Here is a 144,179-nt window from a genome sequence, read left to right as displayed (position 1 = left end):
ACCTCTGTAATCAAGATTGTAACCTTGGCTACTTGAAAATAAGTCATATCTGCCAATTTCCACCATGTGACATACCTGAATTCATGGGAACAAGTACAAATAGAATATATAAAAGCTGGCCATAGAAATTAGATGTCACTGTGGACAATGGATTCTGTACATTCGGTGGGTTTCTACATCAGTGCATGAGAATAAGATTGCAGGACATTGAGTCCTTTAGCAGCCAGTGCTGGGCTGTGTTATCACAGCCCATGAGTTGACATATGTTTGTGCTATAACCTCTACTAATAACGTGTACTGACGTTTTACACTAACATTGCATAAACAGGTGCGTTGTCCGACGAGGATTTGGGTCTGCCGCAATTCACTAAGGTCTTGTGTGTCGCTTCCACGCAGGGGTCCCCCGGAGTTCACCATCTTCTTCCCGGTGCATAAAAGTGCTTGTCTTGCGACACAATTCTAAATGTTAAATGCTGTGTGTTGTCCGAATTCGTTGGGTTGTCCGACGGCCATGCCCCCCGATTTCTGTCGCAAGCAAGCCGTCACGATGCACCAAAATCGATCGCGTCCGCCAAAATCCCAGGGCAATTCGGCACAAAACGGAAAACGTCGGAAAACCAGATTAAAATGCAGGGCCTGGCGTAGAAAAAAGCACAGCCGGCGACTTTTCACGTATGAAAAGTTGCTGGCAAGCCCTCCTCTCGGCCGGCCGCGCCTCCCCTTCACACCCCACTGCCGTGAAGGTGGTGGATCGGGGCAAATAATCGCAAAAGCTAGCAATAAGCTTGCATTTGTGATTATTTCAGGGCCTCTGCGCCACTGGCGGTGCGCAGAGGTCCTGATAAATATCCCCCAAGGTTCTTAAATGTACTCAGGAAAACAAAATAACACATTATCTAATTCACTGTTATTAGCAAAAATACAGCATTTCACAAATATAATTCCAACCTGTCTCTATCAGTCCTGGAACAAAATTTCAGTTGCCCCTGGTTTCAGTCCCTGTATCTTCTGACTCAGGGTGTAGTCACACATCATATCTAACACATGCGTTTCAAAATGCATTCCACCAGCTGGAGAGAGATTTGCTGTTTATCTGCATTTCTAGAAGTGTAGGCAGCTGTGAAACTGATTGAAACCAGACAAACGCATGGTGAACATACAAAACACATGCATTTTCAGTCAGCACCCCCTAAGGGTGATGCCACACGTGGCGTTTTGAAAAAGCATGCGTTTTTTGACAGAGTGCTTAAAAACAGGCCAAAAACATGTTTAAAACGCCACGTGTGGCATGACCTTTAGGATCAGGGAAGCCATCCTGCTTTTCTGTCTGACGGTGGATGAACTTAGCTCCTCTCTTCCTCTAGCACCCTTCCAGAGCTCACAGACACTCACTCACTTGCTGATAGTAAACAGCACATCGTGAGGAGAAAGAAGCTGCAAGCTACAGGCAGATAAGTTCTTTATCCGGGGAGGTAGACACATCTCATAGTGTGAGAACAGATATGTAGCAGAGCTGACAGTGTGTAATATGCATCTCATCATCTTAGATCTGTCTCATCTCTCTCTTTCTATGTGTCAGGTACTAGTACAATGTTCAGAAGCCAGATAAAAGTGTATATAAACCTGTACCCTGGTAATCTAACCACATTGTCAGCTCACAAAACTAGATGGATCATAATGTGTCTGCTTAGAGAGGCCCCGCCCACACTCTGGAATATTATACTGACCATTACTGAGTAATATGAGCTAAAACAGCAAAAAAAACTGAGTAAAATTGGTTAAAGGGGTTAAAATTATCTTTATTGTGTAAACATCACTAGGAGATTGAGATTTGAAAATTTTCTTTCATGAGAAACCCCTTTAAGTTAATTGTAACTGTTCACAGCTAAATCAGTATATACACGTAACTACACTATGTAAGCCACTGGTCATTGCTTCATATTTAAAGCATTTCTGCTAATACAAAGTGTGAAGTTATATGAGTAAAGTCCTAATATTAAATAGAAAGTTTATTTGAGAATATTTTAGTACATTTAGAGTGTAATTAACAAATAGACCCTACATGTTTTTCTACTCATGAGTTATGCAGAGCAAATGTGTAATTGCTATGTTACAGCATACACCCAGTGCATGCCCCAGCTGAGATTTGCAATCCATAGAAGAAAGCATATGATTTACCAGCTGTTAGAAATTCCATTCTGGACTGCTGTAAACTATACAGTTCAGTAACTCTGAAATTATTGTATGGCTGCTGCTCACAGATATTTACAGACAGATAAACTTTCAGTGCTTGGCAGTACCATCTGTGCCAAATGTTGTTAGGCTTTTTAGTGATATCTATTTCTATCAGTTTATTGACCAGCTGAGACACATTAAATGTCAATATGAAAAGTGTACATTCACACCAAATAAATGGAATTCAAATGTTTTTAATGCTTGTGTTCTTTAGGTTTACTGGAACTTTAATGGGAATGAAATAGCCATTTAGGATTCCCTCATATCTTGGACTGTACATTACTTGGAAACATGCTTTTGGGGAATAATATTAAAAATAATAATTTGATACGAAAGAGGAGATTCTTTTTTGATTTTGATACCAAAAAACATTGTTGCAGCTACGAGATGCCCAAAATATGGACATCTGTTGTCACATCATCCCTCAACAGTTTATTTTCATATGACTAATGAATTGTAGAAATTATTTATATACCCTACCTAATGCTGGTAGTTTACTGTGGTAAAAGCTAGTGATGTGACAAAGTCTCTGAATATGAACTTCAGTTACTATACAGATGATATTTATCCATTAAACAATGTTCATATATTCTATAAGCCAATAAAATAATCGACATATATTTCATGTTTTGAAGAGAATCTGCCAGTTAAACTAACTCAACATATCTTTGACAATTATTCCTATATTGTTCCTTTCCATGCTTGTAAAGTTTCACAGTCTGTCTGTAAAGTTGACACACCAGCTGAGCCTCCAGCGTCCTAAATGAAAAGGGGCATGCTTTCTCTGCAGCCGAGTGTGTCTCAGCTCAGCTACATCATTAACCCCTCTCTCAAGAATGAGAGAGCTGTTGTCTGTGTGTGATTTGCTAAAGAAAAAAAAGATCCTTTATTCACACCTTTATCTTCAGCGAGCACTAAACCCTCTCATTCAACCCTCCCTCAGGAGTCCTCTTCTGCAAGTCATACACAACCGTCATCTCTCTCATGGCTGGGTGGAATGAGCTAAAAGTACTGCTGAGCAGGACATGATTATGCCAGACTCAGTTCAGAGGAAAGACAATGATCATACTCACATGGGGTAATTTGCCTAGATGGTGAGGCAACTCTACAAACTGATGTTCTATTAACACAACTGTATTGGGGGACATCATCTGGACGCAAAACTAAGGCTAGACCGGGGCCTCTGTAGAGGTCTATTACACCTAGTCATGTTGCGGTGAGCATACTGTGTCTCACCACACTGAGAACAAGCTGAGCGACCATGCTGCAAAATATACAGCTACTTCTCTCTTTTGTCTTGATTTGGGGCCGGTCATCTTCCTATGGACCCTCTCCCCCCAGCACTGTGCATAACCCGGGTTCTGAGGCTTTACTGTGGAACTGCATAGGCATATGGGTGTGGGTTAGTTTAAGTGACAGGTTCCCCAGACAGGGTAGAATATTATTACTGTTGTTCCATTACTCCCATATCCCCCTTAGAGTTTACAGGGGTTTTCCAGAACATAGAAATTGATGACCTATTATATACTTGGGATTGGTTAATGATTTCAGGATCCTGGAAACCAGTTGATGTAAGCAAATCTCATATTGTTATATTTTTTCTGTCCTAAACCCAGAGAGCCACAAAGGGGCCATCTCATTGAAGAGAAACAGGATAAAACACTAGGAAATTACTCCACAACAACGTCTCCTGTTGGCTCTATGGGATGTTATTAAAGAATTTTTCTATTGTCAATGTGCCGGTTCAATAGATAGAACAGTGCATGCAGCTTAACACAGCACAAGTCTCTTATCTTGATTTTGCAACCTGAATGATAACAATAATATGCCTATGATCAGTTTATCCCCGTCAAGACAAATTATCCACTCTATCCACATTTTCCATTGAACGTATACCTATATAGCTCTTAGTGATACCTCTAGTGCAAATGCCTGTTAACAGATTTCCATTTTAAACATGAATGACTTATATAACAGTTGACTTATATAAGAGTGGTAGGACAATGACAACCTTGCCAACAGAAGTTAATTCTGCAAAAGAAGATAAGATATGTTCTTGATGTTTTATTTACATTGCTAGGTGTATGAAACCTGCTCTGTATAATAATGAGTGGCTGAGAGTAGACAATACATAGAAATGTTAAATAGAAAGTAGAAGCATAAGAACAGAGTGCAGGGGCCACAAAAGTCTCTGTTCTCTTAACCCCTTAACGCCGCGGCCCTTTTCGTTTTTGCGTTTTCATTTTTCACTCCCCACCTTCAAAAGTCTATAACTTTTTAATTTTCCATGTACAGAGCTGTGTGATGGCTTATTTTCTGCGTAACAAATTACACTTCAAACTGGTGGTATTTAATATTCCATGCCGTGTACTGGGAAGCGGGAAAAAAATTAAAAATTCAGTGAAACTGGTAAAAAAACGCATTTGTGCCGTATTCTTGTGGGCTTGGATTTTACGGATTTCACTGTGCACCCCAAATGACATGTCTACTTTATTCTTTGGGTCAGTACGATTACAGGGATACTAAATTTGTATAGGTTTTATAATGTTTTCATACATTTAAAAAAATTTAAACCTCCTGTACAATTTTTTTTTTTTCTAGATTTGGCCATCTTCTGGCGCTAATAACTTTTTTATACTTTGGTGTACGGAGCTGTGGGTGATGTCGTTTCTTGGGGTTTTTCATGACGTTTACAATATTATCATTTTTAGGACTGGACGACCTTTTGATCACTTTTTTTAGAATTTTTTTTTTTAAATGGCAAAAAAGTGCCGTTTTTTAATTTGGGCACGATTTTCCGTTACGGGGGTTAAACGCAGTGAAAAAACATTATCATATTTTGATTGGGCATTTTTGGACGCGGCGATACCTAATGTGTTTATGATTTTCACTGTTTATTTATATTTATATCAGTTATAGGGAAAGGGGGGTGATTTGAGTTTTTAGGTTTTTAAATTATATATATATATATTTTTTAAACTTTTTTTTATTTTTACTATTTTTCAGACTCCCTAGGGCAGATCCTACCATATACTGCCATACTATAGTATGGCAGTGTATGGGGATTTTACTCCTCATACATTACAATGTGCTGATAGCACGTTGTAATGCATGGGTTAAGCCTTAGTAGCCTCGGGTCTTCGGAAGAACCGAGGCTACCATGACGACGGATCGCCGCTCCCCAATGACGTCACGGGGAGCGACGATCCTCATGTGCCAACATCTTTTTGAAGCCGCGGGCAGCTTTGCCGTCAGCAATCAGCGAGAAAACAATATGCAGCAAAGACTTACCGGCTATAGAGAGGGCTCAGGCCGTGAGTCCTCTCCATGCACCCACACCCGGCATGTGATGTATTACTACATCACATGTCGATAAGGGGTTAATGACCGCTGTTTTGGGTTTTTATGGGGCCATTAAGGGTACTTTTTCTGACGCATGTCAGAAGAAGATTGTGTCACAGCGGTTCCTGCTGGTGTTGGGGCTAGGCTGTGTCATCAAGAGACACATTTTTTTTTTATCCCGCGGTTTTTCCAAATCTGTGGGGTTTTCCAACGGCCACGCCCCCCCATTTCCGTCCTGTGCATGCCGACGCCGAGGTGCCACAATCTGATCGCGTGTGCCAAAAACCCGTGGCAATTCTGCGCAAATCGTAATTTCGGGAAACCCGACAAAAAAAAGCGTTTTGGGCCCTTAGTAAATGACCCCCAATGTTTCTATTACCACCCTTTAAATTCAAAGTCTTCAAACCCACTGGCTCATTTCTTTGCTAGAGGTAAAAAAATTTGATTTTTTTCATCACAGTGAATAATGGTGTATGCAATAGAAACAAAAAAATATGAGTTGCATGTACAGCTCACCACACAGCGCGGGAGAGGAAGCCGGGTCGGTACCGGTGTAATGAATCCAGGGGAAATAAAGGTTTCTCCAGCACTTGAAGGAGAACAATCTAAATGTTTTTAACGTTCCATTGTACAACAAACATGGGATGCATGTAAAAGTACCAACGTGTTTGGAATTACACAAATTTTGAGTTCCTAATCATGGTCCTTTTGCACGCATCCCATGTTTGTTTTTATTGGAGCATTAAAGTTTGCTGGATTTTACTCTTTTGAGTGCTGGAGAAACCTCTTTTTTTCCTTGAATAATGGTGTATCACTAGGATAAACCATCATCTACTGAACTTTGGGAGGGGCTACTAGAACAAAATCCCAGAGACCCTTGCAACAGCCTGTGCCGTTAGTGGCTTACTGATAGCCACCACCATACGGGAAACGCATGTACGGCCACAAGTTTGCGACCGTACAAACGTCCCACTTTGATGGCAATGGCTGCATGTAGCAATATGGTGCCGCACACATGCAGCATTTTACCGCTCCGTACACGGGGAAAGGCTAGTTTATGAGAATCTACAAAACACAGATGTCACAGGGATGTAACCGATGAAAATGATTAGTTTTTCGTGTGACCAATTAGCTTTAGGGTGCAGTCACATGAGGTGCTTGCATTGAGATTATAAACGCAATGCAAGCACACGAGGCAGGCCTTGGGCTGATCGCATGTGCGTTTCCATTTCAAACTGTAGAAGGTGCTGGTTACCGATCACATTGCATTTGCATTTCACATGTAATGCACCTTAGATAACTATACATTTCATTACTCTTACTCTCGAACTACCTAATACTTATTGTGTCTTACACCCCATTCTTTTGGGAATATTGTTTCATTGTAGTTACTTTGTCTGTAGATCGAACTAGTACCAGGTCATTCTACTTGATTACTATTATACACCTATTGTTGCATCTATTTAAGGGATGGCTGCTGGATGTATGCCCATGTAGTGCTTTTTAATTGTTTTTATGTATGTTTTTGCCTAATAAAGTATTTACATACATCCCTGTCTTTCCATGTAGTTTATAGTTATTCTTCTGGGATATAACCTTTATATTTATTCTTTGGATTATTTTTGGACCCTTTCTGTTGCCTAAACATATCCATAAAGTGCTAGCGGTACTTGATGAGATCAAGATTCGATCACACTCTCATGCCCAGCCAGTCCTTATCTCCATAGATTCAGAAAAATAATGTTACATGGCACTGCTTACATGGTACTTGAGTGCATGGGGATAACAGGAGACCTAAGACATTTCATCAATGCTCTTTATAGTAATCCATTGGCCAATATTAGCACCCCTGGGATTGTATCCCCCAAAATAAGGTTTTCTAAAGGGACCAGACAAGGGTGCCCGCTCTCTCTCTTCTTGTTCGACAATGCTCTTGAACCCCCTAGCGCGATTCCTGGAGTCATCAGATCTTTACAATGGGATCAAAGTTGGAGGCAAATCAATGAAGCATTATTTGCAGATGATTTGATCTTTTATTTTTGGAAAACCCATCCAGGGACCTAAAGGGGGTCATAAGGGCGATACAAGATTTTGGTTTGATTTTCAGGGTTCTAAATAAATATTGACAAAAGTTGTTTCCACCGAAAAAACCTCTGTCAGAAGTAGAATGTACAATTGACCAGATGTTTATTAAGCAAAAATAATCCCATATTGAGTAGCTGGTAATTAACGTGCGAAAACCCCCAAGATCAATCTATTACTTGAACTATCCTCCACTTCTTTTTAACATGCAAGCGGAGCCTAAGAGGTGTGTGGATGTTCCTTTATCTTTCATGGGTGGGTGCTGCTTAGTTAAAATGTTAAGTTTTCCTAAACTGCTAATCTCTCTTCAAACCGTACCATTACTGCTGTGACATTCGGATATCACCTGTCTGAACTCTTCTTAATCGTCTTCGCATCGCCCTCAAAAAGCAGTCACTTAGTAAGGAAATGGTATGATGGTATGTTTTGAGACATTTGGCTGATTGGGTGATGCAAGCCAACACCCATTCTTGCCTGCAACTAGACATAGCCTTGGCACGCCCCTGGGACCTCGTAGCACTGCTTCATACTCCTTATTCCAAGTAGAACAGTCAAGCAATCGTTGGTGTTGCATGACACTGTAGTGGCATGGAAGGAGGCAAGGAAAATTTTTATACCAGGTCTCTAAGCATCTGCATCAAACCCTGGATTGCCACAGGGGCCGCAATAAGTTGGCCATAAGTAGAGAGTGGGCTGAGAGTGCAGAGGATGTGCGCAGTGAAGGAAACACACTACCATTTCATACACAGGGTTATTATGTATTTAATATTAACACCATCCCCTGCCCAGAGGCTCCTAGTTGGATCCTAGCTTGCCCAAAATGTGCGCAGGCAGGGGCAGACACACTTCACAGTATGTGGCATCGTTCAAGGTCACAAGATTTTTGGAGGCAGGTCCTTAAAGTAATAAGAGATTTCTAGAAGACCATTAGCAACTGTTTCTTATTTCCCCTGAAGATGGGCCAGGTACCTTTGGTGGCAGTGGTGTAAGTAGGGGAGTGAGTAGGGGAGGTAAGTAGGTGAGACACTACTTCCTTAAAAAAATTATACATATTTATACACCCATATACTTACATACATATAGCATATGCACACTATATGCACAGATACAGCATAAACATAACTATAGTATATACACAGCGCATATATAAAAAAATATATATATATATACATACAGCATATATACAATACATACAATACCTTATACACCCATGCAGCATATACACACATACAGTATAAACAACACACAAACACAGATATAGCATATGAGCTTATACAGACATACAGCATATACACACACATACAGCATATACACACCCTGTACCCCAGATGCCATGGCCCCCTGACACTGCAGCTATGTCTGCTACCACTGTATTTACACCCCTGAATGTTATTGATAGCAAAGAAGTGCCTGTTACAAAGTTGGTTGGTTCCCTCTCCTTCGAGGAGGGCAGATCTCACAGCCGAACTTTGGACTCAGCAAATCTTGGAAAGTTATGACATCTTGTCACAGAGAGATCAGAAAGCTAAAGCCTTCTTTGCTAAATGGGGAAGATTCATAGGAAAGGAGTATCAGAGGGAGGAAATCATACAGATCTTGACTCCTTTTTGACTGTCCACATGGTATTTAGAAATGGATGTTGGCTGCAGACTAGGTCCACTTGTCATGCTTCAAGGTTGTGGATCCTCTGGACCACTGCGGACGATGACACAAGCCACAACCTGGGACCGGAGTCTAAGTGGTTGGTCTTGCTGCGGCGTGGTACCACCAGGTCGTTCCACAGGCGTGACTTGTCCGCAATGGCAGCCAAGGTCGAGGTACAGAAACGGCAGGCAATCTCGTAGTCAGGGACAGGCAGGAGGTCAGGACGGGCAGTGCAGGATCGGAGTCAGAGACGTAGCAATAGGTCAAGGCAGGCGGCAAAGGAGCAAAGTCAAAAGCAGAACCAGGGTCACAACGGGAATTCACATAAACAGCACACGGCATAAACAAAGCTTTCTCCAAGGCACAGGGCACAAAGATCCGGCAGGGATCACAGGAAGAGGCAGGAATAAATAGATTACCTGAAATGGCCAGCGCCAATTAGTGACGCGCTGGCCCTTTAAATCTGCAGAAGTTGGTGCGCGCGCATGGCCGAGGACGAAGGAGCAGTGGCAGTCGGAACTGAAGAGGCCAGGGAATGAGCCGGGACCGTAAGTTGCACTTGCGGCGCGCAGGCGAGAGGCACGGGTGACCCTGTGATCCACGATATGGATCGCGGGACCCCCCGTGACACCACTGCAAATTTAAGGTGATAAAAGATACCTTGTCTCTCTTCTGATGCTTAGTTGTAGTTGAGATACAACCTAGATGTCTCGCATGACAGTTGGTGACCTCCTTCCTACCTTTTCTTCCTTGCCTTCCCTTCTGTGTGTACCTTAAAGTACATTTACCACCAAGATAAGGGTGTGTAAACCAAGTACATTGACATGGATCTGCTCTTCTTTAAGCTTCGATTGCTGTTGGTTTAAAACAAAAAAAAACTTTTAAAGTTATGCAAATGAGCCTGAGGGGCTCCAGGCTCACATCCTGACAGAGGGACACACACCAGTATGTCAGTGTGCTTGGTTTACAATCCTTCATCCTGGTGGTAGATTCCCTTTAAATGTAGTGTTGTCTTATGTGGTCTCACTTATCGGTAGCTGGGCCAGAACCCAGCAAGTGTGAAGATATTACCTCACAAATCTTTGATGTGGGGAATCTTTAGATACGTTGAGGTTTAGCCTAAGCTATATGTTGACACCTTTTTAAGATTTTACTACATGCAACATATGCACTATACTTTATGCATCATAGCATTATGTGTTTGATGTTTTCTAATATGTCTTCCCTTAAACAATTGGGAAATGAATAAAAAAATTAAAAAAAACAAAAAAAACAAAAAGTCAAATTCGGTAATAAAATATTGCTTAATCAGCTTATTGAAATGGTTTTAACTGTACCACCTGAAACACCCTTGATGAAACATGATTTTCACCTTCTTCAGGAGATTTCAAGTCAGACCCTTTTCATTCATACATTTAGGTGAGAAACTTAGGTGAACTTTCCACCACCCTTCGAGTCACAGTTTTACAATAATGCTTCATGACAAGGGTTTACAATCAATATATCTACAGGGCAGAGTCCAAACCACTCGAAATCCTGGAAAAATAGTCTTCTGAGCTGTAAATGATTAACTTCTTTTGAAGTTCAAGTTATCTGGAGAAGTAGTACTCCTGAAAATGTAAGTAGGTAGAAGGTTCACAATGATGGGACAATCACATTACTAAAACATGTCATCTGAAACACATGCAACTTAACAAGCATTGGGTGTGACGGTACATTCACATGCTGCTTCCTGGCACATGCGTTCTGATGTATGCGTTTGAAGCGCATGCGTTTTTCGCTTACTATGTGTTTTCCAGCTTTGAAAGCGTTTTTCTTCATTGTTGAAGTGTAAGCAGCTGTGTCCCAATGTTAACACAGCTGATTACACCGCAATGAAGAAAAAAGCTTTCAAAGCTGGAAAATAGTAACATTAAAACGTTTGCATTTTAGACTTATGCGTCACAACGCCACGCGTGTTTGTACCCTCTGAAAACATACAATATAAATGGGTAATCCAAATTTTTTTTTAAGACTGCTTTTCCATCCATGTAAATTACTTTAAACCCTCGTGAAGATGACCATTTTTTCTGTGGCTCCATGTATTTCTATTGGATTATTATATTTTTGTTTATAGAGCACCGTTAATTCCATGGTGCTGTACAATCAGTAAGGAGGCCACATACTTTACATTAAGACAAAAACTGCAGTGATCAGTAGACAAGTTGGAGGCTTATATACATACCCCAGCACTGTGTCTAAGCCTATACTATAAAAAACTGATGTTAACATGAAGTTTACAGCCAACTTGCATCCCTTTGGCATCATTTTTGACAGAACTCTAGTTTATAACTGATTGGTTAAAAACAGTTCAGTTCGGGACATGCTCTCATTTTTAATGGATTGCTTGCAAGGTGGGTTAAAATGCTGATAGTGTGCATTGATCCTTCTGTATTTAATTGCATTTAATGCAGTGTGCAGATACCTTCTGCAGTTCTGTATAAGTGGATGAAGCGCCAGATGAGAATACACACCTTTACTTTATTCAAATCAGCCACTGGGGCCCTGTTTTCCTAGTCCTGTAAAAAGAACTTTGAGGGCAATTTGAGACAGTAAACCAACTAAAGGTCCTTGTGGACCTCATATAAAAAAAAACCTTTATACTTACCTAGAGATGAGTCGGATAAGGCACATTGGACCTGTCTCTGGTGTAGCGAAGCCCAGTAGTACTACAGCGGCTTCATGTAATCCCTAGGCTGACACTAAGGGTGAAGACACACATGGCGTTTTTGGGCCGTTTTTACTAAGTGCGTTTTCAGATCGTTAAAAACTCATGCGTTAAAAAACGCATCAGTTTTTTAAAAACACATGCGTTTTTGTCCGTTTTCATTGCGCAATTTCGGACAAAATGCGTTTTTAACAATCTGAAAACGCACTTAGTAAAAACGGCCCAAAAACGCCATGTGTGTCTTCGCCCTAAGAGCTATAGTAGTGTGTCTACTAAGACACTATTCTCATTGATGACCCGTAATCAGAGGGGATCCCAGCAGTGGTAACCTTAGCAATAAGTTACTGATCCCCTATCCATACTAGGGGATAACTCAGATCCTTGGGACAAACCCTTTAAGACCTGATCTCAATGTTAGGACTCTGCAGGGGCTTCTGGCAAGAGACCGACTGTGCTCCCATCCATTCACCAGACCAAAAACTGCAGGTATTTTTCCTCCCACATTTTTAAACAGGATCCGCAGTGAACATAACATTGTGCAGTATTTGAGGAGTTTTCCATTAAACATTCTACTCTGGGGATGGTAAATGTCACATAGAGCTCTGAATAGGACTTAAATAAATCAAACAAAAAATACATTACAAGCCACAAAACCGCTTGTAGAGAATGTGATTGCTACATGAAGAAATCTTTTAGGAGGAAGGCGCAGTGTGGGGCCGGTGCAGCCCTCGCCATGCGGGTACCAGTGCAGCCCTGGGATAGGACCTAGCAGGCAGCGGCCCCCACAGCACACGGCCGGTCACGTGACGCAGGGTCCCGGGAGAGGACCACTGTCAGGTGACGGCTGCTGAGGAGAAGGCGCGGGCACGCCGAGGAGTGCGCGCGCTGGCGGGAGGTGACAGGCGGGGAGCGCGCGGTGTCGGTTGGCCGGAGATCGCTGCCAAGAGGAGAGAGAGGGAGAGAAAGGAGGAAAGTGGGCAGGCACCGACAGGAAGAGCTCAACAAGCCGGGCCTGAGACCGGGGGTCCCGGCAAACAAGGCGCAGCTCCACGCAAAGCCGGACCGTGCGAGCGGCGTTACACGGAGGTGAGTGTATGTGATGGAGGGGATGTCCCCGAGGCCCGGCCATATGCTGGGCCGCCCCAGTCAGCGCTCGGTGCCCCCCTCGCTGCCTTTGTTATGCGTCCTCCTCCCCCCTCGCTGCCTCCTTGTGCTGCGCTCACATCCCCCATCTCTCCTTCCTGGGGTCTCTCTTCCTGTCAGGATCTCGGGGGGACCTCGTGTGACAGCACTCATGTGTCTCCTCGGGCCATATGCTGGGGACAAACTTTCCGGCTGCTGGAAGTTTTCTATGGCGGCCAGGTGAGCTGTGCCTGGCATGTATTGGCCTGTAATACAAGATCCTGTAGTGGGCACCACATGGGCACTTGTATCCCTAGACAGAGGGACCTTTTGGCTGCCACCTTCATCCCCCCATACAATGCGTGATCTCAGCAGTGCAGACCCCATGGAAATGGATGCCCCGGTGCCAGGCCTGGCTCCTGGCGCTGTAGGTAACTGTGCCACCAGCCATTGGTTTTTGCATTGATATCCAAGGAAGTTAGTATTGTCGGGAAACACAGTGATCTTTATATAGAGCCCTCCAGATGTCTACATCTGGGAGCATCTTGTACAAAATGTGGGTTTCTGCTGTGAGGTGGAGATTTATCAGCTGGGTGTGTGAATGGGCAGTGGTCCTGGCTCATTCTATATAGCCCACCATATTTACACTGGGTCCTTCACTCATCTATTATTCATGGGAGATGTCGGAACTTTCTCCATGTTTGACCATTTAATCCTGTAGCATTAAACATGGAAGCTCCACTGCCATGAGTGTACATGTTTACATAGGAATATGCTTTGATGGAAATGTAATGATCCTATTCTAGAAGAATACTTGGCTTCAAGGAGAGTGGTTATAGTCTGGCTACAGCTACTGCCATCATCTGTGCAGGTGTACAGGAAGAGAACGTTCATCCACATCAAACATTTGTCATGTGAATACTAAAGATGGGTATCCAGTAGCGTGACAGACATTATAATGGAAATGTGTTATACGCAGGCATATGATGTAATCCCTGCCCCTCTGGCACTGCCAAATACATCAAGCGGTGGGGCAGCCGTGCAGGGTATATTTCTATGCCAGGTCCTACCAGGCTTAGGAATATGCACAGCATGTATTACTTGTGAACGTTCTATGGCTGCCTGGTGGTCCACAATGCAATGAAATTATGTCAGGGCTTTTAAATCAGTTTTCTTGCCATAGATGCCCTGATAAATCTCTATGACATGTCCCACCTTTCCCCGTATTATGGCGCCATGTACCTCCTCTCCTGTGCTCCGGGAACACATCCGTGTGAATATAGCCATAATGGAAGTTTTCATCCCACTTCGTAATAGAACTGAATGGCAAATCAACTAGATTGTGCTGCTGTATTGGAGGAATAGATATTGCAGGTATTCCCCAGGTTATGTACAGGATGAGTTCTGTAGGTTTGTTTTGTAAGTGTAACTCCAGACAAAGTGTTTTTTTTTTTTTTTTTTTTTTTTGTTCCTGTGACAGTAGGATTTTCATAATTTTGACTTGTTATGGGAACAAGGATTAACAATAAAGATTGAAAGGATACCTCTTTTATAACTCTTGTTGACCATTGCAGCCTAGGGCTAAAGTTCAATTACCAACATCAATAACATCCAGAGCATCATATCTTACATGCGACCCATGGACCTCAAAAGGTATTTGCAACAATAGAAACGGACAGCACACGTTCCATATACGATCTGTTTTTTTTGTTTGTTTGTTTTTTTTGGAAAAGTTGCTAAACAACCAACTGGGCACAATATACATTAGAAAACCATCAATTAAAAGAAAAACGCATGCAAATACAATACGTACTGCACCCGGATATCACACATCTGTATTTTTTGTGAATATACCTGTCTGAATGAGCCCGAACTCTGAACATCCTGGTTATCCCTAGCTTCCTAGCTTTGGTTGATGTAACTCACAAGAATTTACAGTGTACATCTCTTGATGGGGTTCCATATGTTGAGTAGCAGATAAGCTTTCATTTTTGGTAGTTGACGTGTTGGATGCAGGAAATAGGAAGACTGGTGTAAGGTTTCCAAAGTGCAACATTGTGATGTCTGACCTCATTGGAGCATCTCCAAAACAGCAGGTCTTGTGGGATGTTTCCAGTAATGGTCCAAAGAAGGACATCTGGCTAGACATCTGAAAGTGTCATGGATGCTCTAGGCTCCTCAGCACATATGGTAAGTTAAGCTTAGTCTATTTCTTCTATTGTCACATAGATGATACAGTATCACATATTGCTGAACATGGTAAGGGTTCATTCAGACAGCCGTCTCGTTGCCCGGACCAGATCCATAGGCAGAAGAGCAACCGCTGATGAAACCTCCTCTTAAGTTCTCAAATGTGTATAAATTGAGAGCCTCTCTCCTTGGGTATGTAGTAGGTTTCTCTATGCGCAGCTCCATTCACTCGTATCCTTTTTGTGTATCATCTTTCTATATTATTGCATTAGGCTTCTCCCCAGTTAGGTGCAGTGTGTGCATGATCTCCTTAGGTGTCTGTTAGGTGTCAGGTTGCTGTTTGGCTGTCATATAGTGGTATATTGTTTAAAGATGCATGGACTCTTAACTGTATGTTGTGATGTGCCCGTGGCCTTTCATACGCCTGTAGAGAATATTTGGAGTGTACTGTTGTAGTTACTGAAGGCTGTGGAGCCACAGTGACTTAATCTGCTGTGTGCCTCGCTGTGGTAAAGGGGCCACTGTGGAGCCACACAGAGGACACAATTTACATGTGTTTGTGGAACCCCATTGTCTTGCATTGTAGTGTTCTGGCGCAAAGTTTGGGAACTCTGTACTGTGCTTTCTGGAAATCCACCCCTAATGGAACAACCATTCTTTCTTACTAGAAAATCTTCAGTCTGGGAAAAGTTATTTGTGCCGGTGAGGCTATCTGTGTCCCGTCTGGAATTGATGCAGGATCTCGCCTCTAAGAAGTTGTGTGCTGTTTGCAGGTTTAACTATAACAAATAAAAACATTGACAGCATGAATGGCTGTGGGAACCATGTAAGAAACCTAGAATGACTGTCCGAATCGTGTACCTTGTTACCCATGGAAAGCAGAAGAAGAGTGAAGTAATCCGGTATCCGTCCTTATAATACCATTTGCTGTATTTTCCCCACTGTCTCCTGTGGGGAACTTAAAGTTCTTGTGACCTTTAAAAATCTTTTATAAGATCAATGCTTAAAGGCAATGACTCCTGTATTCAAAGATCCCCAACCACATGTAGTACAGGCATTTACCCCCTGTTGGGCCACATTGATTATTTAAAGGGAAAACTTATACAAGTTATGTCCTTACCCTTATGATTGCTGCCAGTCATATTTATACAACATTTTACAGTTCATTGTACAGCATAAGTGCTCAGCCACGAGATGCTGGGGTCACTAGCACCCATTGCATCTAAGTGGTTTCAGAGTAGGAAGGCATAATAAAAGTAAACCAATTACATGCAGTACCCAAAGCACAGTTGTGAAGCATTCGCTTTTTTCCCCCAATATCTTTTCTACTGGAATTAGTAAAAATCACACGGCATGAGTTTAATAGGTTTGCCACTGGGATAATATCTGGTGGAAAGTGATATGATACACTGGAGGTCATATTAAACCCAAACCAATATCCAGTTGTTGGTAGATTCATTCCTTTCATCAGAGCAAAGCAGGAGACTCCTTCAAATCCTTATACTTGTTATGTACAGTTACAGTGATTAAATGGCCTATGTAGGACATATTCCTCTTCATCTAATTTATGGTCATACAGTATAAGGGGTTGTTGCATACATTAAATATTTTATAAAACAGGTATTAAATATTTTATAAAACAAGTATTGGCTTTTTGGATGGCAGTTTTGTGAATAATGTTGACCAGTACTGTACTGATGCCTATTTTTGGGTATGGCTGTGCAGAATATGATATACTTATAGCATTGTTGCATTTAGGTCAACTTGTACATGCTCTTGCCGATGTGCTTCTCCCTAGGCATCTAACATACAATGCAAACACATTGTGGAAATGCATTCTCAGACCGCGTTCACACTTGGTGTATGAATTGTGTTTTGAAACCCAATTCAAACTTGACAGGGAGGGGCTTGGCCCAATCACATATATGTTTCGATGTGTTTTGTAAGCATATTCTTCATAGGTTGAGGGGAATTATTGGGAGAATTAGGAATGCTCATTCCTGTTAATTGTCCACGGATGTTATTACACTGGGGTAAGCAGCCAGTGATTTCCTGTTAACGTGTAGGTGGGGCAGGCAATTCACAGTAACTCATGAGCATTAGCGGTAAACCCTATCTCCTGTGCCATACCCCCACAAATGTGCTGCCGATTAACCGGCCCAAAAGCAAGTGCCTTTTGCTAAAAGAAAGACCAGATTATCTACCCAAGGCAGAAAATGTGTAAAAAGAAAACCTAAGAATATAGTAAAATAAAGTGTGCATCATGTTGTACATTTACCAGACACAGCTCAACCTCTATTAATCTTAATATACTGCTGTTTCCTTCAGTAAATGGGCTTTGTACTCTGATAGAAAAGCCATTGAATCCTGCTGATGTCGTCACAAAGGTCAGTGGTAGCCTCCATAAACAGTGTGTTCATTCAGCGCCTGCCTCCAGAGACAATGCTGAACAGACTGCTTTCTATAGAAGCTGACAGAGATCACACTGGTATCATCTGTCTCCAGCCCAGGACTTTACAAGGAAACAGCTTCTGCTCGGTCACACATAAAACCTACGTTATTCAATGGAAAGAAAATCTAAACAGGACCTCTGTTATCGCCACACATACTATATTTATTCCAGCTCTTGTACAGCCTAAAAATCTTTCATCTAGATAAGACTGCTTCATGTGTATGGTAGCTGTTCCATATGGTGGGAAGAAACCTTGGTTGTGATTGTACTGATGGATGTTGTAAGGTCCTGAGTGTAGCACATTTCCAAAAGTCACGTAACATCATTAATAATTGTAGTCCTATCTGTAAGTAAGGATGTCCTGGGCTATAATTGTTGGGTAACCAGTTTATTTTTCTACCTTATCTGAGATTCTTCACTTTATAGCCGATACTGTTTGTCATCTCAGGTTATTTAATAATGGTTCCATTGCTATGGATGGTTGTAAAACAGCACAAGAAGCCATATATATCTCCCCCTGTGAATACTGCACAATGAACAGGAATTTTGCTACCACAGCCAATCCTTGGTCTCAGCAGTCATCTGATGTATACAGGCTCATCACTGCAGGATACAGCAGGACTGGTTCCTAGTTAAAGGGAAGTTGTCAGCAGAAATTGACCTACTAAATTACTACCAGTTTGTTGTACAACGGCTTCACACCTTCCAGATCATGTTTCTTTCATGGCCCAGCATGGTGGCATCACCTAAAAAAGTGAGGTGTAAAAACAGGAGACAGAGACGTAGTGGGGATGATATTCTCTAATGATGTTCCCGTGTCTAGGGGCATCAGCTTCCGGTTTTCCAGAAGTCTGGTGTATAATGTCGGTCACAGTTGAGAGGACATTCTGAGGTGAGGAGAGCTGGACTTCAGACCGGAGTTCATTGCCTCATTGACTTTATACAACCAATTTACATCTCACTTCAAAGTGTTGTGCTGCACCTAACCATGTTTCTGCCTTTCACACCAGGAGCATTTAGTATAAATCCTATTTGAGACTACTTATACCTTAATTGCCTTAAATAGAGGTGACTGTCTGCCAACACAGATAAGGGGGGGCGCAAGCTACTGTCACGTATGGAACCAAGAAACTCTTTTGATATAATTAGTTATAGTATTTATCAGAGTTGACACCTTTTAATTATTTTTATGGGAAAAAGCAATCTTGTGCAAATATATATACAGACAGTCCCCGGGTTACGTACAAGATAGGGTCCGGAGGTTTGTTCTTAAGTTGAATTCGTATGTAAGTCGAAACTGTATATTTTATAATTTTAGATCCAGACATCCAGTTTAAACATTTTTTGCTGTAATGGGACCAAGGATTATCAATAAAGCTTCATTACAGACACTTTACTGCTAATCATTGCAATCTGGGACTATAGTAACATCCAGAGAGCTTCACCAGAGATCAGAGGGGTCTGTCTGTAACTATGGGTTGTCTGTAAGTCAGGTGTCCTTAAGTAGGGGACCACCTGTATTTTTTTTTTACTGGCCAACTCTTTTAATCCTCCTTGGTCTTTAGGAGAAGAATAAAAATAGACCTGATGATGTCGCCAATTAGTAAGCCGTGGCCTTCGTACGCTACAAGAAACTCAATATGAGATTAAATAAAATTTTCCTGATAACTGGAAAAGCTTCAGAAGCAAACATCATGAGACGTGATTTTTCGATTTGCATTTCTGCTTCTTTAATGAACTGGATCTATAAATACTGTGTGTGAATGAGGCAGTGAATCAGGTGGAGCTGAAAATAGCATTGCCTGTATTACATTTTAATCCATTTACCATACTCCCCTTACTATAAGTCTCTAAAGGAAATCTGCCACATGATTTAACCTCTACAAAGCACCAGCTGTACTTTGCAGAGGTTAACATTGGCATACTTTTATAAAAGATTATCACCAGCTTATTGCTTGTTTAAAAAAAATAGACTTCAATCTTTATATAAATTAGCCTGAAGGGCTCCTGGCTACACCGAACACCACGCCCCCTCTCCCCTTCCCAAAGTGCGTTTGACTGACCGCTGCCTCCCCGTGTCCCGTCCATTTTAGGCAACTTGTAAGGCAGGGCATGAGGAGGAAGCTGGCAGTCAGAAATGCCGAAGGGCTATTGGGGCGTGTAGCCCTGATTAAAGTCTTTTTTTATCAGCATCATCTGGTGATTATCTTTAATGCCAGCAATTGGATTTTTAACCTGTACGTTACTAGTGCTGCTTCGTAGAGGTTAAATGATGTGGTGAATTTCCATTATTCAGAGATTTTTTTTCTTTTCTTTGAAGATGTATTTAAAGGTACACTCCAGAAACATTGTATTTTGGACATGTTTATTGCAGAATGATTCCTTCTGTTGTAGTCTGCCTTTAGACCATGTGATGTGCACGGAAGATATTCAAATGCAACAGTGCTTCAGAAGATGTACTAGGGTTTACTTAGTCTTGTTTTGCAACACTTGGTAATTGCATTCTCTGTCTACACTCAGGAATACCTGGGAAAAAACATAAAATCTTTTCCTAATGTGCCCCTTTAATTACAGGTTTGAACTTTACACCCAATTCTTATACCTTACAACTGGTTATCAGAAAAAGACTAATGCAGATCTTGTCATGGACTCTTCATATGATAAAGCCATTGCTCAAACTGCTGTGTAATGATTTTGCTGGGTTGCCACACCTTGGCTTATCTTAAAGCCCAGTTCACACCAACATACACTATTATCCACGGAAGTCTAAAAGATCCGTTAAAAACCTGATGAGTTCAGTGGACTTTTAATGGCTTTTGTCACTGTCCGCTTGGGCCACTTCCTGTAGTGGTTCCATTAGTGAAGAAAATTGTACATAAGCTGCAGCGCTAATTTTTCCATCTTAAATAACAGAACACTAACACAAAGTTTAAATCAATGGAAGTCTTAATGGGTTTGTTAGACTTCTATTTGAACCTCCACATGTGTACTGGGCCTAACTTAGATAGAAGCAGTTGTGGAAGAATCAGGAAGAACAGGTACTACATGTGGATGGAGTTTTCTGTTTAAGACCATATTTACCTGATGCAGTAGAATTGGGTTATGAAACGCATTTCATGTGGATTGGAAGAGTCTCCTCCCCAAACGAATATGGTTAGAACTAAATGTTTGCGCTTGGTGTCTACACACGGTTAACAGGACAAACTCCTGCTCCAGATCTCCAGAGAATGGGGATGCTGTTCTAAATGATGGTGGGCAGGACAAAGAATGTACCCAGTCACTATTCAGTTGTATGAGAATGACGTTACTAGTTACATCGTTATCAGAGATGGGTTATCTCTGATTACTCCCGTAGATGGTAAATAGAGCGGCAGGGCGCATGCTTGTCCTGCTGCACCCGTGAATGAGAACGTGATCGCTGTTTCTGGAGAGCCAGCAGTAGGACCCTCACTGATAAGCTAGTTATCGATAGAGTAGTGGTAACTTGAAAACTTGGGACAACCCCTTTAAACATCTGTCCTATGTAATCCTACCTTTTGCAATGCCTGTATAACGGTGGAAGCAATATTACTCTGGGGTCAGGCTGCAATAGGGATGAACTAGGGTCTTTTTCACTTTGTGACCGGAACTTGGACTCCACAGTCTGGAAACTATGTGGGTTTCATATATCCTGGTCTCTCCGTTATCACTTACAGCAATTGTAAGAATGTTCCATACTGTATATGGCCATTGCCACAATTTCACCAAACAGGACCACATCCACCAAATCTTCCTGCAGTCCCATGCATCTTAAGGGATGCTGCTCTCAATGCTATTTTAAAGCGACCCTTTACTGGCTGTTTTAAACTGCAGGAGAAGTAAGAAGGTGTTGACTGAACTGCATTGTCTTTGGAGGTCATCCTGCTGGACCCACCATTCTTCCTGGAGAGAAGCTACAATGATGGTCTGAATTTGCCCACCTACTTTCAACTGTATTGGTGGACTTAGGAGAGCCAATACAATTGAATGATGTTGAAGAACGGGTAGCAATAAGTTACTACTTGAAATGCCATATTGGCACTTCATGGTAAATATATGGATTTTGGTTGTAGTTTGGGCACTTGGTCTCTAAAAGGTTCACCATCACTGCTGTATAGTAACATTGGCTCCTTTTTTCTTGTGGTATTGACTATGTTTTGGGAGTAGTTCCGTATTTCGAAGGTGGAGGGCTTGATGCCCACTCCTATTATGTAGCAAGATGAAGATGTGGTTTTTGTATAGTAACATTGGTTGATTGTGATCCTCTGATAATCTTCCTGTCAGCAACAGGACAATGCGAACAGGTAACGTGTATGTATGAAAGTGTGTCCCATCTGTGCTGATGACTAAGAAAGTATTCATTTAGGCTCAATGTTTTGAAATAAAAGTTTTAATTGAGAGAACTCACCAATGCTTTGACTATGGAAGTGGTTTTCCAGATATTGGACCAACGTGTGGAGGTATTTTTGCTCTGTTCTCACCAGCACAATTATTCCGCGATGGGTAAGAACATCCAAGGTAAAATAAATACTGACCTGACTTCATATTTTGTATTCTTTAGTATATCCATGCGGTGAATGTTCTACATTTCCATAATGTCCTCCCTTGACGGCCCACTTGGAGGATGCCCCTTGACCTCTGTAGGGACAGGAAGAAGAGAGGTTAAAGGCCTCCCTCCAGTGTTCTTCCTGTCCCTACAGGGGTCAGGTCAAGAGAGGGTCTCTCTCCTCCAAGCGGGGGGAGGGAGGTCGCAAGTTCCTCACCTGGGGTCATGCCGGCCTATCGCAGGTCGTAATCCCCCTCCTGATCGGATCTGACACGCGACTACGCCAGGCTCCATTCCCAGGCGTCCTTTACGGTCCGTGGCGACTTCCGGCCGCGGAAGTCCTGCTGATTGTTACGGCGGCCACCTGCATGGGGGATGGGCTCCCCGATAAGGTACTTAAACCTCTTATAGCGGTTAGTCGCGTTGATCTGAGGTCTATAGGTGTGTATGCTGTATACTTTTTTGCCGTCCCAGACATCATTATGGCTGATGAGACAGCCTTGGGCCTACTTCACCCGCCTGGTCAAGTGGTGCTGTATGGCATGTTCTAATATTTTTTTAGTATCTTCCTTACCTCCACCACTTAGGAAAAAGATCAAGCGTCTAAGGCAGTGGTTCTCAACCATTCTAATGCTGTGACCCCGCAATACAGTTCCTCATGTTGCGGTGACCCCAAACCATGTACAAGAATATAACGACTATAATACTGCCCCCTATGTACAAGAATATAGCGACTATAATACTGCCCCTCTATGTATAGGAATATAACTACTATAGTACTGCCCCCTATGTATAGGAATATAACTACTATAGTACTGCTCCAATGTACAAGAATATAACTACTATAATACTGACCCTTATGTACAGGAATATAACTACTATAATATTGCCCTCTATGTACAAGAATATAACTACTATAATACTGCGCCCTTTGTACAAGAATATAACTACTATAATACTGCCCCCCAGTTCTAGTTCAGCGCTAGTACCACCCGGTTCTAGTGCCCCTCCCTTCCTGCCCAAGTTTTTTGTCCCTCTACCCCTGTTGCCCCCAGTTCTAACCCCCCCCTGCTGCCCCCAGTTTTGGTTCCTCCGTATGCTGCCCCAGTTCTAGTGCTTTCCATCGTGGTGCCCCCCTTCCTGCCCCGAGTTTTGATGTGTCCCCCCTGCTGCTTCACCCAGTTTCTACTCACTGTGAGCAGAGCAGAGCCTGTTCCGCGGGAGTCTGTACAGAGGAGGAGCCAGATGGTCATGTGATGATGACATTACCACAGGTCCTCAAGCAGTTTGTGCTTGAGACACACATGTTTTACTCCATTTTTGCCTCGATTCGTGGCAAAAACGTAACAGTCGTGACCCCTGTGCTTTGGTCATTCGACCCCCGCTGGGGTCGCGACCCACAGGTTGAGAACCCCTGATCTACGGATAAAGGTAAAGAGGACAGATCGGAAAGATTCAAGAAATCTAGCAAGTCTGAGAAGAGTAGGACCACTGCTAAGAAATGTAATATGTCTTCATTCCATGCCCGACTCGTACAAGAATTCCATGTGCAGGTCCTGTATTGAGAGTTTTATGCGGGAGGAAAATACGTCTTTTATGGATGAATTAAAGACCTTCATTAAAGAGAAGGTGGTTGCATCCGTTGCTTTGGCTACACAAAAAGATCCCCCTCCCAAAAAACCCAGACTGGTGGTTGTTTTTTCCTCTGATGAAGATGACTACGATTCTGAGGTCCTGTCCTGCTCTCTCGCCGACACAGAGGAACAGGATTCCCAGGATTTTAGTCAGAAGCTTGATTCCTGCCACCTCTTTCATGTGGACACGCTCGATAATCTCCTAAAAGCTATACATGAGACCTTTAAAATAGAAGACGAGGTTCCCTCTTTGTCTCGGGAGGACAAACTTTCGGTGGCCTAAGGGCCAAAAAACAGCGGGGCTTACCGGTTAACGATACTTTAATGGGGCTGATCACAGAACAGTGGAAAGATCCTAAGAAGAAGATTATAATTTCCAAAAACTTTAGTAGACGTCTCGTTTTCGACCAGGAAGTCTTAAAGGTTTGAGACTCTTTTTCTAAAGTGGATGTCCAAGTGACTAAAGTAGTCAAGAAGACGGACTGTCCCTTTTGAGGATTCGGCGCAGCTCAAGGATCCCATGGACAGAAAGTCTGATGCTGTTCTTAAAAATGCCTGGGAGACTTCCATGATCAGCCTGAAGTCTAACTTATCTGCCACTTCTGTAGCAAGGACCCTTTTCTTTTGGATAAATGAGCTTGAGTCACACATCAGAGAAGGTACTCCCAGATCGGCTCTCCTTGAAAGTATTCCCCTATTGAGATCCGTCACTGCTTTCCTGGCAGACTCCTCCGCCGAGGGTATTCGATTTGCAGCTAAAGAAGGCGCTTTAACCAACGCGACAAGAAGGGCCCTGTGGCTGAAACAGTGGGGTGGGGATATATACGCTCCAAATCCAAACTCTGAAGCGTTCCCGTCACAGGCGGTTTTGTCTTCGGCCCGAAGCTGGATGCTGGAGAAGGCCTCCGATAAAAAGAAAGGATTTCCAGAGAACAGGGCAGTTTCCAAGAAGGCTTCCTTTCGTCCCTTCAAGAACCCCAAGGTTTCCTTTAGCTGGAAAGGTAAACAGGGACGCTGGAGCTACCCCGATAGAGGAAGGGGCTTTCTTTTCTCCAACTCCTCTGATGATACCAGGGGGAAAAAGCAGTGACGCCAGTGGGTCCTGAACATTGTCGAATCTGGATACAGAATAGAAATCGGTGCTCCCCAACCCCTCAAGATTCATTCCTCTCTTATCCTCTGCCTCCCCTTCTACTCTTTCTCTCATCTGGCAGGAAGTCTCATCCCTCATACATTCGGGAGTGGTGATTCCGATTCCTCAGGATCAAGAAAGGTCGGTTTCAACTCATTCACACCAATTTCTGTATGTGCACCATAGAATTTTGGGATGCCTACTATCATGTCCCAATTCACTCATCTCAAAGATTCCTCAGATTCTCAGTTCTTTCTCCAGAGAGTTCTATCCTCTATTTTCAGTTTCGGGCTCTCCCCTTTGGTATTTGGTGGTATGGTGGAGGTTTGGTATATAATGGAGGTTGTGGCCTTCCTGAGGCTGCAGTATGTCTAAATATGGAATAATGGAGACAATCTTCTTATCGTGGGGAAAGACAGATCAGATCTAATTGCTGCACGAGAGATTACCATAAAGAAACTCTCAGATCTGGGGTGGCTAATCAACACTCAGAAGTCAGATTTATCACCTTCCACCCACAAGAAATTTCTAGGAGTATTGTTGAATTCTTATCATCAGATGTCTTTTCTCCCTTGGAGGGGTAAAAGCATAAAATCTAAGGGGCCTACAGTGGTGGCTAAAGACGGAAAACCTGGGGAAATGGGTTGCTTGGCACTGCCTCCCATGTGTCACCATCACGACCGATGCAAGCAGTGTGGGTTGGGGAGCAGTCTTCCCTTCTCACTTCACCCAAGGATCCTGGACCCCTTACCAGTCAAGGAAGCAGTTAAATTATCGTGAACTAAGGGCAGTCTGGGAAGCCCTAAGGACAAATACCCTTCTCCTAAAAAACGTCATGTCCTCATATTATCGGACAACCTCACGGCAGTTTCTTACCTGAGAAGGCAAGTCCTTTCCTCCCTTACTAGCACCATTTTTTCCTGGGCAGAAGAGAATATACTTTCCCTATCAGCGACTCTCCTGAAAGGAGTCCTAAACCGTGAAGCAGTCTACCTCAGCAGGAGGAAGGTGTCTCCCAACGAGTGGTGCATCAACCAGGAAGTCTTCCTTCAGTTGACCAGTCACTGCGACAATCCTCAGATAACTCACTGTGCCGTCTATATTTTTCGCTGGAAGCCAAGGAGTCGAGATAACATCTAGATGCCTTCAGTCATCCGTGAACAAACCTCTCTCCTACGCCTTTCCCCCTATTCCCTTGGTCGCAAGGGTACTCAAGAAGATCCTCATGGATCAGGCAAGGGTGATCTTTATCTGCCCGAACTGGACAAAGAAAAGCTGGTATCTACAGCCGGTGATATTACCTCTGTGGAAGGATCTTCTGCACCAAGGACCTATTCTCCATCCAGACCCGAGGAAGCTTCGGCTGTCGGCCTGGGTTTGAATTCTTGAGATTCAAGGATCTCTCCTGGGCCGTAGTATTAACTCTCAAGGCAAGTAGGTAAAAGGTTACTTTTGCCATTTACCACAAAAATTTGGAAGAGGTTTGAGATGGCTGAAATTGGCTATCACCACCTGCTATACGAAACACTTGGGCCATGTTGGCTTCCTGGGCCGAGAGAAGAGGCGCATCCCTAGAGCAGATATGCAAGGGGGCCACTTGGGCCTCACCATCTACTTTTGTCAAGCATTATCTCAAGACCTCTCCTTCGGGAGGTAGGCTGTGATCTGTAGATCTCCAAGTGGGGCATCATGGGAGGAAGTTATGGAAATGGTGAATTAGTACTCGCCGGTAATTCGGTTTCCATATAGTCCTCCATGACGTCCTATATGTTCCCTTCCTAGTTTTCTTTTGTTGTATAATGTAAACATACAAAATAAATGTGTGTTGTATCCTCCACTGGTGTAGTTATTTGGTAGACCATTGGCGGGAGGTTGTGGGTGGTAGGCCTTTAACCTCTCTTCTTCCTGTCCCTACAGAGGTCAAGGGGCATCCTCCAAGTGGGCCGTCATGGAGGACTAGATTTTTTTTTTTTTTTTTAAACCTGGCCGACATGAATCATGTAAGTCAACATATGAAGTAGGTGTGGGGTGTTTTTTTTTTTTTTTTATTATTATTATTCTTTTGGTGAAATTGTATAATTTATTTACATGAAAACCTAGAAATTGTATATAAAAAAATAAATGAAGGAAATGAAAGTGCTGAAGGCAAGTTGCTTTTTCTTTATACAGAATTCTGATGTCCCATTCATCTTTTCACATGTTTCCCCTAGTGTCATGACATAATCAGGGGAAAATGTACCTACCCTGTCCTGATGCTAACATTCATCTGTTGTCTTATGATACAACCTGCTAGGGTCATTCACTGACTTGTGTAGAGGTCACTGCTGAGGCCAATGACTGGTTGCAGTGGTGACCTTTCCTAAACAGCATGTGATATGATCGCTACTATATGGGCACTTCTGGAGCTGGCATCAGGTGGGGAGTGCTAGATATGAGAGAGCAGGTATGTTGGTATTAAGTATTTTTATACATTTGTGTTTTCAAAATTACAGTTTAAAAAAAAATTACTGTATATGGTTGTGTATAAGCCAAGTTTTTCAGCACAAAAAAGGGGTTAAAAAACATCCCCTTGTCTTATACATGAATCAATCAAAAAGAATGTAAAAAAAACCATACATACTCACCCTCTGGCACCCCGATGCTCGGCGCCGCTCCTCTTCTATGTTCTTTATGCTGTATTATCCGGCAGAGTCGGCTTGCTGGATACTACATGGGGGACTGGCTATATACTACAGGGGGCTGGTTGGATACTACATGGGGGCAGTGACCAATGCATTTCCCATCCTCGCTTATACTCGAGTCAATATTTTTTCCCAGTTTTGGTGGTAAAATAAGGGGTCTCGGCTTATACTCGGGTCGGCTTATAATCAAGTATATACGGTACAATGGTACTAAATGATAACAAAATACTAATACATGAAATTAGTTACTCTTTTTATTGAGGTTCATATGGCTTAGTGAGGAAATTAAAAAAAAAACAAAAAACGCAGCGCACAGTACAGGCAGTCCCCGGGTTACATACAAGATGGGGTCTGTAGGTTTGTTCTTAACTTGAATTTGTATGTAAGTCGGAACTATATATTTTATCATTGTAATCCCAGCCAGAACTTTTTTGGTCTCTGCAACAATTGGATTTTAAAAATGTTGGATTGTCATAAGAATCAGGATTAACAGTAAACCTTCATTGTAGACGCCTGTGATAACGGTTATAGCTGTTTATTGTACCTTGGACTAAAGTACAATAAATTACCAAAATCCAGTGGTCCGTTTGTAACTAGGGATCGTATGCAAGTCGAGTGTTCTTAAGTAGGGGACCGCTTGTACTTGTACTCGGCACCCAGTTGTCAACCAGCAGGCAGCATGTCATACATGACTAGAAAGTACTTATCATATAGTTGCTAATCCCTGATTCCAGACAGACCATTAATAAATGATTACATACTCAGACCTGAGTCATCTTATCGTTGGTTGACTCTTGTGTGGTGTACATATCTTATTGGAATTTCTTTCTTATAAAATTTAGTTTGAATGTATGAACAACTTTGTCAATTTGGTTAGTGCTTTAGAATTATTTAGAGGTCTCCCTCTGAGGAAATCTACCATTTCAAAATGGTCATTCTGACCCAAACATAGGGGTAGATTAGCTGATGCTGGAGGTGGTCTTGATATAGTACAGCAATCCTTAGTTTTGTCCAAAAATCAAATTTTACTAGTTTTAGAGAGTTTCATATATTTTTTACAGACCACCACTATCTGTTTCTTTGCAATAATAGCGGAAGGAACAAGTTCACAAACACCTAATCGATTGTATCTTCCAGCGACTTGCCAGAAGTTGTTTTAAGGAGATTTCCCCATTAATGATTCATTGCTGTTCCAGCTCCTTAAATATTTAACCAAGAGTGAGTGCACAGATTAGCAGCCGTTCATCCATAGACCTAGAGAGGCTATAGCATTCCCACTTGTAGTAAAAAGCTGTCCTAGGTTGTTCTGCTGCGGTAGACCACAAGCTTGTTATGTTGTAGAATGGAAAATTGTAAGCTGACAATTTCTTTTACAGTTTGCAGCATCTACAGGAAATAAACAGACTCAATTCTCAACTATAAGATATGAAAAGACACTTGATTCTTAGAGACTAATGCTAACCTGTGACATCCACACACCCTGTTGCTGAATCCATTCATAAACACATGTTTTATGTTCTAATGAACAAAAGTACATTCTATTGGTTTCATTACAGTAAATAAAACATGTATGTTACAAGTCTTCCCAGGTAAGTGTCTGCATTGCATCCCTCTGCACAGAGATGGCGATAATGTCTTTGCAAGCATCTATGACACTTTAGGTAGTTTTGCCCACTCAGAAAAGCCCCATGCATATAAATCCATACAGTACTTGTCTCCCCATCCTCTAACAGTTGCTGTTGTAAGAAGGGAACACACTGCTCTCCATGGCGTACAGGAGGGTGTAAAGAAGGTCTGCTACTATTATGATGGTAAGAGAGGAGCACGGTGCCTGTCACTGGCAGTGCACAACAGGCAGGGCCGGTTTTAGACAAAGTGGGGCCCTCGGCAAAACTAAAAGTGGCGGCCCAAACTAAAACTATTTTATGAATAGTTACATTCAGTAAGAGGCTCCCTTTAGCCCTGCACAATAATAACACTTTGTAGTTTACAAACAGTAGTATGGTAAATATCTGTAATATGGGACTGAAGGAGAATTTTATAGATGGTAGATTGATGATGGAAGATAAATATGAAAGATGATATAGATTTATAGATGTATAAATATAATATAGATAGAAAATCAATTGGAGCCGTTGCATCTTGGTCTGTCTAGAAGCAGGACTCCCGCCTAAAACTATGGTACCCAGCACTGTGTGTACCCTGTACATTATTAATCCCCCACACTGATAACTGACCATTCATGGCAAATCTGGAGGCTTGCTGTGAGGCATTAACAGAAACCTGTTGCATATAAAGGTACAGAAATATATACACTGAAGTATAAGTATCGGCCATTGTCCTGTTAGGTAGTAGTTTCTGATGAGGTGTAAAAAGGTTGTGCACCCCTTTTTAATGCAGGAATCAAGTTTACTACAGTTGACTATATAAGCACATAACACAAAGGCAGTAATACTTTTCTTGTATAAATGGATGTCCATTAACTCTCCTCATTGGCTAAAAGTGTTAGTGCGGCCTCTGCATATACCCCTTCAGTTTCTCCCTTCTGACTTCCAGAGGAACTGGAGCCTTGCCAGAATAAGCTTGTAGCATACATCTTCTATTTACTGTACTGTAGGATGTCCTTTTTTTATGGCATACCTTAGGCTGGGTTCACATCTTGATTTCTGCATACACTCAGTGTACATGTCGGAAAAGCTTCCGACCCCATACGTTGAGCACCTACATTGACATATACTGTATTGGTTGCATCTGCTGAAAAGGGCAGGATGGAAAGATGTAGGAAGCTATGTCCTCCCATCCTGCTCCCTTCTGCTGAGCGACATTATATACTCAGCGGAGGTAATAGTAGCCTATGGGGAGCGGATGCAGCGTGTTGCATTCCGGAGCAGCAGCTGCCAAGTGGATATGACGATCAATAGGTTGGGCGTTTTCATATATTTGAAAAGGAGACATGAAGGAGCGGTTTCCCAAGGGTGCCACTCCCGCGGGACAAGTGCTTAGTCACTGAGCACATGGCAATGAAAGGTACAATATAACATATCTTTTTTTACTGTAAAACCTTTTTTTTTTTTTTTTTTTTTTTCTTTTTTATACAAAAACTTTTTGGCAGTGTATGTACTATGCTCTGTGGTGACTGAGATAGTACTAGAAATGGGTCTCCTGGTGACAGGTTCCCTTTAACCTATAGATGGCATGAAAACATGAATTTGTTCCCATTCAGTATGGTAGATTCTGATCTTTCTCTGGATAAGTTGTATCCATATTCTGTCCTTTGGATTCCTTTTCAGATCCTCCAATAATTGCCCCCCTCTCTGGGTCTCTCTACCCCTCAGTGGTCACATCAGGCTGTGACTTCTCTCATATCATTCATAGTATCCAGCAATGTTTTCTACATCATTTCATGCACTCGCAGCTCTTCATTATGTCTGTGCACGGCTTGGCTGTGTAATAACATATGCCAAGTGAAAGGCACTCAGTCAGCATTCAGCAATAGGACAACATGACAGGATGAGATATTTGCACCTCCCATGTGTTTCTCCAGCGGCTGGTATATTGTGCATCTAACTAAGTGGAGAGAGATGGAGGGGGACTTTTCTGTAGTAAAGAATAAGAGACATGCTGCAGTACCCTGCTGGAATGTCCTTAGTCGGGTAACATTGCTGTTCTTCCATCCTGAGATTTTTAATCTCCTGTTACTGATGCAGTTATTGCCTTCCTTTAAAGGGGTTATCCGGGTTTAAAAAATGTCTTCTGGCCGGGCTGGGGAGGGCTATTTAAACACAATAAACATGTACTTACCTCCTCCGGTGCTGCCGATGTCCCGCTCCGCGGCCAGTCTAATGACACCGGCGCACAGGGAGCTTCTGGCCGGCCGGATGCTCCCATGCGCACCATCTCCCAGCGCTTACAACGCTGAGAGATAGGGACGGATGGGAGGAGCCGTCCACATCGCGGACCGGAAGCTCCCTGTGCGCGGCTTCCGTGCCTCTGTAAACAAACAGGGGCACTGATCGAAGGGACCGCGGCGCGGGACATCAGTGGCGCCGGAGGAGGTAAGTCCATGTTTATTATGTTTAACTAGCCCTCCCCAGCCCGGCCATAAAAAAATTTTTAAACCCGGATAACCCCTTTAAGGGATTGGTCTGGTTTTAGGCACTCTGAAGAGGCCCTGCCACAGAAATGATCAACTTTTCCACTCCCTTGCAAACGCAAAACCCTAAAGCTTTGAGTAGCTGGACTTACAGCTGTGGCTATACTTAGCTTTCAGCCAGAGCCACAGCTACTTTTCCTGCTTCTGCCTGCAGCAAGGGCAAATGTATTCCTGCTTACATCTCTTTATCCCTGTGTTTACGATCAATTACTGATGTCCTATTCTAACACTGTTTACCGTGATATTGCCAAAAAGTCTTTGAAGTTTGAAAAAAAGTTCTTTTAATATGACCATAGTTGTTCAGTATACCTGCCTAGTTATCTGTCAGTTTAACATAAACCGAGAAGATTCAGGCTTTCGTACCCAGTCTATGAACCATGGGCCTGCAAGGACGTGACTCTGAGCATCATAGTCATATATGATACAAGGTGTCCCTTCTTCTCCGCTAAACAGGAGCTACATTTTAATGTGGTGACTCTTCGGGTGTGGTCACATGTGGCATGCGTTGTAAAATGCGTGTGTTTCTGCAATGCTGTAAGTGTTAGCAGCTGTGAAAACACTAAGGGGCTCTGGAAACGCCCCCAGAGCCTCTGTCTCATTAGCATAATTTAAAAGTTGCCCATTGATAACAAATATAAAAAGATTACCACAGTCAAGGGGCCTAGATCTAGAAGTGTGCGTGGTTTATCTTGACGGATAGAGAGGTCATGAAAGGATGTTAATTTATTCTGCTGTTTCTCTTGACTTCATAAAAGGTGTGTGATAATGTTTGTACTGTTATATCTCTTTAAGCCAGAGTCACTGTACAGTAATCATTTGAATCTGAATTCTTTTAACTTTTCCTTAGAAACAAGGTTCTATATGCAGCTTGTCAGCTGTGTCTTTGCACTTTTTCCATCCTCGGGGCATTTTTTTTTTTTTTTCCCTCTTTGAACCGTTGCCCTGAACTGAACTGCATAATCCAGATGAAGCTGCACTAATGCCTTGTAAAGATGGAAGATTGTCTTTTTAGTTCATGCTTCTTTTAACCCATTCTGTCTCACGTTATTTTGCAAGTTGGTTTAATTGCTAACAAACATGCAATTATCGAGCATTATGTCACCAGGTTGTTAAACTTTAGTGCACACATAAATTGTGGGGGATTTTGTGTGACTTATTGGGGGGGATTTTTAATTTGTTGCAACCTCGCAGTCTGCATCTGAAATCAGATTATGGATGGCATAGCTCGATGTATTAATGTAGAGCACGGCTGTAAGTAATTATTGCACAGACAGAACTAATCAGTCGGGCGCTATAAAAATGGTGACACAATGAATTGACGCGCCAAAATCTTACATTGACTGGTCTGTTTTACGCCAAAATTTGAATGTAAAAATGCAGACAAACTCCATATAAATGTGGCGGATGAAGTGGAAAATATAGGCCACGTCTGCTTGCACCAAAAAAAAAAACATAAAACCGACGAGTCGGGATAGTTGGAAACAACTATTCTTTCAATTATGTGCCAAAAAAAACGTGAGTTCTCGACACTTTTATGGTGCAGATACGATAATACATCTCGCCTGTTGGCTGGTATCTGGGCTATAGTCGACTTGTGAATTTTAATTTTCTGTGGGGAACCATAAAACACATGCCACCACTACTACCATATTTTTAAAAACCCTGCTTCAATGTCAAAATGTCATCTCACCCCTTTAAGCTGGCACATTGCCCATAATACTACGTCACATGTCAGTAAGGGTTTAAAGAACAACTGTAAAGGCTTGTTGAGAGGGTCTGCAGAGCCTGTAGTGATGTCATGCTTCAGATTGGCCAATTACAAACATGTTTTCCTGTTCTGGCTTCATTGCCCTGATCTCATGTCACCACATGGAAATGCCCACCCACATCAGGAATAGCTAAATCTGAATCTAATGTTAAATTTACCAGATATATCTCAGTCTAGGAAGAAGCCAGCAGCATGATACAGGTACTGTTGGAATTGTTAAAGGCTCAAAGGCTCTCTCCAGCTGTTCTAACACTATTTTTTGTCCGTAACTTTACTGTTGCCTTTTAATAAGTCTGATATATATTATTTTTTAAAACTTAGGCCATAGCTATAGTGTAGTCCTGTGAACTAGATGAAGGCAATGTAAGCAGAAGGATAAAACATTTTTATAATGCTCATGGTCAACTTTAAGTTTAATACTTTTCCACATATCACACTTCTAGTTCTTGACAGCTTCTTAAAAAGGCTGCACTTGTTTCTGAGAAATGTGCAGTTCACTTGTGTGTGAATTAGATTACTGATGCATCTTCATGCCAATTCTAATTTTAATAAATGTGTTTTTCCTTTTGTTTGTAAGGATTGCTGGTTATTGATTTGGTCATTAATAAACATTTCCATCTTGTATTTACAGTGACTCCATGAAAAAATGACAGAGGAAGTCATTGTTATTGCCAAATGGGATTATACGGCACAGCAGGACCAAGAACTTGATATTAAGAAAAATGAGCGCTTGTGGTTGCTGGATGACTCCAAAACCTGGTGGCGAGTTAGAAATGCAGCCCATAGGACAGGATATGTACCCTCAAACTATGTGGAGAGGAAAAACAGCTTAAAGAAGGGATCACTGGTTAAGAATTTGAAGGACACCTTAGGTACGTGTATACAGCCACTAGACCTTTTATAGAAATATAATGGCAAAACTGAGGCATCTGACTACTGGAACACCTTCCAATATCTTGTAACCCATCTCTTTCCAAGTGATTTGTTATCTTGTTATCCATCTCTTTCTATGTGATTTGGTAACTCCACACAAATAACACAAAACACCCAGGGTTTATGTAACTATATAAAGATAAGAAATCTAGTCCATGTCCGTAACATTGGATAAATGCACAAGATGATGTGGTGTATAGTTCATTTCATTGATATTTGTTTTTGCCAAATCTTTTTAATCTCTTTAACCCCTTAGTGATGCGGCCTGAAAAGGCTCTAGTGACCAGGCATTTTTAGTGAATTTTCGTAAGCATTGGTTTAAGGGCCATAATTTTTATTTTTTTTTTTTGCGTTCAACCTTAAAAATTTTGCAGTGTGGTTTTTTTTTTGGGGGACACATAGAGCTAGTTTAAACGTAATATAAGTACAGGCGGTCCCCTACTTAAGAACACTCGACTTGTATACGATCCCTAGTTACAAACGGACCTCTGGATATTGGTAATTTATTGTACTTTATCCTTAGGCTACAATAAACAGCTGTTACAGTTATGAAATGTGTCTGTAATGAAGCTTTAGTGTTAATCCTGGTTCTTATGACAACCCAACATTTTTAAAATCCAATTGTCACAGAGACCAAAAAAGTTCTGGCTGGGATTACAATGATAAAATATACAGTTCCGACTTGCATACAAACTCAACTTAAGAACAAACCTACACACCCTATCTTGTATGTAACCTGGGGACTGCCTGTATACATTTTTTTTTAATTTGGGGGCAAAAGTGGCATAAAGGCTTTTTTTTGTAATTTATAGCACATATTTTTTTAATTAACTAAAAATGAACATTATTAATGAATTCCCTATTTTGTTTTGGTCGTTTTGATAAATATGCCAGGCAGGGAGATCTCTTCTTGTCAGGGCTGTTTAACCCCTTAACTGCTGTGATCAAGCACAATCATGGAAGCTAAAGAAAGAGACAGAGGGCACAGGTGGCCATGGCAGCTGGAGGTCTGTCATGTCATGTACGTTGGCCCCCAACAAAATTGATATTGTTGCGTCCGTAGTACCCTTGGCCTAGCAGATATCCCAATGACCATGCCAAATCTTAGAAACACTCAAATGAGACTGAAGTGCTTTGGGTGGTATTAGCTGAGCACCACAGTGCTCCGGCTCCACAGCAGTATAAACTCCCCTGCTACACTTCCAGCACCTTTTTTCTATCCTTCCGTCGGCTATGGCACAGTTCAAGTAGGTAAATTGTGGTGATAGATTGTACTTATCAGTGTCCAATGTTAGTCTGGTCCTTAAAGGGGTATTCTCGTCTGGGCATTAACATTCAGTTTGATTAATCTGCCATTAATAAACATTTCTTCAATTAGATGTTATTAAAAAAAATGTTCCTGTGTGAAGATAATTTTCCATAAATGTAGTCATGTGGTCCCTTAGAAACGAGATAGCTTCCTCGGATACGGCCACGTCTGATGGATTGAGTGCACAAATAAACAAAAAGGTTATTGTATACAAAATGTCCTGGAGTTACTACATGTCGCACAGCCGTCCTGTGGTAATGATTGCTGAATCCTGGTGGTCCGGCAGGACCCTATAGCGCAAGTCTGGCCACCGCTGCCAGAGTGTGACGTGGTCGTATCCGAGGAAGCTATCTCGTTTCTAAGGGACAACATCACTACATTTATGAGAAATTATCTTCACACAGGAACATTTTTTTAATAACATCCAATTGAAGAAATGTTTATATATGGCAGATTAATGAAACTGAATGTGAATGCCGAGACGAGAATACCCCTTTAACTATTTGTCATCTTCTTATCTGTTTCCTTTCTTTATTTGTTTGGCTCTCAAGCACATATGTAGATGGTTCCTTTTTAGATGATCTGTGAGATAAATTAGCTACAATTTATAGCATAGTCACACACGATCTATATTTATTCTCTGTTGCTTTGTGTTGTGGATGTTGACTACATGCCTTTAATTTATCTGTGTCCAGGGCTTGGGAAGACCAAGAGAAAGACAAGCAATCGAGATGCCTCCCCCACTCCAAGCACCGATGCTGAATACTCATCAAATGGTACTAATGCAGATCGGATCTATGACTTAAACATTCCAGCTTATGTAAAATTTGCATATGCCGCAGAGAGAGACGATGAACTCTCTCTTGTGAAGGGTTCACGGGTGATTGTTATGGAAAAGTGCAGTGACGGCTGGTGGCGGGGAACTCACAATGGACAGGTTGGGTGGTTTCCATCAAACTACGTCGTGGAGGAAGTTGATGAGGCAACAGCCGATTCCCCTAGTTTTCTCAGTTTGAGAAAAGGCGCATCTCTAAGCAATGGTCAGAACACTAAAATTCTCCATGTCGTTCAGACACTCTACCCTTTCAGTTCAGTAACAGAAGAAGAGCTGAATTTTGAGAAAGGTGAAATCATGGAAGTCATTGAAAAGCCGGAGAACGACCCCGAGTGGTGGAAATGTAAAAATTCCAGTGGACAGATTGGCCTTGTTCCCAAAAACTATGTGGTCATTTTAAACGATGGTCCTTCCATAAATAGTTCTCATGTTCACCAAATAAGCTACACTGGTCCTGCGTGCACAGGGCGATTTGCAGGGAAAGCCTGGTACTACGGAGGCGTCACACGACATCAAGCTGAATGTGCCCTGAATGAAAGAGGAATGGAGGGAGACTTCCTGATCCGAGACAGCGAGTCTTCAGTGAGTAGTTTTTTTCCTGGCCTTTATACTGCCTCCTTTTTTTCTGTGAAACATGTGACTTCCCACTACGTATGACCAATTACAAATAATGTACGATTCTTATTGTAAGCAAGATTGAGACTCGTGACCCTGGTAATATGTCTCAAGATAGCATCAAGTTTCACGTGAGTTGTTTCCCTTTAGTGGAAAAACTGTCAAATGTTCCATAAATGAAAAGAAAAGTACCAAGCGCAATTTATAGATAGCAGTGTTTTGCGCCTATGACGGGTGGATATTGTGGTGTTTGTGAAATGTTTGTCCTTTTCAAGTAACTAGGAGGGGTAAGTGCATGAAAGCTTTTCTCCAGTTATTAGAGTTTGTCCACAGAAAATCTGACAGATTAGAGGGAAATGTTCTTTGTTAGTTAATCTGTAATTTAACTACTATAGAACCCAATGCCAGATTACATACTGATGCTGTAGATTCCACGCCAGCTCTGGCATATTATCATATTGCCAACATTTTGCCCTCCTTTGTTCTTACATTTGGGACTTTTTTTTTCTTTTGGAAGATCAGTGGAAGATAAGAAGTACAGGCAGTACAGTACAGGATAGGTTCTGTAGGTTTGTTCTTAAATTGAATTTTAATGTAAGTCAGAACTGTATACTTCATAATTATAATCCCAGTCAAAAATTTATTTTGGTCTCTATTTTCAATTTTAAAAATGTTGGGTTGTCATAAGAAACAGGATTTACAATAAAGCTTTATTGTAGACACCTGCGATAACTGGTATAGCTGTGTATAGTAGCCTAAGGATAAAGTACAGTAATTTACCAACATCCAGAGGTCCATATGTAAGTCATATGACTTACTGTCTGTCTCTCAATGTTCAATATAGCAAAATATCATAGTACTTAGACCTGCCTATAAGGACAGTGCAAGTAAATTTTAATATGCTGGACTCACTTAGTGCAATGGACTCACAACAGGTGAGTTGCATATAAATTTACAAACTGATTTTTTTGTAACATTGCAGCCATGGGAGAAAACTATTAAGGGATAAGGGAAATGCTTTTTAATCCTAGTTGTTTAAGTAGATAGAATCTTGCACCCTACCCCTACTAGAACTAGAATCCTCCACGTAGAGTGGAGCAAATTCCTTAAAGGATGGATTTTTGGTTGCACAAACAGAAAATATGGTTTCTGTTTGTACAACCAGAATACCATCCTATAATGAATTTGTTCCACTCTATGTGGAGGATATCTCCATTTCATCTCCACCCTTTATTGGAAAAATCATATGCCGTATTTTTCGGCCTGTAAGGCGCACCAAAAATCCTTTAATTGTCTCAGAAATCAAAGGTGCGCCTTATAGGCCGTTGCGCCTTATATATGAACTTATACAGAAATGTACTACAGACAAGATGTACTGTACATTTACCAGTGTTTAACCCCATAGCGCAATAAGACGTACCCTTACTCACGGGCTGAGCCCTCTTCATACTCACCGGGCATTTGCTTCATAATGAAGCAAATGCCCGTCGCTAACACCCGCGATCGGTGCTTGCACCGATCGCGGGTGTTAACCCTTTGATCGCCGCTGGCAAAGCTGCCGGCGGTATTAAAGAGCCGGCGGCGCGTGGGCGCCGCCATCTTGGCTCCGATCGTCACTCCCCGTGACGTCACCGGGGAGTGGCGATCCGTTGCCATGACAGCCTGGGATCACAGAAAGATCCGAGGCTGCCATGATCGAGGCTATCTATTACAATGTGCGATCTGCACATTGTAATAGATGGTATGCAAAATCCCCATATACTGCCATACTGTAGTTTGGCAGTGTATGGTAGGATCAATCAGACAACCTAGGGTTAAAGTACCCTAGGGAGTCTGAAAAATAGTAAAAAAAAATAATAAAAAAAAGTAAAAAAAAAAAATTATATTAAAAAAACATAAAAATTCAAATCACCCCCCTTTCCCTAGAACTGATATAAATATAAATAAACCGTAAAAATCATAAACACATTAGGTATCGCCGCGTCCGAAAATGCCCGATCAAAATATAATAACCGTTTTTCACTGCGTTAAACCCCGTAGCGGAAAATAGCGCCCAAAGTCGCAAATGGCATTTTTTTGCCATTTTGAAAAATAGAAAAAATTCTATAAAAAGTGATCAAAAGGTCGCACAGTCCTAAAAATAGAAGCATTGAAAACGTCATCAGAAGTCGCAAAAAATGACACCACTCACAGCTCCATACACCAAAGTATGAAAAAGTTATTAGCGCAAGAACACGGCAAAATGAAGAATTTTTTTTCTGTACAGGAGGTTTTAATTTTTGTAAATGTATGAAAACATTATAAAACCTATCCAAATTTGGTATCCTCGTGATCGTATTGACCCAATGAATGAAATAGACCTGTCATTTGTGGCACACAGTGAAAGCTGTAAAAACCAAGCCCACAAGAAATGGCGCAAATGTGTTTTTTCATCATTTTCACTGCATTTAGAATTTTTTTCCCGCTTCCCAGTACACGGCATGGAATATTTAATACCATCACTACGAAGTGCAATTTGTTACGCAGAAAATAAGCCATCACATAGCTCTGTACACGGAAAAATAAAAAAGTTGTAGATTTTTGAAGGTGGGGAGTGAAAAATAAAAACGCAAAAACGAAAAAGGGCCTGGTCCTTAAGGGGTTAATAGCTCCATCCCCAGAAATGTCCTGCACCTTCCCACACAGTATACAGGGTCCCTAGCTCCTGAAGTGCCCTGGCACCACAACTAACATTGTGCCCATCCTGCCCTCCCCTAGCACGGAGAGACCTGAGCTGCCATAGTGCCGACCACAAGGCAATCATCATCATCAGTAAACAATCCCCCATACCTGACAGCCCTGTAACAGGGGAATGAGAAGGAGCCACAGGGAACCCCACAGGAATAACAACCTGCCTGAGGAGGGAAGGAGAAGGGGCAGAGGGAGACCGCTTAACCCCTGCTGCATCACTCTGAATTAACCCCCAGCAGCCCATACCTCTGAGATCGGAGCTCTCTGACACGCTGAAGACAAGTTTCCCGGGAAGTGTAGCTGGCTTGAATTGTGCACAGGTCTGCCACCTGCTGGTCATTTTTAGGTACTGCATTTGATCCTGCGCCTTATACTCCAGTGCGCGTTATATATGAACCTAGATGTCTTAGCAGGCATTTATTAGAGGTGCGCCTTATAGTCCGGTGCGCCTTATAGGCCGAAAAATACGGCATACCATTTGCAGAGCCAGAATACATCAGTTGGTCAAGTGTTCTCCATAGTCTGCAATATATCATTTATAGGGGTTTATTTTATTTTTTTAAATGCCACTAAATTTGGTTATTTTATTCCTGTCTTGAGTAGTCATTAGTTGGTTTTGCTGATAGTGTCCCTAGAATATTCCCCCCCCCCCCCCCCCCCCCCCGAGATTCATTCCAACACCTGTAAAGTGCACCTGTATAGGGAGGCAGATTTTATAATAGAGACTACATTCTCTAGAGGAAGTCCTGCTGTCAGTGACAGCTCCTGCAACCAAATGTTTAACCCCTTAATGATAGGTGACATATTATGGGACAGTGAAGCCAGTGCTCACACCCGGAATAAATTTATTGCAGACTTGACTGTGCCCAAACCTTTACTGCTCAGCCGTTCTAATGCATCAATGTTAAATATATCATCTTTTGTTAATGGAGCTACAAAAATCACTAATTATGGATTTTTTATGTAATTATTCTCATTTTATTTTTTCTATCGTTATTTTATCGTTTTATTTTTTTATACAAATGTTGTCACCAAGCTCAGAAGGTTGGCCGTCACTGCTATAGAGGGCAGTAGGAAATCCCTTACCATCTATAAAGGCAGCTGAGCTCTGCTTTAGACCAGGCCCTTTGCCATAGTTTTAGGAAGTATGTAATTATGTTTTCCAAGGTGTTAAATGGAAAAAATGCCTCCTTTTTCTTCCTTAAAAGTCATCAAGTATGACCTACAAGAAGTCTAATAACATGATGTGGGATTAAGCCAAGACTCCAAACTGTAGACAGCGCTGTTTGGACCTCGTCGGGTCTCCTTAGTACAGTGGTACAGTACTGGTTTAGCTGTGTGAGAGGCTATTGACTAGTTTTAGACAATCTTAGGAGCTCTGCACCTGTCAGATGTGTAATAGTATATAATTAGTGGTTACTGCTTGATACATTTGGTATGTAAAGGATTAATATCTGCAGTGGATTTGCGACTGAAAAGTCTCACAGAAGTTGCAGGCAGCTTGTTTATTATTATCTCCTACGCCTCAAGGGGACTGGAGTGATTTTGCACACTAATTTTGCAACTTTTTAAAAGTCATGAATCTGATTTGCTCAGCTGGATTTATGACTTTTAAAAAGTTGCAAAATTTGGTAATATTTGGTGTTCAGAGGAAGAACTGAAAAGCTGAGTGGATTCGTAAAAGTCGCAGGAAAGGTGCAAATATTGCACAAAACGACCAATGAAACAATTCTGCACCTTATACGCGGCAGGTCACGCTTCTATCCTGGAACTCCCGTTTCCAAAGCTCCCAGAGTATTGAATGAAGTGACAGGACACATGCTCAACCTGGCACTTCATTTCGTTACTGAGAATGGCGGCCCCCATACCTGTCATTAGCAGTCAGAACACCAAAAACAGAATATATCATATGCTAACTAATCCTAAAGGTAACCAGAACAGATCTTCGCCCGACATTCTTCAGTAGTAGTACCTGAACCCAACGGTTGAGGGAAGGTTTCTTATTGTGATTGTTGGATTGCATTTGGCCATTAGGTGGGCCACTGCAAGAATTCTATGTTTTGGGGTTTTTTGTCTTTAACCCCATAGCGCAATAAGACGTACCCTTACGTCTTACTGCGCATGGGGGAGTATGAAGAGGGCTCACGGGCTGAGCCCTCTTCATACTCACCGGGCATTTGCTTCATAATGAAGCAAACGCCCGTCGCTAACACCCGCAAGCACCGATCGCGGGTGTTAACCATTTGATCGCCGCCGGCAAAGCTGCCGGCAGCATTAAAGAGCCGGAGGCGCGTGGGCGCCGCCATCTTGGCTCCGATCGTCACTCCCCGTGACGTCACCGGGGAGCGGCGATCCGTTGCCATGACAGCCTGGGATCACACAAAGATCCGAGGCTGTCATGATCGAGGCTATCTATTACAATGTGCGATCTGCACATTGTAATAGATGGTATGCAAAATCCCCGTATACTGCCATACTGTAGTTTGGCAGTGTATGGTAGGATCAATCAGACAACCTAGGGTTAAAGTACACTAGGGAGTCTGAAAAATAGTAAAAAAAATAAATAAAAAAAAGTAAAAAAAAAAAAATTATATTAAAAAAACATAAAAATTCAAATCACCCCCCTTTCCCTAGAACTGATATAAATATAAATAAACCGTAAAAATCATAAACACATTGGGTATCGCCACGTCCGAAAATGCCCGATCTATCAAAATATAATAACCGTTTTTCACTGCGTTTAAACCCGTAGCGGAAAATAGCGCCCGAAGTCGCAAATGGCATTTTTTTGCCATTTTGAAAAATAGAAAAAATTCTATAAAAAGTGATCAAAAGGTCGCACAGTCCTAAAAATAGAAGCATTGAAAACGTCATCAGAAGTCGCAAAAAATGACACCACTCACAGCTCCATACACCAAAGTATGAAAAAGTTATTAGCGCAAGAACACGGCAAAATGAAGAATTTTTTTTCTGTACAGGAGGTTTTAATTTTTGTAAATGTATGAAAACATTATAAAACCTATCCAAATTTGGTATCCTCGTGATCGTATTGACCCAATGAATGAAATAGACCTGTCATTTGTGGCACACAGTGAAAGCTGTAAAAACCAAGCCCACAAGAAATGGCGCAAATGTGTTTTTTCATCATTTTCACTGCATTTAGAATTTTTTTCCCGCTTCCCAGTACACGGCATGGAATATTTAATACCATCACTACGAAGTGCAATTTGTTACGCAGAAAATAAGCCATCACATAGCTCTGTACACGGAAAAATAAAAAAGTTGTAGATTTTTGAAGGTGGGGAGTGAAAAATAAAAACGCAAAAACGAAAAAGGGCCTGGTCCTTAAGGGGTTAAGATGTGGCTCACATATGGATGTGTTAGGCTTTATCGCTGGATTATAAGAAATTGGAAATCCTCAACCAAATTCCCACCAACCAAACCTTGCAAAATGCAGCATAGCTGCTGAGTGACCACTAATAGATTATATTACATATCAGGGGAAGTTGTGTGTTTTACAACACATCAGGGCATGTCCAGCCAAGAGGAAAGGACACATCTGCATTGTGCATATATGTTGGAGGTGTAGATCAGGATATACTTTCTGAAACCATGATAATGTATGTATATATGGATAGGAAATATCAAATTTCTCTCTTCTTTGTGTTCCAGCCCAGCGATTTTTCCATATCACTAAAGGCGTCAGGAAAAAACAAACACTTCAAAGTGCAGCTGGTGGACAGTGTCTATTGTATTGGACAGAGGAGGTTTAAGAACATGGACGAACTGGTGGAACATTACAAAAAAGCCCCCATCTTCACTAGTGAACTTGGAGAGAAGTTGTATCTGGTGAAAGCACTACAGTGACATCCGCCTGGTCCACGGCCGCACTCCCTCTGGCCTCTCCGTCTTCAAGCCTTAGTTCCGAATAATGACTTCCATGGAACAGAGCCATCATTACACAGGACAGTCTTACCAATACGGGCTCCTCTGACACCACAAACACTCTGACATAGTACTTTTATCTTTTTTTATTTTGTGTGTCTGTTCTGTCTTTTCTGTTTGTAAGTCATCTTGCCCTCAGGTTAAAGGCCTCACTTAAGTGACCATTGTAAGCACTCACTGTCATGCCTTGGTTGAAAGTCTCCTATTCTACACATGTTTACAGTTCATAGCTAGGTATGGCTAGCAAGAGGAATAGGGGGCAACTTGAAGCAGTGTTAAGATACTCTAATTTCTTTTTTTTATCATATAAAAACATAAATCTTTATTGATAGAAGTAAGGCACAACGACATGCACTGAAGCTGCAACAAATAGTAATAATAATAATGTAGACATGCTGTATTGGTTGTGGCTGTGAAACTCGTAGCCTTGTCGCTTCCAGGTAGTTTATTCAAGCAGCGTCTAGGCTGTAGAAACACAATGTACACTGTACAGCGCTCTGCCACAACAAGCCAATACCTTCTCACCAAGTATTGTGGCAGTATAGCTCCGAGTACCCTGGGAACATGATTGTAGTGATAGTCTATTTGGTATGTCATTTCTGCAGAATGATAGAAAGTTCACAAGCAAGTTATTTAAGTCAAAGTTCTACATGAAAAGTAACCAAATGTGCCATCCATTTTTTTTCTATGCCCCATCCCCTGCCTGTTATAAATATACAATAAGTATTTAATTCTGAAAGTTAAATGTATGTGTAGCTGTCTATGCTAATACAGACAAATAAAATTTTGTTTTTTGAAATACTGGCTGTTGTGGCAATATTCTATAGGGGGGTTCCATTGTATTGTATTTTTACACTTTGTTGTTGTTTATGAAAGGTAAGTTTCCCAACGTATTTATAAACACTTGGGGCTGTAACTAGGAAAGGGTGAACCCCATAACGAAATTATGAATGCACCCCTTCCCTTTAGACATGAAAAAATACAATCCTACACATTTAAATATTTAAATACCTTACTATATGCATTTATTCTCTCACATGCACACATATTTACACTAATATATGTATATGCACATCCATACATTTATACACACATACAGTATATACATATCATATACAAATCAAAACATTTACATATAGTATATCAACATATTATCTACTTGTTGTCTGGATGTCTTCTCATGCTGCTGCCATTTTATTTCAGATGGTTATGCCAGAGCTGCTCTCCACTTGTGGGAAGTTAGATTGCTGGACCTGCCCTTCCCTCCCCCGATTTCTTCTCTGAGCAGAGTTTACGGTGGAGCATGTACTGCATAATATGTGATGCTGCACATCCTCCATTCTTTAGCATGTGTGGCCGGGCCTTCTGACACTACAGTCCCATTAGTTGGTTCTATGGCTGTTTCGGTGGTTGTTACAAACCTTTTGAACACTTTTGTATAGTCTTCTATGGACCTGGAATTTGGCAAAAGCGCCTGTTTGGAACATATCTGGGTTGTGACGGGGTATTCTCACAAAGATAAGATTCTTAAGTATATTCATGATATCAAAATAACACATCTAATTTACTGTTATTAAGAAAAATACAGCATTTCACAGATATAATTCCAACCTGACTTGATTAGTCATGGTGCTTACAATTTTGTTTGCCTCTGGATCTGACCGTAAATCTTCTGGATATGGTTGGATTCTTCTCATGTATAGCTTCTCTTGTCTGCAAACTGCAGTGCTCTCTGCCTCCTGCCCCTCCCCCTGTATTACAAGACCCGCTCAGACACAGGCACTTCCTGCCAGCAAGCAGCAGTGTGCAGAGATTTACTCTACAAGCTACAGACGGATATCTTTTTCTGGGAGGGAGGTATATAGCAGAGCTGACTGTTTTATTTATTAGGTGAATTAGCAGAGTTGAGAGCAACATTGTGTTTTATATCCATCTTGTGTATCTGATCATCTCTGATCTGTCTCCTATCTTTCTATGTGTCAGATACTAGTAGAATCTTGAGAAGCTAAATGTAAGTGTATATAAAACTGTACCCTGATTAAGCACATTGTCAGCACACAGCATCTCATAGCACAGTGGAATCATGAAGTGACTGCTTCAAGAGTCCCCACCCACACTAAGGAAGTTTACATTGACCATCACTGAGTTATAGGAGCTAAAACAGCAATAAAACGTATTAAAATTCTAAAGTAAGGGGCTAAAGTGATCTTTATTGTGTAACATCACAAGGGGAATAAAATTTGAGAACTTTCTTTCATGGGCAAAACCTTTTAATGAAAAAAAATGGTCAGATATTCTTATTCAGATTGATCTTGTGCAGAAAATGTGTAGCTTCCATGGTAGTTGTTGAGCAGTGATTTCACATGTCTGGGATATAGTTGCACACATTGGGGCTGTTTCTGCTAGACTTTGGACATTATTCCATCTTGTAACCCACATGTTTATAGGACATCCTTGTTTACAGCATCTGAAAGTAGCATGAGGATTTCCCACCATGAACCTCCAAAAGATCCCAGTAGCATCAACCCAGTATTAAAATAGGTATTCAGACAGGAAAAATAGTGATGCCAAGTGTTTTGTGAATGGATAGATTCTTTGTACTTCTAAAGTTTGCACTATTTTCTATACACACATCTACAAAATCTTCTAGTGTACTTCTATGTGTAAGATTCAAAGCCCACATTGTAACACTATCATGTTAGATGTCGCCCGTACTATAGAAATCTCACAAAGTTATGCCAAAAAACGTGCTTGTGTCCCTGCTCAAGGAGGATGTGTGTCCCATAGTCTAACCAGACCTGGTGGTCTCACTGCAGTATATAAGACTCTGTAGGGGTATATTCTTGTATTAAGAAACCAGACAGGAGCCATGAGACCTCTCAACGTGCTGGTGCTGGTCACAATTTGCCTGCTCTCCCTGGCTTCATTTAGTAAGTCAATCTTATTCTAAACTTTTTGCAAAGATGACTTTTATTGTAGGGCTCTAGTACGTTCCTTGTGCAATAGATTTTTGTTCAGAGTATTAAAATAGTCATACAACAGTCCAAAAAGTTTATGTATTATCTGTATATACAGTAGACTTTTAGGGCTATTTTATACAGGAATTTTCATCAATCTAATCTGTTGTTGACGGCTCTCCCACCCCATCTGCGCATCACCACGGTCTACCTATAAATCCAGTACAGCTGGTCCCTGGGTTCCTTGGGTTTGTGCTTAAGTTGAATTTGTATGCAAGTCGGAACTGTATATTTTATAATTGTAACTCCAGACAAAAAAATTTTTTTTTTTTGTCCCAGTGACAACTGGATTTCCTACATTTTTAGCTGTAATGGGACCAAGGATTATCAATAAAGCTTCATTACAGACACCTTACAGCTGATCATTGCAGTCTGGGACTAAAGTAATAGCATCCAGAGAGCTTCACCAGAGGTCACAGTGGGCAGAGGGGTCCGTCTTTAACTAGGGGCTGGGTTTCCTTAAGTAGGGGACTGCCTGTATACACTCTGCTAATCTTTCAATAGTTCTATTGATCACTATACACGTATAATAAGACTTGAGCATGTGGGTTGCTTCTACACTCAAACTCTCTGGGACTTGCTGGAGATATCAGAACAATATACTGCGCTTTTCTTTGAAGTGAATTGTGCACCACTGTACATATGTACATACATACAAAAATGTCTCCATTGGAGTAAGTATTATAAAAACATGGTCACTCAAAACCATGAGATGGCCTTAAACTATTGTTTGTCTTCATTGAAGAAATATTGGCTCATTTTTAGGTTATTCCCAGTGTTCATAGCTTTTACAACTAGATTTCTGTTTGTTTGAAGGTGGAGCTCCATTTCAGAAATGAATCCAGATCCCACAGCAGCTCAATACAAATTGATGGGAAAAGCTTTTGATTTTTGCAATAGCAAAGGTCTTCTATTATGTGTTATGCTAATTATTATAGATTTTGCTGGATAATCCTCAGAATCATTATCTGCGGTGTCTGAAAATATTCAGTGAATAGCTCTCCTGGTAATAAAATGAGAGAAATCTTCTAGCATTTTACCAAATAATTTAAAGGGATAATTCCATTTTGGCAAATAATGTTATTTTTTGTATAATGAAAATTTTACTTTCTGTATCAATTGCTCGTGGTTTTCTAGATCTCGGCACTTTCTGTATCAATTGCTCATGGTTTTCTAGATCTCTGCTTGCTGTACTTCTATGAAAAGCTTCTATGTTTACTCCAGTGGAGAGAGAACTGACCATGGTCACACAGGTGCACAGATGGTTAGTGTCATAAAGAGTAGCTGATATAACGAGCTGTGCACCTGTGTGACCATGGTCAGATTTCTATCCACTGGAAATAAACCAGGCTTTTTATAGAATAACAGCAAAACCATAATGAATTGATACAGAAAGTAAATTTTGTTATTGTATAATTTTTCATCACACAAACGATAACATTTATTTTCTGAAATGGGAATATCTTTTTAAACTTTTCAGTGTCTATGAAAAGACTATAAAACATAATAGATTTGTTATGGTCATCGAAACGCATACTGAGGGTTTTTTCTCTCATTTCTCGCTTATTTTGTGCGTAACAAATTTTACTTTCCCGTAATGTTATTTATTTTAACATACCGTGTACCGCGAAGCTGAAAAAAAATTCCAAATGTGGAAAAATTGAAAAAAAAACCCCGCACGTTCTTGTTGGCTGAGTTTTTACTACTTTGACTGTGCACTCAAAATAACACCTCAGCTTTATTCTTTGGTGCGGTACGAAATTATATAGGTTTTATTGTGTTTTAATACATTTTCAAAAATGAAACGAATGTGTACAAAAAAAAAAATTTGCCATCTTTTGAAGCTAATAACTTTTTCATACTTTGGCGCACGGAGCTGTGTGAAGTGTCATATTTTGCGAAATGAGCCAACGTCTGCATTGCTACCATTTTGAGGTCTGTGCGACATTTTTATCATTTTTTTATTCCATTTTTTATGTGATGTAAAAAGTGTAAAAGTCGCATTTCAGACATTTGGACGCCATTTCCCGTCTCGGAGGTCACCGCTGGCCATAACCGTTTTTATATTTTGATAGATCGGGCATTTTGGGACGCGGCGATACCTAATGTGTCTGTGATTTTTACTGTTATGTTTTATATCAGTTCTAGCGAAAGGGGGGTGATTTGAATTTTTAATATTTTTTAAACTTTTTTTTTTCTTTTTTTTCCCCACTATTTCTTAGACCATCTAGGGTAATACATGCAGTCAGCTCCTAAGGGAACCTTTCAACATAGAATTGAACATAGAACATAGAATGTTTATGCACACGATCTAAAGTTATATATTATAACTACAAAGCACACTATTTGATTGTTTGGGTTCCATCTGCTTAAACCGCCAGGGATCACAAAAATGAACCATTGGTTTGACTGTCTCCAGCAGTCCTATAGAAGTGAATAGAACTTGTCACTACTGGAGTCACATGGGGCATATTAACATGAACAGCCACCTCCTGCTTAATATGTGGTTGAGTACTGGCCTCTCTTTTGATGCTGCCAAAGCCTTTAACAGTGTTGTTGCAAACCTTTTATTGGACCATTCTGGGGCAGAATGACAATTGTACCTATGCAGACACATTATGATCCATCTGACAATGTGTTAAGTTTCTCAGGATCTAGGTATTTATACGCTTTCATTTACCGTATATGCTCGAGTATAATCTCTGAAAAAGCCTAACTCGGTTTATACTCAAGTCAATGAAAAAAAATAATCTGTACTCACCTCTCCGACGCCCCCGTTGGTCCTCTTTTGTCTTCAGCTCCGTCTTCGGCTCCCCGCGCTGTCTCTTTGCACAAACCATGTTGTCAGCCGCTTGTTGTGACTAGCATGTCGGCAAGCGGCTGACGTCATGGTGTGTGCGACGGGACCGTGGGGGGAGCCAGAGCTAAAGAAAGAAGAGGACCTGCGGTTGTCATCAGAAAGGTTTTTGTTTTGTTTTGTTTTTTTTAGTCTGGGCAGGGGGGCACTGGCTGGCTATATACAAGGGGGCAAGGGGCTGGCTATATATTGGGGGAGGCTGTGACCAATGCATTTCCCATCCTCGGCTTATACTCGTCAATAGGTTTTTCCAGTTTTTTGTGTTAAAATTAGGGGTCTCTGCTTATACTCGGGTCGACTTATACTAAAGTATATACGGTAGCTTCTGAACATTCACTAGTATCTGACTCATAGAAAGAGAGATGAGACAGATCAGAGATGATGAGATCTATGAGATGCATATTACACATGACCACCTCAGCTCTAGTATTACAGGCATAACATACACAGCTCTGCTATATCTCACTTACAACACATGCTGTCTGATCTGCTGTGCTTTCCCCAGATAAAGATCTTATCTGTCTGGGTCTTTACTCTCCTCATGAGCTGCCAGCAGGAAGTCAGTGTGTGTCTGTGTGAGCTCGACCCAATTGTATCGGGTTAAATGGGGCGTGGTGAGTCGGTTAGGGCCGGGGTTATGTGAGTCATCGACTCACTGAGGGGAGCCGGCTCCTGTCGTTCACAGAGAACATCTCAGTGCAGCATCAGGCAGAAGAGCAAGATGTCTGCCGACCCTAAGTCAGAAGTTACAGGGTCGTGTCTAGTGGCAACTGTAATTGTGTACAGCAGGACAGATAGAGACAGGATGTCTAGGACTTATATCTGTGAAATGCTGTATATTTGTTAATTACATTGAATTAGAGATTGTGTTATTTTTTCTTGAGTACATTTAAGAAACTTGCCTTCGTGGGAACACCCTTTTAAGGAAGGGGGGTAGTGTGTAATTGCTACTACTGAGAATCTGAGAATTGCAAATGCAAATATCCCTACAGAAGCCATGTAAAAAATAAACAGAATTCCTGAGATACTCTTTGACCAGTTCCTTCCAGTAGCAGTCGCTCCTCTTCTAGCCTCGCGTGACATTTTGCAATCTACAGACTATGTAATGTTTGTGGCTGAAGGTTAGCTGTCATTATGTGACATAGATGGCTGTCCTTAGAGGGAAGCTCCGTGCCTCGGCATGTGCGCTGTGAAGGACTTCTTCCCATCAATGGGCCGTCTTGTCAGCTGTACCAGCAGGAGAGGAATAGTTTAATTATTGCACAGTTAATGATCTCTGGTAAATGAAAGCTTCACTTTATCACAGATAATTTGTCTTTCCCATGAGTTGTGACAAACAAGTATTACGTGATGATGCTTCATATGCGCTCTGTGTAACCTTCTGCAGACTACATCTTCAAGGACATTTCCTGTCTGTATTCCTCCGACCTTCAGGTCCCCCACACTATGAAATCTTTGCCATGTGAGCAGAAGTGTTTTTAATTAGATTTCACACTTCCTCTTGGAGGAATTTATATGTGAAAATATTTTCAGGCAGTAATGGCTTGTTTATGTGATGGAAAGATGGTTCTCTAATTCCATTAACATTCCTTGTTTCTAGGGCGGATGTATTTATACTCATTAGACAGAACCTAGAGCAGCAGCTCATGTACAGTAAATAAGTAGATGCACTGCACTGAGGGTACAACTGCTGATTATGATTAAACATAACTTTAATTCTCAGCTGCAAAAAATCACACCCAATGGGCCACATTTATCACAAAAAAAGAGAGAAGGCCACAGCATCCAATATGATAAAAAAAGGTTATACCTTTATTCACACAGGCATAGAAAAAACTGCAACGTTTCGATTCACCATGAATCTTTGTCAAGCAAGGTGAATCGAAACGTTGCATATACACACACTTCAATCTCTCCTGGTAAATTCCTGATTCCAAATAATACTAGCAAGTTCCAGAAAAAGAGTCAGGAAAGAAAAGAGTGTGTCCTCTTTAATCCACAAAATAGATGCCAGTACTCCAACATGATTCAAGGAAAGCAAAACTTTTTAAGAAAAAAAACATTATTCAAGTATCATAATTCCATCATTTTCTGCAACGCTTCGTAAAACTGATTCCATTGTGATTGTCTTGTGACATTGTGATTGCCTTTAGAATCAGCTGCATCTGTAAGCTTTCTGCTCCTCCATAAACTTCCAATTTTTTTAATAAGCTATAAGTGCTCTGGGGGTTGTTTCTTCACAGACTGCTACACTGTCTTCCCTCCCTCTGCCTGCTGTAAACTCATACAGTGGGAAGCAGAAATGCTCCTGTAAAACCCCAACTGGCTAATTAGCCAATTTTAAAAGTTGATTTTAGAAGGAATTAGGTCATGGATAACTCATATAAGAAGACTACAATTGCGAAGTCTGAATCTATGACTGTGTCCCTAGTTTATTATGCTTGATGCTTCCTTTAAGGGGTGATACTCTTCTTTAAAATGGCACCAGAAGTGTTATAGCTGTTTGAAGTGTGCCTCCTGTAACCAGGGCTTATTTGGGGGGAATATGTCGATTTATTAAGCTTTTTTTTTAATACAACAGTAACTGTATAGAATCAGATGCAGTACATATACATATAAATGTTATTTCATTCATTCTCCAGTCAAACCCTCTCTATATGATCTATCTGAATGTCATCGGTAACAAAGCAAAAGGCCCTTATTTTGTGTTCTATATGGTGGAAGTTATCTTCTTATGTTAGACTATTTCTAAAGAGTTATCTGCCTGATTCCTATCCATGTGTTATATTGTTAAACCATCTGTACTGAATTCCATTGTATACTTGTACTTCCAGTAATATTGGTTAATATCCATACAATGAATAATCGTTTAACCTGTCATTGAGTATGCTAATCTTACGCTTCTCATACTGCATTTAATCATTTTACGGTAATTAACTTTTAATATGTATTAATTTCTAATCTCTTTGCCCTTAGGCTCATCTGCTGCCATAAGAAATAAAGGTAGGTGTTTCACATCTGACTTTCTGCATTTTCTAGGATTGCTGGCAGCAGTGGGATTTATGTCATACATTACAGCACATACATGGAGGAAATCTTATACAATTAGAAGGGCAAAATTATTCAAATGTTTTGTTATTGAAGAGAATATATTAGCTCAAATATGATTAGAGATCATATTCACATGAGAATGGCCATAAGCTCTGAGAAGAAGCTTTTCTCTTACCCTATAGTGGGGGAAACTTCTTCCTGACTCTCAAACAGAATACATTCTAGGTTCATTATGTGATCTGCAGACAGAGGTCGCTCTACATTTTTTCCTGAAGAGTAAAAATACTTCTCTTACCATTTTTAATGGTTAATACTTTTCACAGTGTTTCTGATGCAGATGAGGGCACTGACTGCAGGGCTGAGTAGTAGCCGATCCTGGCATCACATGCGCTTCCCTGCCCCCCCCCCCCCCTCCTGTTCCGACTGATGTAGCAGAGTTTAGCAGATACACAGGTGGGGGGTGAGCTACTATGCTACTCCTCTGCTTTGAGTCATGTGACCGGAGCCTGTACGGAGTAGCTGAGCTCCAGTCACGTAATCTTCTATTGGGCCGGGAGCTACAGCAGCTCCCAGATCTCAGAGATTTGAGATGCGGATTTATACGCATCAGGGTATTTTCTAGGAGTAAAACTGCCTCTACATGCGCCAGAGACGCTTGTAGAGGCGTTAATGCGATCTCTGTTTGCAGATATCAAGAAAAGCGCCATCTGTGATGATATTGATGATAAAATGATATGAAATTCCTTACCTGTAGTTTTAATACCCAATGGTAATCTACCATCTAAATCCATCATGATAACCAGGGGACACTTATTCATAGATCCAGGTACCTTGACTGTGGTAATCTTCTTATATTTGTTATCCATGGCCTTCTTCCTTCTGAAATCAACTTTTAACATTATGCTAATGAGCCTGAAGGACTCTAGGGGTGTTTCCAAAGGTCCTCAGTGATGCCTTTCACTATTTGTTAAAATGAGCAGAGAAGGGGAAGGTTTAACATGTTCTGCTCATTGTAACAACCTTCTGTACCTCCTGGGGAACCCCCCTGGAGAAAGAAAGCCAGGAAGGTGCCATCCCGGACAGTGGAGTACTATCTTCTAAACACTTGGGTAAGACTTTTTGTATGATCAAACTGCTATGTTTCTTGATTATTACTACAATGGTTGTACGCATACCTAGTCCTATAGTGGGTCCATACCTAAGATCCCACTCGCATCAGTACAATTAGGTCTCACCTGTTTATATGCAATGACATGTTCCTCCACCTCTTGTGTCCGGTGATGTCCCCCTTCTTTTCTGTTTTCGTCACCAACTGGATTTTTAATGTTTTATGAATTGTCTAAATAAAAAAAAGTAAAAAGTTAAGAATTATTTTCTTCACCTGTATATATTTCTAGTCTGGCTTTCTTCCTCTAGGGGGGGTTCCCCAGGAGGTACAGTAGGATATTTGTCTAACCACTAGCCTTTGTCTAGAGTGCATCGATAAGGGATCTGTTATGCTTATGTAGACGGAATGTTATGATCCCCACATACCTGTTTCAACATTTTTTTCTCATTGTAACAACCTGTGTAAAGAAATCAGCCCGCAGAGCCCCTCAGACTCATTAGCATAATTAGAAAATTTGATTTTAGAAGGAAGGAGGCTATGGATAACAAATATAAGAAGATTGCCACAGGCACATTACCTGGCATCTTATCAGTAAGTGTCCCTAGAAGTGTCCATTACATTTACATTATGGAAGAGAATAAAAGACTAAGGCTTCATGCACACGGCAGCGCGCAGGGAGAGGAGGAGGGGGAGAGCGCTGCTCACCCCGGCCCTCTCCATAGGGATAAATGGCGCACAGCGCCGTATTACGGGAGAAGATAGGACATGTCCTATCTTTTTCCCGGGTATGGAGCGGTACGGTGCCGCACGTGTGCGCTGTGAACCCATAGAAGTGTATGGGGGGCGTATATCGGCCGTATATACGTCGGCCGTATATACGTCCCCCATACATGTGTTTAAATGCAGCCTAATACTGATGGTAAAAATGGAAGACCTGTTCCCAAACAAACATCAGACTTATGGTTCTGTGAGCTACTGAACAGGAGATACAAGCAGTTAAAGGCAAACTTGGAAACGTGAGCTACAGATAATAATCTAGTTCCTGCTTATTTCTTTAACTGTCTGTGTCTCTGGGTTTTGTATCTCACAGAACCACATGTCTGATGTGATCTGAAATTTTAAAGTAAGGGGTTACAATGATTTTTATTAAGTAAACATCACTAGGGGATTGCAATTTGAGAACTTTCTTTTATGGTAAAACCCCCTTTAAATATACTTTTATTTTAAAACATGTTTCTCTGATTTTTGTGACTAGCAGTGTTACCTTTCATCCACAAGATGGCGTCTTGTGTATGGCAGAGAGATACAAAAATATTTAAGGATAGTACTTGTCTCGTTTTACATAGTACATACATAATCTTTTCTTTATACCTTACATAAGCATATATGTAGATAATACTGTGCTCTAGATTTGTTCTCTGCAAATATGGTATACTCATTGCTCTAGTCATGATCCTGTCTTTTCTATCAAAATATTACTGTCACATATGTCATACAAGCTGAGTAGGAGCATCACTATCTCTAAAGCCAGTGCTAATTTCATCTTATAAAGCAATGACACATTGCTTGGATATTATGTCACCTTTTGATCAGTGGAGGTTTGTCCTTTGGGACCCCCCATTAATGAGTCTTACAAAAGGGCTGGCAGCAAGCATGCAAAGCCTTTGGTCAAGGTCACAGACTCTGTTTTACACTTTGCTGCATTAAAGGATAACCGCTTTAATTTTCTGATGATAAGAAGTACAAATTTATATTATACCTATTATTTAGTGTCTGACTTCTAGCCTTTCAGATAATTATGGGTTCACCAATATGTACAGTCATGTCTTCACTGTATACTGCATGCACTCAAAATAATGTTATTTTATTTTTATTACCTTTTAGCTGAAATTCGAGAGAAGCGATCAATGCCAAACTGGAGTATGTCTGCTTCTGATTTCTATGGCTGGGTGGACGAACTCCGTAGACTGGCTGCTTATGACAAGACAAATGAAATGGCCAGGATCTACTGGGCTCACTTTCCTATTGCATCTCATTTAGGTTACGATGATTCTGATTCTGAAGAATAATACCTTCTGTATACTCTGTGCTGTCAGTATATTCATGTACCACTGCCTGTTTCTGTGTAACCACCATCACAAGATGTGGAGTGGGGACATACAGATTGACTATGGAAAAGTACAGACCAGGTGCAATATATATGTATAAATGTTATTCTGTAAAATATATTATCTTCAAGTTTTTTATGGCTAAACCATTAACAGAATATCCCGTAGTACTGTTATATGAAATTATATGTGTTAAATGCTTTTTCATTAATAAAAGGGATTGGACAATGAGTCTCATTATATCACTTGCCAGATTCCACCATCCATGTATTTTTTGCAAATTAAAAAACTTGTAAAGTGTGCTGATGCATTCAGACCCCTGTAATTATTTATACCCCTTAATAAAATCTACTGTCCACTTTTCTTTGGAAGTAAATTGGACACCACTTTTTTGGTAAATAGAGTACATCAGTATATAATTTATTCTCAGTACATCATCTTGATAATCGGGGAACAAACTAAATGGTTCAGAAATAAAGTTATTTCAGCGTAAGGTTTTATAGAAAGTAACCCAGGGCTCTGAACATCCCATGGAGCACTATTCAATGTCTCATCGGTAAATGAACGGAGTATGAAAAAACTGCTAACCTATCAAGACATAGCCATCCACCTAAACTGACAACACAGAAAAAAGAAAACAGCCAAGAGGACCGTGGTCATTCTGGAGGAGCCTTGGAGATCCACAGCGCAGGTGGGAGTAAGTATTCACATGACAACTAGTAGTTGCATACTCCACAAATCTGGCCTCTACGGAAGAGTGACAAGCGGATAGACATTTTCATAGCAAGCCATAAGAAGTTCTTTTTGCAGTGTGAAAAAAGTTTTGTTGACGACGCAGCAAACAATTGGAAGAAGATTCTCTGGTCTGATGTGACCAAATATAAACCTTTTGGCCTAAATGTCAAACACTGTGGAAGTAATTTATCAAGGCTTGTGCTGAAATACAAGCCAGAAAAAAGCTCCAATTGCTGGTGCAAAACCCCTGCCAGGTGGGGGAAGGAGTGGAATAGGTCATGACAGGCCATGGAGTGGGTCGGTGCAGGACGGAGACATGCCGCTGCATTAGCTATGCCTGCACCAGTTCCTGACGGAGGTTATAACACAATTCTACGCCAAGCAGGGCCTTGTGTAGAATTGATTTGGCCACAAAGTCATATGCCAGATATAATAAGAGGCCGCAACCTCTTAGTATATCCGAAGTGACCTACAGAGCAGTGCTTGATAAATTCCCATATGTATAGAAGAATGCCAACGCTGCACATAACCCTGAAAACACCATCCCCATCTTGAAGAATGCTAGTGGTACCTTAACAGACTACTACAAAGAATTGACTCATTTGTGCTGAAAAAATATATGCCACGTTTTTCAATTTCCAAAAATTTGAACTGTGCATATCATTTTCTTTACGCTGCACAAATACACAATACTTTGTGTTGCTCTGTAACATTAAACATTATAAAATAGATTTAAAGAGTAACTTTGATGTTATTAAAATGATTTTACCAAATTCTCATATGTGATTCCTCCTTTAAAATCAAACAAGACAGTGACAATAGATTACTTTTAATGTAGTGTTGCGGCTTTGTAATGTTTACATTATGAAGAGGTAAAGTTCACTATTAATGCATATATTAACTAGACAGAGCTTCACAATATCACTGTCTCCAATGTAATAACAAAATCAGCCAAGCTCAAAATATTAATTATAAATCTACTCCTGAACTCCTGAGTCTGAAAATGTTAAACCTATTTAATTCAGCGAATCTACTGCTTCTGCATAACTGATAGCTACTGAAAGCGACCACTGTTCAGGAGAAACATAATACAATGTGAACAGAATACATTATATTTACATGCCACATCACCCATATCAGGCAAACTGTGTGTACTAGGAGTTTTGACCAGGTAAATCTACAGATGGTGTTGGGTGGTTGCACTGGAAAACTGTTTAACCATATTTTTGTGTGTTGTTACAAGCAGCCGGGCTGTGAAAAAAAATGCATTTATATTCCAGGATTGTAGCTGAACTTGAAGACCTGGGGGGAGTCTCCTCAAACTGATGTGCTCTTAGATGTCTGCATTTAAACAGCCTCCCAGCCTTTCCCATCTGATGTACTATCTAACCAGAAGTCTGCTACTGCTCTTTACTTGGCAAAAAGGATTTGCTATGCTTCAGTAAAGAGATCTCACGCAAGTCTAGGTACAGGCCTGGATTATAAATGCATTTTTCAGTCTTGCTGCTACCAACAGCACATACAAAGGTATAGTTACAATACTATAAGTCTCTAGGGCCACTACTTATTACTGCCTGCAACTTTTTATGGTAAAAACTGCTGGTAAACTCCCACTAACATAAAGAAGCAAAAAATCCTAAGACTGACAGAGAACATTTATGTTATATCAGTGTTCATGAAGATTTTTGGCAAAATAGGTAAAAAGTGTAACATTTACAGTAAAATACAAAATCAATCAGAAAGATGTGAGTGGCATATGTGCTCCTGCTGGACTCTTAAGGCAGAACCCCCTCTTACTGTGTAGCATCAAAATTGAGGACAACCCCTGAACCCAAATGTGCAAGTGGGTGTCCTGCATGCATGATGCTAAGGAAAATATCAGAATGAAGAAGAAAGCTACATCAGGAAGGGGGGAGCAGGTGCATTTAGAAGAGCTGCCAGAGGGAAGGAGTCTGCTAGCTGGAAAGAGTCCTGGACTAGGTTCACATAAATGGATATATGTTTGAAAGTAAGTAAAGTAAACTTGGTAATTAGAGATGAGCGAACATGCTCGTCCGAGCTTGATGCTCGGTCGAGCATTAGGGTACTCGAAACTGCTCGTTACTCGGACGAATACTTCGCCCGCTCGAGAAAATGGCAGCTCCCGCCGTTTTGCTTTTTGGCGGCCAGAAACAGAGCCAATCACAAGCCAGGAGACTCTGCACTCCACCCAGCATGACGTGGTACCCTTACACGTCGATAGCAGTGGTTGGCTGGCCAGATCAGGTGACCCTGGGATAGACTAGCCGCTGGCCGCGCTGCTCGGATCATTCTGTCTCTGGATGCCGCTAGGGAGAGAGCTGCTGCTGCTCAGGGAAAGCGTTAGGGTGTTCTATTAGCTTACTGTTAGGCAGGAGTGATTCTCAAAGAACCCAACAGCCCTTCTTAGGGCTACAATAACGTTCTACTTTTTTTATTTTAATTTGCATCTTTTACCATTTTGTGAGGAATTAGCAGGGGGACTTGCTACCGTTGTGTTTAGCTCTTAGTGGCACACATATCCATAGCAAAGACCGAAGTGGGAAAATTCAGTAGGGGTTGGATTTCTATTAGGCAATAACTCAGTGTCATCTCATCTGGCATAGTAGTGTGCTTCCTTTGATACTTGGCTAGAAAATAGCCATAGGAGAATACAAACAGCTTCTTGAAGCCTACAGTAGCGTTCTATATATTTGATTTCTGGTTGATCTGCTGGTGGCTGTAGTTTCTGCAGTGCATGTACTTGCCAATTCTGAGCAATTTGTAGTGAGACTTGCGACCGCTGTGTTCTGCGCTTAGTGGCGCACATATCCATAGCAAAGGCTGAAGTGGCAAAATTCAGTAGGGGTTGGATTTCTATTAGGCAATAACTCAGTGTCATCTCATCTGGCATAGTACTGTGCTTCCTTTGATACTTGGCTAGAAAATAGCCATAGGAGAATACAAACAGCTTCTTGAAGCCTACAGTAGCGTTCTATATATTTGATTTCTGGTTGATCTGCTGGTGGCTGTAGTTTCTGCAGTGCATGTACTTGCCAATTCTGAGCAATTTGTAGTGAGACTTGCGACCGCTGTGTTCTGCGCTTAGTGGCGCACATATCCATAGCAAAGGCTGAAGTGGCAAAATTAAGTAGGGGTTGGATTTCTATTAGGCAATAACTCAGTGTCATCTCATCTGGCATAGTACTGTGCTTCCTTTGATACTTGGCTAGAAAATAGCCATAGGAGAATACAAACAGCTTCTTGAAGCCTACAGTAGCGTTCTATATATTTGATTTCTGGTTGATCTGCTGGTGGCTGTAGTTTCTGCAGTGCATGTACTTGCCAATTCTGAGCAATTTGTAGTGAGACTTGCGACCGCTGTGTTCTGCGCTTAGTGGCGCACATATCCATAGCAAAGGCTGAAGTGGCAAAATTCAGTAGGGGTTGGATTTCTATTAGGCAATAACTCAGTGTCATCTCATCTGGCATAGTACTGTGCTTCCTTTGATACTTGGCTAGAAAATAGCCATAGGAGAATACAAACAGCTTCTTGAAGCCTACAGTAGCGTTCTATATATTTGATTTCTGGTTGATCTGCTGGTGGCTGTAGTTTCTGCAGTGCATGTACTTGCCAATTCTGAGCAATTTGTAGTGAGACTTGCGACCGCTGTGTTCTGCGCTTAGTGGCGCACATATCCATAGCAAAGGCTGAAGTGGCAAAATTAAGTAGGGGTTGGATTTCTATTAGGCAATAACTCAGTGTCATCTCATCTGGCATAGTACTGTGCTTCCTTTGATACTTGGCTAGAAAATAGCCATAGGAGAATACAAACAGCTTCTTGAAGCCTACAGTAGCGTTCTATATATTTGATTTCTGGTTGATCTGCTGGTGGCTGTAGTTTCTGCAGTGCATGTACTTGCCAATTCTGAGCAATTTGTAGTGAGACTTGCGACCGCTGTGTTCTGCGCTTAGTGGCGCACATATCCATAGCAAAGGCTGAAGTGGCAAAATTCAGTAGGGGTTGGATTTCTATTAGGCAATAACTCAGTGTCATCTCATCTGGCATAGTACTGTGCTTCCTTTGATACTTGGCTAGAAAATAGCCATAGGAGAATACAAACAGCTTCTTGAAGCCTACAGTAGCGTTCTATATATTTGATTTCTGGTTGATCTGCTGGTGGCTGTAGTTTCTGCAGTGCATGTACTTGCCAATTCTGAGCAATTTGTAGTGAGACTTGCGACCGCTGTGTTCTGCGCTTAGTGGCGCACATATCCATAGCAAAGGCTGAAGTGGCAAAATTCAGTAGGGGTTGGATTTCTATTAGGCAATAACTCAGTGTCATCTCATCTGGCATAGTACTGTGCTTCCTTTGATACTTGGCTAGAAAATAGCCATAGGAGAATACAAACAGCTTCTTGAAGCCTACAGTAGCGTTCTATATATTTGATTTCTGGTTGATCTGCTGGTGGCTGTAGTTTCTGCAGTGCATGTACTTGCCAATTCTGAGCAATTTGTAGTGAGACTTGCGACCGCTGTGTTCTGCGCTTAGTGGCGCACATATCCATAGCAAAGGCCGAAGTGGCAAAATTCAGTAGGGGTTGGATTTCTATTAGGCAATAACTCAGTGTCATCTCATCTGGCATAGTACTGTGCTTCCTTTGATACTTGGCTAGAAAATAGCCATAGGAGAATACAAACAGCTTCTTGAAGCCTACAGTAGCGTTCTATATATTTGATTTCTGGTTGATCTGCTGGTGGCTGTAGTTTCTGCAGTGCATGTACTTGCCAATTCTGAGCAATTTGTAGTGGGACTTGCGACCGCTGTGTTCTGCGCTTAGTGGCGCACATATCCATAGCAAAGGCCGAAGTGGCAAAATTCAGTAGGGGTTGGATTTCTATTAGGCAATAACTCAGTGTCATCTCATCCGGCATAGTACTGTGCTCCCTTTGATACTTGGCTAGAAAATAGCCATAGGAGAATACAAACAGCTTCTTGATCTTGAAGCCTACAGTAGCGTTCTATATATTTGATTTCTGGTTGATCTGCTGGTGGCTGTAGTTTCTGCAGTGCATGTACTTGCCAATTCTGAGCAATTTGTAGTGGGACTTGCGACCGCTGTGTTCTGCGCTTAGTGGCGCACATATCCATAGCAAAGGCCGAAGTGGCAAAATTCAGTAGGGGTTGGATTTCTATTAGGCAATAACTCAGTGTCATCTCATCCGGCATAGTACTGTGCTTCCTTTGATACTTGGCTAGAAAATAGCCATAGGAGAATACAAACAGCTTCTTGATCTTGAAGCCTACAGTAGCGTTCTATATATTTGATTTCTGGTTGATCTGCTGGTGGCTGTAGTTTCTGCAGTGCATGTACTTGCCAATTCTGAGCAATTTGTAGTGGGACTTGCGACCGCTGTGTTCTGCGCTTAGTGGCGCACATATCCATAGCAAAGGCCGAAGTGGCAAAATTCAGTAGGGGTTGGATTTCTATTAGGCAATAACTCAGTGTCATCTCATCTGGCATAGTACTGTGCTTCCTTTGATACTTGGCTAGAAAATAGCCATAGCAATAGGATAGCATTGTTTGGTTTTAAAAACTCAAAAAAAAACAAAAAACACAAAAAAAAACAAAAAAAAGTAAAAAAAAAAATAAAGTTATAACTCTCATTTTAAAAATGTTTAACCCGAGGGCTAGGGGTAGAGGACGAGGGCGGGGACGTGGGCGTCCAACTACTGCAGGGGTCAGAGGCCGTGGTCCTGGGCGGGGTGAGACACCACCTGCTGATGAGGGAGCAGGGGAACGCCGCAGAGCTACACTCCCTAGGTTCATGTCTGAAGTTACTGGGACTCGTGGTAGAGCACTGTTGAGGCCAGAACAGTGCGAACAGGTGATGTCGTGGATTGCTGACAATGCTTCGAGCAATTTGTCCACCACCAGTCAGTCTTCCACGCAGTCCACCCATGTCACCGAAATCGCCACTCCTCCAGCTCCTGCACCTCAGCCTCCTCCCCCCCAGTCTGCCCCCTCCCAGGAAAATTTGGCATTTGAACCGGCATACTCTGAGGAACTGTTTTCTGGACCCTTCCCACAGTCACAAACCACTTGTCCGGTTGCTGCTGAGCAATTTTCCGATGCCCAGGTTTTCCACCAGTCACAGTCTGTGGGTGATGATGACCTTCTTGACGTAGTGGAAGTGTGTAAAGAGGTGTCCGACGATGAGGAGACACGGTTGTCAGACAGTGGGGAAGTTGTTGTCAGGGCAGGAAGTCCGAGGGGGGAGCAGACTGAGGGATCGGAGGATGATGAGGTGACAGACCCAAGCTGGGTTGAGAGGCCGGGTGAACACAGTGCTTCTGAGACGGAGGAGAGTCCTCGACCTGAACAGGTTGGAAGAGGCAGTGGTGGGGCCAGACGGAGAGGCAGGGCCAGAGCTGGTGCATCAGCGCCACTGTCAACTAGTGAAGCTCCCGTGGTGAGGGCTCTTGCGGCGAGGGCTAGATCTTCAGAAGTGTGGAGGTTCTTTAAGGAAACACCGGATGACCGACGGACTGTGGTGTGCAACATTTGCCAAACCAGGCTCAGCAGGGGTTCCACCACTACTAGCTTAACTACCACCAGTATGCGCAGGCATATGAATGCTAAGCACCCCACTCAGTGGCAACAAGCCCGTTCACCTCCGGCCGTGCACACCACTGCTCCTTCCCCTGTGTCAGCTGCTAGTCAGCCCCCTGCCCAGGACCCTGCCACAAAAACCCCATCGTCGCCTCCACGATCCTCCACAGCATCCACCAGCGTTCAGCTCTCCATACCCCAGACGCTGGAGCGGAAACGCAAATATAGTGCAACCCACCCGCACGCCCAAGCCCTTAATGTGCACATCTCCAGATTGCTTAGCCTGGAGATGCTGCCCTATAGGCTAGTAGAGACCGAGGCCTTTCGCAACCTCATGGCGGCGGCCGCCCCTCGGTATTCGGTCCCCAGCCGCCACTACTTTTCCCGATGTGCCGTCCCAGCCCTGCACCAGCACGTGTCAGACAACATCATCCGTGCCCTGACCAACGCCGTTTCTGACAAGGTCCACCTGACCACGGACACGTGGACGAGTGCTGCCGGGCAGGGCCACTATATATCGCTGACGGCACATTGGGTTAACTTGGTGGAGGCTGGGACCGAGTCTGACCCTGGGGCTGCTCATATACTGCCGACGCCGAGGATTGCGGGGCCTACCTCGGTCCAGGTGTTTCAGGCCTACTATGCCTCCTCCTCCTCCCACCCCTCCTCCACCTCCTCCTCCGAACTACCATCCGTGGGCACGGCGCCATCAGTCGGTAGCTCTAGGCACAGCAGCAGTGCCGTCGCTAAGCGACAGCAGGCGGTGCTCAAACTGCTGAGCCTAGGCGACAAAAGGCACACCGCCCAAGAGCTATTACAGGGCATCACGGCGCAGACTGATCTGTGGCTGGCACCGCTGAACCTCAAGCCGGGAATGGTTGTGTGTGACAACGGCCGTAACCTGGTGGCGGCTCTGCAACTCGGCAGACTGACACATGTGCCATGCCTGGCCCATGTGTTAAATCTGATAGTGCAGCGTTTCCTCAAGACATACCCCAATCTGTCTGATTTGCTCACGAAGGTGCGCCGCATCTGTGCGCATTTCAGGAAGTCCAGCCCAGATGCTGCCACTCTCAGGGCAGCGCAGCGCCGCCTCCAACTGCCCGCTCACCGACTGTTGTGCGACGTGCCCACGAGGTGGAATTCAACACTGACCATGTTATCCAGAGTTTACCAGCAGCGCAGAGCGATTGTAGACTGCCAGATGTCAACTTCCACCAGAACTGGTAGTCAGGTCAGTCAGCTTCCTCAAGTCTACAATGAGGAGTGGACGTGGATGTCTGATATCTGTCAGGTGCTGAGTAACTTTGAGGAGTCAACACAGATGGTCAGTGGCGATGCCGCCATCATCAGCCTCACCATCCCGCTGCTTGGCCTGTTGAAAAACTCTCTGGTCAGCATGAAGTCGGAAGCTTTGCGCTCGTCACAAGAGACGGGGGAAGAATATTCCCTTGTTGATAGCCAAAGCACCCTGAGGTCTGTTTCTCAGCGCATATCGGAGGAGGTGGAGGTGGGGAGGATGAGGAGGAAGAGGAGGAGAATGTTGGCGAGACACAAGAGGGGACCATTGTTGAGTCCTTCACTGTTCAGCGTGTATGGGCAGAAGAAGAGGAGTTGGAGGAGTTGGAGGAGGAGGAAATGGACAGTCAGGCCAGTGAGGGGAGTGAATTCTTACGCGTTGGTACTCTGGCGCATATGGCAGATTTCATGCTAGGCTGCCTATCCCGTGACCCTCGCGTTCAAAGAATTTATTCCAGCACCGATTACTGGGTGTTCACTCTCCTGGACCCACGGTACAAGCAAAATCTTCCCACTCTCATCCCTGGAGAGGAAAGGAGTGTGAGAATGCATGAATACCAGCAGGCCCTGGTGCACAAGCTGAAACAGTATTTCCCTTCTGACAGCGCTAGCGGCAGAGTGCGTAGTTCTGCGGGACAAGTAGCGAGGGAGAGTAGGCGAGCAGGCAGCTTGTCCAGCACTGGCAAGGGTACGCTTTACAAGGCTTTTGCCAGCTTTATGTCACCCCAGCAAGACACTGTCACCTGTCCCCAGTCTCGGCAGAGTAGGGCTGATCTTTACAGAAAGATGGTGAGGGAGTACGTAGCTGACCATACCATCGTCCTAAATGATCACACAGCTCCCTACAACTACTGGGTTTCAAAGCTGGACATGTGGCACGAACTGGCGCTGTACGCCTTGGAGGTTCTTGCCTGCCCTGCCGCTAGCGTCTTGTCCGAGCGGGTTTTCAGTGCAGCTGGTGGCATCATCACCGATAAGCGTACACGCCTGTCGACTGACAGCGCTGACAGGCTGACGCTTATTAAAATGAATAAAGGCTGGATTTCTCAGAATTTCCAATCTCCACCAGGTGAAGGAAGCTCAACCTGAATAATTGATCCACTCCTCCTCCTCCTCCTCATTTTCCTCCTTCTCCTCCTCTTTGTACAGTAAAGCAGAGGAAACTGGCTATTTTTTGACAGGGCCCACTGGCTCTTGCTATAGTACTTCATGCATTTAATTTTTCTGGAGGGCCACCTACCCGGTCCTCTGTTTGAAACAATTTTTGTGAGTGCCACATACAGGCACTCAATCTATTCCATTTTACTGCAGGGCCACCTACCTGCTCCTCTGGTTTGAACAATTTTTGGGACTGCCACATACAGGCACTCAATCTATTCCATTTTACTGGAGGGCCACCTACCTGCTCCTCTGGTTTGAAACATTTTTGGGACTGCCACATACAGGCACTCAATCTATTCCATTTTACTGCAGGGCCACCTACCTGCTCCTCTGGTTTGAACAATTTTTGGGACTGCCACATACAGGCACTCAATCTATTCCATTTTACTGGAGGGCCACCTACCTGCTCCTCTGGTTTGAACAATTTTTGGGACTGCCACATACAGGCACTCAATCTATTCCATTTTACTGGAGGGCCACCTACCTGCTCCTCTGGTTTGAAACATTTTTGGGACTGCCACATACAGGCACTCAATCTATTCCATTTTACTGCAGGGCCACCTACCTGCTCCTCTGGTTTGAACAATTTTTGGGACTGCCACATACAGGCACTCAATCTATTCCATTTTACTGCAGGGCCACCTACCTGCTCCTCTGGTTTGAACAATTTTTGGGACTGCCACATACAGGCACTCAATCTATTCCATTTTACTGCAGGGCCACCTACCTGCTCCTCTGGTTTGAACAATTTTTGGGACTGCCACATACAGGCACTCAATCTATTCCATTTTACTGGAGGGCCACCTACCTGCTCCTCTGGTTTGAACAATTTTTGGGACTGCCACATACAGGCACTCAATCTATTCCATTTTACTGGAGGGCCACCTACCTGCTCCTCTGGTTTGAACAATTTTTGGGACTGCCACATACAGGCACTCAATCTATTCCATTTTACTGGAGGGCCACCTACCTGCTCCTCTGGTTTGAAACATTTTTGGGACTGCCACATACAGGCACTCAATCTATTCCATTTTACTGCAGGGCCACCTACCTGCTCCTCTGGTTTGAACAATTTTTGGGACTGCCACATACAGGCACTCAATCTATTCCATTTTACTGCAGGGCCACCTACCTGCTCCTCTGGTTTGAACAATTTTTGGGACTGCCACATACAGGCACTCAATCTATTCCATTTTACTGCAGGGCCACCTACCTGCTCCTCTGGTTTGAAACATTTTTGGGACTGCCACATACAGGCACTCAATCTATTCCATTTTACTGCAGGGCCACCTACCTGCTCCTCTGGTTTGAAACATTTTTGGGACTGCCACATACAGGCACTCAATCTATCCCATTTTACTGGAGGGCCACCTACCTGCTCCTCTGGTTTGAAAAATGTTTGGGACTGCCACATACAGGCACTATCCAAATTAAATTGTCTCCATAGCAGCCTCCACACGTTGTCTCCATTGCTACCTCCAAAAGTCGTCCATATAGCTGCCTCCATACATCGTCCCTTTATCAAACGAGGTGTGTCAGGCAGAAATTTGGGTTGTTTTCATGGATTCCACATCAAAGTTGTTAACTTTGTCGCCACCCTGCTGTGTTATCCACAAAATATACTGGCAAACTTTTACCATTTAGGGATATTATTTCAGCGCTTCTTGCGCATCTGTTTACATTCCCCTCACCCGGCATATCCTAAACTTATAAGAACGCTACTACACTTGATCTTATACAAAAGGTTCTTAGAAGTGCTGTTTGGGGAGTAGCCTAGAGACAGGGGCTTGGATTGGCGAAAGCTCGCCTGGCAGCGGAACGCCAGCTCCATGCGCATCATGCGCTTCTTGCGCATCTGTTTACATTCCCCTCACCCGCCATATCCCAAACTTATGAGAACGCTACTACACTTAACTTGGTGCAGGCTGGGACCGAGTCTGACCCTGGGGCTGGTCATATACTGCCGACGCAGAGAATTGCGGGGCCTACCTCGGTCCAGGTCTCAAAGGCCTACTATACCTCCTCCCACCCCTCCTCCACCTCCTCCTCCTCCGAATTACCATCCGTGGGCATGGCGCCATCAGTCGGTAGCTCTAGGCACAGCAGCAGTGCCGTCGCTAAGCGACAGCAGGCGGTGCTGAAACTGCTGAGCCTAGGCGATAAAAGGCACACCGCCCAAGAGCTATTACAGGGCATTCCACATCAAAGTTGTTAACTTTGTCGCCACCCTGCTGTGTAATCCCCAAAATATACTTGCAAACTTTTACCATTTAGGGATATTATTTCAGCGCTTCTTGCGCATCTGTTTACATTCCCCTCACCCGGCATATCCTAAACTTATAAGAACGCTACTACACTTGATCTTATACAAAAGGTTCTTAGAAGTGCTGTTTGGGGAGTAGCCTAGAGACAGGGGCTTGGATTGGCGAAAGCTCGCCTGGCAGCGGAGCGCCAGCTCCATGCCAAGATCCAACTAACATAGTTTTAACTGCAGCACCTTTAATCTACTACTAGTTCACTGCCTCCATACATGGTCCCCTTATCAAACGAGCTGTGTCAGGCAGAATTTTGGGTTGTTTTCATGGCTTCCATGTTAACTTTGTCGCCACCCTGCTGTGTAATCCACAAAATATACTGGCAAACTTTTATCATGTACCGATATTATTTGAGCGCTTCTTGCTCACCTCCTTTGGTTCCTCTCTGCCACCCATTGGTTTGAAGCCTGAGTCCATTTAGGGTATGTCGCCATGACACTCTCTAGCCTGCTGCCGCTGCCTCTGCATGCCGTCCCCTATAGTGTCAGGGTCAATTATTGGATGTTTTAGATGCTATCTAGCTTCATTCTGTCACTCTGTCATGGCCATGCTGTTGCCCATAATTTTGGCATAATGGTGCGATTATGCAGCCTCAGAGGCATCCATGCATGCTGCCCCTGCTGTTTCCTGTCCATTTCCGTGGTGTTTCCATCCTTTTCTGAGGTTCCCAGGTGTTTGGCCAAGCTTCCCTGTGCAGAGCCTTGGTCCCCTTGAAAAATGCTCGAGTCTCCCATTGACTTCAATGGGGTTCGTTATTCGAGACGAGCACTCGAGCATCGGGAAAAGTTCGTCTCGAATAACGAGTACCCGAGCATTTTAGTGTTCGCTCATCTCTATTGGTAATCCTTTACACACCTAAGCAAGGAATTGTAAAGAAAACTTAGATCGGCTTTATAAAAGTCGCCTAATGTGTAACATGAAAAACAAATTTGGAAATTTTTTAACTGACTTCTATGCGCATCCTCAAATTGGTTTGCAGGCTTCTTAGGAATAACATATACAGATACTGTGGGTCCTGGCTATGAGGAGCAGGAAGATAATGTTGGTGGAACCAAAGTTAAAACTCATCATCCTTGTATTGAAGTTTTATTGCTGACTAAAAGTGGCATGACATTCTGTCTCTATATTACTTTTTTTTTAATTTACTTTTTAGAAAAAAAATAATTCACTTGTCTGCAGACCATAGTGTTTTTTGAAACATAAAGAGACACATCAACAATTTAGAGAAGCAACTCTTAGTTGTGAATAACCCAAGGTGAACATCTTGTGGTGACCTTGTGGACCATAATAGTGAAGATATAAGTAAACTACAAGTTACATCCTGCATGAAACCTTATTAGCCCTGCAGTGATAGAGATTTGACCTTTAGAAGAGATTGTATTCATGGCTGTACTAGAGACCTGACATAACAATGAAGCCTCGGGGCCACAGGTGTTACATAGATACCTATGTGCCATCCAGTGAGGGTACGTTCACACGTTTGCTTTTTCGGATGCAGTTTTCAATGTACAAACCAGGAGTGGAGTGAAAAAAGTAGAGGAGTAGTAGCTTCTCTCAATGATAAGTTCTCACCCATTATGATCCACAACTGCTTTTGGCTTCAAAAATTGCATCTGAAAAACTGTTGCTGTGAACACATCCTCAAACTGCTTAGAATAGAGTAAAACTTTATTAATACCAGTGGGAAATTATTTGTACATCATGGATCTAGGCAACAGAAAACAACCCATGTTGGTACAACAACAATTAATGTATTCACAGGAGGTGTCAGGGGGATGGGAGGAGAGGAGTGGGGTAGGTGGGTTCTACTAATTCAGAACTTTGTTTTGGCCATGTATAATGTAACTGTTTTAAGAAACTGTGAAAGACTTCTGATATCTTGTAGTCTGACAGCACATCTGCCAATTATGATTGCATCGGTTGCAGTGATGTAGACAGGGCCGGTTCTAGACAAAGTGGGGCCCTGGGCAAAACTAAAAGTGGGGCCCCAAAATAAAACTATTTTATGACCAGTCACAGTCAGGAAGTGGCTCCTTTAGTATGGTAAAACAAACTGTAATATGGGAGAATTTTATAGGAGATAGATAGATGATAGGGAGATTTATGGGCAGCATGGTGGCTCCGTGATCAACATCTGCAAAGATTTTGTATGTTCTCTCTGTGTCTGCGTGGGTTTCCTCCGGGTCCTCCGGTTTCCTCCCACACTCCAAAAAATTACTGGTAGGTTGATTAGACTGTGAGGCCTATTGGGGAGAGGGACCAATATTTTCTGAAAGCAGACACTTGCCCGATTTTCAAAATTACATCAAAGATTTTATAGACATAGGCGCCTGCATGCAATTTTGATTCAAACTGAAACATTTTATAAAAAATACTTAAAATTTGACTTTGATGGCAAAAAATGTGCTCCAAACAGAAAATGTTTACCTTCACATCTCCTAAATGTAATACATGGACATGTGTAGAGTTCACAAATGTGCCCTATTGATATGTTCACATAATATCACTAAAACTGTAATAACTAGATATCTGCTTTTCAGCTAGACATTTTTAGACAGTCACAACCTGCAAAATATATCAATAAAACAGAATAAAAAGTAAAGGCATAAAACCTATAGAATTTTGAAAGCAGACAACCAGGCGATGCATTTGGCAATTAACATTTAAAATTTCCTCTAAAATATGTACAAATCCAGATACTTATATAAAGAAAATATACTTTCCTAAAAGAGTAAGATGTGAGGAGATCATACAGACCCCACACCAATATACTGTATTCGCCGAAATATGCAGCAAATGGAACTGCAGAAAATTCACACAGATGTATCATTGTCTGCTCCTTACACAATGGTCACCCAAATAAATAACTATATATCCATAAACCTCTCTAATGAGATAATAAAAGTCACATTTAGATGTGCGCCATTGTATTAGCTGCACAATAACAGAACCCTCCGCGCTTCATAAGAATCTGAGTGAGAACGTCATAACATGGGTGTAAGTAATGGAGGATGATGGGAAATAAAAACTTTATTCCAGGACATGTGTGTGTTTGGTGTTACATATAACTTTATGGACATGTTCTCATTAGGCGAAGAGGATCGAATGTTCATCGTATCAGTCAATTTTCCCAACAAAAAAAAAACTATCACAAAATAAAAGGGAATAAGAGAGAAAGGGCCACATTTATCACTTTTGTGCGCCTAAGTGTAGTAGTTGCGCCTAAATTCTGGCGCACTGTTTTCCAGAATTATCACAAGCTACAACCATCTGTGATAAGTATATTTTCTGCCTCTTATTAATCACTTTACTTTAACACAGTTTAGGCGCAATTTTGGCGCAGTTTAGGCGCAATGTTAGATTCAGGCAGTTACATGTGATCCTGCTACAAGCTCCTCTCCACAGCCCAGAATGAAGATAACACTCACAGCAGCACCCAGGTGTGTGACACCCAGCACCCAGTGACCTCCTCAGCAGTGGCTTCTCCTGGATGGGATCCCCCAGTGCTGATCTTCTGCTGCACCCCTGTAATTCTGCACAGTGTCTGAGGGGGATACTGTGCAGAATTACACGGGGGGCACTTGTCTGTGATATCTGCAACATTCTGCAAAGTTCTGAGCTCTTGCTTTGAGCTCAGGAGTCTGCAGAATGTTTTGTAAATAGAAGGTGATGAACTGTAAATAGAGTCTGCAGCTCCTGTCTGCAGAGTATCTCATGTCTGTATTATATGTTCTAGTGTCTGCAGAGTATCTCATGTCTGTATTATATGTTCTAGTGTCTGCAGAGTATCTCATGTCTGTATTATATGTTCTAGTGTCTGCAGAGTATCTCATGTCTGTATTATATGTTCTAGTGTCTGCAGAGTATCTCATGTCTGTTTTATATGTTCTAGTGTCTGCAGTGTCTTGCGGAGCTCTGTTGCTAGAAATGAGCTGTTCCGCAAAGGGGCTCAGTGCTTTCTTCTCAGATAACACCACCTTCGGGTTGGAGTGTTTTTGCGGCCGTTTTTGCGCCTAAATGAAAAGTCGCAAGTGATGAATATCATTAGGCGCTGGATTGCTAGGATAAATGAGGGAAAGCTGGTCGCAAAAATGGAGCAAAAACGGTGCACCTGAATGAAAAGGAGCAAAAACAACAGAAAAAAACGAAAACGATTGATACATGTGGCCCAAAGTGTGTTCTTAGATAGTTCTGCATAGAGAAGGGTTAAAAACATGAATACTAGTTGATATTATCCCTTCTCAAAATGTAGTAAAATATAAAGTGACTATTTCCATTATCTGTGAGGTGCAGCAGCTCCTGTGTCCAGCAAATGCTCCCTGCAGCCTGATGGCTAAGAATCTGGATTGGGGGGGGTTAATTTCAGGGGGCTGTATCTCTGGCTCTGTGACACATAGAACCTCACTTCTTTTTTCCTATGAAAGAAGAGAGTCTCCTCTTTTATATGAATCTAAAATGTGTTTCTAAGTTTTAGGAAAACGGAGATATTAAACGTTAAACTGCCGTTGGGAGTGATTTTTATATATAAAAATGGCACCTGATATTCTCACTTTAAACCTGAATATCTTTGGATCCATAGCACCTAGAAACACAATTCAAGATTCATTTGAAAGAAGAGATTCTCCCCTTTCAGGGGGCCCTGGGCAATTGCCACCTTTGCCTACCCATAGCGCCGGCCCTGGATGTAGATAATGCTATACAACGGGTGAGCGTGTTTGCAGCGATAAACTTCCATTTTTATTAGTCATCTGTTTTGCCAGATTTCCTCAAAAGGATGCAGCGCTTCCCCTATCGTTCCTTGGGCCCTCTGAATGAGTTTATTAAATCTATTCTTTTCCTTACCATTTATACCCCTCCTCAACAGAATGCAGCATAATAAGGACAATCTCTATTGCTTTTTAGTTAAAGAAGGAGGTTTACTCGGCTATTTTAGTTCATGGACTTTCTTGTCAAGGACTCATTAGGCTTTGTGTTATACATAGAAGTACATACCTCTTTGGTCATTTTATGTAAAGTCTATTTTGATCCGAAATATGAACAAACCATGAGGTGCTCTAAGGAAGTAAATACCAAGTGAAGTAGGGCACAAATAAATATTAAACCGGCTACTCTAAAAACAGACATTACCTAGCAAAAAATATTGAGCAATACCAGTAAGATTTAAGTACACTTAAAATGACACATTAAAAAGCATAGGGGATTTCATAGCAAGAACATGAGTGAACAGCTTACAGTAACATCTAATGCATAGATTTATCAAAGTGCATACTGCAAGGCCTAAAATGCCATGGAAGTAAATAAACCCAAAAACAAATGATGCGCAGATACAGTAATGAGTATGGGTGTATACCTGGATTTAAATTATATCAATAAGCATAGAAGGAACGCTGCCCAGCACCTCCGCTGGCAGACTATGACTTTTGCAAATGTAAGCTAATTTTATCCAACAAAATTTTGCACTATAAAATGAATCTTTTTGTAACTCTATTAAAATTCATACCCATTATAAAAAGAGCTATGCTTGTTTCTTAGTAAATGCACTTGGTCTTACCTTTAGGGCTTCGGCAGATCACAGTCCTCATAAAATAGCTGTGGTCTGTTGTTTGCGGACCTTGTGTCATTGGCATGTAAGATATCCTCGCGTATCCATGACAGGAGCAGAGACTGCCCAAGACACACGTGCTTGCCTCTAATTTTGCGGCTCGGACAGTTGGCTCATGCACAGGGCCATGGAAACCACACCCGTGTCTGAGCCTATAGAAATACATAGAGTGAACAACATTAGTGTACTTTAGGCCTAATATAAATGCAATATATCTGGTCATGGGATGGTGGTATTGTCATGGTGTAAATATCCATGACAGGAGCAGAGACTGCCCAAGCCACAAGTGCTTGCCTCAAATTTTGCGGCTCGAATAGTTGGCTCATGCACAGGGCCATGGAAACCACACCCGTGTCTGAGCCTATAGAAATACATAGAGTGCACAGCATTAGTGTACTTTAGGCCTAATATAAATGCAATATATCTGGTCATGGGATGGTGGTATTGTCATGGTGTAAATACTTTTTGGGAGGCGGGTCGTCATGATCTTGTCTGCCAAAGACTCCAAAATGTCTTGTCCTAGTCCTGATTCTTGGGGTCTTTCTCTGAATTTAGCCAAAATTAATTTAACCAAAATTATTGTAAACCTCAACCCAATAAATAATCAATTGACTTTCCTCTCAGATGGATAAATGTTCTATGCACACATTAGAATTAGCCCTCCTGCACATGATCATGTGTAGTCTGTGAATATAGGACTGACTGACTAGGCTTGGCCCCACAGACTATTGATAAATATGGGCCAATGTGTGTGCAGGAACTACACACATGTGCAGGAGGCCTTGTAAAAATAAAATCTAACAAAACAACTGCCATAAATTATTTCTCGGTGAAGCACAAGGTCTTTTTTTTCTTTAGTCCCAAGAATTCTTGCTGTTTCAGTAAGCAGGATATGTGCCATCCTATATAATTATATCCAAGAACTTAGATAACCCTCAAATAGCACATTTTGATTCTCACTTTGCTATACCTACTAACACATAATCATCTCTTCTTGCTGATACTCTAAGTTCATTTCCATAATGTGCTGCACAAGACTTGACCTCCCCATGATCCTGCCAAGATTTTCTGCTGACATTGACATTTTTCGGAACACATCAGATGCCAAGTAAAAACTCAATTTCTCATGCTCTACAAAAGCAGAAAATCTATTCAAAAGAATAAATAAAACTGCTCAGTCTCAGTGGAATATTCAAGTACTGATCTGATTAACATTGCACACTGGAAAGTCTTGTATCCTTGACTGGCAGCTCAGCTTCAAGCATTTTCCCCAATAGCAAGTGAAGGGGATTATTAGTGGTGACATGTGATGTCAGCTGGAAATAAATGAAGTCATCAAAAGATTTAGGGATCATTTAATACAAAGAAGAAAAAAGAACAGGACGTTTTGGGAGCTGCAGGTAATTGTTTGCATGTTAGTATCAGAATATCTCCTTTACCTGGTAAAAAATGACAGTATGGGCAGATCAATCTTATGAACAAGTCAAACTGTGGAAATGGGAATGTGGAAAGAAGTGAATACTGGCTGCTTATGAGGGGCAGTGTTAAATACAGACCTTACTGTAACATTCTTCTTTTCACTCTGAATATCGATATCTACCGTATTGGACGGCCTCTGTGGCCTATAATAAATGGATTGAAATTGAAAAACTATGTCTGGCACGAATGCCTACTAACTCCTTCCTGTGTCCCCCCCCCAACCTATACACACTTTATTAGGTCCCATTGCCTTTACACTACCAGTGTCGCAGATATGTCAAAAGCGGTTCAACCTCTCCTCTTGGTACTAAGGAGTTGATCACAGCAGTGTAAGAAGAGGACAAAAAGGGTCTACTTATAATAAAATAATAATTCCTTTATTTATATAGCGTACACAGATTACACAAATTGGTCACTGTCCTCAATGGGGCTCACAATCTTATCAACCTACCAGTATATTTTGGAGTGTGGGAGAAAACCGGAGGACCCAGAGAAAACTGACACAAACATGGAGAGAACATACAAACTCTTGGCAGATGATTAAACCCAGGTCCCCAGTGCTGCAAGGCTGTAATGCTTACCACTAAGCCATAATGCTGCCCATAAAAATAACATCGACTGTTATACTGTAATAGATTGTGTTCCCTTACATCCCTTCCTCATTCCATTCCCTTTCTTATCCCATTCATGCCTGGTATAGTATTCAGCCAGGGCCGCATCTGCCATGAGGTTGAGATTAAAATCTTACCTCAGGCGGCAGAAGCCCAAGCCCTGAGACAAGTGGCAAAATTTGGGTAATGTGGGCGATTCGGGTGACCATTGATGCCTGAATTACCCACATAAAAAAAATCTAACTATTATAAACTACTGAAATGGTTCAGAATGATGACAAAGGCATTTTTAAAATCAGAGGATCGACTATTGGAACCTCTCACCAGCCAGAAATCACATTCCTGGTGACAGGTTTGCTTTAATATTTATTTAAAATTTTTAAATGACTCAATTTAGGTTTTTAAAGATTTGTCAAGGATCATAACAACCCAACTGCTGTCCACTATTTGGGTGACATCCAATTTTGAACAGTAATACCTCAAATGCACCTTCCTTATCATGTGGATATTGGTAATTGTGGATAAATATGGTTTCAGCCAACAGTTGGAACATGTAGATGGATCCTTAGATGGAACAATTAGATACTACAGAACACAGATTTATTAAAATGAATGGTGAATATAAAAACATTATATAACAGAAAACATCAATCTAAGTACAAAATCTTTTACTTTACTTTTCCTTCATTAATGATAATTATGGCTGTATGCCCCTGCTGATATTGAAATTACATACACACTACATAGACAGAAAAATGTAGAATTGAACAGAAAAATTGAAAATGACACAGAGCGATACAGTTACTCTACACATCTGCAAGTAATAGAGTTTAGGATGTGGCATTTGTGAAAATACTGAAACCTGATTCCCCAGCCTAGAATTTTTTTTATAGAAGGTCTGGTATTCATAAGCTCGTTTTTTAAAATGAAAGTGCCATTCATATGAGTTCACCTCCTGTCCAACTACCTACAGCTACAGGGTATATAAGGAATACCTTGTGCAGCGCAGGACACAAGACTCCCTTGTCTTCTGACACACACTTGGAAAGCAGATCACTTCACAGGTAAAGTAATAAATAAGTTTACTTTTTTTTTCCAGAAGACGGAAACACATTAAGAAAACAAACACAAGCTCATTCCAGCATGGGCTGTCAGGTTGAGAAATGAAATATTCAGTTAGACTTTTACATATTGCATGGCAGTGAGCTATTTGACATGGCAGAGTCTGCTATGACCATAAAATAGTGGACAGAACTTTCTCTGTGATTTATTGCTTTCTTTTATACATTGAATATCACTTTTGTGCTGGTTTTTACCATTTAGATGGGGTACAATGTCAGTAAAATTTAGTTTTTTATTTGCTTTTTTGCAATTATTTGCTATTTTATTAACAGTTATTATAACCTCAGAGGATGTCAATGGGAAATGATAAAGCCGGCATATGAATGAATATAAAATGAATATTGAAATATGTAATTTAACTGATTTTAAAAGCCACTTTTCATGTAATTGCCCATCTGACTGTTCTCATTGGGTTCCTGAGTGTTGGAGACATATGCTGTAACTGTAGTAGATTTATGAGCTAAAGAGAAAAGAATAATACATACCTAGGGTCAAGGAAATAACTTCAATAAATTGAAGAATTTATTATTCAGAAATGAGATCATTTTCCTGAGAGTTATGGGATGGAAGAAACCATAGCAGGTAATACACTATGCTGCTCATAGGCGTAAATGGCGGTATACATGAAATCTGGATATCTTTGATGTTTATAATACACTTCTCCATTCTAATATCTTGAGAAGAATGTATAGATACTGTCCTCAGGGTAGGGAGCATCATATGTGATGGATAGGGTGATTTGTCATATTGTTACAGTCTACAACCTTTCTTCTTCAGACTGCCCTATGGGTTAAAGTATGAGTCAAGTTGGGTCATGTTAGTTATATACATATTACGCATTAAGGAGTTCTATACTACTTCTGAGCTCTGCTCATATTGATAAACCTAATATATATAGCCGCTCTATCACCCTGTTCTTTCTGGTTATCTCTTGCATGTCCCTCTGGTTATTGTTCACTTAGGTCCTTGCTGATTCAGCTCTACTGGACCCATTACTGCCTATGGGGCTGTGTCACTTTCTGTCTGACAATGTTCTCTCCTCACGCTGGGCTGGAACTATCACTCATTTGAGGCTCTCTCAAGCTGTTCCAATAACTCAGAAGCAGTGAACTCTTATCTTATAACCTACTTACAGACTGAATCTGAATCTACCAGGATGTTATTAGGGCTCAAAGAGAAGATACCTATCCTCTAATTAGCATTTCATGGCTCTCTCTGCCTTCATGATAACAGTTATTTAAGTGAATGTCCAACCTTCCAACCACTAAGACTTTGTTTATACCTTCTTTTTAGCCCTCTGTTGTAAGGATAGGTTAGGCAGATTCCCAATGTATCTTTACAAAGGGCTAGAAAGTATCCCATTGTATGGTCATACAGTGGAATACGTCCTTTGGTTTGACTCTCTCCCTGAAAATGGGAGGAGGAGTAAACATTGGCAAGTCAATGACTGTTGACGACGTCCATTAGGTCTTCCGTGTGGGGTGTGGGGAATTAGTGGAGGCCAGGGGAGGAAGCAATAAAGTTGCATTAGCCTCCACTGAGTGTATACTGCACTCTCCAGCAAGAAGCAGGATGGAAAAACGTAGCTTGCTACATTTTTCTATCCAGTGTTCCCTGCAATGTTATAACTGAAGATGGAGGCAAAAAGGCAGTCTCCATCTGCCAGTATAAGTGAATGACCACATTGAGTGAGTTTTCCTGGCCATACCACAATGTTTTTTCAATGGAAAATAAGGTCCGTAGGGGAATAACTAGGAGAGGCAGGGCCCCTTAGCAGACTTCTGAATGGGGCCTCTTTCCAACTTAAAATTTAACATATTACACTCATATATACACACATGTTTATATATCTATAAACATAAAGTTTTTCTCATACACACACTTTTATACACTCCTACACATATACATACATACACACACATCATATATACATTACATATATACACACACATACACTGCCATATAGTATGTTGTATATACACACCATACACCATATACACATACAGCATATACATCACAAATACACACACACATACATAATATATATCACATATATGCTATATACATATTATGCTGTATAATGTACAGCATAATATGCATATAATGGTGCACATCTTCCATTCTATAGTGTCAGGTTGGATAACTGGGCCCCCTGAGACTGCAGGCCCCATAGCAGTTTCTGGCTGCTACTTCTGTAGTTACGCACCTGATGGTCATACATTTGATTTCCTGATGAACTCTAATTTGGCCACTTGTGTTTCAATGAAGAGGGGGGGGGGGGAGTGAGGAGTGAGGACCCCAGTGAGCACACAGTCATGTGTATGTAGCCTAAATTTGTGCATGAAATGTGATATGGAGCACCTAACAGACTAGGTCATCCAAAAAAAAAGATCATACGAGTTGCACTATGCTGTAGCTCATGTAGGGGGGGGCCAAGCAACCTTTCTATGTCATAATGGTGCATTTAAAAAAATCTATTATCCATCATGATAAACCAGGGGCACTTACTCATAGATCCAGGAACCGTGACTGTGGTATCTTCTTATATTTGTTGTCCATGACCAACTTTTATAATTATGCTAATTAGCCTGTTCTATATTTATCTGACTCCTTTAAGAAATAATTCATGTAAGCTTAGTAATGTTGATGAATACCTCAGTTCTTTTAAATTCTTTCAAACCTCCATTCTTTCAAATATAATGTAAGCTGAAGAATTACATGGAAGTCCAAGGTTATATGAATAAATTGGATTATTCTATAACAGATAAAATTCATAGCAGTAAGTGGTAACCAAAAGTAATTGCTCATTTTATGTTAATTAAATGCAATGCTTCTAGATCTTTTGCCACATGGACAAAGTGTTTTAAGAATATTGTATCTGGCTGGCTTGCACGTTTCTGCAGAAATACTTAGCAAGGATCTGTCATATAGATAGAGAATGACACACATGTGAAAAAATGCTGAAGGTATTACCATCTGCATGAACTATATTTTACTGTGTCCATAAAATGAGCCATAAAAAAATGGGTTGCTGGGATGAGAAGGAGAATTGGTTGGGTAGAAGAAAAGACAGATTAGGGAAAAACTGGAGTCAATATCATTTTATATTAAAAGGTAAAATCAAGAGTTCTTATCAAATATGTTACCTGGTATATTATTCTAAGATTTGAGTAAGAATGTAACTACTGTATGTAACTATGTAATCTATTGATGTGGTTGTCATCAGGGTCACATACAGCTCTTACCATTAATTTACGTGATCCATCAATGATCCAATAACTACTGTGGGGATTTGGCCCAGTAGAGACCGTGGTAGCGGGGTGCTGGGATGCAGTTCAAGACAGTGACACCAGGGTACAGTCCAAACAGGTCTCGCCTGCGTTTATTGCAGCAAAAATAAACCAGCCTTTACATTCAGGTATTTGAATAAACAAACAAAAAAAACCTACCCGTCAGGGTGCTAACTATACAAATAGTCCACTAACTCACACTAAACAAAGATCACGTGGCTGCTCCAGACACACAGGTCAGGGCTGTGTCCTCTCAGCCTCCTTCCACAGAGAGACAACCCACTCAACTCTGCTGAGTCATTTTATCCAGGCTAATTAGGCTGTTCCCATCACCTGTGTCCAAGGTGCTGGACAAACCCACCTCAGCACTAAGGCCTTGCATAGAAGCAAAACCTAGGGGAAACATACCGCCCATCCACAGTTAACCCCTTCAGTGTCTCACATACCCTCCCCCTCTGTTTGACCCTGTGGGGACGAACATTTTTGGCCATCAGACAGTGGGTACGGGATAGGGCATCGGCATTCCCATGCAGCTTTCCTGCTCGATGTTCCACCGTGAATTTAAAATTCTGGAGCATTAGGAACCACCTTGTGACCCTGGCGTTCCTCTCCTTGGCCTGACTCATCCAGGTGAGGGGAGAGTGATCGGTCACTAGTGTAAACTGCCGCCCTACCAGATAATACCTCAGGGATTCCAGAGCCCATTTGATCGCTAAGCACTCCCTCTCAACTATACTATAGTTCTTTTCAGGAGGTGTGAGCTTGCGGCTCAGGAATGTTACAGGATGTTCCTCACCCTCCACTACTTGGGACAGGACAGCCCCCAAGCCCACGTCAGAAGCGTCAGTCTGCACAATAAAGGTCTTGGTGAAGTTAGGGGTGATCAGTATCGGTCCCTCACACAAAACCGTCTTAAGTCGCTGAAACGCCCCCTCAGCCTCTTCACTCCACTTTACCATCACCGCCCTGCTACCCATAGTCAGGTCAGTCAGGGGTGCCGCTATTGTCGCAAAATCGGGGATAAATTGGCGATAATAGCCCACTATGCCCAGAAAAGCCCTCACTTGCTTCTTGCTCAAAGGTCGTGGCCACTGCTGGATCGCCTCTACTTTATTTACTTGGGGTTTGATGACACCTCGCCCAATACGGTACCCCAGGTAACGGGCCTCTTCCAGACCCAGTGCACACTTTTGGGGGTTCGCTGTCAGCCCTGCTGCCCTCAGGGAGTCTACCACTGCTTGTACTTTGGCTAGATGACTCTCCCAGTCGTTACTATAGACTATGATGTCATCTAAGTAGGCCGAGGCATAACTCCGGTGAGGTTTTAGCACGAGATCCATTAACCTCTGGAATGTGGCGGGAGCCCCATGTAGCCCAAAGGGGAGTACCACGTACTGAAAAAGCCCATCAGGGGTAACAAAAGCGGTCTTCTCTTTAGCCCTGTCAGTCAGGGGTACCTGCCAATACCCTTTCGTCAGGTCAAGGGTGGAGAAGAACCTAGCCTGTCCAAGTCGTTCTATCAACTCGTCAACCCTGGGCATGGGATAGGAATCAAATTTGGACACCTCGTTCAACTTCCTAAAATCATTGCAGAACCGTAGGGAACCATCAGGTTTGGGAATCAACACAATAGGACTCGACCAGTCACTTTTAGACTCCTCGATAACCCCCAGGTCTAACATCTGCCTGACTTCTTCGGATATGGCAAGCCGGCGCGCTTCAGGGACCCGGTAAGGTTTTTGGTGTACCCGGATGTGGGGTTCGGTTATGATGTCATGCTTGATGACTGAAGTACGTCCCGGTAACTTAGAGAACACCTCCATATTTCGGAGCACAAACTCCTTCGCTTCCTGAATCTGGGCCCTGGAGAGGGACTCCGAGATCCGTACTTCAGGCACCTTGGCTTCGGGTACACCTACCTCCGGTGTCCCCTTCTTGGAGACAGACGCCTTCTCTACTCCCATGGCCATCAGGGACTCTCTTTCCCTCCATGGCTTTAGGAGGTTCACGTGGTATATCTGTTCGGGTTTCCTCCTCCCCGGCTGAGATACCCTGTAGGTTACCTTCCCCACTCTCTCCATGACCTCATATGGCCCTTGCCATTTGGCCAAGAACTTGCTCTCCACGGTGGGCACCAGAACTAGCACTCTGTCGCCTGGGTTAAAGGTCCTGAGTCTGGCTGACCTATTGTAGACCCTAGACTGGGCCTCTTGTGCCCTTGTCATGTGCTCCTTTACAAGGGGCATTACCGCCGCTATGCGGTCCTGCATAAGGGAGACGTGTTCTATCACACTACGGTGGGGGGTCCTCTCCTGCTCCCAGGTCTCCTTGGCTACATCCAAAAGCCCACGTGGGGAACGGCCATATAACAGCTCAAAGGGTGAGAAACCCGTGGAGGACTGGGGAACTTCACGTATGGCAAACATCAAATAGGGCAACAAACAATCCCAGTCCTTCCCATCTTTGCTGACCACCCTCTTAAGCATCCCCTTCAAGGTCTTATTAAACCTCTCGACCAGGCCATCTGTCTGAGGATGATACACAGAGGTGCGGAGCTGTTTTACCTGTAGTAACTTGCACATCTCCTTCATTACCCTAGACATGAATGGGGTACCCTGGTCAGTCAAGATTTCCTTGGGGAGGCCTGTGCGTGAGAACACCTGGAACAGCTCCCTAGCAATATTTTTGGAGGAGGTGTTCCTTAATGGAATCGCCTCGGGATACCGCGTAGCGTAGTCCAGGATAACTAGGATGTATTGGTGCCCCCTGGAGGATTTGACTATGGGGCCAACCAGATCCATTGCAATCCGTTCAAAGGGCACTTCTATGATCGGTAGCGGGACCAAAGGACTCCTGAAGTGGGAGACCGGGGCAGTAAGTTGACACTCAGGGCAGGAGCTACAATACCGGTTTACCTCCTCCCACACCCCGGGCCAGAAAAATCTCTGCAGGATCCTTTCTCGGGTCTTCTCAGCACCTAAGTGCCCTCCCAGCACATGTTTGTGTGCCAACTCTAGCACCAGCCTATGGTGAGATTGGGGTACTACAAGTTGCTCAACCTCCTCACCCCGTATCTGGTCGACCCTGTACAACAGTTCCCCAATAATCACCATTCGGGGGTATATTTTATCAGCCCCTGGTATTTGGAGTACCCCATTTATCACCTTAACATTCTCCCGTGCTTTAACCAAGGTAGGGTCCTGTAGCTGTGCAGCCCCAAAATTTTCACGGGAAATCTCAAGGTCCAGCATGTCGGCCACCTCCTCGTGGCCCTCGACCTCACCAGCTAGGACCTCTAGGGGAGAGAATTCATCACATGGGGTCACCCCTACTGCTGGTGTGGGTACATCGGCCTCAAAGGGTTCAGGGGCCAAGGCCGGACATACCTGATGTCCATTATCTGCAACAGCACCTGAGGTGGGTCTTCGTCTCCAGAGGTCCCAAAACACCGGTAAGTCTCTGCCGATAATAGCCTCATGAAACAGGGTCCCCACCACCCCCACTTCATGGGTAACAGTACCACAAGGGGTATGTAGGTTGATGACAGCAGTGGGATATTCGCGAGTGTCCCCATGTATACACAACACTCCCACTCTCCGCCCACTGTATAGTCCAGGATCAACCAAAGTTCCCCGCACCAGGGTGACCAGACTTCCTGAGTCTAGCAAGGCTTCCACTGTGTGACCACCGATTGTGACCATGCATACTTGGGGTTCTGCATCCGTGACTGACTCAGCCGCCAGAACTGGCCGGGCAAACAGTGACACTAGCCGGGTCTGGTTGCAGTCCATTGGCTCCACTGACAGTGGACAGTTGGCAGCAATATGGCCCATTTCATGGCACCGCCAGCACTGGATGCGGCCATGACCTCTGTCACGAGCCTCACTGGGTTTCTGGGTATCCACGCCCCCCAATGAACCCCCTCCCAACCTGACATGTCTCCCCTTTTCCGCAGTAGCAGTCTTACCAGCTGGTTTGGTGACCCTGTCACTGGCACTGCTTCGTGTCGGAGAGGTAAGTAGCAGGTCCTCCGTAGCCCGATACCTCTCTACTAGGGACACAAGCTCCTCAGCTTTTGTGGGACCGGCCTGTCCAACCCACCGCTGGAGCCGAGAGGGCAGAGAACGGGTGAATTTGTCGAGGACCACTCTCTCTACCATCTGTGCGGGGGTGCAGTCCTCTGGTTGTAGCCACTTCCGGACAAGATGGATCAGGTCATGCATTTGGGAGCGTGGGGGTAATTTTTCTGAGTAAGCCCACTGGTGGACCCGGCTGGAGCGAACTTGAACGGTGACCCCAAGACGAGCCAGAATCTCCGCCTTTAGCTGGGGGTACTTACGGGCCTCCGTTTCACTCAGGTCGTAGTAAGCCTTCTGCGACTCGCCGGTCAGGAACGGTGCCAGGACATCTGCCCACTGCTCAGCCGGTAACTCCTCTCGCTCAGCTACTCGCTCGAACACAGTGAGATACGCCTCCACGTCGTCGGTCGTCACCATTTTTTGTAAAGCCTTTTGTACTGCAGCCCATGCGGAATGCTGGACAACCGGGTACCCTTGCAGACCAGTATGGAACCCCTCAGTAGTCGTCGCTTGCGGTGCTGCCATCATGCCAGAAAACTTCTCCATCATCAGCTGGAACATGGCTCGGGACTCTTCCTGCTGTTGCTGGAGCATGGCTTGCTGCTGGCGGGACCTCTCCTCCTGCTGCTGGAACATGGCTTGCTGCTGGCGGGACCTCTCCTCCTGCTGCTGGAGCATGGCTTGCTGCAGCTGCCGATTAGCCTGGGACTCTTCCTGCTGCTGCTGCCGATTAGCTCTGGCCTCCTCCTGCAGGTATTTAATAAAGTCCTCCATCTTGGCTTTATCCTGCACTTTGCCTGCTGCTTTCACCCAGGCCATGCAATGTTGCCGGATGTAGCAAGCCTTTCAGGTGTGTGTCTTTTTGAACTGCCCGCATCCTCCACCATATGTGGGGATTTGGCCCAGTAGAGACCGTGGTAGCGGGGTGCTGGGATGCAGTTCAAGACAGTGACACCAGGGTACAGTCCAAACAGGTCTCGCCTGCGTTTATTGCAGCAAAAATAAACCAGCCTTTACATTCAGGTATTTGAATAAACAAACAAAAAAAACCTACCCGTCAGGGTGCTAACTATACAAATAGTCCACTAACTCACACTAAACAAAGATCACGTGGCTGCTCCAGACACACAGGTCAGGGCTGTGTCCTCTCAGCCTCCTTCCACAGAGAGACAACCCACTCAACTCTGCTGAGTCATTTTATCCAGGCTAATTAGGCTGTTCCCATCACCTGTGTCCAAGGTGCTGGACAAACCCACCTCAGCACTAAGGCCTTGCATAGAAGCAAAACCTAGGGGAAACATACCGCCCATCCACAGTTAACCCCTTCAGTGTCTCACACTACACATGATTCTAAATGCTGTCACAATGTTTTTATTTTTGGCAATTTAAAATTGCAACTCTTCTTTCATGGGTCACATGAACAGCAATATAATGGGGCTATTAATAAAAGATTTTCCCCCAAAAGAGGCATAACTTGGATATTCAAGCATTGCCGCAAGGAAGGCACTGTGAATGTAGGACGCCATCCACAATAAGATAGTTACAACGAAAGTGTTAATGTTAGAAATGAGTCTAATGTCTGCAAACTGTGCATATATAAACATATCCACTCTCATTTAGCATAATATAATAAAGAAGTATATTAATGATAGGCTTGTTAATGATTATTACCAAAATGCAATTGTGTAATACATTTAACATTAAAATTAAGAATATGTTTGTAAAGTTTCAGAGTTTCAACTATTTTTATTGTTTCTAATTAAAGGGGTTGGCCACTTCACTTTATGTTTTCTGTAATGTGTGTGAAAGTGTGTGGGGGGCAAGATATTAGGTAACTTACCAATATGAAACCCATGGTTCAGAAATGCATCAGCCAGAAATTCCTGTCCATCACCTGGTCAGAGATGGAGGGTCATGTGATCCTAACTATCCATGAATGCTATCAAAGAGTCCTGGAGATCATAAGACACCCCGTATCCAGCCCGGAATGTCTGACTGAGGTAAAAGACATTTTTCATCCAGGGCTTAACTTTGCTTTTTGAGAAAGTGAAGCAGAACTTTTGTTGTATATTGATATAAATTGATAAATAACCTTATATATTGTCCCCATGCACACATGCCAAAAATGTGATTAATGTGAGAACCTCTTCAAGATAAATTTTATCAAGTAATAAAAACAGCACTGGAAGCAAGTTCTCAAATGAAATATTACCAGGCTTTATTTGTCTAAATGTTTTCTCTGGAATAACAAAAAAAAGCAGTGCAATTGCTTAAAGGACACCAGTCATCAGGTCTGTGTCACTAGTCCTGTCACTACTACCTGTTGGAGCAGCTCACAAGGATCCCATCCCAGCTTTTATCTAGTTATTTCATACATTATTCATTGTAAAATCACATATTTTTATCATGTAAATGAGGCTGGTCACATGGTCAGAGGCAGTGATGTCACCCCTGTTACCCCTCCCCTCTCCTCCCCCTGCTCATGTCTGTGTGTAATGTATAGTAAAGCATGGCTAGTGTGTGTGCTGTGTCTGCTGACATGCTGCATCCTCCTAATATACAGGTGAGAGACACAGACATCAGCTACACATGAATCTGACATGTTCTGCTGTAACATGGCTGCCTGGAGCTGCTGTACCTCTCCTATACACACACACAGGCTGCAGGGGGCGTGGCCACCAGCACCAGGAAGCACATCATTATACAGCCTCACATCATTATACAGGCTGTCAGTCATGCACTGGGGGTGTGGCTGTGCCTCCCACTCATGAATAGAGTGGACAGCTTGAATATGCTAATGCTTCATTGGACATTTCACAGGTCATTTGCATACAGCTTTAGGACCTCATAGCTTAGGTTTACAGGCATGTAGAGGGACAATGAAGGGATAGAGGCAATGCTTTCTAATGGCAGTTTATGAAAATATATTTAGTTTAGGGGGGTTATTTTGCATGACGGGTTCTCTTTAAATGTAACTTTATGTCATACTGTGGTCACAAATAATGTTACTTTGTATGAACACTTTCTGCACCATTGATTAATGCAAAGTTTCCCAAAACAGAAACTGCCACAAAATAGGTGACTCTGCACGTCATGGGCAAATCCTATGTCAGGACTAGAAGAGTCCATGCAACATATTAGGGACAAGGGTGAAAGAAAAGGGCATCTATATCTGATGTTATCTCCACTGGCTCCTAACACCCTTCGATCTCTCTAACATCTTTTTCCTAGTAGGTATTATTATTATTCATTTATAGAGCACCATTAATTCCATGGTGCTGTACATTAAAAAACTACAGTGATCATTAAACAAATGGACCGAGGACCATGGCTGTGAGCGCTCACAATCAGTATGGGAGGGTAGATTAGGCAGCAGAGCAGTAGAGTTATTGTGTTATTGTTATTTTAATTATAATAGGTCACCTTGATCCATGCCCATTTTATATAGATAAAATTTTGAGGGGCACATAGATCACTCTCTGACCCATAAAATGAAATACAGTGTTTTCAGATTATAAGAAGCACTTTTCATTAAGGAAAAGTCCTACTAAAAAACGTCTAAACGTCTGCATCTTATGGTACGAATGTCAGGAGGATCCAGTACTGCCAGACCCTACCAGACTGTCACACTGGAGGTGGGGGGAAGTGCTAACAAAGCATTTCACCTGTTCTTAGAGAGCGCAGAGTCTCCGCAGTGCTCACTCTCTCTCACCTGGCCTGCCAGACTGTAACCTCAAAGCATCTGAAGTGATGTCAGAAGCATGTGACTGATCAAGTGATGGGGTAAAGAAGAAGTTGCAGATTGGGGCATTATTTAGATACCACTTATTGTTTAACTGTTTTGAACAATTTCAATTTGTCTAGGAAACAGACAAATTATTCATTACCTTTTTCTTTTTCAAATATGTAGAATGCCTAAAAAAGTGTAAATTAAATTAAAGCAGAGGCAGTTAGATTGTTAAACACATTTACATAGGTTAACAATTCAATATAAGGTGAATGCATTTGTGTAGATCACCTCAAAAAGACACCTCTATCAGTGTTAATTACAAGATAAATCAGGTGTAGGGACTATAAATAAGAGAAATAAAACATCACTTTTATTTTCACTCTTTAAAAAATATGGGATTGACTACAACAATTAGGTTTCACCATTTCCATGTATCAGTTGTAATGTATTAGTGTCAGAAAGTTCTGCTCATAAAAATAATTTGCCTTATTTTTATTATGTTTATATTGGAGAACAAAGATCAAGTTTATTTTGTCAGTCAGTCCACCTTTATAAACTGTCACAAGAATCCACAGCTGGCTACATATCAATTGATGTATATAATGGCAGCTTTATCTAAGGTGATCCACTGTGGATAAATCAGTGCAGGGTGTAGCGATCTGGTGTAGAACAATGTGTGGGCTCATAGAGACAACTCCCCACTTGAGCAAGTGCCTTTCCACCACTCAAGTCTATATTTTCAAATTTCCTCCACACATCTGAGTCAATAGCCTAAAGTCCCTATTCCTGTCTCACCCTATCACTGCTCCCCATATTAGACATAACATGCTTGCCCTATCCACACTGCAACTCCTACGCGTTTCACCATCTTATTATGGCTCATCAAGGAGTGAAACCAGCAGCATGACTGGCAGCATTTTGATAAGGCACTGGCAGGGATCCTGCATGTGTTGTCAGTTTAAATACTTACAGGGTACCGCCTACAGTGATCGTCATCCTATTGTGCTAGCCAATGACAGGACAGATCAAATATAAGCCCATGTATCCAGACCGAAAGTCAAGTCACGGTCTTTTTGGGATTAAGGATTAGTGTTATATGGTTCATCTTATCCCAATGCCGCAATATCCTTAGATTTCTTTAAATTTTGCGGGCACCACTAGCATCACCAGCTCAATCCCAGAAACCTAGTCTATTCAGTGAACAGTCACATAGATTAGTCTTTACTTTAACACATAGGGACATTTTGGAATTAGCAGAACCCCTCTCTTTAATTATAAGCTCCTTATTCCACTCTCAGGTAAGTATACAGGCAGTATAGTAAATGGTAACATCTTGATGACTGCAGAGATAACATAATTTGATTTATGTTAACATACATAGAATTACAGTTACATTTGTAGAAAGATAAATGACAACAATAGGTAAAAAATTTCTACCGTTTCTTATCTTAGACAACAGACTTGTGAGCAATTGCTGAGCAATGAATTCTGCATTGACTATTTTCAAAGAGATAGTGGGGATCCGAGAGTCCAAAATGTTTTGCATATTTAACAGATTAAAACTGCACATTTAGAAATCAGAAATGACTTTGATATGAAGTAAAAAGTATGAACGAACACAGATACACAAAAACTCTTAATTCTTCAGAATTAAGATTCATTCATTGTATTTCCCTTCCAAAAGAAAAGATTCCTTAAGCAGAGCAACATCCTACATGTAGTCAATACTTTGAATTTGAATGCTCTCTTTTATAGTTATATGAAACCCCTGGACGTAACTAGTAATCATTGGATTCCACAGTGACATTATAGTACACAGATAATAAACACAGTGATGTCACAGTACAGAGTGAATACACACACTGATTTCCAAATACAGAGATAATACAGTGATATCACAGTACAGGAATAATACACAGGGGCCCACATTTATTGGCCCTTCCCCATCACCACATTTTTTGTCTGACTTTGCACGTTCTTTTCAGTGCAAACTATTTCACATGTGTATAAAGTGAATACTGCCAGTAATGAGTATAAGATTCTAGATTTGGTATTTGCTAATACTGAGGATGTTTACAACGTTGAAATTCAGCTGCCAATAGGTAGGTCAGTTCACAACACAGTAATAGGCAAATCAGTTTATCAGCAGCTGGAATAAGGAATAATATACCAAGATGGTCCAATGACAAAATCTAGGAACTAAGGGTATGCCTCTATTCAACCAATTGGAGCATTTTCAAGGCCGAGGACATTGATAAGTGGGTAGATAGTGTTACAGGGTACATTAAAGGACACCTGTCATCAAGTCTCTGTCACTAGTCCTATCACCACTACCTTACATCTAGGCTGTCAGTCATGTGTATAGGAGTACCTCATACACACACAGGTTGCAGGGGGCACCAGCACCAGGAAACACATGGAGGAGTCATTACACCATTATACATCACATCATTATACAGGCTGTCAGTCATGTGTATAGGAGTATCTCATACACACACAGGTTGCAGGGGTGTGGCCGCCAGAACCAGGTAGCACATAGAGGAGCCAGCACCAGGAGTATCACTTCATTGTACAGACTGTCATGTGTATAGGGGGATCTCATACACAGACAGGCTGCAGGGGGCGCCTGCACCAGGAAGCACATGGAGGAGCCAGCACCAGGAGTGTCACATCATTATACAGGGTGTCAGTCATGTGTATAAGAGTATCTCATATACATACAGGCTGCAGGGGGCGTGGCCACCAACACCAGGAAGCACATGGAGGAGCCACAAAATCCAGCATCGTATGCTACACCATTATCTACCTGGGAGATACTATAAACGAAAGAGACAAAAACAAATTGGCCAAGATCATAAAGAAGGCACATAGCACTAGGAGCCACTGCGTCCATTCAGCACAATATAGGAAGAAAGATGCCAAATTCAAGGCATTGTTACTAAACAAATACCACCCTCTGTCCTCAACGATTCTCCAGCAACACAGTAACATTAACAGCGGATACCACCAGTTACTATATTTCATAATTTGCACCCAGCACTAGTACCCTTCCCCTCCTCTAGATGTTGTATGTCACTTTATTATTATTATTAGTATTTATCCTGTGTCTTGTCTATTGTTTACTATGCCTAGATCACTGTTACAAAACAATTTCCCCAAACCAGCGGATTAATAAAATCTATCGTATTGTGTTGTAAAGTACAAAGATCTTTAACCGTTTATTTCTCCACTTTAAAGAAAAGATGAATCAAGCATGATGAATATGATCCACTCATAGATCCATGGACCGTGACCGGTAATCTTTTTATATTTGTTATCCATGGCCTCCTTCCTTCTAAAGTAATATTTTAAATTATGCTAATTTAAGTATTTACCCGAGGCTCTCTTTGATTTTGTAAGTAAGGAGGCCATGGATAACAAATATAAGACATTTACGACAGTCACAGTGCCTGGATCTATGAGTAATTTTATCCATGCTTGATTTTGATGGTATATTTCCTTTAATGGACAGGCCATTTCTCTGTTTTTTCGTCAATGCTTTCTACAAGGTCACTATAGCTGATTGAGGTCTTTTTTTTTTTTTTTGCGACAAAATGTAGTTTTTAATAGCAGAATTTTGGGTTTCATACTGATGAACTTTTAATAACCCTTCATTAACCCTTTCTGAACAATACGTTCAAAACAATAAATATTTTCTACATTTATTGAGGACTCTAAATAACATAAGAACTTTTCTCTGGTTTAATACGCATACAGTGATACAAATGTTTTTTTTTCTTCAAATAACCCTCATTTGCATAGTGAAACCATAATGAAACCATAACTCTTTTTTTTGGTGTAGCTGTGTGAGGGTTTTTTGTTAAAAGACCTGTAGTTGTCATATGAACACATTTTAAGTTCGTAAAAATTTTCAATTGTGTTTAATATAATTGTTTGTGTGATGAATGCTCAAAGATGGTCAATTTGGGCATTGTACAGTGATGGACAAAAGTATTGGCACCCCTGAAATTTTGTCAGATAATACTCAGTTTTTTTCCAAAAAATGATTGCAATTAGAAATTCTCTGGTATTATTATTTTTATTTAATTTGTCTTCAATGGAAAACCCCCAAAAGAATTGTCAAAAAGCCAAATTGGATATAATTCTACACCAAACATAATAAAGGAGGTGGACAAAAGTATTGGCACTGTTTGAAAAATCATGTGATGCTTCTCTAATTTGTGTAATTAACAGCACCTGTAACTTACCTGTGGCACCTAACAAGTGGTGGCAATAACTAAATCACACTTCGAGCCAGTTGAAATAGATTAAAGTTGATTCGTCCTCTGCCCTGTGTCCTTGTGTGTCCCAAATTGAGCTTGGAGAAAAGAAAGAAGAACAAAGAACTGAGGACTTGAGAATCAAAATTGTGATGAAGCATGAGCAATCTCAGAGCTACAAGTCCAAAGACCTGAATGTTCCTGTGTCTACAAGAGGTTTAAAGCCCATGGCACTGTGGCATCTCCCTAGATGAAGAAGTGTAAAGCCCATGGCACTGTGGCTAACCTCCCTAGATATGGACGGAAAAGAAAAATTGACGAGAGATTTCAACGCAAGATTGTGCTGATGGTGGATAAAGAACCTCCACTAACATCCAAACAAGTTCAAGCTGCCCTGCAGTCTGAGGGTACAACAGTGTCAGCCCATAGTATCCGTCGGATTCTGAATGAAAAGGGACTGTATGGTAGGATACCCAGGAATACTCCACTTCTTACACAGAAACATAAAAAATCCAGGCTGGAGTTTGCCAAAACTTACCTGAGAAAGACTAAAACGTTTTGGGAGAATGTTCTCTGGTCAGATGAGACAAAAGCAGAGCTTTTCGGGAAAATGCATCAACTAGAGTTTACAGGGAAAAAAAAGAGGCCTTTAAAGAAAAGAACACAGTCCCTACAGTCAAACATGGCAGAGGTTCCCTGATGTTTTGGGGTTGCTTTGCCTGCTTGACCGTGTACATGGCATCATGAAGTCTGAAGACTACCAACAAATTTTACAGCATAATGTAGGGCCCAGTGTGATAAAGCTGGGGTCCCTCAGAGGTCATGGGTCTTCCTGCAGAACAATGACCCAAAACACATTTCAAAAAGCACTAGAAAATGGTTTGAGAGAAAGCACTGGAGACTTCTAAAGTGGCAGCAATGAGTCCAGACCTGAATCCCATAGAACACCTGTGGAGAGATCTCACAATGGCAGTTTGGAGAAGGCGCCTTCAAATCTCAGGGACCTGGAGCAGTTTGCCAAAGAAGAACGGTCTAAAATTCCAGCAGAGCCTTGTGAGAAACTCATTGATGGTTACCGGAAGCGGTTGTTTGCAATAATTTTGTCTAAAGTTTGTGCTGCCAAGTATTAGGCTGAGGGTGCCAATACTTTTGTCCGGCCCATTTTTGGAGGTTTTTTTAAATGATCAATGAATTGACTTTTTTTCATTCCCTTTTGTGTTTTTTCATTGCAAGCATAATAAATGAAGATATTAATACTAAAGAATTTGTGAATGCAATCATTTGCAAGGAAGAAAATAAGTATTATCTGACAGAATTGCAGGGGGTGCCAATACTTTTGGCCACCACTGTATATAGTCTTTTAGTAACCCTTCCAATATTTTCCCACAATTGCAGTTAAGCTTACAGGGCTGTAATTGCCTGGCAAAATTCTAAAGCCATTTTTAAATATTGACACCAGTCACTTGGCACCGTACCAGTCATTAGGGAATCTCCGAAAATTTTAGACAGTGGTACAGAAATAACAGAACTGAGGTCTTTAAGAACTCTGGGGTGCAACCCATCTGGTCCAGGAGCCATCTTTTTTGTGGTGCACCTTTAACATACAGTGTGCAACACAATTTGCATGTTAAATACGGCGCTTGGTCTGAATCAGTCAGACCAACCAACAGCACAGCCCCTAATTTATGTTGCGTGGTAGCCAGCGCATCAGCCCCACAAAGGGGTTGCATGCGACACAATAGCTGCGCAAACACTTCTTAAATACCTGTGCAAGACGTTTCACCCTATAAGAACTTGCATATTTCAACAAAAGTGTGGCACAAAGCCCTTAGTAAATGAGCCCCATTATGTTGACATCCTATCTATTTTTTCAACCTTTCGAAGTATCACTGCTTGGCTCCTCACTACTTGTCTTGTATATTCTGATCATATAACCTTTTTCAGGCTTCCTGTCATCAGAGTGTCATTTTTAGCTGGTGACAAGTTCCCACAGATACAGTATTATATTTACCACAAATTATTTTTTTTAATACCTCTGCTTAATATCATTATTGAAATAATCAATCTCAAACTTTACCTGGGTCCTTGCAAGATTCCGAATCCCCCGCCACACATTATGATTTGAAATGCACCTAACCCTGGGACTCAGCTCTACAATCTGGCAGGAGCCTGGGTAACGTTTGAGATCCATTATTTCAATAACAGTATAATGCAGAGCTATTTTAAAAACATGTGTAGGAAATACAATACTGTATCTGTGGGAACCTGTCACCAGCTAAAAATGGCTAAAAAACTGGTGACATGTTCCCTTTAAAATTATTAATTTAGTCACTAAATCACTGACTAAAAGCACAAAGACTTTTTTTTCATCAATGGGTCTTAAGACATTTAGGTGTGTGAGAACTTCTTTGAATAACTCTTTTCTTAAATGTATTACATAATTATGCTAATATGTGGTTTGATGACACAAGCATTTATAGAGAAAGGATTTCTAAGCAATCATGATATTACCACAATAGTCTTCACCAAGTGGGCACAAAGCACTCATACAGCAGAAACTGCCCTTTATTATCATTTCTAGTTCATTAGATTGCACTATGTTTCTGCATTACATTCTACATTCTGGAGAAACTGTATAGACATGATATCTGTCAAAATACAAAGTGATGCCCTGTATACATGTCCAAGAAACACAGCTCCAGGAGATGTGTTTCCATCTCCATGTCATGTTTGTTACTGCTGGCATTCATTAGAAATGGCCTGAAGTAACCCTTCACGAAAAGAGGTCACTGCTGAAAAGATTATTCAATTCTGCTCCCTCCCTTCATTCCCACCTCCTTAATAAAGTTTTACTGGAATAGGAAGGTTAATAAACTTTTTCTTCTCGTGTTCTTCTAGGTCAGGGATAACTGGTTTCTTTACCTGCAAGATGGGACTTCTTTCCTTCTTACGACAACGCCTTAGACTATCATGTCTGGTCTTGGTACTTCTTGTCATGGTACTTGTATGCCCGGGTGAGTATGGAAGCTTTCCTAAGCATAGAGACATTTAAGGCACAATCCTCCATTTCTGTAATGGTTGGTTTGTTGCTTATGGTGAAAAGTGTAAATAGTAATGTTATGCATTATTTTATAAATATTTACATATAACAGGACCAGACACGTATTTAGTAATATATAAAAAAATAGTTTTCCAGGATCCACATTATGCCGTCATTGTGGAATACAGTAATATAAAAATGGTATTTATATGTGTATGCGTCATATATCATACAGTAATACTTGGGACTATGCCTCTTCAATCATAATTGACCTGCTAAGACAAAACATAATTCATTGTTTCTTTGACAGTCATATATTTGTGATGCATCTGTGGCATACGGAACATCTTGGCATTTCTTACTGATGACAGAGGCTTGCCAGCCATATATAGCACCTTTTTAATAGCTTTTATCTATGTTTTTATGCAATTTCTGAGCAAAGTGAGACATTTTCTAGGTTACATTAACTACATAGAAGCACTATGTCATTAGACCAATAGCTGATTGTAGCTGAAAGCTAACAGAACATAAACTTCACTGGAGTTTATGTATTTGTACCAGATAAAGGAATCTATCATAGGCTAAGATAGAGGGAACTTATATCAAAAATATATACATACTAATCTGGGTTTTGGTGTCAAAACTTGATCTATCAGATCTTATACTTGAATATGCAATAGTGTTATATAGTATCACAACAAGAACATTGAAAGCCATGGAGAACAGTCAAGTCAATGTTAGCAGCCACTAAGTAACTTGTTAACTAAAACCTTCTAAAAAAAAATCTAAATAGAGGTCCTCTTCTATCATCATCTGGGGGTGTTACCAAAGCCCCGTGCTGCAGCTTCACAGGCTGTTACAGTGTGCAAGGAGCACACAGGCAGAGAAAGAGACAAAGGGCTGAGGGATCAGGGGGAGGGTAGACAGTATGACAGTCTGTGAAGCTACAGCACAGATGGGCCCTTGTAATGCTCATTAGCATAATTGGCCATGGATAACAAAGCCATGGTGCCTCGATTCTCCCTGCTTTATCATACTTGATTTCTTTTTTCCTGTACCATTTGAAATGTAGTATATACTTATCCACAGTTTGGCTAATTGTAAGTATCAGTGGAACAAAAGATGCAAAACAATACATTGTTTATTTATTGTAAATAAATCATACAATCACCCCCTTTTCCAGTCTGTGACTTTTCCTGCCAATTTCAAATAGGAGTCCGCAAAAGACAAAACAACACAAATTGTTTGATTATTTTTGCACAACTTGCTGTTTTGTAACAAGAAGCTTTATGACAAAATGAACAATAGGCGTTTAATCTATGAATCCCCCAATAACTTTTGTGATTTAATTAGAAATGGTATGCAAACAGTCCTCCTCATCATGCTGTTCACCATCACATAAATGATCAACAGTAACTCGAGGTTTCAAGCAGCATGTTCTCAAATGGAAGTGGTCACTAAAAAGGATAAGGATTTCTGCAACCTTTTTATAATAAGCACAACATTGAAAAACTCTGACATGGCACACCTTGGTATACATGTATAAGAGGCAAAAAAAGGGAAGCCTAAGATAAGTGTTGCAATTTCTGGCCGTATTTTAGGAATTGTGACTTTTTCATGGCCTCACGCCATTTTCCGGCGCACAAGCCTTGGTTTATTCTCCCCTATAGAATTAGATTGTCTAAAAGTTTACACCACTTCTTGAGTGGCTGTCTTATGCCAAAAGTTATGCATAACTTAGCATTTCAATCTATGCCCTTCTTCTAAGACGGGTCTTTTTCATCTTAGCTCCATGCTTCCTTTTTTGTCACAAATGTGCAAAATTATGTTACAATTTAGGCAGTATTCTAGGCTTAAAAACAATTAATGGTAAATAATCAATAATTGACATATGTTTTAGATATATCAAGTGGAAACAAACTTCGGATGATGCTTCAGAAAAGAGAAGGTGAGTCAAAATTTTGAGATTATTACCACTTTATTTACATATTTTCTTTTTACATTTTCTTTATTTTCTTTCCAAGGAAAAGGTATTCTGGAGCATCTTTTATCATTGTGTTGTGTGGTGCTGTTTTTTCTAATCAAAGTTAACATTTTCAGTCATAAAGGGAGACAATTGTTTAAAGCAGGGGTAGGGAACCTATGGCTCGGGAGCCAGATGTGGCTCTTTTGTTGGCTGCATCTGGCTCTCCGACAGATCTCTAATAAATAGTGATGGCTGCTGTGTGTCTCTTAGACTGATCACAGGCAGCAATGTTTCTGCTGCCTACGTCCTTTGTATGACCCAGGTGCCATCGCCTCCATCATCTAAGACTGGGTCAAAGAGAAGAGCATGGGAGCGATGAGGAGCTGGCTGCAGGGAGCGCTGGGAAGTGAATATTCTTTTTTTTTTTTTTTTTTGCTGTGCCTACCTATCTACTGGGAGTATGTGCTGTGCCTACCTATCTACTGGGGGTATGTGCTGTGGCTACCTATCTACTGGGAGTATGTGCTGTGGCTACCTATCTACTGGGAGTATGTGCTGTGCCTACCTATCTACTGGGAGTATGTGCTGTGGCTACCTATCTACTGGGAGTATGTGCTGTGGCTACCTATCTACTGGGAGTATGTGCTGTGGCTACCTATCTACTGGGAGTATGTGCTGTGGCTACCTATCTACTGGGAGTATGTGCTGTGGGCAGCACCAATCAGCGGCGCACTATCCCTTTAAATATGCAAGCACCGGCACTCGCCTACTGGAGCCCAAAAATGGTGAGTTGAGTGAGCTCGGAAAGGGACGCCGCCACGGAGAGGGGCACGGGTGTGCCTGCGATCGAGACGTAGATCGCAGGGGCACCTGTGACGCTGGGACTACCAATCTACTGGGGGGCATATGGTACGGCTCTCTTGGAATAACATTTTAAAATGTGTGGCGTTCATGGCTCTATCAGCCAAAAAGGTTCCTGACCCCTGGTTTAAAGGGAACCTGTCAACACATTTTTCACAAATACAGTTAGTGACAGGTTCCTATAGAGCCATCTTCTTTTAGCTAAAAATTGTTTCCCTAAGATCCCCATAAAATCAGAATTATAAACTTGCATGGTATCTAGTGATCTAGAGAGTGAGTTGAGGTGCATGGCCTAATGTCATGTGACCAGGGTGACATAATCACAGGTCCTTTAGCATCTTAACATTAGAAAACTGTACCACACGCACATATCTGACCACATAAAAAAATCAGTGCATGCCTGCATGAACTTCTTACTCATCTCCAGTACAGTTTGCTAATGTTTCAAGGCTAAAGGACATGTGATGATGTCACCCTGGTCACGTGACATTACTGCTGCATGCAGACAAAGCATGGGGAGGAGCTGCTGGATTCAGCCTGAGGAGGCAACGCCCACCTCAAATCGCTATAGACATCCTTAGATACCAGGTACAATTATAAAGATGAATATATGGGAGAGGAACAATTTTTAGCTGAAATAAGGGGTCAGATAATTACTAGGGTTCTATGGGTACCTGCCACTAGCTGTATTTGAGAAAAATGTGGTGAGAGGTTCCCTTTAAGAAGTAGAATGTTACCAGACAGTAGCCAATTTCCTGAAGCTTACCTCACCTTACTAAGTCCAGTGTGTCACAATTTTTCTGGGCATTAATAAATTGAGCTTTTATTCATCTTGCTAGCAAGACTGAATTCAGTCGAGCTTTTACAGTGAAAAACAGATTAGGAAAGACTGGAGGGGGCATGAGAGGGACCAAAGTGAGTGAAGAGTTAGGCCCTTTTTCTATATATTGCAAAGTTTCTTGTGCTCACTTATTCTTCTGATTTATGCAAATTTTGTTGAAAGTTAATGACCACATAAATATTCAGGAATTTGGAAATGAATTGCACACAAACTCTTCATGTAAGATTTTCATTTAAATTTCTTTTTTTTTGTAATTGGTTGTAAACAGCCAATGAACCTGCAAAAACAGTGGTATCTGTAGAGGGGAATAAAGCCAATGAATTTCTGAATTCACTGAAAAGATCAAAGCGTCAGCTCTGGGATAGGAGTCGCCCAGAGGTGCAGCAGTGGTACCAACATTTCCTCTATATGGGATTTGATGAAACGGTAAGTGTTTTTACATCTCTGCAGTCTTATAGCTTAAAATCCCAATCCTTTACATTCATATTGATGACTTCTCTCAGAACAGTATGTAATTATTACTAAACTGGAATCAGGGATACAGATTAGCCTAGAAATTCTACCACGGCTTACTTCTGTGCAAGTTAGTTGCGGTGCCACACTAATACTCTGCCTTCTCATAACTGGAGTAGATTTGGATACACCTGTAGGTATCTATTGATATAGAGGTTGCAGTGGGGAAACTGCTTGACAGATGGCATCTGCTTCAGCTTAACACTGGCCTCCCCCAAATTTCACCAAGGTCAGGGAACGGTGGTAGGTGCTTGCAGTTGACTTGATGTTAGCCTTGCAGCACCTCTATAACAACAAAGACCAATAGTGATGGTAAACGCCTTGCCACAAATAGCAAAAAAATTTGTGTGAACCCCATCCCATTGGGCATATCAAGAATAGTCATAACTTTAGTAACCAGGATACTCATCATGCTATAACATTTTTTCATAATGTAAGTTATTTGAGAAACTTTATTTTTAATACAGAAATTTGAAGACGATGCAGACTACTGGATGAATCAACGCCGAGCAGGAAGTGAATACTATGGAGGTTTTTACCACCACCACTATGATGAGGATGCACCAATTGGACCACGCAATCCACATACATTCAGACACGGAGCTGCAGTGAATTACGATGATTATTAAACCTGAAAATAGAAACCAGTGAAGCTTTCACAGTCTTATAGGCAATAATGCATTCTTTAGTATTAAACCTGTGGGGTTAAACAGAACAGCAATGATCCATGTAAGTGACCAGTTTGTTGTTCTATTTTAGTCTTGTTGCATAACATATTTGTGTATGGTCACTTTTAGCAGAGCTAAGTACCTGTTATGCAAGTTATCAGCATAAAGAATAGTTCATAGTTTTGACGCACAATGACAAATGGTGCTTTCTACTCTAAATTTCCATTATAATTAAAGGTTTGGATGTAAAGATGTTGTGTTTCCTTTGAAGTAGCAATAAATGTAGCTATGAAGTTTTACCAAGATACCATAGCAGGAATCTAAACGAAAAACGGCAACATTGTACACTTTAGTATGGGCCGGATCATGCAGATATACCACATGCCGAATACAGTTTATGTTAGAGAAACAAGGGGAGATTTATTGTGCTCTGGTGTATGATGAAGCCCCACCCCCATGGCAGATCTATGTGGAGGCTTAGACGTCCTGATGTATCTGCCGCCAATTCTCTGCTGGTAGACAAGACTATACCAGGTGCAGCCTGCAAACATTTAGGCCTGAATATTTGAAGTGCACAGTGCGGCCCATTCTGACAGCTGCCATGCCCCCTTCACATCCCCTCCATGGTCACATGGAGTAGTCTGCAGTTCTCAAGAAATTGTGTTTGGCGTAGAAGCACTGATAAATCTCCCTTAGGCTACATTCACACTTCCGTTAACGAATTAGAGCAGCTGAGAAAAGGAGATTTTCCTGGTCACCAAAAAAATGTGTCATTCTAGAAAGGACAGTTCATACTCTACCTGAGGGGGTAAAATCTGGTGACAGGTGGTAAACCTCTACCATATTTTCAACATACATATATATTAAATGTCGCCCAATGGGAGCAGGGATAATGGCCTGAAACATTTCTGGCATGTCTATCTTGAGAAACTGTGCAAGGATTGCAGAAATCCACATACTTACTACCAAAAGCATCAGGCGTTCTCCGCCTGAGAAAGCAATGGCAAAACGTAGGTTAGGGTGGGTGCTGTGGTGGTCTCTGAAATCCCTCCTCACTCTAGCTGAGCAATAGCTGGTGGGTAAATCACTTGGTTTTTCTCCAGTCATTGACTATTTGTTAGGGTGCATTCACCAGCCGGGCAAACACGCGCGGCACCGTCGTCTATGGGGACGTATATGCGGGCCTTACATGGTATTTGTAGCTCTATTTTGTATTGTTACTTGTAGCTATTCTATTATGTGTAGGGCACACATCTGTTATGCAGATTCTTACAAAAAGTTCAGGACGGTGGAATCTCTCGTGTGATACATATCGGATTGAAAAGATCCAATGGCACAACGAAAGATGGACTGTAATTGGCAAAAATCTAAATGTGTGCAAAAACGATAGGATATTTACACATCAGATCCAGAATCTGAAAATAAACCTATGCAACATTTTTCTAAAAACTATCCAATGTTACGAAATTTGAGCACTTAATGTATAGCACAGCACGCCAGCAGCCATCTTCTTACTTCATGCGCCAGCTTTGAAGTGATGATGGGAGGGGGGGGGGGGGGTGAGTTTCTTGTGACTGCTGCTGGGGAGGGTGTAGCAGACAGTGACTGCTGCTTTGGAGGGCACTGACTGCTAGGGGGCGCACTGCGACTGCTGCTTGGGAGGGGCGCTGCTACTGTATTGCAGTGTATGGCATTTTTGCACAGTTTTCATTACAATGAGCCACTGGTGAAACTGCAGAAACCAAAGAGCCTCGGGTCCGTCATTGCAACTGATCGCCGCCCTCGATGACGTTCGCCCACGCTCTACTGTATTTTAAATGCCGGCAGCATCGGTAGAGTTAATACCCACGGCTACTAGCAGTGGGGGTTTGCTGCCATATGCACCACATATGCTTGAAGAGGGCCTCTTCACACAAGCCCCGCACCCTGCGCCATACACGTACTGCACGGAGCTTGAAGGGGTTTATGCAATCACAAGGTTGATGTGGCCCCCATGAAAAAGAGTTTGACAACAAGGAAATGTGTGATAGGGGACTCACATTAACCCCTTAACGACCTGGCCTTTTTTTTTTGTTTATTCATTTCTATTTTTTACTCCCCACCTTCAAAAATCTATAACTTTTTTCTATTTTTACATGTAAAGAGATGTTTGACGGCTTATTTTCTGCGTAACAAATTGCACTTCATAGTGACGGGTATCTAATATTCCATTTCATGTACTGGGAAGCGGGAAAAAAAATTCCGAAAGCAGTGAAATTTATTGAAAAAACACATTTGCGCGGTTTCTTGTGGGCTTTTAGAATTAGGATTTTAGAGATTTCAATGTACGCCCCAAATGGCATGTCTACTTTATTCTTTGGGTTGGTACGATTACAGGGATACCAAATTTGTATAGGTTTTATAATGTTTTCATATATTTACAAAAATTAAAACCTCCGGTACAAAATATATTTTTGGATTTTCTGGCGCCAATAACTTTTTCATACCTCAGTGTACGGAGCTGTGGGTGGTGTCGGTGATTGTATGAACATGCGAGTATACATAGCGGTCCCATTCACAAGTCCCCTATGGGGCCCAGCCTCTCCTAGTTACGCCCCTGGGTTTATTGTTAACCCTTGTTCCCATGACAGCACAAAATTAGGGTCCAACTGTCCCTGGGGCAAAAAAAAATTATTTGTCCAGAGTTGCATACAAATTCAACTTAAGTCCTTTAGGTTTGTACTAGAGATGAGCGAACACACTCATCTGAGCTTGATGCTCGTTCGAACATTAGCGTTCTCGAAACTGCTCGTTGCTCAGACGAATATTTCGCCAGCTCGAGAAAATGGCACCTCCCGCCGTTTTGATTTTTGGCGGCCAGAAACAGAGCCAATCACAAGCCAGGAGACTCTGCACTACACCCAGCATGACGTGGTACACTTACACTTCGATAGCAGTGGTTGGCTGGCCTGATCAGGTGAACCTAGAATAGACTAGTCCCTGCCCACGCTGCTCGCATCATTCTCTGTCTGGATGCCGTTAGGGAGAGAGCTGCTGCTGGTCACGGATAGCGGTGTTCTATTAGATTAGTGTTAAGCAGGAGTGAGTCTACAAGAACCCAACAGCCCTTGTTAGGGCTACAATAGCGTTATATTTTATTTTTTTTAATTTGCTTGTGGCTGGGCTTGCTGGCACTAGTAGTGCAGCTAGTACCATATTGGGACGAATTTGCAGGGAGACTTGCGAACGTTGTATTTAGCTCTTAGTGACACACATATCCATCTCAAACACCTAAGTGGGACAATTTATTAGGGGTTTGATTGAATTAGGCACAGTCTGCCTATATTTTTTTTCAAAACTAAAAGTCATCAGGCACAGCACAAAATCCAGTTGTGTGCTGTCAGTGCAGGCTAGAAACTAGCCATACGAGAACCCAACAGGCCTTCTTAGCGCTACAATAGAGTTATATATTTTATCTTTTGTTGATTTGCTTGTGGCTGGCCTTGCTGGCACTAGTAGTGCAGCTAGTACCATATTGGGACGAACTTGCAGAGAGTCTTGCGAACGTTCTGTTTAGCTCTTAGTGACATACATATCCATCTCAAACATCTAAGTGGGACAATTTATTAGGGGTTTGATTGAATTAGGCACAGTCTTTTTTTTTCTTTTTTTTTTTTAAACAAAAAGTCATCAGGCACAGCACAAAATCCTGTTGTGTGCTGTCAGTGTAGGTTAGAAACTAGCCATAGCAATAGGATAACATTGTTTTGTTAAAAAACCAAAAAAAAACCAAAAAAAAAATTTACACCTGAGGGCTAGGGGTAGAGGACGCGGGCGTGGGCATCCAACTACTGCAGGGGTCGGAGGCCGTGGTCCTGAGCGGGGTGAGACACCACCTGCTGATGAGGGAGCGGGGGAACGCCGCAGAGATACACTCCCTAGGTTCATGTCTCAAGTTACTGGGACTCGTGGTAGAGCACTGTTGAGGCCAGAAGAGTGCGAACAGGTGATGTCGTGGATTGCGGAAAATGCTTCTAGCCATTTGTCCACCAGTCAGTCTTCCACGCAGTCCACCCATGTAACCGAAATCAGCACTCGTCCAGCTCCTCCACCTCAGTCTCCTTCCCCCCAGTCTGCCCCCTCCAAGGAAAATTTGGCATTTGAACCGGCATACTCTGAGGAACTGTTTCCTGGACCCTTCCCAGAGTCACAAACCACTTGTCCGGTTGCTGCTGAGCTCTTTTCCGATGCCCAGGTTTTTCACCGGTCGCAGTCTGTGGGTGATGATGACATTGTTGACGTAGTGGAAGAAGTGTGTAAAGAGGTGTCGGACGATGAGGAGACACGGTTGTCAGACTGTGGTGAAGTTGTTGTCAGGGCAGGAAGTCCGAGGGGGGAGCAGACTGGGGGATCGGAGGATGATGAGGTGACAGACCCAAGCTGGGTTGATAGGCCGGGTGAACACAGTGCTTCTGAGATGGAGGCGAGTCCTCGATGAGAACAGGTTGGAAGAGGCAGTGGTGGGGCCAGATGGAGAGGCAGGGCCAGAACTGGTGCATCAGTGCCAAATGTTTCACGTAGTGAAGCTCCCGTGGCGAGGGCTAGATTTTCAGAAGTCTGGAGGTTCTTTAAAGAAACACCGGATGACCGACGGACTGTGGTGTGCAACCTGTGCCACACCAGGATCAGCAGGGGTTCCACCACTACCAGCTTAACCACCACCAGTATGCGCAGGCATATGAATGCTAAACACCCCACTCAATGGAACCAAGGCCGTTCACACCACTGCTCCTTCCCCTGTGTCATCTGCTGCCTCTGCTAGTCAGCCCCCTGCCCAGGACCCCGGCCCAAACACCTCCTGTGCGAAAACCACACCTTCGCCTCCACGATCCTCCACAGCATCCACCAATGTCTCCATGCGCAGCATTCAGCTCTCCATACCCCAGACGCTGGAACGCAAGAGGGAGTACAGTGCAACCCACCCACACGCCCAAGCCCTCAACGTCCACATCTCCAAATTACTTAGCCTGGAGATGCTGCCCTATAGGCTGGTAGAGACCGAGGCCTTTTGCAACCTAATGGCGGCGGCCACCCCTCGGTATTCGGTCCCCAGTCGCCACTACTTTTCCCGATGTGCCGTCCCAGCCCTGCACCAGCACGTGTCAGATAACATAATCCGTGCCCTGACCACCGCCGTTTCTGACAAGGTCCACCTGACCATGGACACGTGGACGAGTGCTGCCGGGCAGGGCCACTATATATCGCTGACGGCACATTGGGTTAACTTGGTGGAGGCTGGGACCGAGTCTGACCCTGGGGCTGCTCATCTACTGCCAACGCCGAGGATTGCGGGGCCTACCTCGGCCCAGGTCTCTCAGGCCTACTACGCCTCCTCTTCCTCCCACCCCTCCTCCACCTCCTCCTCCGAATTACCATCCGTGGGCCTGGCGCCATCAGTCGGTAGCTCTAAGCACAGCAGCAGTGCTGTCGTTAAGCGACAGCAGGCGGTGCTCAAGCTGCTGAGCCTAGGCGATGAAAGGCACACCGCCCAAGAGCTATTACAGGGCATCACTGCGCAGACTGATCTGTGGCTGGCACCGCTGAACCTGAAGCCAGGCATGGTTGTGTGTGACAACGGGCGTAACCTGGTGGCGGCTCTGCAACTCGGCAGACTGACACATGTGCCATGCCTGGCCCATGTGTTAAATCTCATAGTTCAGCGGTTCCTCAAGACATACCCCCAATCTGTCTGATTTGCTCACAAAGGTGCACCGCATTTGTGCGCATTTCAGGAAGTCCAGCACAGATGCTGCCGCCTCCAACTGCCCGCTCACCGACTGTTGTGCGACGTGCCCCCGAGGTGGAATTCAACATTAACCATGTTATCCAGAGTTTACCAGCAGCGCAGAGCGATTGTAGACTGCCAGATGTCAACTTCCACCAGAACTGGTAGTCAGGTCAGTCAGCTTCCTCAAGTCTACAATGAGGAGTGGACGTAGATGTCTGATATCTGTCAAGTGCTGAGTAACTTTGAGGAGTCAACACAAATGGTCAGTGGCGATGCCGCCATCAGCTGCCTCACCATCCCGCTGCTTGGCCTGTTGAAAAACTCTCTGGTCAGCATTAAGTCAGAAGCTTTGCGCTCGTCACAAGAGACGGGGGAAGAAGATTCCCTTGTTGATAGCCAAAGCACCCTCAGGTCTGTTTCTCAGCGCATATTGGAGGAGGTGGAGGAGGATGAGGAGGAGAATGTTGGCGAGACAGAAGAGGGGAGCATTGCTCAGTCCTTCACTGTTCAGCGTGTATGGGCAGAAGAAGAGAAGTTGGAGGAGTTAGAGGAGGAGGAAATGGACAGTCAGGCCAGTGAGGGGAGTGAATTCTTGCGAGTTGGGATTCTGGCGCATATGGCAGATTTCATGCTAGGTTGCCTATCCCGTGACCCTCGCGTTCAAAGAATTTATTCCAGCACCGATTACTGGGTATTCACTCTCCTGGATCCACGGTACAAGCAAAATCTTTCCACTCTCATCCCTGGAGAGGAAAGGAGTGTGAGAATGCATGAATACCAGCAGGCCCTGGTGCACAAGCTGAAACAGTATTTCCCTTCTGACAGCGCTAGCGGCAGAGGGCGTACTTCTGCGGGACAAGTAGCGAGGGAGAGTAGGCGAGCAGGCAGCTTGTCCAGCACTGGCAGGGGTATGCTTTACAAGGCCTTTGCCAGTTTTATGTCCCCCCAGCATGACACTGTCACCTGCCCTGCCGCTAGCCTGTTGTCTGAGCGGGTTTTCAGTGCACCTGGAGGCATCATCACTCATAAGCGTACACGCCTGTCGACTGACAGCGCTGACAGGCTGACGCTTATCAAGATGAATAAAGCCTGGATTTCTCAGGATTTCCATTCTCCACCAGGTGAAAAAAGCTCAACCTGAATAATGTATGCACTCCTCCTCATTTTCCTCCTTCTCCTCCTCTTTGTACACTAAAGCAGAGGAAACTGGCTATTTTTTGCCAGGGCCAACTGGCTCTAGCTATAGTACTCTATGTATTTAATTTTTCTGGAGGGCCACCTACCCAGTCCTCTGTTTTAAACAATTTTTGGGAGTGCCACATACAGGCACTCAATCTATTTAATTTTTCTGGAGGACCACCTACTTGCTCCTCTGGTTTGAAAACTTTTTTGGACTGCCACATACAGGCACTATCCAAATTCAATTGTCTCCATAGCAGCCTCCACACGTTGTCTCCATTGCTACCTCCACACATCATCTCCATAGCTGTCTCCCAAAGTCGTCCATATAGCTGCCTCCATACATCGTCCCCTTAGCAAACGAGCTGTGTCAGGCAGAATTTTGGGTTGTTTTCATGGCTTCCACATCAAACTTGTTAACTTTGTCGCCACCCTGCTGTGTTATCCACAAAATATACTGGCAAACTTTTATCATTTACCGATATTATTTCAGCGCTTCTTGCGCATCGGTTTACATTCCCCTCACCCGCCATAAAGTAAACGCTTCTGGCCCCCAGGCGCATTTTGGGTGGGGAGGAGCCGAGAGACAGGGGCTTGGACTGGCGAAAGCTCGCCTGGCAGCGGACCGCCAGCTCCATCCCAAGATTAGGCAGCCTCAGAGGCATCCATGCATACTGCCCCTGCTGTTTCCTGTCCATTTCGCCTCCACGATCCTCCACAGCGTCCACCAATGTCTCCATGCACAACTTCCAACTCTCTAAACCCCAGACGCTGGAGCGCGAGAGGATATACAGCACATCATCCCCTTATCAAACGAGCTGTGTCAGGCAGAATTTTCAGGTGTTTCACCAGATACATAATGGAACTCGGCCCATCTGTCGCTGCCATGTTGGAGACCTGAAGTTTCAATCATAGCAGCGCAATATGGATGCCCCATACTGTCACTAGTCGTCTCCATGGCTGCCTCCACATGTCGTCCCCTTATCAAAAGAGCTGTGTCAGGCTCATTTTTCGGGTGTTTCACCAGATACGTTATGGAACTTGGTCACTATGTCGCCACCATGCTGTGTTATCGACTAAATATACCATCAACCTTTTGTTCACATAGGAAATCATTTCAGCGCTTCTTGGTCACCTCCTTTGGTTCCTCTCTGCCACCCATTGGTTTGAAGCCTGAGTCCATTTGGGGTATGTCGCCATGCCACTCTCTAGCCTGCCGCTGCATGCCGTCTTCTATAGTGTCAGGGTCAATTATTGGATGTTTTAGATGCTATCTAGCCTCATTCAGTCACTCTGTCATCTCCATGCTGTTGCCCATAATATTGGCATAATGGTGCGATTAAGCAGCCTCAGAGGCATCCATGCATGCTGTCCCTGCTGTTTCCTGTCCATTTCCGTGGCGTTTCCATCATTTTCTGAGGTTTCAAGGTGTTTGGCCAAGCTTCCCTGTGCAGACCCTTGGTCCTCAAATGCTCGAGTCTCCCATTGACTTCAATGGGGTTCGTTATTCGAGACGAGCACTCGAGCATCGGGAAAAGTTTGTCTCGAATAACGAGCACCCGAGCATTTTAGTGCTCGCTCATCTCTAGTTTGTACATATCTTGTAAGTAACCCGGGGAATTCCCGTATAGCTTTGATTCAAATTTTAGAAAATAAGTTTAGAAAATAAGAAAAATGCTGTTTTTACAGTTTTCTGATTTTCAATTTGAAGCGGAGGGTTGGACATTATATTTGATAGTTTATACGGCAAATAGACAATTATAATTACTGACCATTGCCTTTATGGGCACAAAAGCTGAAATAACGCTTAAACATACATCCATTTTTTATGCACAAGAAATGCAAAAAAGTAGCTCATATTCTTATTTTATTAAAAATAGCATATTCAACCACCATAAACTGATAATACTTTATTTTCTTTATCCAAGAGTACATTTAACAACACAATAGTGATTCAAAATATTCTTATTTATAATAGCTGCTATTATCCAAATTTACAGCTGTGTGAACATTGAGGAGACGAAGATCATGTTTGAATAAAAACAAAAAAAAAACAAAAAAAAACAAAAAAAAAAAGGGAAAAACCCCCCAAAACAAAACAAAAAAAACACACAGAGCTTTCGCACATATTTTTCACACTCTTCAACCCCTTTACCCGTCAAGGGGCATTTCTAAATTGGCAGTAAGTAAGAGTGGACTCTATCAAGACTGCCACCATGTAATGCATAGAATACATACCATATTTAAAAGTTTTAGACATGTATAAATAAAATTGGCATTTTGTTTCCATGTTAACATTAGCTTCAAGAAGAAACCAGTAATTTTAACCCGTTGTACTCGGCACAGTCTGAAAAAGGACTGAACGGCGATTTTTAGCTGGCCCCACCACCAGCAATAGGGCAGACCTGTCCTGAGACAGTAGTCAAAAACAGTCACAGCAAGATATATAAAATGTGGAGATTTCCATGTATTTTCTACACTACTGTACATAGAAAGACAAATTCAAAAAGTGCAAGGCAAGGTTTGCAGTTCTCAATGTTATTAGGCACATCCATTCCTTTAAAGCAAGCTTCATAGGGAAATTCCAGTTTTATTCTTCATGATACTCCCTCAGAAGTCTCTCATTTCTTGTAAAAGAAACAAAGGGGAGAGGGAGAACAAAAATTACATCCTGTAAACCATCAAGACAGCCTCTCTTCTTTATGGAGTGTTCAGTTATGTCGCGTTCTACCTTTTTTAATTCTTGCTGGTTTGGGTTTGGGAATATATTGGTTGTTTGCTTGATATTCAAGTTCTTTGCTAAAGTAGTGGATAGTTTTATTCAAGCCCTCCTCTAGTGGAACCTTAGAGGAAGATAGAAAAGCAATAGACACAAGTTATCGTAGCTTTCTGAACTTATACGTCAAAAAGAAAAACACAATCTCAGGAAAAAAAAAAAAAAAGTCACATTCACAGGATCCCAAATGGAAGAAACTTGCACACTTTCTTCAAAAGGGATTGTAAATGTCTACAGCGGCACAGTCTATAGCTTCATTCACATGAACGCGAGGTGGGAGTATGTATGGCCGCAAGTGCGCAACAGACTGCAATAGCCGCATGGAACACATTGTGCTGACCATACCCTTCTGTAGCTGCAAAAAGATACGGCATTATCTTCAATAGAGAGGGGAGGAATCACCCCTCCTCCTCTCCAGCGCGGCTCATGTATGCCCGCCCATCCATGATCATGTAAATGTAGCCTATAACTGTAGTGCTCAAAGTCTCTGCAGACGATCCACCATATAAGACACATATAAGATATAAGACAGTTATAAGACACTTATCCCCTGAATGTTGTGTCTACAGTGGCACAACAGAAAACAAATAGAAACTAGAACATAGATGTTCTAGTATGTCTTGGCTGTTGGCAACATAACAGAATGATACTCTAAAAAGTGTAGCCTATTAAGTGGATTTATACACCTATGCAACAGATAATATACATATACACATAACACCTAAGCAGTACACCACTATACATACCACAGGTTCCCATCCAAGCAACAGCTTGGCTTTCCTGATATCAGGTCTTCTCCTTTGAGGATCGTCTTGAGCCTCTGATAGAAACTGTATTTCTCCACCACCCCCTAAAAGGAAAAAATAGTTAACATCCACTTGAGAGTACAGGATTTACCAGAGAGAACTTATTATGTCCTTCTAGTAACTTATAATCTTCTCATATATTTGATAATAGAACATGGTGTAAGTAGCAAAAACACAAGTCCTTCAGCAGGACTACTAGAGGCCAGAGTTTTGCAAGTAAAACTAGGAAATAACTAGGCAATACTAAGTGTACGATAGACTAAGCCGTCGGAAAAAAAATTCAGCTTTAGTCTGGCCAGTCCAATTAAAAATCGAGTGGAGCGCAGGTTGGGGAGCAAACAAAAAAAAAAAAAAAAAACATATACAGTACAGACCAAAAATTTGGACAAACCTTCTCATTCAAGCAGTTTTCTGTATTTTCATGACTATAAAAATTGCAGATTCACAGTAAAGGCATCAAAACTATGAATTAACAGGTGGAATTATATACTTAACAAAAAAGTGTGAAACAACTGAAAATATGTCTTATATTCTAGGTTCTTCAAAGTAGCCACCTTTTGCTTTGATTACTGCTTTGCGCACTCTTGGCATTCTCTTGATGAACTTCAAGTAGTCAACCGAAAAGTTCTTCACATCACAGGTGCCTATCAGGTTTATTAAGTGTGATATGTATCCCACACCCATTCATATTGCCAGAGGTACACGCCAGGGCTGCCCCCTATTCCCAGCCCTATTTGCAAGAACCTCTTGCAACAGCCATACGGGCCAACCCTGATATACAAGGCTTTAAAACCATTACTAGCCCTCACACATCCCTCCCAAACTTAACCCAACTCCTGGCCAGCTTCCACTCTGTATCAGGACTGAGGACAAATCCGAAGCGCTCTGTTTACATATCCCAGCCAGGACTCCTTTGGTTTTAAGATTCAACCACACTACATCACATATATCGGGGTGCACCTAATGAGCCACAGGTCCACATTGTTCCGCTGAAACTATACACTACTAATACAACAATTCCAAATAGATTTGGGCAAATGGTCGAAGCCCACTCTTTACTGGTTAGGCTGTATTAATACAATAAAAATGGTGACATACCACAGTACTTTTTCAATTCTTAACCATTTTAATCCCTGTAAAATATTCAAGCTTATCCACTCCCATATCTACAAATTCGTATGGAACAACAAACGACCAAGCCTTGCACAATCTACCATCCTCAAATATAAATGCCTAGGTGGTATGTCACTACCCAATTTCACCCCTTACTAGAAAGTGGCTGAAGTATCCCAATTTGCCTTGATAGCTGCTCCCAAAAAGCTGCACCCAGATGGATGTCGCTTGAATCCCAGCTAAGCCATATGTTTGTACTTTCAAGCTTGTTCTGGATAAAAGGTCCATTGCCACCCTTATTGCAGACCCTTTCCCCCTTCTCACTTTACTCTTTAAAAGTTTTTCTCTCTCTGAGATTTCAACAAATTACAAACTAACCCTTATCCATTGTTACCCCTATTTCATAACCCCTCTTTTCCTCCAGGACAAGCATTTGGGGGACTTCCGATGGTAGGTGACGAAATGTATCACCCATTTGCGGCATCTGATGTCCGGAGGTAAACCGCTGTCCCATAACCATGTTGTATCCAAATAGTAGGTTCCTCCCTCAAAATTTTTCCAACTTAACCAATTATTATATTTTGTGCAATCAATCCCACAAGGCACGTGTTCAAACTCCTGCACAGCTTTTGTAAATATCTGCATAAATGACCCAGGAACAATCTCCCTGCTATACATCAAGTCACACTATATGGAACAGTGGGAGTCTGACTTGGGATGCCAGTTCTCCTTGCCAAGATTGAGGCACTGCTGTACCACTCTAGCAAAAGGCAGCCAGCAAGTCTTGTTAATAGAGAACGGTCTTAGGATACTCCATTGAATGTACTATGTTCTCGCAAGTCTTGCCAATATGTACCCCCACCTGCCCAACAGCTGCTTCTGAGGCTGTAATGCCCTGGGCGATATGGCCCATATATGGTGGCAATGCCTTATTGTTGCCTCCCTTTGGAACCGTGTGAAAACTCTCATCCACTCTCTATTAGGTAAGGCAACACCTGTAACCCCAGCAGTACTCCTACTAGGAGATTAACCAGCAAAGGTCAAAAACAGAGCCCATTGCTTAGTCCAATTTATAGCTTTAAAGACTAGAATTCACATAGCAGCTAAATGGAAATCTTCAGACCTATCATTTACTGAGGTTAAAAAAACCTCATGCTGCTTGAGAGAATTGAGGCGACTAGGAATGACACCTTCCCACTGTTTGAAGGGATCTGGAACCCGTGGATCGCTTCAAAAGTCTCCAGAGAGCTCTATCCCTGTCACCCTAACAGTCTAACATGCATCAACATGGCTCCCGCACTTCTCCACACAGTCTTGGTCAATCCATATTCTACTATACAGATCTTGTGATCTTGCTTTTCTCCCTCCCCCATGTCCCCTCCCTTTCCCTGGTTCCTTCATGTTTTGATGTTTTGAATGATACAGAGGCTGGCTATGTAGAAAAAAAATTCTGCTTTCATTACTAATCCCCCCCCGCGTGGAAATAAAATTGAAGGTATACTGAACCAGCATGGTTACCATAGCATCTTGCAGCGGCATGCTATTCCATCCAGTTTTCATTTAGTTGGACCATCATTTATTTTTCAACAGAACAATGACCCCAAACAAACCTCCAGGCTGCGTAAGGCCTATTTGACCAAGAAGTAGAGTGATGGGAACCTCAGCCAGATGTTCTGGCCTCCAATCACCAGACCTGAACCCAATGAGCTGGACCGCAGAGTGAAGGCAAAAGGGTCAAAAAGTACTAAGCATCACTGGGAACTCCTTCAAGACTGTTGGACAACCATTTCAAGAGACTGCCTCATGAAGCTCATCAAAAGCATCCCAAGAGTGTGAAAAGCAGTAATCAAACCAAAAGGTGGCTACTTTGAAGAACCTAGAATATAAGACATATTTTCAGTTGTTTCACACCTTTCTGTTAAGTATACAATTCCACATATGCCAAGTCATAGTTTTGATGCCTTCAGGGTGAATCTACAAGTCCAAACTTTTTGGCCTGCACTGTAAATATACCAAAAACTTCACCCAATCCTAATGTGTCCTGAGGACAATGGACTATGTGGAAGTAATAACGGTACGGACAGTGATACAGTGATGGATGCCAGTATCATTCACCTGGGAAGGGGGCTGGCTAGCTATATACTGGCTGGAGGCTATGACCAATACATTTCTCACCCATGGCTTATAACTGAGTCAATAGGTTCTCCTAGTTTTTTTAATGTTAAAATTGGGTACCTCCGCTTATATTCCCATTGGCTTATACTTGAGTATATACAGTATGTAGAATTTAGTTTCTGGATTGGCATTTGAACTGTTATGTGTTTTTTGGCACATTCAAGTTGCTGGTTATGAGTGCAACCCCTTAAAATGACAGAAAGTCATTCCCTCCAGATAGTGGTCAAGCAAGGTTACTGCAGTTTAGCTCATGCACTTGAAGGAGACAAACTATTTCTAACTGGGACTATTTCTCGCCTATGTCTCTTCTAATACTGGGGAGCTATAACCAGCTGGACAGTAGGGGTGCTTTATGAGAAACCACCACCGATTTCTGCCAACTTAAACCTAAAGAAACTTTTTTTTTAGTAAATGACAAATAGAATAGCTTAAAATGATTTGCTAATTCAAGGAAAGGGAAGGAATAACCTATTGCTATGCCATAAATATAACTCCAACCATGTCACCTTTTGTTGATATCATCAGTGCAGGGAAATTTATGATGGTCAATGACATTTATTCTAAATTGAGATCTAAACAGTAACTTCTGCCTTTCAGCCTGCAGTGGTGAGGATCCAGTCCCCTAGGTCTGTGTCTAATTATCCAGCACCTGATTACACATCTAATCAACAATTGACAGGATTCCTCCCGGGGCACAAAACTCACCAACAAGGTGTTTAATTAATCTGGCAAATTCCAGGATGGTGTGCTCTTCTGGGTTTCCCTGTGGAGGGGATGAACGCAGATTAATACAATTTGCAATTAAAGTTGTAATCAGAATTTCACTTTAGTAGTGACATTATTAGCTTCCAACTTTTAATGGCCGCACCTGGAAATTGAGAAGTCCCTGGATGAGCGTTATACACAATGACATTGGAGAGAATTACCTTCACCCTTCTGTAAATCACAAGCCATTCAATTGTATATATTGTAGTCCATACTGAGATATATGCATTTAAGATCCAGCACATCCACCATCTATGATACCATCGTACATTAACAACGCTGTCCCGATGACAGTTCAGCTCATCGCTGCAGCTGAAGCGGTATTGGGAAACATGGGATGTCAGCTGTAACTTACATTCAACATCCCTGTGTAACAACCACAACCCGAGCGAGCTCTGATCGCTAGTGTTATCCTGTTAAATGCCAGTGTCAGAACGACCACAGCATTTTATGACTTTTCCCTCCAACATAGCATTTGAGGGGAGACTCATCATTGTTATGGCAGCCCTGTGTCTGTAATAACTTGTACAATAAAACGAAATAATTAAAAACAAACACTAAGAGTGTTGGCCAGAATGGTACTTGTGTACTTTTTGCATCTTCTGCAAAAAACAAGCCCCCAACCAGTTCTGCAGAAAAAAAATGCCCAAAAACAATCACAGAATTAGCATTTTTTCGATTCTACCTGCAAAAAAAGTTAATATTTTTCATGAATAGGGCATAGCCACCCCAAAATAGTATCACTGAAAAACGCATCTTATACTACCAAAAGAATAAGCCTTCACATGGCCATATAAACAGAAATACAAATATTTTATAGCTCACAAAAGTGTGCAATGTGGGGGGGGGGGGGGGGGGTCTCTGTACTTGGGAGACTTTGAATAGCACATTTTAAAAGAGGAGTTTTCTACTTTTATCTTTTAAGGCATAAATGAACATATTACTGACAAAATTGGACCATTCTAAATTTCATGTCCATTCTATTTGTAAGGCTGCATTCACACGACCGTTGGGGGGGCATATATATACGTCCCCCATAGGTCGGCAATAGGCACCGCAGCGTTCCGTACCAAACCGGGGGAAAGATCGGACATTCTTTCTTTCCCCGTAATACGGTACCGTGCACCATGTTTCTATATGGAGAGGGGCGGGAGTGAGCAGGGCTCCCTGGCACCGCCGCGTTACATTATGGCGGGCACAAGGTCCTGTGAATGTAGCCTTACCATGAAGATCTAAGGTGGTCAACAAGCTTGATAAAAGCTTTTAAAAATGTAATGAGTGCAGTTTTGAAAATGCAGTGATTCATATGGGGTTTCTAATATTAAAGATTTAATTACACCAAAAAAAAAAAAAAAAAAAAAAAAAAAAAAAAAGAAGAAAAAAGAAAATTCAATACTAAAATTTCTATGAAAATCCTTAAAATCAGTTTGAATTGTAGACCGACTGGCGTCATAATAAAAGTGAGACAGAAATTTATAAATGATAAAAACAAAGCAGACAAACTGGAAATGTTAGTAACTAATCTGAAAAGGAGATAATTTTGAACTTAATCAGAATAAAATCTCAAAATAACAATGGTAATTGAAAGCGTTCAAAAGTTATAACACTATCTACAGTGGCACATGTCAGATTACAAAAAATGGGGCTGTGCCTTAAATGGGTTTTCTCCTGAAGAAAAGATAGGCCCTATCCATGGGCCTATAGTGCGGAGACCCCCACAGATCACGTAAATGAGGTCCATCGGACCTCCGTCAGATTAATGTAGCAGACGGCTGCACCTGGTTTGCTCTATTAATCTCTATGGAGCCGACGGAGATCACCGAGCGCAGCGCTCAGCAATTTCTGTCAGCTCCATAGAGATTAATGGAGCAGAAGGGTCATAGCGACTACTGGGAGCAAAGACCAATTAAATGTATTTTTCTTAGTCAAGATGTTGAAGTATGAAGTAAACACATCAGGGAAACTTACCAAGTTGACAGGGCTGCTAACATTGCTGTTCATTAATGCCACAAGTCCATTAACCAAATCACTGGTAGAGAAAAGAAACAGAACATTATTAGGTGCAAAGTTTTAACACTATTAAATAAGCCAGTTTCAGTTACAGTATGTACGGTCTTTAAAGAAAAAAAAAAAAACTGTGCAAAACACTAATTTATTGGCCGTGAGCCGGCAGTCGCTGACTTGTTATGTGCGGTCATGGTGCAGTAAGCAGTGTGTCTAAATGGACCTTGGCCACGCCGAAAATTACAGCACAGGTCCTATTCCTGCCCAGATTTGCGGTGCGGCCACTGGGCTCCTAAGGAAGCGGGAGGGGTGAGGAGTGGCCGGTGTGAAGCACACGTTCATGTGCACAGCAGCAATGAGAAAGTCGTCCTTTGACGGGGATGAAGACAAATTTGGGAGGTTTCAAATACTTCTATTACAGTAGGTTTGTGAATTTGTTTCAGATTATGATTCAAAGTGCATTACCGCACCAGTATCTACATGTACTACATATCAGTTTTACCACAATTGAAGCTTAAAGGGAACCTATCACCAGGAGACCCATTTCTAGCACTACCACAGTCCCCACAGAGCATAGTACATACACTGCCAAAAAGTTTTTGTATAAAAAAATAGGTTGTACAGAAAAAAAAGTTGTTATATAGTACCTTTCATTGCCATGTGCTCAGTGACTAGGCACTTGTGTACTGCGAATGGCTATAGAGAAGTGGTTCCCCCACACCCTTGGGAAACCGCTCCTCAAATACGGTATATGAAAACGCCCATCATATGGCTTAGCGACGCCCCCTGCTCCTCTATAGCAGCTCACAGGGGATGGGAGATATTCAATGCGCCCTAGTTCCGGTCACTGTCCTGCTTATTTGGGAATTATTTACACGTTGTAGGATTTACTACTCTCATTACCTTTTTTAGGGTTTTGTTCCACCTAAAACTTTCATTCTTCTGGGCTGTGGGGGCTTATAGGTGCTTTTATTTATTATCCTTTTCTGCATGGTGCAATTTGCCTTGGTCTCAGCCCACTTTACTTACTTTATATGTGTATACCATATTTTGTATTGCATTCTAGGTCAGAGGACAGTGCTCGCAACAGGGCTCTATAGGAGGATATCGGCATTATCAGGTGCCCTTGTCTCTCCTGCGTTTTCTTGCTATAGGGCAACAGTGTGGCTGTTTTCCCGTTTTTAACTGTTTTTATGCTTTTTGTCTTGCGAGTTGTTTTACATGTATTATTTACTAATAAAGATTATTCTTTTGCTACTTGACACATGGTTTTGTGTAAATTTCTCATATGGATGTTGTTCATGTGTGTAGCGACTTATACCATTTATTGCATCGTCCGGTCCCATTTCTTTTTGTCTATATTAGAAAAGGACACATGGAGGAGTGGTTTCTGTAAAACTTTTTTTTTTTTTTTTTAAATACAAAAACTTTTGGCAGTGTATGTACTATTATCTGTGGGGACTGGGGGAGTACTAAAGATCGGTCTGCTGGTGACAGGTTCCCTTTAAGTGCCAGCACCGTGCAGCATGGACTGGTTGACATCCACACCCTGTGCCAGTTCTGCCCTTCAGTAATCGAGTCAACGCCACATAGTCTATAGCACTGGTTGCGGAGAAGTTTGGAACCTACTAGTAGAGTGCAGAAGGCAACACAGGCTTTGGTCGCTCATGCTGTGGTTTGCCATAACGGTTGCCTAAAGTTGTTGAACCAGTGACAGTTATTGGACATGTCCAAGCTATACATTAAGCTAGAGGTCATCGGATGTATACATTTATATAGCTATTATGGTGAAGAACCTCCTTAAAAAGGATAATATGATGAGCATAGGATAGAAGGATGCAGAAAAGCTTAATATTCTATGTGTTCACAGCTTAACACCACTTATGTATGCAGCCCCTAAACTGGAGATCAAAACCTAAACCTCCTGTAGTAAATCACTGCTGTCACTAGCACAGGAGATAGGAGGTGATCTAATACAGCCAGCAAACACGTCTATTAATCATCCACATCTTATACAGTTAAAGGCCCATATCAGAGGCACATACATTTCAGCAATGCCACCTTATAGAACCTTACGATTAACCATACAAGCTTTCACAGTACACCGCGGGGTAGAATTCATATCTTATTCTAACTGTGAAAGTTTCAGCAAGGTTATTTATCGTAGAATGAATAAAGAGTTAGATATCTTTCCAATATACTTGCCACATAAAAAGTGTGGTCTGAAGAATTAAAGGGGCTTTCCAAGAGTAAGAACCTACAAATGGAGATCTCAACTGGCAGTTATTTTGAAGAAACCTTCAGAGCTCAATTTTGGAATCCAAATTTGATACCTGCCTGGTGCCACTAAACTATTATAAAGACATCATAGTCAGGGAACGGATTTCTGATCACTTAGAATAGCAATGTCACTTGGTTGAGCAGAAGGTTGCACCAGCCTTTGCTCATGGTGAAGGACAGCTGGGTATTGTGTGTACACACACATATTATATATTTAAAAAAATTTTTGTGCACAACTCAAAAAAAAACAAAAACAAAAACAACACCACATGTGAGTATGATTTGAGCTTACCGTATATAATCTAGTATAAGCCGATCCAAGTCTAAGCCGAAGCCCCTAATTTTACCACAAATACCTGGGAAAACCTATAAACTTGAGTTTAAGCCGAGGGTGGGAAATACATTGGTCACAGCCTCCCTATTATATAGCCTGCCGGACTCTGCCACATAGTATATAGCCTGCCAGCCCATATCCTCCAGTATATAGCCAGCCCCCTGCCCCAGTATATAGCCAGCAGCAGGGGAAGCCGGAAAGGGGAGTTTTGATATAGTTTTTTTTTACCCGAAAAAACTAGGCTTATACTCGAGTATATATGGTCATTTATACATGTGCTAATTATGTTTTCTAAGACTACAATATCTTCGTCCTATCAGGATATTTCATTCACATCAAAATCAGTGAAATTCAACAAACATGAGCTGAAAAACCAAGCACGGTGGTACATACAGTTGTTCAGTACTTGGCTCAGTATGTAGTAGAGGGCGTGCAGTGCTTGTCTGCAGAGGCTTCAGCATTCTGCTGTGCAGTTGGGGTTCAGGGTGATACAATACAAATAACCAACCATCCAAAGATATCACTATGAAGCCCCAAAAAAACTCTACAATAAATGTCTCTTTGTTCTTACGGGTTCAGATTATATACGCCTTTCTATACTCAAACACGATACACTCTCCACTTCCAGCGGCTGAGAAATCACGGAATGTCATTACACAGATTGGCCACTAGAGAGCAATAGCACCTAAATATCTGACCGTGTAGCACACAGTATGAATGGGCCCACAGAACTTCATTCTGCTCAGCCGCATGTATTACTGCTATTACATACTCTAAATCTACTTCTATATTTTGTACTTAAGTAAATTGGAAGTTTTGATGTTTATTTTTAGATCCTTTCTAGATTGTATGTAAATTCATATACGGTAACTCCTTAATGTACATGGACCCCTTCACAGTTACTAAGGCAAGAGGAAGAAACTAAAGATAATGAGCATAGATGTAAAATAGATACCAACCTGACATATTGAAATGCCCTGGTTTGTGATCCAGATCCATATACCTGTAAGAAATTACAGTAGGAAAACCCAAAGCAAAAAAATAATTAAAGCTCGTCCTTGAATACACAGTTATCACAAGTTTGCAGATGATTCAGGCAGAAAACCCCTAAAACAACCTTTGGATGGACACCCATTCTTGTGATCCGTGGGGGTTGCCGCAGTCAGACATTCACTGATCAGATTACATGGATAGAGAATAAAAATCTAAATTGATACAACCTAAAATTGGATACCTAATACAGTACCATTCTAGTATAGGAAAATGAGCAAAATCTCATGTATTTTTTTTTTTCCTTTGCAGTATGTCCATTTTATGTAGTCAATCTGGTTTTCATGACTTTGAAATCCACACGTATTCCATCTGGTTTTTATTTTGTAACTTTATTTTTATTGTTTTTTATCCAGTATAAAAGTACATAGCATACATATAGCGCATTATTTGTTGCTTGATCAATGATATACAGTAGTACTTGTGGTTACATAATTTTACATAATGCTTTCACATTAATATCTGCATGAATCAACCGGGCAACCTTGTTTAATCTATTTTGCTAGTGATGTAACTTTACTTGGTGTATAAAGCAGTTTCATAAAGTTGAATAATTTTTATTCATATTACCATGTATATTAGAAAGACAAATAACTTCACCTCAATCCTAGTGAACTGTTTGGTGCATAAAAATGTAATGGAGTAAGGAGCGGGTGAGGTGCTAAACATTCACATTAGGGCAGGTTCACATGGTTGAATCCAGTTCAGTATTTTCTACTAGTATTCAGCCCAAACCAGTAGTGTCAATTTTCATTACACTCCCAAGACTATGAATAGAGAAAGAAGAATGGTCTATACTTACAGTTAAAGGCTCTCCTTGTAGGGCCTGCAGCACAAAGTTACTAACAACTCTTCCATCGTTCATATGCATACGGGGCCCAAAAGTATTAAATATACGAGCCACCCTGACCTCCACACCTTCCTGCCAACAAGAATATCAGATGAGATTAGGAGAAATATATTAAATAAAATGACACATAAGGCTAAGTTTACACTAGCACTGGACATCCCATTGTGCCTCTCCATTCTAGTTCTTGTAATGTGAAATAATGGACAGCAATGGTGGCCAAAACAACCCCTTGACTAAAATGGAGTCCGTCAGTTGCCAATTATTTTACAACAATACCTGTGTTTTGATTTTATATTTTAAAGCGTACTTCCAATTTTTTCCAAAAATTATTAGACAGACTTTAGAAAGAATGTGAGTGCTTGACTCCCAATTCAGTTATAAAATGAAGATAGTTTAGATGTTTATCGCATTTCACCACCATTTAATGGATATTTATGATAGTCCTTCTAGTGTCCCAATTCCAAAGGTCTACTGCCTATGTCGCATGTGTCCGGGATCCGCCGGGGTACCTGGATTATAAAACTTGGAAGAATGCATTGGCATCTCATAGGAAGACAGTTTTAATAAATGTGCACTTTTAACAGCCCTCTTGAGTATCCTAATAAAAAGTTTTATTTCTATGTTGATGTGACCTGCACTATGTTCCTTCCATATACATATCTATCTGTCTATCTATCTACCTATCATATGCGAGTCGGCCGTTGGCAGAAAAGATCTTGAAATTGGGACACTAGAAGGACCAACTTAAATTTCCCATTACGATCTATGAGAGGGTAGGAGATGTGATGAATGATCTCCATTTTATAACTGCATTAGGAGTTGAGCACTCACATTCTTTCTAAAATGTATGTATTGTATTTAAAGCCAGTGAGACTATTCAAAACTGACCTTTTGGATATCTGGTAGGATCCATTAATAGCAAAGTACACAAATAACGGATCCAGTCAAAAAAAATGGATACCTTGCTTCCCGTTATCAGCAACTTTTCATTTTTTGTTATTTTATAGCCATCTGTTTTTTTATTCCCCTGCTTTGGACACTAGAGTTTGTATTGAAAATCTGGCATTTAAAATCAGACCATGCAGTTAACGTCCAACTATCTGCTCAAATAACGGATGGCCTTACCGGAAGGAGTAAGAATGAAAACGGAGAACATTACTACAGCAATGAACAAACGTGGGGCCATTATTAATGGAAACTGCAAAACGGAAGTCTCACACAGATGTGATCTGGAGCCCTCTGCTACTGAAGTTCAAAGTAAAATAGACAGATCTCAAATGGGGGAAAAACTCAACATGTTTTTGCAAAAAGCACTAAAGATCCTATTGCAGACCTCTGTGACAGGCAGAAAGTGTCCAATAGGATTGGGAGCAGCATGAGGTGGGCTAAGTCACTTAGAAAAATATTACAACTTATAAGGCTTTTCTGACTACTTGGGGAGAGAACACAATATTCTCTCAAGTCCAAGTCTCCTGGGGGATAATAATAATTATTCTTTATTTATATAGCGCACACAGATTATGCAGCGCTTCAAAGAACTTGACAAATCAGTCCCCAATTGCGCTCACAATCTAATCAACCTACCAGTATGTTTTGGAGCACGGGAGGAAACCGGAGCCAGCAACATGAAACAGGGTACTGTAGTACTTTGTCGCTCTCTCCAGTCATTGATCGTTTGCAGATAAGGCTGGGTTCACATTACATTTTTTGTATACGCCAAGTGTATGCGTCAGGGAAGCACCAGACATACGCTTATCATATCCATTGACAAACCATACGCCAAAAAAAGCAGGATAGAAAGACCTAGCAAGCCACGTCTTTTCATTTTATATCTGTGTGATACATGGGGCAGCGGAAATAATAGGTCGCTATGGGGAGCGGAAGCAGCGTATTGAATCTCTTCCCACAGTCCCACCGAGCGCATATGTCGCTCAGCAGGAGGGAATGTCATTGTGCATATTAGGACAGCGACATCACTGGGAAAACACCCCGTTCATCAGCAGCAGCCAAATGCCGTCTGCTGCCGATGTACAGTCCTCCCAGGGGGGGAAAGAGGGGTCCCCAGGTGACCCACTGTATAGGCAGTGGGATATCCTCCTGACGGGTCTTCACAATGGATAGCAAAAACAAGGTGTGAACCCAGCCTAAAACTAATCACAGGGTAAGCCCTTCAACACCCCCTTTAGTGGCAGATACATATGTGAAATCAAATATATTGCAGTACAGACCTTTAAACAAAAAAGATATAGTATTGCAACTCTTTTTGTCGAGGTCCTCCTATGGAGGTATTGTAAGAGTTTCTAACCATAAAAAGGACATAAGTAACAGGGTGTAATTCATAAACAAATCCCCTGCATTTGAGACACATCAAAATCAGGGAAAAAAAATAAAATGTGTGTGGAAAGTGCACAATTTTTAGCTAATTATTTGGACATTTAATATAGTGAGTTTTCCCTAATTTTCTGCCCAGTAAACATATGGGACTGAATGAGACTTAAAGTCAGGGGCATATGGAGGCAGACCCAATATCTTGATGGGAGAGTACCAGCGCAGAATAGATGTATTGCAATGATTATGTTCACTGCAGAGTAGAAGGAAGATATATTACACCGAATCACAACATAACCAACCTGCTTCATATAAGCATAGCACATAGTCTCCGCTACCCGCTTCCCCTCATCATAGCAAGCTCGGGGGCCAATAGGATTCACATGTCCCCAGTAGTCTTCATTTTGAGGGTGAACTTCTGGATCTAATGATGGGAATAAAAGAGTTCACTCACTTCATCTCAAATCAACTGGAAAAGCATCATAAAGCATAACTCTAAACTGAAAGAAACGATAACATAATATAATGAATGGTCAAGAATACTAATCACAAGCATTAGAGAATTTCGTGACTCTTATCTTCTGCTTTGCAGCAAGTAAAATGATGGTAAGAGATAATGAGGAACAGGAACAATGATGAAAGCCATTTCCAGTGTAAACCTCTAGCAATAGATTTGATAATACAATACAAAATACAGCTTTACCTCCATAGACCTCTGAAGTAGAGGCCAGTAGCAGCCGGGCTCCAACACGCTTTGCCAACCCTAGAAGAACACAATAATAAAACAACAAGAGTAGGTAATCTTGAGTTTCTAAAATATTGATTCAGTGCCTTATATTACAAGTCACTAAAGATACACAAACCATAAATTGTTTGGCAAGCAATTCTCCCATTTGTGGTCATTATCAGCTGGTCAGCCAAGGGAAGGAATGCCTTTGGAACGTGCTGGATTTAACACATTGGTTATACCGCCACAAGCCGATTTCTGATGCAAAAGGTGCTTCGATTTTTAAGTTGCAAATGATGATTTCTACAGTGGCATCCGCAGGAATAAAGTTCTACAATCTGAAGCTCCATGCACATACCCACATGAGCAGATGTGTACTGTGAGCGACAAATCGGCTGGAGAAGGAGGGGTCCAGTGCTGCTCACACCTCCCTCTCTGTAGGAAGCCGAGCAGCACACAGGACAGGGTGTGTATGTCGAAAGCTCTGCCACCACGACACCTAACACTTCAGGAGTCTCCGTCAGGTCAGTTCCTACAGACAGTAAATCTGCACACATGCATGCACATACACGTATTTGGAGGAGAGGGGGATTTATTATACGCTGGTCTATCACGCCAATACATTACAAAGCCGTTGGATTCCCTTTATAAAAGTGACAACAAAGACCATGAAGTGGAAATGGTGTAAAGAGTAGTTATTTAAATGGACATGTTATATAAAACTTACCCAACATGTTCAGGGTTCCTATTGTGTTGGTTTTCAAAGTCTTGATTGGATTATACATGTAATTTGGAGGAGAAGCAGGTGAGGCTAAATGATAAATCTGGTCCACTGTGGCGGGTAAAGTAGAAACACATAAAAAGGTCATATACAGCTTTTAAGAAAACATTTTAAATGATTTTGAAGCGATCAATTTTATTTTAGTAGCACATGGAGCGATTTTTACAAAGTATTTAGCCAGGCACAAGGTACTGTCTCTAATAAAGAATTCTGTAGGGTAAAACTCCAGGACCCCCCCCCATAGGCAATGCCAGGGATGATATAATTCAATACTTAAAGGGGCTGTCTCACGGTTGTTTCTCACGGTTTTCTAGATCTCTGTGGCTGTCCGGTTATGGAAAGCTTGATAGAAATCTGTCCATGCGATGTGATGGACAGGCAGGTGCACGAGCCGCTATTATCACAGAGAATAATAGGGGTTGTCTGATACAAACGGCTCATGCACCTGCACCTCCATCACATCACATGGACAGATTTCTATTCACTGGAGTAAACATAGAAGCTTTCCATAGCACAACAGCAAGCAGAGATCTAGAAAACTGTGAGGAATTGCTGAAACCAGTATATTGGGAAATTGTATAACTTTTCTTTACACAAACAATATCAAATATTTGCTGAAAGTGGACAACCCCTTTAAAGCCCAAAGTAGTATCCTGTAGGAGGTTGAATAATAAACCCCTTAACCATCAGGCCCTTTTTCATTTTTCACCTTCAAAAATCCATAACTTTTTATTTCTCCATGTAAAAAACTGTGTGAGGGCTTGCTTTCTGCATAACAAATTGTACTTCATAGTAATTCTATCCGTGTACTGGGAAGAGGGGAAAAAAAAACTCCAAATGCAGTGAAATTGGTGAAAAAACATTTTCTTGTGGGCTTGGAATATGGCTTTCACTGTGCTCCCCAAATGACATGTCTACTTTATTCTTTGGGGGATACAAATTCTTATAGGTTTTATAATGTTTTCATACATTTACAAAAATTACAACCATCTTCATTTTACCCGGTTCTGACGCTAATAACTTTCATATTTCGGTGTACAGAGCTGTCTGCGGAGTCGTTTTTTGGGGACTTTTGTTGCCGTTTGCCGCTTTTTATAATTGGCAAATGGCAAATAAGTGGCATTTTCACTTGTAGCATACGTGCTGTTTTGAATAACCATTGTTATATTTTGATAGATCGGACATTTTGGGACACCGTGATACCCATTATGTTTATGATTTTTACTGTTTATTTATATTTATATCAGTTCTAGGGAAAGGGGGGCAATTTGAATTTTGTTTATTTTTAAAACTTTTTATTTATTTTTTTTACGATTTTTCATAAACCTGAGTGAAGTTGGCCCCCCCCACCTTCTGCAAACCAAGCAAAATTGGTGTCAAACGTTTGTGCTACGTTTGTGCAGCAGAAATTTTCATTTGTGCTGCTATCGTTTTTAAGATTTTAATGAAAGTTTCCAGAGGTCATCAGAGGTCAACCAGCCCCCCCACATTGCCCACACCAAACAAAACTGGTGCCAAACAATTCTGCTACGTTTGTGCTGCTCAAATTTTTGTTTGTGCCGCTTTTGTTTTGAATATATGAACAAAAAATTAAAGTTCAAAAGTTCAACCAGCCCCCCCACATTAACCGAATCAAACAAAACTGGTGTCAAACATTTGTGCTACGTTTGTGCAGCTATCATTTTTAAGGTATGTTCAGGTGTTTAGGATGAACTGGTAAAAAACAAACCTAGTGACACTTCCCTGGCTTGATCACCAGGGGGAGCAAGCAAACACATTGTATTTTGGAATAAATCAACTCTGATGACCTCTGCAAAAAAGTATGAATATATAAAAAATGATAGCGGCACAAAGAAAACTTTTGCTGCACAAACGTAGCACTAATGTGTGACACCAGTTTTGTTTGATTCGGTTAATGTGGGGGGGGGGCTGTTTGAACTTTTAACCTTTAAATTTTTGTTCATATATTCGAAACAAAAGCAGCACAAACAAAAATTTGAGCAGCACAAACCAGCACAAATGTAGCAGAATTGTTCGGCACCAGTTTTGTTTGATTTGGGCAATGTGGGGGGGCTGGTTGACCTCTGATGACCTCTGGAAACATTCATTAAAATCTTAAAAATGATAGCGGCACAAACAAAAATTTCTGCAAACCAGCACAAACGTAGCACAAATGTTTGACACCAATTTTATTTGAACAAGGGGGGGGGGGGGCGCAACTTCACTCTCAGAAATGGCTTGCTGGTTGTTAAGGAGAAAAATGTATATAAAATAGAAATACACATACACAGTACATTATAAAAATGTTAAGGAGAAAAATGTATATAAAATAGAAATACACATACACAGTACATTATAAAAATGGCTCCATTCACACATGGAGACATAGTAGATACACAACATAACCTGTCAACCTGCCTATTTATTATGAATTTTATTTAAAAGAAATCTACCACAAACTTTTGACTTAATTAGCCATTCACAATGCTGGATAGCTTCCAGCAACAAGAACACCGGTATATTTTTAAAACGCAATTATAAGTTATAATAAGATGGATAAGTTCTAAAATTAACTTTTACCAATCAAAATGAAGCAAAAGTGCTTTGTGGACGTCAACATGCTTCTGGACTTCGGTGCTCTAGCACCAATACAGCCCAGAAGCACTTGTGACCACATGACTGCTCCCTTGAAGGTCCACCCCCCCACTCACTGTCCTTTTAAATCTTGTGGCAGTAGTTAGTATAAGGCCTCATGCACACGAACGTATGGAAACAGCTGTACATACGTTTGTATTTACGTGTAGCATACGGTCCCATTCATGACAATGGGTAATAAGGGCATTCACCTTAACAGATGTATTGTAAGATGTACTGTATGTACCGTGAGCGATATGGGAAAAAAAAAAAAAAAGGAGCATGTCCTATTTTACTTTCAACCCATAAAAGTTTATGGGAACATATAAAATACGTGCTGCATAGATTGTGCACCATATGCTGCCATATATATGGGCAGTATCCAGGCAGACCCGTACCAGTGGGAGGTCTGTCAGCCAGCCATCATGTGCCAGACCACTGTATTTTATACAGTAACAGTGCAATACTTGCTTATACGGATGAAAAAATGTCCTGTATTTATGGCCAAAATAAAGCTGTATACCCAGAACATGTGCATGAGGCCTAATACAGATCTTTTGTGATATTCTAAGGCCTTTACCTTCAATGTAAAGTGGTTCCACAACATCATGATTGATGAGTTCAAAATTCTCATGTCCAATCCAGTGCTCGACATTTCTTTTTCTACCCGTAAAAAAGTTGTCCACAACAGTGACCTCATGACCATCCATCATAAGCTTGTCCGTGAGATGTGACCCCACAAACCCAGCACCTCCCGTTATCTACAAAGAAAAATACATTTGACAAATAAGGCTGTATAATTCCAAAGGAAAACCAGGTTTCATTTGCATAATAATAATCAACTTAAGAGACCAGTGGGGTATAATGACTGATAGCCTTCCCTGTGCAAAAGTGCACATACCATATATATAACAGTGTAAGCAAACTTTTTAGTACAATTTGTGTGCCGAACTGCACACAGTGCGATGGATGGGAGTTCCTGCATTATATAGAAATATATAGAATATATAGAATGTTCCGTCTGCTCAACAGCTGCGCTGAAACTGCATTAATCATTACTGAGGGAGGGCTGCATCGGGCATAACATTACTTAGGGAGGCTAGGACCAATGCATTTCCCACCCTAAGCTCATACTCGAGCCAGCAAGTTTCCCAGTTTTTTGGGGTAAAAATAGATGCCTCAGTTTATACTCGGGCCAGCTTATATGGTAATACAAATTGTCAGAACGCTTTATAGTCTAAAAAGTCGCTGGCTGCAGTGAGTGCGCCAGGGCGGAGACAGGAACACCCCATGCCAGCCCACTGTCCCATCGGCCACGTCCCCCCTGGCGTGGAGCTGGCGTGAAGGGTAAAAACAATCACATATGATATCGATATGCTAGCATTGTATCAGGGCTTCTACGCCAGTGTTCTGCCGCAGCAGCCGTGGCAAATAAACCCCATTTAATTTTTTTTTCCAATAAACTACACCAACCTGCTCAGCTCTTCCTTTTCTATAACATTCTAAGAATAGATAGATGATTGTGTAGTTTACAAAACTCTTCCTTTTAAGGGGTTTGTGTTTTTTTAAGGATTTATTTGCTTATACCAATATACTGCAGCCTGAGTCTCCTTGTGCCTCCTCCTCACCATCCCCCTCCCTCCTATGCCTGCTCAATGCACATGATGGGAAGTTGGGAGGGGTGGGGGAGTTGGATGAGTGTGGAGGAGACTGGCACAGGCACACACAGACTGCAGATGTCCCTCATAAGGGAAACACCAGACGCTGCTGGCAAGGAGGCGGTTAAATTCAAATTAAACTTTTGCTGTATAAAACTACCGAAATGATGCAGAATGCTGACAAAGGTATTTTTAAATCCACATAGCACAGGCTACTGGAACCTGTCATCAGATAAAAATCACAATCCTGGAGACAAGTTCATTTTAAGGCCGTTTACATTATTCTTTTATTAACTATTAATCTGTATGTAGAAGTCTCAGGCAGTAAAAGCATTAACTTTTTTCCCATGACCAAACTTTTAATGTACATCAGCAACAAACTTACCAAAATTCTCTTCCTGTCTTTCTCCGACAGGAATTTCACAGGTGGGTATTTTTGTGTAAAGCTGCAATCAAAAATGGAAATTGTATGATTACATTCAAAATATAAGAGTGCTGGAAAATCTCTTCAGCAGTGAACTATAGGATGCTACGTGAATATGTTGCATGGTTAATCTTTTTTATATTCATAAATAATTACAACTGATGGTAAACAGGGACCTTTGCACACATACATGATCTCACCTGGGTCCATAACCCAGACAAACATGTGGCCGGGTGCAGCAGAGATGAGGGTGAGTGCCCCTAACCCCATCCCCTCAACATCAAAAGCAGAGCAGCCGCCCGCAAATTGCGCGACCCGTCCCCCAAGAAGTTGTGGGAATGGGTCCATACTAGATGGAGCCCCTTGTTGCCAAAAAACTAAGGAGCATTCCTCCAGGCACCACCCCTACAGTAGTTTGAATGAGAAATGTCAGCCAACATTTGTGTAATTTTTTAATTTGGTACACTAGAAAATTCTTCAAGAGGAGAGGGGAAAAAAAAATTAAAAATCAATTGACTTTTTGCTTTTAAATGTCATACTACATAAGGGAGAGTTCACCAAAGGTGATGCTTCACACTTTATAACCCATAATAATCTTCTAAACCTATTGCTCTCAAACAGGATAGTTGCGAGACCTGCAGCACTATAACACTGCTGGGATCTACACACCAGCACTACATTTATGGGAACTGACAAGAAATGGCTTGCAGTTTCAAAAAAAAAAAAAAAAATGTTATGGTCCTGTGTGTAGATAAATTCCCATAAATGTTGCCATGTTGTCACTTAGAAATGAGATTGTTGTCCTTAGATACAACCACTGCAGCTGGAGGGATTGCACAAAGAAACACTATTTTTGCATATGAAATATCCAATAGTTACTTCATGTCACTCAGCCACACTGTGGTAATGATGGCTGAATAGAAAGTGGTCAGTGGTCAATAGTGCATGTGCGGCCACTGCTCGAAGAGTGCAGTGTGGTTGTAACCAAGGACAACTATCTTGTTTCTATGGGACAAAAAGGCTCCATTTATGGAAATTCTCTTCACACAGGAACATTTTTTAACAGCATGCAATTAAAGAAATTAATGAATGTTCCATATATATACAATTAAATGAATACCCATATACCCATATGAGATATATATGCACCAGGGGCCCCTGCATATGATGCAAAAAAACATTCGGACGCCGGTGGCTGCTAATTGACAGCCATTGACAACTAAGTGTAAAACAGATCCTGTTAATGGGGATATAGGAGAAAAAATTTTTTACTATGCAAGTGGCCTTAAAGGACAACTACCAACAGGATGAAAGAATGGATGCAAATGGGCCATTAATACCTATGGAGCCTGGAGCCCCTCAGGCTCATTTGTATATAGTCCTTCATACGGGTGGTAGATGCCCTTTAAGTATGTTATAATATAATATCTAATTTTTTAAAAAGATAAAACTACCCAGCATAACCTATTAGTTAAATATCTCCTCAGTCCATACTTTTGGTGACTGCATTTTAGAGAGTTTACTCTACTGTGAAGTAATTTGATCTCTAAAACATCTTAGCTAAGCCCTAACAGACCTTATTCCATGTATTCAAGAACATCTCCATCTATTGGAGGAATGCATCATGAAAGTTGGTGTTCAAGACATTAAACAGTCACACTTCATTACACACAAGTTTTTGGAGGTACTTTTTATGCTGCTACTCCTCACTAGTTGGGGAGGAGGCACGGAGAGGGCCAGAACGAGGATATGCATCCTGGTACAGGCTATAGCAGAATTCTACATCAGGCAGAAAGCGGCATAGAAGACACCCAAGCACCCAGTATACCAAAAGGCCAGAGCCTCTTAGTATATTGGACGCAACATTGGGAAGGGGGTGGGAAGGTGGGCAATGGATTTTTACCAGTCATGATAAATTCCCCAGACTCTGTATTGAGGATTAGCGCCACATTTTGAAATACATATAATTCGTTTATTCCTAGTTTGCCAAGGCAAAAAAATGAGTTTGAGGGGTATTGCCACATAGATAAGTAAGCCCTATCCATAGGATAGGCTGCGCATGACCATTCTACTTCATTAATCTCTATGCAGCTGAAGCAGATCGTTGAGTGTGGCACTCTGCAATTTCCATAGAGCAGAATCAGCACTGAAACCCCCACCGATCAGAAAGTTAGGCCCGATCCTCTGAATAGGGCCTAACTTGTGTTCGTGGGAAAACCCCTTTAATATCTAATTAGCATTGGTACTGTATACTAATCAGTAATGTAAAATTAGATGCTGTCTAATGATATGGTGAAGTATTTTAGATAAATATGGAACCATGCATCCATACATTTAATCAAAGTATTATGGGGTACATTTATCATAGCCGATGCTGTGTGCGCACGGTGCATGATCAATGCCAACGCACCTGCCGTGGCGGTGGCTTAGGAATCTTTATGTATTCTCTGGGCATAGTTTTGTGTAGAAACCTGCAATCATTCAGCAGTGAATGTTCGCAGACATTAGCGAGTGCGCAGGCACAGGGCACGAATGCCCCAATGCTGGCAGCCATGCCTCCTTCACGCCATGCACACATGGTGTGGAGGTGGTGTAGTTGCAAGAAATTACAGTTATTTTAGTGCTTCTACGCCAGAAAACTGGTGTAGAGCACTGATAAAGCTCCCCTGTATGTGACTTTAGAACTTACCTTTTTTCTAAAACTCTAATTTTTTCCCTTAAAGGTGCAATTACCTATAAAATAGAAAAAATAAAAATAATTGAATTTAACAAAAACATGTGACTTCAAATTATTATATTAAGTCTTCCACTCTGGAAGCATTACTCAACTATGTCAGACAATACTCTATAATTACTAGAACTATGTAGACAGTCCTAGGATTAAAAGGAACCTGTCACCAGGGACCTCATTTTCACTAAAGACAGGTTACAGAAGCCCATCACACCTGCATTGCAAATGTGTCTTTCTCCTTCTATAAGCATTTGCATTACAATATAATTGTGTATTATAACTTACTGGCTCTCAAAATCTTCTGTGTATTTCCAGGGGTTGGGCTTTGGTTTGGATGCATTTTAAAAAATATACCAAGTGACTTGTACATGACTTGAATAGGAGCACAAAGGTGGGGGCTGAGAGCTGAGCAGTCTGCAGCACAGACAAGTCACATGTTTTTTGAAATGCATCCAAACCAAAGCCCAACTTTTGCAACCTGTCTTCAGTGAAAATGAGGTCCCTCTTGACAGTTTCCCTTTAAGTACAAAATGGGTTCTTTAAGTTGAATTTGTAAGTGGAAACAACTATATTTTTAAATGTAACTCCAGACAAAAATGCTTTTTGGTCCAGGGACAATTGGATTTTTAGAATGTTTCAGACACCTTACAGCTTGTCCTTAAAGGGGTATTATGGGAATATGAACATCTGATACAAACACCCATGATGCTACAAATAAATGAATATAACAAAACTCAAGGTCAGTCACAAAATGGAGCTTAAATTGTTTGATTCACAAAATGTTATGGGCTTAATTAGGCGGAGTTATCACTGAGATGGCCAACACAGGAAACTACAAGTCCCATAATCCTTAAGTTCTCAGTAACTCCTCCTCCCTCTTATGCTCTGCTCTCATTGATGATGTAACAGACTGTCTTGCTCTGTTACCACAGTAATGATGTGTAACTGCCATCACTGCACATTGCCTCACTGACATGGTGTCTCACCACAACACTGGCCATACTGGATGCACTGCAACCAACCACCTAGAACCAAACATAGTGCTGATCACATGTTTTCAAGTAGTTATAAACTTTGGAACCCTGGCACCTAGAATCTCACTTTTTTTTAATCTGAAACTAGAATCTCCTCTTTTAATACGAATCTCAAATTGGTGACTATCTCTTCCAACTGGCACCTACACAATCCTAGAAAGATGAGATTATCCTCTTTCAGGGTCAATCTTAGTGCAGAACTTCAAATTCCAAATCTATTATAAAATGCCCTGAGGTATTGATTTGTTCCCCATCTAAACCATTAAAGTGGTAAACTTTTGTTTTAAATAAACATATTGTTTTGTTATTTTCTTTTTCTCTGCATGATTATAAGGATTGCCATTTCACCCGTGTAAACAGCATTAAAGAGACGGTTTAGGCCATATACAGTTGAAGAAAGTGTTGAAGCAGCACTGAAAATCTATGTAAGCATACATTAGTGCAAGATGTTAGCAAGACTGTAAAAAATGCATTTATATTCCAGGATTGTAGCACTTTGGTGCATTGGTGTGTGTGATCTCTTGATTGTACTGCTGCACATCCCACACTTGCTGTAGAAGGCTTTTGTTCGAATACGACAGCAGTTACTCAGAGGGAAGGGCTGTACAGCAGTACATTGAACGCTCCAACCAGTGGACCAAAGTGCTCTGAATACCAATCCATTTTCACAGTGCTGCTGCTACTACTAACAACACACAATTGTATGAATACACAAATTTCCAGGGCCATTACTCTACAGAGTCTGCAGCTTTGTATGTTGAAAACTGCTGACAGATTCCCTTTTATTGGTATTCGCAAGAGCAGCCTCATAGTGTCAATAGTCCAGAGTCAATTCAATGGAAAGTTTTCAGGTGACATTAGTTAGGTAGCCTGTATGTGAATAAGGCTCTATGCTGCTACAGCCCAGGATTGCCAACCTGACAGCAGGGAGCCAAAACAAATAGCACCAATTGCCTGGGTATAATTCAATAAAGCGACACCTATTAAACGAGTTAGGCAACTTGTTGTTGGTGAAAGATCCTGCATAAATAGTTATGCCTATGGCAATAATGAGTGATTGAAGACTGAGAAATTAAAAGTGCTGAAATAAGGTGAAACTGGTATAACAATACAAAACAGAACCGTCGTACAATAAATAACGTTACAGACCTCTTCTATTTTATTTTCCATTTTCTGCTCCCCATTCTCCTGGATTGACCTGCTGAGAAGAAATAAGTAGGTAGGTTGAGACAATAGTCGAGGATGCATGAAGCTACATAGATATATTAAGTTACTGCATACACAACAGCTTCCCAATATACAAGTTATTACAGAAGCTGAAAACCAAGTCGAAAATTGCAAGCATTAGGAGGTACAGAAAAAAAACATTTTATTGTTTGACTATAATTTTTGCTATTATAAAGAACAAAATATTTCTTTGTCCATTAAAGCAAGGGATATAGAATTGCTTCACATGAATGTTCACCAAAGTTTGCTCCTAAGTGGCTAATGCTCAGGCAAACAAATATTACAGTATTTGCATTCCGTTTTTTATATAAAACGGCACACATTCCATCTGTCCCTGGATTGCGTTTCTAAAGTCAACATAATGTTTTTTTTAGAGGGAATACAAGATAGGTTCTTTAGGAAAAATGTGGTGTGTCTGAACACACACACACACACCACATTTTCTGCATTAGGATAACCCATCTGGTGGGATTTACACTCCAAACTGACCCCTAACATTGTCAGCATCAAGTAACGACCTTTCCAAAGGCTTTTAGAATACATTTTATGGAAGGCAAGTCACAAAAGCATCTTGTCATGCAGTCATTGCGCTAAATCATGTGACATTTCCCTGGCAGCTTTGGGGGCCATCAGACTGACGTCTTAGGCCTCATGCAAATCAACAAGTGCAGAAACGGACCACAAACAAAAAAAACCAAATCACAAATAGGTTCCCTTCAAGGCCTCAATTCACACAGCAGAAAAATCAAAGCAAACATATCCATTTATCAATTAATGCATTTCCTTGATTAGGTCTGGTATCTGGAAGATGCCATGTTTTCTATTCTAGTTCAACACTTTTATGCCTCATTCACAGTGCCGTATAGGGGGGCGTATATACAGGACATATATACATCCACCATAGGCGCAGCGACATACGGGAGTAGTACGTCATGTACACGTACATGTCCTATCTTTTCTTGGGATATATGGCGCATGACGCCGTATGCCTATGGGGAGGGGCAGGGTGAGCAGCGCTATGGTATGACGGTCACACGTGTGTTTGTGCATGTAGCCTTAAGTGGAGTTGGCCCGCGGTTTTTACCACACAAAGCTGCAGACAGTGTTATGTAGAAGCCCTGGGGGGTTTAACCACACCAACATATTAATAGCAGAAGGACTAGGGTTATCCCTATGCCATATGCTTTGATCTTGGCGTTGGCCACTCTTTGACACAAGTTGCCAAAGTGCCTTTACTGCCTTAATAATAATCGCTGAAAGTTCATCAAGTGATTCAGCATTCATGATATTTTTGTGCTGTTTGCTGAAGATTCTTTGTTTACATTTCTGATGAATAGGAGGGGCTGAAGCAGGACAGTTATGACTCATCCTGTTCCCCACCTTTCCTTTGTCTGCCAGAGAGGAAGGATGGTAGCAGCAAGAGAGAAAGTTGTGTATAAATGCAGAGGGCAGCATGGTGAGGACATGAAAAGGATGAAGCTCACAAAGGAGGCAAAGACACAGGTACATGCAGAGATATGTCTAATGGAAGAGATTTATTGAAAAGTGGCCAACCCCTTTAAAACACGTAAAGCTTGCAGGCCCACAGTTTTAATTAACAGTGCATGACATAATCTTACCTCATGTTGACAAAGTTTCCCCAAACAGCTGTAGAGATAGATGGAAAAGAATAAATTAATTAAATAATGGAAGTAAAAATATACAACACAATTATTCAGCGTGTACATCTTATACACAGTCATGACTAGGTGAACAGCTTTATTTCATGTACAAGAGCAGTCACACAAAGAGTTTTAAAAAAAACTTTTGGGTAATCTTTTCATTCACTGGGGGTTCTGTTCTTGTGATTGGCAGGGGACTACAGCAGTCACAACCCCACTGATCACCTTAAAGGGAACCTGTCACCAGGAGACCCATTTTTAGCACTCCCCCAGTCCCCCCAGTACATACGCTGCCAAAGTGTTTTTGTATAAACAATAGGTTTTACAGAAAAAAAGATATGTTATTTTGTACCTTTCATTAGCATCTGCTGTGTGACTAGGCAGTTGCCTAATGGGAGGGTCTGGAAAGGAGCAGATATATGAATAACTCCCAACACTCAGGATTGGCTGTAGAGGAGCAAGGGGCGTCGCTAAGCCCAGTGATGGGTGTTTTCATATATTTGAAAAGGTCACATGGAGTAGCTGTTCCCCAAGGTTGGAGGGAACTGCTCCTTTCCAGACCCTCCCATTTGGCAACTGCCTAGTCACACAGCACATGCTAATGAAAGGTACAATATAACATTTTTTTTTTCTGTAAAACCTATTTTTAATACAAAAACACTTTGGCAGCGTATGTACTATGCTCTGTGGGGACTGGAGGAGTGCTAAAAATGAGTCTCCTGGTGACAGGTTCCCTTTAAATAGTTGGTACATTTCCTTTAAAGGATAACTGTCAACAGATTTTACCCCATTAACCCCTTCGAGTCGCAGCCTTTTTTTGCTCCCGCCTTTTAAAAATCTCTAACTTTTTAATTTTTCTGTGTAAAGAGCTGTGTGGGGGGCTTATTTTCCACGGCAATCAGGGGACAGCACTGACTGCAGGTGTTAGCTGCAATATACAGCAAACCCCACGTCTGTATGACGAGGGCTCACCCCGTCATACTATTACGACGTTGAGAGGTTAATCTAGCAGCACCTCAGTTGGGGTTTGAAATATTCTTTCTATAATTCCCTAATTGTTAAAACTCCTCCAAAGTCAAAAAATAAAAAGTAAGCTCAAAATCAAATTCTCATTTTTCCTTTACAACCTCACAGAACTGAAGATAGAGGTATCTGGAGTGACTCTTCCTGCAGCTTCTAAATTTGACTCACATCAGGCAAAATATGACCCAACTGTCAATTCTCATTTCATTTTTAGGTTATTGGGCAAGATTACACATAAAAGAGGGAATTCTAAAAAGGACATTTCATACCCTACCTGAGGGTGCTGCTAGTTTAATGGGGTAAAATGTGGTGAAGGAATGTCTTTGGAGATCTTTGCACTTGTCTTCAACACAGTAGTACCGGAGTCAATGTAGTTGGCAATTATAAACGCACAATGGCAAGTTATAATACTGTTGACATATGCTAGCAAATCTGTACAGTATTATACTAGTACCAGATATTGCTCAGAAAAACGCCTCGTGTTTTCTTATTTCTTGACATGACTTGACATGTCTTCTTTACATCTAATTGGATAGAGCTCCCCACCATAACCTGAAGTTAAATATGACTCATATTGAATAAAAATGCAAACCCATTTACAAAAAACATATTTAGAATTTAAGAAATTGTGTAATTAGATATCATGCGGTATTTAAAGCTATGGAACAGGTGTGCAGTACTCCAAAATGTTTACCAGGTCAAAAATAGACACTCATGATGATAGCACTCGCCAGCATACTACAGAAACAGGAGGCAGAGTAAAGAACACAACAGCCCAATGTTTAGGACTGCTCAGGTGTTTTGTTTTCTAAGAGGTTAGCACATTTTTTTTATTTTTCTTTTGAAGGGGGGGGGGGGGGGTAGAGTTTTAGTTTTACTTTCTCCAAACATCAACGGTATATCCTAAGAGCGTGCTAACAAAGTCAGAGACAACCTCATTTGCACAAAAGTGCACAAAAGTAGAGCTTCCCTTTAAATCCTTAGCTGCTAACCATTAAAGTCACAATAAGAGATGAGCGGACCCGATGTTCCCATTCAAGTTTTGGCCATGTGACCCAGACATAATGCCAGCTGAATAGCCAAAACAGCACATTGACACCCTAGCTATGGCTATGATTGGTAAGGGGAACACCCCTGGCCAATCATGGTCATGGCAAGTTGCTAAGGTTGTCAATTTGTAGGACTGGCATTACGTCTGGGTTGCAGAGCCAAAACCCGAACATCGGGTCTGCTCATCTCTACTCATAAACTTTAAATATACTTTTTTAGTGGTCAGAAAATAAGAAAACCAAACCTAGAAACCTGCTGTGGGCACTAGTATCACCCCCTGAATCACCTTAACTATTAAAACACAGAGTGTACACTACAACACACATTTATCAATATACTGCATCCCTCTTAGGTGAACACCTCTCATACAGCCAGTGTTTTTACATGAATCCCATATGATGGGGTTATAAAATCGTATGTCATATGCAGCCACCAGGTAGGCCGTTAAAGGAGTATTTCTGGAATATAAACGTCCGATACAAAGACAAATAATGCTATAAATAAATGAATAAAGCAAAACAAGGTCATTACTTAAAATTCACAAAATGGAGGTTATGATTTACAAAATGTTATGAGGTTTCTAAAGTAGGCAGAGTTATTACCAAGATGGCCGCCACTGGAAACTACAAGTCCCATGATCCTTTAGTTCTCAGTAACTCCTCCTGTTCTGACAGTGATGATGGGAAAGATTGTCCTGCTGTGTTACCATAGTAATGATGTGTGTAACTGCCATCAGATGATGTCTCACCACAATACTGGCCATACTGGATGCACTGCAACCAACCAACTACAGCCAAACATAGTGGTGATCACATGACTTGCCCAGGCAGGTGCAGGACATGTGATGTGGATTGTGTACAAGCCGCCATCTTCTGTGCCTTGTCTGCTCCACGTGGAGAAAATAAACTGACTGATTAAAGGGCCAGTAGCATTAATTCTTCATTACAGCATTTTTCTGCTAAGGGGAGCAAAATTTTAAATAACTAATTACATATTCGCTCATATTTTGAGGACCTATTTGTATATGAAACACGCTTCATCCTGGAATACCCCTTTAAGTACTGCAAATCAATAGCAGAGAGGAAGGAGATTGTCCCAATCGCAGAGGTGTTTAGATCAAGTACCCTGTATTTTTCCGGTAAACAATGCAAAACAGGTATTGCTTGTTCCCGCTTGCCAGTGGTTAGGTCTAGATTGGGGGGGGACAATTTATTTTCCCACATTAGACATTTGAGGGCCAGTTCTAACCAATACATATGCATTATATTCATTATATAACCTATCCTTACATAAAAAAACCTAAATAAATAAAACATTACAACGATAATTTGGAGCACCTAATCGCCTTATTTAACGAAGGGGAGCTAAATTTTTGCAATGTTCTTACGTGGGCCGGTCAGACATAGTTAGAGGTCAGAATGTGGCACGCGGGCAATACAATGGCCAGGTCTGGTCTAGGTGCATCTGTGATCGGGAAAAACTTCAATATGCTGCTCTTGAATTGTGTTTCTAAACGGAATTCAACTGCAACATGTGCCCATAGCCTTGGAGCGCCATAATTAGCATTTTCAGCATGATGACCTTGAGGGTGTAGTCAGTGCACCTGTGAGATCAGTGCTAGAAGCAGGGCAGCTTCTTGGTCACTTCACAACATGAACACAGAGTGCCAAGAGGGTCATCAAAAGAGCCAGGGCCATTTACCATAGCCTTTTAGGCCCTGTTGTGTGCAAGTGTGTAAAGTATAATATAGATCAATTATATAGTGTATAATAGACTGCAACACATCTCAGAAGTTCAAGTCCTCAGGCGGTACAATTCAGGCAGTACACAGTGCACCTTATGGAGAGATAATAAAATTGTATTGTATTCTATTAGAGGGTGCCGATCCTACTAGCTGTATACACATCTGGTACAATGCAGGTAGTGCACCCTATGGAGAGATAAGTGGGTGCTGATCCTACTAGCTGTATACACATCTGGTACAATGCCTGTAGTGCACCCTATGGAGAGATAAGTTGGTGCTGATCCTACTAGCGGTATACACATCTGGTACAATGCAGGTAGTGCACCCTATGGAGAGATAAGTGGGTGCTGTTCCTACTAGCTGTATACACATCTGGTACAATGCAGGTAGTGCACCCTATGGAGAGATAAGTGGGTGCTGATCCTACTAGCTGTATATACATCTGTTACAATGCAGGTAGTGCAGCCTATGGAGAGATAAATGGGTGCTGATCCTACTAGCTGTATACACATCTGGTACAATGCAGGTAGTGATCAGCACTGCTACTCTGTCATCTCTCACAGCGCCTTTCAGAGTGGAAAACTTCCAGCATGGCAGCTTCAGTCCAGTGAATGAAGAAGAGGGACATTGTCCTGTAGAGCTCGGGACCTCGTACACCACCCTGTCTCTGCACTGTGCCCTCTGTCATCCTGGCTCCTCCCTGCACTGGGGCTCACCACTACCCCTCCGCACCACACAGGGCACAGCCAGGTACCAGGGCCGCTGGGCAGCGCCATGTAACAGGAGCCGATGTGGCACTGGCTCCAGGATGTGTACACATGAGCAGCCCCCTGTGCCTACAATAAGCCTCATACTGCCCCGGCTGCTCCGCAAGGAATGAATGGGCGATCGGGCACTCACAGGCTACATAGGCGATCAAGGCGAGTGCAATGAGCAGCTTCATCATCCTTCTATTGATAGCAGTCAGTAAGCGACGCATTCGGCTTTTCACCATCACCGGCCGGACCACGTTCCGCACTCGGAGCCGGGGACATGGAACCCGGCGTTGCAATTAAATCCCAGGAGGGGGATAAAGGCCAGGATAGGGGCACAAGCGTGAGTTCCTGCCCGGTCAGCACATCGCGCATGCGTACAACTCCACCGCACTTCATATACAGAATACAGGAAGAAAAAACGCCATGCAAATAAGAGCTGTGCGCATGCGCGTCTCTGTATGACGTTCGCGGATCACGTGATCGAAGGTTATCTGGTGTTATGCATAGGCTTACCTAGCAACACCAAGCTGTGGTAGCAGAGTCAGGCGACAGGGGGCAGATTACCTGTGTTTTGGTAATTAAGGATACCCCTCTCTTCCAGCATAACCTTTTAACCCCTTAAGGACGCAGCCATTTTACAGCTTAAGGCTCAGCCCCATTTTTTGGATTCTGACCTGCGTCGCTTTATATGGTTATAACTTTTGAACACTGTTACTTATCAAAACGATTCTGAGATTGTTTTTTCCCCACATGTTGTACTTCATTTTAGTGGTAAATTTTGGCAGATAAGTTTTGCGTTTATTTACAAAAAAAAGAAAATGTGATGAATTTTTTGAAAAATTTGCCATTTTCGAAATTCTAAATCATCACGTTTTCAGGCAGATAGATTTACCAGCTAAATAAGTTGCTGAATAACATTTCCCATTTGTCTACTTTACATTTTCATAATTTCTGAAATATCTGGATAATTTATTTTGACGTCACGCGGCTTGCAAATAGAATATCGCTTTTCCGGATTTTCAGAATTGACTATTTTGGGGATAAATACAGTTTTGAATGAAATTTTACATATTTAGCATCAAAACCCCCTATATAACCAACCCATTTTCAAATCTGCACCCCTCAAGCTATCAGAAACAGCTTTTACGAAGATTGTTAACCCCTTGAGATCTTCATAGTAATTGAATCAAAATGGAGGTGAAATTTAGAATGGTCATATTGTTCCCTTATACGTTCATTTAGCACCAAAATTTACACATTTCCAAAATATAAAAAGAGAAAACCCACCATACAATTTGTTCTGCAATTTCTCCTGAGTACAAAGACCCCCCACATGTGGCCGTTACTTGTTTTATGGGGGCACAGCGAGGCGCAGAAGGGAAGGAGGGCGCTGCAGCTGCCAGGAATTTAGTTTCCTCATTGGCCCCTTTTGAAGGCTATAAAATTTTCGCTTTTTCGTTATTGGGGCCATGTGACGGCATTTTTTTTGCGGGATGAGATGCTTTTTCCATTGTTACCATTTTGGGGTTGGTATCACCTATTGTTGAAAATTTAGGAACTTTTTTTGAGGGCAGGAGTAGAAAAGCATCAATTCTGTACTGGATTTTTTACTTTTTTTTTTTTGGTGTTCACCGTATAGCCTAATAGTCATGTTATCTTTATTCTATGGGTTGATACGATTACGGGGATACCAGACATGAATATATTTTCTTACGTTTTACTAAATTTGTCAAACAAAACCCTAATGTGGGGAAAAATCTATAATTTTTGTATTGCCATCTTCCAAGTGGCATAACTTTGTTACGTTTTTGGCTACGGAGCTGGTTGATGGCTTGTTTTTTGCGGGACATGTTGTACTTTGCACCAGTATCATGTCTGAGTACATATGGTTTTTTGGTCGCATTTTATATCATTTTTTGTGGGATTGAAAAGGTAAAAATCATAATTTTTGGAGGGTTTATAACAGTTTTTTTTTTACGGCGTTTATCGTGGGGGTTCAATAATGATTTACTTTTATTCTACGGGTTGTTACGGACGCGGTGATACTATATATGTGGGGTTTGTGTTATGATTTAGACTTTTTTTTTGAGTTATATGTCTCTTTATATGTTTTGGGGGTTTGGGGCATTTTTAGTGATTTATGACTTTATTTTTTTATTGAATAACTTTTTTTTTTACTTTTTCACTTTTATACCATGGGACATGAAGAAGCAATCTTCTGATTGCTTCTTCATGATAATATTCTGCAATACTCATGTATTGCAGAGTATTATCAGTGTCAGCCTATGCACTTGCATAGGCTGGCACTTTGCCAGTAAGATGACGTCACAGACGCCATCTTACTGGCAATTCTTGCTAGTAACTCTGGGGTCCATTTTCAAATGCTCTGCGTTTTAGGCAAATAGTCATATCCAAGACACAATGAGGGTGGCTGTACCACCTGAAACGCATAGACTTTCTTCTGGATGTTTATGCTGAATATGCACACTTAATAAAGCAAGGTATGGTTTCTTTCTTATATGCTGGATTGTGGTCCCTTTTTTTCTTCGAAGATAGTCATAGCACCCAAATAACTTCATAACTTACATTTGTTGGATATGCTTTATGCTGTCATGGGTTTTTATGCATTGTCATGGTGGTCCCGCGACCCATATCGCGGGTCGCGGTCTCTCCCGTGCCCCGCTCTCTCCTGCCAGCGCGTTGCACGCACAACTCATGGGTCCCGGCTCCTGCTCCGTCCTCTTTAGGGTGAAGACACACATGGCGTTTTTGGGCCGTTTTTACTAAGTGCGTTTTCAGATCGTTAAAAACGCATGCGTTAAAAAACGCATCCGGTTTTAAAAAACGCATGCGTTTTTTGAAAACGCATGCGTTCTTGTCCGTTTTCCGAAATTGCGCAATGAAA

General features: G+C 41.9%; 3 protein-coding genes across 7 annotated transcripts; 2 read left to right on the top strand and 1 right to left on the bottom strand.

The window, feature by feature from the left end:
* Positions 1-12,731: 12,731 nt before the first annotated feature.
* Positions 12,732-56,382, top strand: NCK2 (NCK adaptor protein 2). 2 transcript variants are annotated; one of them, XM_072135841.1, is made up of 5 exons: positions 12,732-13,096; positions 34,338-34,578; positions 36,644-36,724; positions 52,924-52,950; positions 55,991-56,382. In XM_072135841.1, the coding sequence occupies exons 2-5, from the start codon at positions 34,353-34,355 to the stop codon at positions 56,173-56,175; spliced, it is 519 nt and encodes a 172-aa protein (XP_071991942.1). In that variant the 5' UTR covers positions 12,732-13,096; positions 34,338-34,352; the 3' UTR covers positions 56,176-56,382. The 2 variants fall into 2 exon arrangements, with proteins under 2 accessions (XP_071991942.1, XP_071991941.1); XM_072135840.1 differs by lacking the exons at positions 52,924-52,950; positions 55,991-56,382 and adding an exon at positions 43,801-44,874 and having other exon boundaries at positions 12,747-13,096; positions 36,644-37,365.
* A 20,560-nt stretch (positions 56,383-76,942) lies between these two features.
* ECRG4 (ECRG4 augurin precursor) lies at positions 76,943-100,648 on the top strand. Its single transcript, XM_072133062.1, has 5 exons — positions 76,943-77,093; positions 95,408-95,523; positions 97,450-97,497; positions 99,486-99,643; positions 100,198-100,648. Exons 1-5 carry the CDS (start codon positions 76,972-76,974, stop codon positions 100,357-100,359), a joined length of 606 nt encoding a protein of 201 aa, XP_071989163.1. The 5' UTR covers positions 76,943-76,971; the 3' UTR covers positions 100,360-100,648.
* Positions 100,649-109,791: 9,143 nt separating this feature from the next.
* On the bottom strand, positions 109,792-143,878 carry UXS1 (UDP-glucuronate decarboxylase 1). Of its 4 annotated transcripts, XM_072135843.1 has the most exons (16): positions 141,420-141,682; positions 136,661-136,688; positions 134,964-135,015; positions 132,739-132,782; positions 130,011-130,071; positions 128,548-128,728; positions 125,280-125,384; positions 124,529-124,588; positions 124,128-124,249; positions 121,450-121,569; positions 120,557-120,600; positions 116,948-117,008; positions 114,920-114,977; positions 110,867-110,970; positions 110,076-110,187; positions 109,792-109,971 (listed from the first exon to the last, which is right to left on the bottom strand). In XM_072135843.1, exons 1-16 carry the CDS (start codon positions 141,511-141,513, stop codon positions 109,955-109,957), a joined length of 1,263 nt encoding a protein of 420 aa, XP_071991944.1. In that variant the 5' UTR covers positions 141,514-141,682; the 3' UTR covers positions 109,792-109,954. The 4 variants fall into 4 exon arrangements, with proteins under 4 accessions (XP_071991944.1, XP_071991946.1, XP_071991943.1 ...); XM_072135845.1 differs by lacking the exon at positions 141,420-141,682 and adding an exon at positions 143,861-143,878 and having other exon boundaries at positions 109,792-110,187; XM_072135842.1 differs by having other exon boundaries at positions 109,792-110,187; positions 141,420-141,684.
* Positions 143,879-144,179: the final 301 nt, after the last annotated feature.

Source organism: Engystomops pustulosus, chromosome 2, assembly GCF_040894005.1.
Source record: "Engystomops pustulosus chromosome 2, aEngPut4.maternal, whole genome shotgun sequence".
Lineage (NCBI taxonomy): Eukaryota > Metazoa > Chordata > Amphibia > Anura > Leptodactylidae > Engystomops > Engystomops pustulosus.
This window is presented reverse-complemented; position numbering and strand designations above follow the sequence as displayed.

What these genes read in the sequence shown, in the direction of transcription:
- NCK2 (XM_072135840.1), top strand. Translation starts at nt 34,353, where the DNA reads ATGACAGAGGAAGTCATTGTTATTGCCAAATGGGATTATACGGCACAG. An exon ending in GAATTTGAAGGACACCTTAG is followed by an intron (nt 34,579 to 36,643) that starts GTACGTGTATAC and finishes ATCTGTGTCCAG; the next exon opens with GGCTTGGGAAGACCAAGAGA. An exon ending in TCCGAGACAGCGAGTCTTCA is followed by an intron (nt 37,366 to 43,800) that starts GTGAGTAGTTTT and finishes TTTGTGTTCCAG; the next exon opens with CCCAGCGATTTTTCCATATC.
- ECRG4 (XM_072133062.1), top strand. Translation starts at nt 76,972, where the DNA reads ATGAGTTCACCTCCTGTCCAACTACCTACAGCTACAGGGTATATAAGG. An exon ending in CATGGTACTTGTATGCCCGG is followed by an intron (nt 95,524 to 97,449) that starts GTGAGTATGGAA and finishes CATATGTTTTAG; the next exon opens with ATATATCAAGTGGAAACAAA. An exon ending in GATGCTTCAGAAAAGAGAAG is followed by an intron (nt 97,498 to 99,485) that starts GTGAGTCAAAAT and finishes GGTTGTAAACAG; the next exon opens with CCAATGAACCTGCAAAAACA.
- UXS1 (XM_072135842.1), bottom strand. Translation starts at nt 141,513, where the DNA reads ATGGTGAAAAGCCGAATGCGTCGCTTACTGACTGCTATCAATAGAAGG. An exon ending in ATTAGAGTTTTAGAAAAAAG is followed by an intron (nt 130,072 to 132,738) that starts GTAAGTTCTAAA and finishes TTTTGATTGCAG; the next exon opens with CTTTACACAAAAATACCCAC. An exon ending in AAGACAGGAAGAGAATTTTG is followed by an intron (nt 128,729 to 130,010) that starts GTAAGTTTGTTG and finishes TTTTCTTTGTAG; the next exon opens with ATAACGGGAGGTGCTGGGTT.